The 144,179-nt window shown below is 36.9% G+C and overlaps 3 long non-coding RNA genes across 4 annotated transcripts in view; all 3 read left to right on the top strand.

Moving 5' to 3' along the window:
• Positions 1 to 10,121, top strand: part of LOC146445514 (uncharacterized) — a 17,401-nt gene extending 7,280 nt beyond the window's left edge. Inside the window, exons 3-4 of one of the 2 annotated variants that reach the window (XR_014852489.1) lie at positions 9,514 to 9,588; positions 9,780 to 10,121. This is a non-coding gene — a long non-coding RNA (uncharacterized LOC146445514). The remainder of the gene's footprint in view (positions 1 to 9,513; positions 9,589 to 9,779) is intronic. The other variant, XR_014852500.1, reaches the window with a different exon arrangement.
• A 69,662-nt stretch (positions 10,122 to 79,783) lies between these two features.
• Positions 79,784 to 107,695, top strand: LOC146445513 (uncharacterized). Its single transcript, XR_014852470.1, has 3 exons — positions 79,784 to 79,854; positions 100,258 to 100,335; positions 107,612 to 107,695. It is a non-coding gene; the product is annotated as an uncharacterized LOC146445513 (long non-coding RNA).
• Positions 107,696 to 107,974: 279 nt separating this feature from the next.
• On the top strand, positions 107,975 to 138,154 carry LOC146445512 (uncharacterized). Its single transcript, XR_014852458.1, has 3 exons — positions 107,975 to 108,084; positions 130,016 to 130,113; positions 138,047 to 138,154. It is a non-coding gene; the product is annotated as an uncharacterized LOC146445512 (long non-coding RNA).
• The last annotated feature ends 6,025 nt before the right edge of the window (positions 138,155 to 144,179 follow it).

Here is a 144,179-nt window from a genome sequence, read left to right as displayed (position 1 = left end):
TTGAAGTGAGCGACTGTACACAGCTTTTTCACATGCTGTATAAAAAGCAAATGGAAATTAAGGAAACAAGGTGTGAGCTGAACTTAAGGTAGCAAGTTGATTTAAAAACAAAACAAAAACCAACTGCCTTCATGTCTTTTCAATTTACCAAGGGTCTTTACTCTTTTTCTCTTTCAGCACACTTGGAAGCACCAATAGCTTGGAGATACAGTTGGTATTTTTGAAAGGAATGCACTGCTTTCAACTCTTGCATCTTTCAATGTCTGTTCTCCTTCAAAGTGTTTCTGTCTGTGTTTTGCTTTTCAGAGTTCCAAAATACAAAACCCAGTGAACTGGATGTGGATAATGGTCCCTGAGTGTTTTACCTTCCCTTTTGGAGGCATAACTCAGTCACCAGAGCCTACCCTTCCTCCTTGTGGTGAGAATGCCCAAAACACTGTGAGGGGTTTGACTCTGTAATGCTTTTAGTAGAAAATAGTGTCATATGGCAATATTTTACACAGAGAAAAATCAGAGTGAGGCAAAGCTGTTTGGAAGCCATTGTATTTTTATCTGTGCCTGCCCACTGTGTCCCTGTAGGACTGAGGCGTTTTATTCTCAGACCAGCAGTAATTTTTAACATCTTAGAGCTAAGGCATCCCTCTCCAGGCCCTTCAGAGAAAGTTTTGTCTTCCCTCAGCTCTGATATCTCTCCCATGGGTTTAGTCCCAGCTCCTCCGTGTAATCCAATGCTCTCCATGTCTTTCACCCCTCCTTGCTTTGAAAGCTTTCTTGGGTTCTCCAGAAGTTTTTCCCACTTCTGGATGATCAGCTGGTTCCAGGTAAGGAGAGAAAATCCTGCTTCCTCCAAGAGCTTTCACCTTCTTGTCACGATTTACATCCATGCTTTCAGCCTCTCATTTTTAACCAAACAGCAAGGTAGCATAATGCTGGAAGCAAACAAAATCTTGAGCTAGCTTGTGGGAACAAAGAATGAACATCCCTTCACTTTGGGAGGGAGACAAGTAAAGAAGCAAAGGATTGCCTCTTCCTGTGTGAAGCCCTGTTACCCTCAATATTCAGGCACTAGACAGCTCTCAAGAAAAAGGCTTTCCTTTAAGTGCTGAGCAGCAAAATAGCGAAGCCTTGGAGAGCTACAAAAAATGAAAATACTGACAAGTGATTGATATAAGAAATAATTTTTTCTTATGTCTTAATAACTTTTCGGTTTAGTTTATATGTAAATAAGAGGGGAAATACCAACTCCTGGACAACTGATTAGTTCAAAATCACTTCTTGTTTCCTTTCTCAAAATGTATTAAAAATGCTTCTACTTGCAAAAAGATAAGACACAAAGTCTTGGCAACTGATTGCTGAAAACTGTTGCCATCTCAAAAGAAAAACCACACAGCTTTGTATTTCGTTTGCAGGTTTTTATATCATACAAATGAATTAGAATGAGTGCCTTTTAAATATACAGCATTGCAGTGTATTAGGAATTGTTGAGAGGAACTGGAAATTAACTGCATAGATCAAGAAGTTATGTTTCCTAACTTGTCTAAAAAGTCAGTGTCAGTATAAATCAGTTTAGAAGAAAACTGGAACTGTACCACTATAGGAAACCTTGCATATGGTGGGGGTTTGTTTTTCTTTATTTGTTTTTTGCATGTGTACTCTGTATTGCTTGGAGGTAATATCAGAGAAAGAGGGAGTAATTGAAAATATATATAATAGAAAGGTCAAGTTTGTCTAAGTTGCATTTTCAAAACAGCTTATAAGTAATATTCATGCAACTTTACATTTTGATGATAGATATTGACAAGGCAGTTAAAATTTTTCTGTCTTGACTGTACATCTCCAATTCACCTCTGTTCCCCTCCCAGTTTGTTCTTACAGCTTCTCATTACAGTTGGCTATTTTTGAATGGATTGAGGAAGTCCATCTATTTTTATGGGTTATTTAGTATCTCAGTTTTGTCTGCTTTACACAATGATGAAAAATGGTTTAGAAACATCACTGAATCAAAGTAAGTAAATAATGCTGTATAAGAAATGGGGAAAATGTTAGGAATTGTAAGTAGTTGTTTTTACAAAGAGAAAACAGGGTTGAAAAGTTGTGACATGATTTTCTTCTGCAGTGATACAGAACTGATATTGAGCATACAAATACTGTATGATGAATGCTTGCTTTTTAAGATTCTGGTCTGGAGCTCTGAGCCTTGCATGTTTAGCAAAACTGGAGTTAAACAGATGCCAAGGAATCAGGAAACATGACTACATCTAGATCACAAACATTTCTAGGTCAAGATAGGGACTGTTTCTTCAGAAACCAAATGTCATGTATTAAGAGTCCTTTGCAATCCTTAAAAGGCTGTAGGCTTTCAAAGGACTTGTATCCTTGGATACTTTCCTCTTCCTTTTCATTTGCTATATGCTGTTCTTCTGAACACCTCAAAGTGCCTTATAAATAATGAATTAAGCTTTACAGAAAGTTTCATCTTGTATAGACAGTGTTGCAGCCCATTTGCCAGGAAGCAAAGTGAAGCAGAGAGTGAATGCTGGAGATACTGTTTAAAGAAGCAGAAAGAGAAAGGAAAAATTTGGAATAGAATCATAATCACATTACAGTTGGCTTTCTTCGACTATCTTTCAGCAATCAAATGAGTAGCAATAACTCCCTCCTCCCAAAAAATTCCTTAATAATATGATTTGCTATGCACATATTCACAACCCTGTCTATGGTTCGATCTGTGTGTGGAAAATTAAATTAGTATTTGAACACTCATTTAAATTCTTAAATGCTGTTCTTGTCAGTCATGTTCGTGTTGATCATTAGCTACTAAAACCTATGTGTCTGTGTGCATCAGTTATGAGCTTGGGAGAGAATAAATATTTTCTTTATTTTAATGTTCCTAACATTACTTTTCTGAATAGAGCTGAAAATGCAACATATGATTGGGTGAAAACAGTTGAGCTGAATATTTTTTTAAATGATTAAATCTCACAACTTTTCTTTCAAGTGTCTTACTTGAAAGAAACTTGAACTGGAAGCTAACTTACATTTGAATGCTAAAGAATTTTTAAGTAACTTGAGTATTTATTTTCATTTTTTTTTAACACTATGGGGCATCACTAACTGCTATTTAATTATGAAAATATTTGAAATGTTTATGGAGAGTTCTGTGATTTCATTATGGATACAATAACTATTCCTGGATGATGACAAATTTATCTTGTTCCTATTTTTGATGAAATAACTCTCCTTAGTGTTAGTGGGTTTTTTTTTTTTTTTGGTATTTATGTTCGAGGGCCTTATCTAAAACAGTTGGATTTTTTCATTGAAGTTATTGCAAGAGTCCTTGAAAAAGGACTCTTGAAAACAAATCAGTATGATGAGCTCTGCCCATTCAATGAGTAATAAATACATTAGTCCCTACATTTTTCTGTAATAGGAGATTCTGGTAATTCAGGCATCATATTTATTTTGTTGTGAGACTTGGTTACTGTAAAACAAGTGCAAGGCAGCACTTTTAGTGTTTTATTTGCATTTCAATCAAAACCAATATTCTTTCTCCTGGCTGTCAGCTACTTCTTCTAACGCAAAAGTGGGAACAGGATAACACTTATCTCCATTGCAGTGCATGGTCAAAGAGACAAAGTAGATGCAAACACTGTTCCACTCATGGATCACTTAGCATTCAGTGTTCCTAAGCCCTGCTTTTGTTCCTTTGTATGCACACTTCTGTGCTTTTCCTCAGAGTCCCACTTGGAATTTAGCTTTGTGTTTGTCGATGTAGACACTCAGCAAAGAACCAAATCCTCAGAGTGCTCAGCTACAAGTGAGTTGTGTGTCATTACAAGAGGAGCCAACAAACCCTTTCCCATGCTTTACTGGGGCACATTTGTAAAAACCAATTAAATAAATAAACCAGTCTGCAGTTGGTTCAGAAGCACTGTACGGTCTGATCTGGAAGTGGCTGAGTTTGTCATTAAGTTTCAATGTGCAAGCCTAGGCCTAAAGACTTTTTTAAGGGTATTATGAGGTGTATTTTTTTAATCTCTCTGTTCATAGACTTCTTCTCTATCAGGATGTGAAAACCACCAAGAAATAGTTTATAATGGTATCAAGCTAACCCTTGACAACTATAAAATGCTGTTTTCATACTGAGTATTTTAGTATTATTAAAAGTTACTACTTTGGACAAATGAAAGGTTTTCTGGTTTCTACCAGAAAAATCTTGGTCTTCCTTTTCTATCTTCCTTTTCTATCCTAACAGGTCAAAAAAGATCAGTCTTTGACTTGTCACAGGTGCAGGATTGCATATTGTCATTTCTGGGCTTCAGGCCAGTGTAAATTTCGAAGTAGAGGGAAAAGTGAGTATTTTTCAGACAGTCTGGCCATTATGGTTGCTCTTCTGTTTGTTTTCTAATTTTGTTAATTCTTGCCTCTCTGAGTTATTTACATTCAAGTTATTGGTTGAGGTAATTCTGAAAGACTTCAGGTAATGCAGCAAAATGTATGTAATAAAATTAATTTAATTCTTTGGCAGCGGTTTATAAATCAATACCAGGAACACATAGTTCAAAAATTAATATTTGTATACACTGATGTGACATAAACAATACTCAGTTTTGTTGTTCAGTTTCATTTGTTTCCTCCATTGTCTGATCCATGCTAACAGTCTTTAAAAATTTGGGTTTATTTCCTCTCTGCATTACCTAAAGGAAGAGAGAGGATGCTAATATTTTCTCTTCTTCTCCTACCGCTTGCATTATTCAAATGTACTCTGTCTCCCATTTGCACTCATCTATTTTACTAAATTATTATTTTTTGGCCAAATCTGACTGCGTCAAATAATTCACATGATTAAATCAAAATTTTCAAAGAAATAATATTTCTTTTTGTGTGAGTGTGCATATATGTGCTTTTTTCTGGGGGTCAGCCAGGACGTTTTATCACTTTTCTCATTTCTACAGTTTGTGCAACATAGCAAGGTGAAGTTCTATTAAATTTCTGTCTAGATTATTTTTATGAGAATATCTGACTTTCAACCCTAATATTTTCCAGTTGGAAAATAAGAATCACTGATGGCACACATGTTTACAGGGTGTTCAGGAGGGGAGGACATGGGGCTGTGGTGAATAGAACAGTACATATCAGGATGTGCATATAAAGCTGGAATTTCGCATCAGCATAGTCCAATTTGCTCTTGTTTTGGAGGATTCTGGTATTGATTAGACAATTAGCATTGTTTAAAATGCTCATCTATATCATGAATTGAATACATTACCCTGTGAAAAAGTTATTGTTCCCTCTGAATATTCATTCTCTGGAGTATATTTGTTTAGATAACCACAGTCCATAACAGATTTTCTGTCTCTTTTGTGAAAGAGATTAATGAGATATTGGATCAATGCAATAAAGGCTGTTGTCTTTATGCTTTTGGTCAAGCCCATAGCAGACTGTCTAGGACTAGATTTTCACAGATGTGCCTTGACAACTTTTGTCATGTTTTGGTCATTAGATCACTGTTTTCAGTCCCTTACATTACTTTTTTTTGTTTCCTCTAAGATATAAAGTAATGGTCCCAGTAGGTAGGTTTTATCAACTTGTGTGTATGTTTAAATTATTTTTATGCCTCTACTTCTAAAACATGTTTTAGTATTGTTTTATTTTTTTTACCTTTGAAAGAAGATAGCATTTGATGATTAGTTTTAAATTGGTGCAGGAACAAGATATTTATTCCCTTTCTATATAGGGTAAAGGGACATTAGACAGAAATGTACCTATATTCATTCAATTTTTAACTTGTTTGACCTAGAACAAAATACTTGTTAAGCAGGTTCTAATTTTTAAAATCACAATGTCCTGAAATCCAGGATGAAGTTTTCTGCTTTCCATAGGTCAAAATATTCCCAACTATCTCTTAACTTCGTCAATTTCAGCTTCCTGGGCGGAAAAAAAAAAGTTTTAGGGAAACTTTTATGTGAAATGATTAAAAAGAATTGGTTATTACCATGTGTTCATTATATATTTTCTTCTTATAACCTCTGGATTTTTGTCACATACACAGTTCTGGTATGCTTTTGGTAGTATTTTAACATGAGAAAAATATGCCTGTCTCTTATTTAACACACATATTAATTGCTCAGTAGGATTGCAGCTTGCCAGGGAAGAGTGGAGTGATGTTCTTCCCCTGTAGCTGCCCTTAAGTGTGAATTATTGTCATTTCACACATCAGTACAAGGAAATAGCCCTTTTTCTCTGCTGTGACAGCATCTCTCTTGCTGGATTGCAATCAGCCTGGGCTGGTGCAGAATGTTCATAGGCAAGTGTCACCCTTCCCTCCTTTTCCCTTTCAAAACAGAACTAATTCACATCAGGAGAAGGCCAATATGCCTGAGGCCGACAGAAAGAAAAAATTGAAATGCTACTTCAAATATACAGTTCTATTCATATTGTGTCCTTCTATTACTATTATTCAGCTATATAGCCTTAACTTGTTTAATATTATCATAATCTGAATTTAATGTAGCATACCTATTGCCAAGCTACAAAGGGGGTATCCCTCAGGTTCCCCTGTGAGATGAAAATTGAGCCAAGCCTTTGATTTGGATATCTTCTAGTAACTTAGAGTTCCACATTCTCCCTTGGGGTCATGTGAGGTAAACATTCAGTCAGTGCAGAAGATGAATAGCATTCAACTTGCATTTCTAACTCACGTTTCCAATAATACCTTGAGGCTTTATCCACTTCTTAATCTTCTGGCTCCTCCTCTTATAATATTTTATTTTAGAAACTGGACTGGCATTCTCCTGCACACATTAGATACTGGGGTGTGCTCAAGGTTTGTGCTGCTTCAAGGGCAGATGAAATATCCGAGTTCTCTGAGATGCCCATAGTGTGAGGGAAACCCCTGAGTGACATGAAAACCACTGAAGCTTTTCTCAGCTTATTTAAGGGAGGTGAAAAAGTGCATGGCAGGAACACCACGGCTTGCTAGTGGCTCCTAATTAACGCACTTGCACTGAGCCCACAGTACATCAAACAGACAGGGTTGGTGAGTGGCCAAAAGCTCACTGTAGCTTATTTTTCCTCTTTCACCTTCCAGAACTATGCATTCACTTGAGTTCCTCCTTTTTTTTCCTTTGGTTTATTAATGAGAGACTGTTAAAAGCCCTGCAACCCTGAGCCATAATTTCTCCTGATGTCACTGGTGGTTAGAGCTTGTCATCAGGCGTTTTAGCCTGACTACACATCAAGATTTGCTGTCTGGGAAAAACCACTTTTCAAACAGTAGGATTAATGCTTGATTGGTCTCTTGTCCATCTGAAAGCCTAAAAGACAGAAATAAACCAGAAGAAATCAGACAGCAGTTGTGTGGTTTATATGTAGTTTTGCGCTTATATAATTCCACGTTCTGCTTTTTCATGTGTTTTTTCACACACGTGTTCACAGGTGGACACAAGAATGCATCATTACTTCTGCCCACAGGAAAGCCTCACACCTCAGGCTCTCAAATCCATTGCCATTGCCCTCAGGTTTAGTGGGAGAACCTGATGACCTGAACCTCCTGACCAGTCAGGTGTTCCCATCTCTTAGGAGCTTCACTGAGTGTCTGACCTCCTTGATGCGAGTGCTTTGTTTTACCACTTGTCCTGCTTCGCCTAAAACAGTGATCTCGCTCAGAATCCACCCCCAGAGACTGGTCGTTCCACATGGAGTCACTCCTTACCTCATCTAATAAATTATGTTTTGCTGTTAATAATTTTTTCCCCCTCCTTTTTTTTTTTTTTTTAAATCAATAAGCAGTTGTTGAGAGAACACCTAATCTAGAGCCTCCAGTAGTTGCTGCTTATCAAGTACAAGTGTTCTGGCTGTGTGAAGGATTCACCTCTGAGTCATTGTCTCAGAAGGAACCTCGAATTCTTTTATTCCTTAAATTACCATAATTGTGTGTCTTGCAGTTGCAGTATTTTCATGCTAATGTTGTAATTTTCTCCTTTCTTTTTTGGTTGGTTTGCTGAATTAGATTCAATGCCCTTTGAAGTATTGCCTGTTAAATCAGCTGGGAGTGGTTTTGTTGTGGTTTCTTTCTTCCCTTAGTTTGTGTTTTGTTTTGTTTTTGTTTTTTTTTCTCTCTCCAGGTGCTAATATCAGGTGACAGTTGAACCAGCTTGGGTGATAAATCTTTGTTCAGGCATCACACTCAGTGGGTTGTTAAGGGAAGCCTGGTGTTTAAATGACTGTTAAATAATAAAAATCTAAAGGAAAAACTTTCCAGTTTGTAAGATTTAGCTAAGCCTGTTTTTGCTTCACCTCCAAAATTAACACATATGTACCTTTCAGTTTTATTACCTTTATTGGAATTAATTTATTTCGATGACTTTACTGAAAATGTGTAAGATTTAGCCTCTTGTTTGAATACCTGCCTAGTAAAAATTAGGTAATGATGTCGAATTAATCTGTATTAAAAAAAAAAAAAGAAAAATACTGTGCTGTTTAAAGACTTGGCCCAGGTGCAGCAGAAATATTTTCTTTTACTATCCAACCTCTTAGAGGAATTATTTAATTCAAACTCAGCAGTGCTGAAATATCTCATAATAATTCATTACATAATAGGATTACCTTAAAAGAGAGCTAGATGGCACAGTTGGTCAATACAGTGTGATACATTTTTGGAGGGTTAGGCTTAAATCTGACCCTGGGACACAAGTGCATCATGTTTGCTGGTCTGAATATAAGCCCAAGTAGGTGTTTGTTTATATTTCACACAATTTGGCAAAACTTCATGCGGCTGGCAGAGTGCTCAGTAAAGACCTGAGACTCAACGAGCAGTTCTGGACAGAGGAACATTGGCACAGCTGTTTGGAGAACCTGATTTAGCACATCTGAACTGTTCTTGGCTTTAGCCAATGGGGGCAGTATTTTTTATTTCCCTGACTGCTAAAATGTATCAAATTCACATAATAATTTAGTAGAAAATGAAGAACAACAGTGCCACTGGAATTCATCTTAGCTACTGTGTCTAGTTGTAATTCGTAATCATAATTGGGATAGAAAAACTGGCTTACAAAGTATTTAATAATAAAACCCCCTGTGTTGCAATGTTCCTTTGCAAAGCACCTTTGGCGTCTCTCAAAATTAGGAAGTATGAAAGAATAAACTTCCAATAACAAGAACCATTTCTGAGTTTTTAGAACATACTCTATTATTGCACCAATAATTTGGGAAAATCTGTGTCACTTTGTGCTAGATACAGTCTAATTCTATTTTACTTGTCTGTTAGTAGTTCATTTAGTAGTTATTTCTGAATGAAGTTTCAGTATACTAAAATAAGGTATATTATCTAAGATAAAACTATCACATGAATAAAGAGAATAGTTACCAAGAAATTTCAACTTTGCTTCTGTTGAAATGCAAAATGTTTTCATTTTTCCCTGCTGCCATACAAATGAAAATTTTGTATTTTAGCAGATTTCACAGATCAGAATTTCAATGCTTTATTCTGACATTGTGCTACATCTTCCATAGGCTGATGTGGGAGCACTTTTTTAGCACATGCAGATTTCATGTCAAACTGTCTGAAAAAATTTGTTTGTTTGTGCTGTGTAAGTTCAAATTTCTTATCCTTCAGTTCTAATACAAAGGTTGTATTATCATTTCCTAGAAGAAGAAATTCTAGTTTTTATGTCCATCCCAAATCATTAATGACTTATTCATTATAAGTTATATAAGTATATATAAGTTACGTAAGTATGTGAGTTATCCATCAGCTGACCTTCAAAAATCCATTTCAGGAGGGAAACCACCTGAGCCAGCAACCAGGAAAAAAGCCTCCTCAGCTGGACAGCAGAAAGTGCAACAAGCAGCTCAAAAGAATGTGAGTGTTTTTCTAGATGTCTGGGAAGCACCAGCCAGGATTCATGGCTCCTTCCCTAGGTCATGAGTCCTTCCCAAAGGCTGGCCAGGCCAAAGGAGAGCTCTGCCTTGTGATTTCAGAGCGTGGAGGAAGCACCATAAATGAGATAACAGTCTTCTGCTCTTCCTCAAGCACAATAAATATCCATTATTTTGTGCTAAGGTAGGCTCTTCTTTTTGCATTTAGAAACTCAGAAACCAGATACACTGTTTTAGTCCTTGTCTCCATTCCCTTTGTCAATCTTATTTGAAAACAGAAAACTGGTGACAGCTCTAATGAGTTACTAGGTCAACTATTGTGATAATTCATTTCCTGAATATTGAGAAATTGAGCTTTCTCTGCAGCTTGAGTTTGCTTTGCTTCTGCATGCTGGCTTTGATAGAAGTGTGACATTAATACTTTTACCATTTCCACCATGGACATCATTCTAGACTCTTTGTGTGAGCTAAGGCAGAAAGTTTTTATAAGGCTTTTTGGGAAAGATTCTTTGGCTTCTAACATATAAGTGAGATGGTAGAGCTCTCTATCTTAAAAAGAAAAAAAATAGAAATGTTTACATACAGTGCCTTATGAAGCATTTGTCACATGTATGGCATATGTATTGGAAAAATTGAAGATTGCAGCTTTATAAAAATTTGAATGTTCAGGTAATAAGATATAGACTGTCCTTAACATTACATATGTGGTGCATTTCACAAATCAAATAGTATTAGATATAAAAGGTGGTGCAGAGTCTCAGTTGTTGAGGAAACCTTATATATGAGTAAAAATCCAGAATTCCATGCCCTGTATCTGGTCATACTCTCTAACACTCTAATGAAGTGTATTTTGTAATGGCCTTCATTGCTATGAATGCACAGCTCTTTATCTGTGCATGGACATCATTCATATTTACTGAGGACCATGGAAATCTTGAAATTCTCTAATATTGTTAAAGTAAACTTTCAGAACAGCATGATGTTTGAGAAGAACAAAAAGAAGTCATTTAGAATTAGTCCATTTTAGAAAAGGAAACACTATGAAACTAGGCAGATTGAATCGCTCCTTGTTACAGGAATTGTTCCTTCTTCAATAATATTTCCTGAAATGTATTGGACATCTTATGAGGGTTTGGTTTTACCATTTAAGAGAAAAGTAAACAGATATTCATTCAGAGCTGTTCTTCATCAAAACCAGACTGGAAAGAGTCCCCTGTATGATTTTGTGTTAACATTATCTGTGTTGTGTGTTAGCATTGTCTGTACAGAAAAACATGTGCCTGATTTCATGTCTTACTGGCCCTTTGAGAACCTCTGAGAGATGGTCAAAAAATATTTCTGTTTACCTCTTTGCTGCCTGTACGTGAATTCTTCGCCTGATGGATGCTCCTGACCACTGCTGAATCGAGAACATAGAAGCAAAATCTTTAGGCTGGACATCTTGGAAAATGCTGCATATAAGATACAAAACCCCAAATCACAAAGCACTAATATCCTAAATTTTAGCCAACAGAAATCTCAAAATACAGCTTAGAAAAAAATTTGCTTATACCAGAAAGCAGCGAACTATAACCAGGTCTGTATTGTTTTCTTTACCTGAATGCGTCATGTTGTAGGCAGTGATACAACTATTGGTAGCCCCAGAAATCCAATGATTTTCTGTAGCAGGGAAGTTTTCCTGGGGTGTCTGAAAAAGTACAAACACGTGCAAAAAACGTCATCCTCAAAACTCCATGCATTTGGTCTCAGATGAAAACTACAGAAACAGAAAAAATTGCAACACCTTTCCCCTTACTATTAATGTATAAAAATCTGTAAACATGTATGCCTTGACTTACAGCAACCATACATTTCTGTACTGCTATCTTTGAGCTTTTGCTGAAATACTATATTTATTATTCCCCAAGTGTTTTTGCTTCATGTCTACCACTGAAGAACCTATAACTGTATATGCAACCAAGACACAAGAAAAGTGACTTGTGGTTTGTTTGTTTGTGTTCATTCATTAAAAAGTAATATTTAATGCTTTAGCTGTCATGTGCTGTCATCTGGGAGATGCAGCCATGAATCCTGTCATGACAGGTTATGCCTATGTTCTTTTGACCCTGTAATGCACAGGCAGTGTAAAACAGCAATGTTTAAATATAGTTCAAATACCAGGCTGTTTGCAGTAACAGCAGTTGTGCAGATATTTAGAAAATGTAGTCCATAATTACTGCAAATTTATTTTTGCTGGTTCTGAATTTTAAACCTTTCTATTTTTTTTGCAAAATAACCCACAGTTATTAAATGATCAGGGGCTTGGTGGGAAGCGATTATATTTGGAACATGAGATAAGAAGGATATGGCATTGATCAGAGATTGCATGTCTGTGAGGCATCTTCGTGTGGCAGAGAGCATGTACTGCACTAGAAAATGCTAACAGACAGACTATGGCATTGCCCCATCCCATGAAGCCTGAAGCAGTGTCAGGGTTTACCATATGGCTCTCCTTGTGCACCACTTTTGTCAAATTCCCTCAGCTTTTTGTCCTTTTTTTTTTTTTTTTCCCCTTTTTTTTTTTTTCTTTTTCCCTTTTCCCTACCTTGACCAGTCCTTTCCTCCTTCCTCCCTTTGGAACAGAAATCTTCATTTTTAGCTAGGGATGCTTTTCTCCCTTCTGTTTCTGCCTGCCCACAGATGCTAATAACAGCTCCTTCTTAGTCTCTATAGCAATCAGGCAGCAGAAGCACTCAGCACTAAAAACAGGCAAATCTTGGTAGCTGTCTCCAATGCGGTTTTTTTTGCCTTTCTCTGCAGGAGTTGCCACCTGCCTTCACCTCTGCAGAAGTCTGTAAATGTTCTCATATTCATCCAATGGAATGGACCAAGAAGAAGGAAAGAGCAGTGCATGGATCAGTTACCTAAAGTACTAAACTGAATTAAAAATCAGTTTATTTTACCACATTTTATGGAACTAATGAAGCATCTCAAAATACATAAATATTCTGCTTCTGTTCAGTGCAGCTAAAATGTCTGGTGAAAGTGATATAAACAAGAAGGTTGACCTCTTTTCATATTAAACATAAAACAGTGGAACAGCGATTAAAGTGTTACCCTGAGTATTCTGGGTGAAAATACAGTAAATATTCTAATTCATAAGGAAAAAAATTCTCAGACTGAGAGAAGACAAAAATATTTAATTTTCTATGTATGAATGTCTATGTAATATTCCAGAGAAAAGGTGAATAAGTCGAGTTTGTTTTTATTGCAAAGACAAGGTTTGGGTACTGTATGCTGTGCAGGAAAATCAAATAAGACGTTCTGTCAGGAAGATAAAAAATAAATAGCATTAGTTCTCTAGGCTGACTCTGAACTATCAAAAATATGTCCAGTCTAACATAGATGGTATTTAGTTATAGCACAGATGAATATTTATTCATATTCTTCAGAGACTGAAAGGATGGCTTCTGTTTTACTAGACACTTGAAGACATGATATTCAAAATGTTTCCTTTGTTTGGCATCAAAAGGTATTATGATCATTTTGGCAAACAGCACCCAAACAAAGCTATCAGGGAATGTACTGTACTTGACAGTCTTTGAGTTAGAAGATTAGTTTTGAATGAACAAAACTTCAAGTAATTTGCAAGGTCTTTCAGCCAAATGTAGGACAGATGTTTTATAAATAGTGTAATACATAACACAATATGTGGCTTAAAAGATTTTCAATAAGGGCAGGGAAAAACCTATTTTGGGGGCAATTGGCAGGTGACAACAAGTAAAGTACAAATTAAATCTCGAGGCTGTTTTTCAAGACAAAAACAAGTGTCGTTTAGATTTGGTAATGAATGGACAGTGTCAATGAGGCAGTTGAATTAAAAAACAGCAATTGTGCATTTCCATAAGCAAGAAAGAACACAACTTCAATAGTTCCTTCACAGTGTCCTTGTTGACTTTGTCAAGAGATGTCAGGAGAGATTGTCCTTCATGAATCACATCCACATTGTGGGAACATTGGGGACCATCTGTATAAAGGTACCAGAGTATTTTATGTCCTCTTTTACAGGAATCACTTATCCATATAAAGGTGATCCTGCTTAATCCATGCTGGGAGAGTCACTTGCTCTACAGGAACTCAGGTTCAACGCAGTGAACTTAGTTCAACACGTGCAACTGAGGTGATGAGTGAAGCAGATTTCTGCCAGAATTCTAGGTGTGAGAGATGAGCAAACAGGGCAGGTGATGCTGTGCTGACTGCACCAGCCTGGTTTAAGTGAGGTGACTTTCTAGCAGAGACAAGGCTCAGAGTTTGCTGCCTGTGCAGGTGATAGTGCAGTGATAGATCCCTTCCAACTGCTTCATCCCACTGTGCCTCCCAAGCACTAAGGGTCAGCAAAGAATCTGAGCACAGGATAAACAGACTGTGCTTTTCAGTTCCAAAGCATCTGTAGTCTCTGTTGAATCAGGGCTCACTGGTGCCAATATGGAAAATTAACTGGATTTGTTAGCAAATGCAGGTGAGTGGTGTTATATGAGCAATGTTAAAAGCAAAATTGATGAAACAATGGAATAAAAGACTTTTGAAAAATGCCAGCAGGGCATGAACAGGATGGAATATACAGTAGGAAGAAAAGGATTGTTTCTTTAATTCCGATGAGTTGTGCACCATAGTCTCAGCATTCATTTAATGGGAAAGTATCTTTCTGTTTGATAAAAATGCAAAGAATAACTTGAAAGCATGAACCGGCTGGTGAGTGATGTACTTTGTTAGGCTTCAGCAGTAAAGCCTGAAAACTGCAAGCTTTGTGTATTCTAATAACCCATTCATTTCCATGCTGCATTCATCTGGCTACCAAACGATGACACCTAGAAATCTATGTCACTGCTGGGCTCTAATTCAGCAGCAGCCAGAAGCCAAAAGATGGCTAATTACAATACCTAGGAGAATCAGGAGAATACCTGCAGGGAGTGACTTTTTTGCTGTCACAGAGATGACACAAAATTTGGCAGTTGAAAAGAATGATCATTGATGTTCTTCTTTATTTCAGGAGAAACAAAGGCCAAAATTCTCAGTGGAATGAAGTATGTCATTTTGCTCCAATAAACACCCAGGGAAACACACAAAACAAGAAAGACAACATCCTAGTATATTAAATCTGTGTGAACATACTAATAATATTACTTTTAACACACACACATATATATATGTAAGTTGTACTGATTATGGCTACAGCTTGGCATTCCAAGTCAGCAGATCTGGAACAGCATCCTTAGCATTTGCCTCATGATTAATATTCAGTAATATTTCTTATGGAAACTCCTTAACTCTTGTCACCCTGTTTAGTACCCATTGTTTACAAGCTATTAGAAGAGCTATTAAGAATACTCTTGTGTGTCCATGATCCAAAGCTACAGCTATCTGTGCCTATGGATTGCTTCTCTAGATTTGCACCTGGAGATCCAGCACAGAATACAGAGCAAGATGGGCAGGTGGCTGAATGATTAATCTCTTAACTTATTGCAAAACCATGCTGCTTCACACTTTGATCTTCCTGATTGTTAGGATCTGATTATTAAAAGATGCCTGTGCCTGAATTGAGGTGCAAGTGAGACCATATGCCTAAGTCAATAATACAGGTTTTATTTAATAGTAAAAGTGAGGGAGAGGGACAAAGGGATTAGGCAGAAGGAGAGTCACCACTGCATGGGTCCCTTGGTTCCTCACTGGCCCTTCTTCTGGTCTTCCTGGTGGTGGGAGTGTCCAAGTGGTCTTCTGGAGGTACCACTTAGGAAGATGCCAGGCCTGTATATGTTGCCATCTGTGCTCATCACAAGTTCCGTCAGTCGATTTTTGTCCAGTGTGCTCATTCCAAACCTTCACCTTCACTTGGGCCTGGAGTTAATGCCTTCCTGAGGCCATCTGTGCCTGTTGTGGTGCTGTATCTTATGGGAACTTCCTTCTTTGACAGTGTTTTGACACATTTCACTGCTTTCTTTAAATCATTATGTTGGTTTAATAATCTGTCTCTGGATATAACAGTCTTTAGAAGCTTCAGAGAGGAACCAGCAAATTTATAATATCCAGCACTTACTTTCCCACGATAATCTTTATTGATCTTCAGTTATTATTACGTTTAATAATATTTGTTTTAGGCTGTGGCTTCCAAGCTTGTCTACTGTGGTCCTTTCCCTTCTTGTATTTCTATTTGCTGCTAGAAATGTAAATCAGTGAACAAGTAGCAGAATTGGGGATCTAATGTTTAAGGTTCTCCACTTGAATTTGTAAGCCTCCTAGAATGATTTGTTGTCATTAGTTGTTGCTGTTCAATTTGCTGTGTTGCTGAATGTGCAAAATTCTCCTGTATTAATAATATCCTTCAGCAATATGTTCTATCTGGGGAGAAAAAAAAAACAACAAACCAACAAAACCCCCCACCCTTGATTATAAGTTTTAAACTGATGTTCTTTCTCTCAGTATGTATCCCTGAATTGTAAATTAGGGAGAACAGACACTCCCAGTCTCCTCACTTTGTTCTAGTCAATATTAATGCTTGTTTTTATTATGCATTCATGTCTTTTTCTTTTCTTGGAGGGAATGAAGTGCATTGCTGTATATTTAAGGAGTCTTTTGTGTCTTATCATATTCCTCTCACTCCTCTTTGACTTCCTGTGCTTTGTTTTTTTTCCACACCTCCTTGTTAATACTCAAAGCTTTTGACAGTTGAATTGGGCAACTTCATATTTCTAACACATGGGACTAACACATGGTTTTCCATTGGGGTATAACAACTAATATTTTGCCTTTCAGAAGCTCACCTGAAGATAAATTGATTTGAGTCAGACTGAAGCCATTCCTTTTCCAGACTTTTAAAGAAATCTACAGGTTTGTTTTTTTTTTCCTGGACATTTTAGTACAAGCATAAAATTATATGAATAAAGGGGGCTAGATGACTCTCACAAAGTCCATCAAGTGTTAGGACTGATTACTGTCATCCACTTTAGTTACATGGTTACATACTCGTTCTGGTTTCTGCTCTAGTATATTTTAAATAATTTTTGACAAAATTGAATATTTTCAAGGGAAGGTCTGCTCTCTCGAACATCTGGGAAAAACTTTGGACAGTTAAAGATTACCTTCTATGCCAAGGACAAAGAAAATCAACACTAGGATTCATGTGAGTATCCTAACCACAGGACCTTTATAAAATGAGGGGCAGAACAGAATGGGAAGGAGATATAAGTTAGAGAAGGCTGTCACCTGAATAGTGCCTTATTACTTGCTATAAAATTTTTTTAAAACAATATTAAGTCACTTATTCTAACCCTTTCCAATGTTCTCAGTTGAAAATGTTTGGATTTGACATAACTGCCAGCTAATTTTTCAGCAAAATTATTAACCAAATTTTATCAGACTATTCTAGGTTAATGTAAAGTGCCTAATGTGTGTGTATTCATGTGTAAGTACACTTAAAAAAGCAAAACAAACTAGGAATTTTTCAGAAGTTTATCACAGCTTGCATATTTTATCATTAATTCATGATGAAATTAATCAAATATCCATGTAGATATATAGAAGAGATACCTGCACATCCTTTTGCTATGTCAGACTTGTGTGTCAAATCTGGTATGCCTTAAAAATTGTTCATATAGATCTGCAATATTTTCTTTATAACAAGAAAACAAATGAATGGTTTCAAGTACAGTTGAAAGAACAAGGCTGGTGTTGTGCTGCTTTATGATTTGTGCTCGGAGTGCATGTAATACATTCTTGACCTTTCAGGGAACAGCCTTCTTCTTTCAAATGTAGTTTCTTTCTTTATGAGTCTACATGTCTGTGGGTCGAGGAGGACAGCGATGGAGTGCTGTAGCAAATTGACCAGCACCCAATGCCACTGTCTCTGCAATTGAATCAGAGTTGTTCAACATATCCCTCCTGCTAAAACAGCTGAGGGCTGTGTTTTGCTCCGTGTGGTAGGAAGCTGGATTTCCACAGGGAAAGGTTTGTTATATCTGTTTTCTTTCCAAGTGTATGTCATGATACCAGTGAATATTAAAACATGCAAGTAACCAATTTTGTGGGCCAACTTGCTCTGTTTGTAAAGCAGACTCCCATCAAAACCAGTTTGTCTATGGATATGAGATCAGAAAAAAGATCAGAATGCAAGTTTATATTGGAACTGTTTTGCATACAGAAATATAAGACAGTGGAATGATGATAATGACTGTTAATGAAATAACTGACAGACTTCAGAGAGAAATGAGAGAGGATCACTCCTTTGGTATCTACTGCTACCTTGGCATTTGTGGCTCATTGACAAGTGAGTGTTAATGTTCAGATACTGCTTTGGTGTTTTCTTGTCAGTCTGTGGGGCATGCTAAATGATAATTTGGAAAAAACCCTCAGAGTAGTTCCTTGGATATACAAGAACTTGAGGGAGCTTTTGAATAAGAACTGGAGGAAACAGTTACTCTGGTGAGTAAAATAGAGCTCTCCAAGTTGAAAGCTTCCTTTTTCCTTATTCTGCAGAAGTGGAAGATTTTTGTTTCTGATGTCAATTTACTTTAAGTAATGGAAGCTAATTTCTTTTAGGTAAACATTAAAAAAGTTGGTCAGATAAGCTTTTGTTATTTGCCTTCAGTGCAAAACATGATTTATATAAGGAAGGCTGGGGAGGGGGTGGGTTTAAGAGTATGATGAGTTGTTCTCCTTAAATACCCATGAAGTTGCAAGTGAGAATATTGATTGTGGTATTGATCAGCTCAGTGATGGTGATGAGACATCACTAAATTAATGATAAGGTTCTACATTTACTGACTATCTGTTCATTCCTCTCTCTGTCTCCTTTTGCTTCTTTCTCATAGCTATGCAATGCAGATGGCTGAGTGTTTTATTTTGTGGTGTTCTTGTCCAGGTGTAATGATAGCACAAAGAACAAATGATAAATTGTGAATCCTCATTTAGTTGCCATTTCAGTAAGGATTCCTTCCTGCTTTCTTTCTCCCCTGTAAAGTTCAAATTAACTTGGCTTCATAACCAGGAAAAGACAAGGAAACAGAGAGCAAGGGGAAAGAAAAGTCATGTTTCCCTCATTCTCTGTAATTTTTTCAAATAATTTTTATTGGTATTAGTCTATGGCCCTCTGTGTGCCATAGGGTAGTTTAATAGCCTGGCATACAAAATAAAAGGAAAAAAAGCTTTGATATCATGAAAATGGAGTAAATGACTGAATTAAAACTAGGAGAAGGAAAGAGAGGAAAGAGAGGCATCTTCTGAAACATTTTAAAATCACATGTAGAAGTACACTATGCTCTGAATGTCACTTTCATTTTGGCTGTCTCAATGGCTCCCATGCTTTAAAAAAATCAGAATTCCTATCACGTTGTCGAACTGTTTCTCACTGTTTACTTTTAAGTTCACTTGTCGCAGTGTGTCCAGCTGAATCATTCAAATTTGTGTTGAAACCCACTGGACAAGTGACAGGAAGTTTACAAGCCTAGGGGAGACTTGTTCTAGAAATAACATAGGCAGTGTGAGCAGCTCACTGTATCTTCAGGTCACATTATTTATTGATTTCATTTTAAATGTTGTTCCAGTGAAATAATTTTACCAGGTTCACGACAGATTTTCTTAGGGCTTGAATAGACATCAGTATGATACAAATAAAATGATACAATAGGAGTGTGTCATCACTTCGCAAAGTTATCACTATCAACAAAGCTTTTTAAAGAAACAAAGTGTTTCAGTCTTTGAAAATCAGACAGGGGATGAATTACTGCTTTTATTCGTACTTAGGAGAAAGACAGAGTACTATCAAGCAGTGAGAAGCAGCTGAGGAGGTGCAAAGTGAAAATTATTTTACTTTTTCACTGTTAGACCAAGTACTGCACCTCTTTTTTTTAACTTTTTCCACTTTTTTAACCTGTAAATACTCTGTTAGAGGCATGGAGACACTGAGCATCCAGGGACATTGAGATCTCTGAGGGGAAGTTCCTGGTCAATGTTGTTGGAGCCACTTAGAAGATGCCATTTCCAACCTTTATTTCTTATCCCTGGTGGAAGTTACCTTCTGTGTAGTAAAGCTGACAGAAATGGATGTTTGCCTCTACTTTGCTGCTTTTTCATGTGGCTCAGTAAAGACTGAGCTTTGAACTGGTGTGACTGAAGCATAGAATGGTCCTTTTTACCAACTCTGCCATGTTGAGCAAAGAAATGAAAATTAAGAAGCTGGAAAACTACTTGTTTTTGAATCCTCATGGTTGTGGGCTTCAGGGTTAAGAGTCAATACCTCTGAGTATCATAAACTATACAATTGGCTGATTTGGAGTTGACAACTTCACTGGTCCTCTCCTGACACGATGGGAGGTAGGCTAGAGAGTATAGTTGTCTCCACCAGTCATGGATTTAGGTTTATAGGAAAAATATTGCCACTGACCCAAGGCCAGTAAATGAAAGAAAACTTCCTGAGATGCTTTCTTGATTTTCAGTTCAAGAAATGCATATAATAGAGATGTGTGCTCTTGTGTTTAGAATGGTGATAGACTAATAAAAAGATTAAATTTCCCTTTGTGTCAATCCAGAGAGAAGTAATCTGAATCAGGACTTTACACACACAAATCTGCACCAACCCAACCCTTGTTTGCAAATGAGAACCTTAAAAATAGGCCTAAATGTTGATATGACGCTGGTATGCCTTAGTATAAATTATTTCTTCTTGTGTGGCTATCCAATGTTCTCTCAATATGAATTGTGAAACATCTGGCTCAGGGCCTGGTGGGCTACAAAATTTGCTTTATTTTGTTTGCTTTTTTATTTGGTTTTGACTTTTTGTAACTTTCTTGTATTGGGGAAGAAAAAAAAAGAATGCCAAATAAATATTTCCTTCTTGGCAAGTAAAAAAAGTATAGAGCATAGATACAGCATATTTCTGTTCACACTGTGATCCAAAATTGAGAGTTCTAGTGCTAGTCTTAGAACTGAGGAAAATTCTCATTTTCATCTGTCCTTACCAAGCTGCATACATTATACATTCAAATATATGTATATACATGAACGTATAATTGAGATGGATGTACAGGTGGTATGCTCCAAGAAAGAGTCAGAAAAAGAGATTAAGGTCAAATGTGTATTTAAAAGCAGGGGTTTAAAAATGCTTGCTTTTCTTAAATTCAAATTCAGATGTTTTGAGAAGTTAAATAGGATTCAGTTGTTTGAGGATTACTTTGTGTATGACTTGGATTTAAATCACAGGGCATTTCAGATCAGCCACTCTGTTCAAAGCAGCTGCTGTTAAAGGATTTATACATGATATTGCTTCCAGGGTATTAGTATAGCAGGTCGTCTTCTAGCTGAGTTTGAAGTGAAATGGTAATTTTGCATTGTCCTTGTCTAATGTGTATATTTTTGAGCAATCTTGATCTGCTGTTTAAAGGTATTAACTGTTTCAAAATCGTTGGCGTTGTTTAGAGGATTTCAAATAGAGGAATACAGAGTTAAGCCATATGAAACTGTGCTTTCCATTTAACTGTAGAAGTGTAAAACTAAAGTCTCTAGAGTGAAAGAAGTACTCAGAATCATGCATTCAGCGATTCAGATCCTAAAGAAACCCACAGATGATACGTCAGTGAGTGTAATCTGAGTATCTTGGATTATCATTACATAGCATCTCCCCAACAGGATGAAAAGAACCTGGAGTATTTATGAGGAGAAAAAAATGAAAAAAAGATAAGGTTTTGGTAAGCTTTTTAAACAAAGTCAAAAGAAAATGAAATATGCCTACAGTATTTCACCCACAAACAGATGGCCAAACATAACAAATCAATAGTATGTAAATAACAGTGTTAAGAAGATCTGTTGCAATGCATGAAAAATTGCTGGTTTCTTGGCTGCTACCTTCATACAGACTAAACCCTCACAGAGAAGAGTAGGATATATGTTATTTTTTTTCACAGAGACAGATGTAGTGGCTCAAAGTTGCCATCTTCATTTAAAAGTCCTTTTTTTTTTTTTTTTTTAAAGAGTGCAATGTAGAATCAACAGATGCCCTTTAGAACTTGTACAGGTGGTACAAGAAATACTCAGTGCTCAAAGTACAGGCAGCAAAAGGAAATTGTTTTCTGTTTTCATGAGGCCTCTGCATTCCCTGCACCCACATACGTGTGTGACAGAGAACTTGTGATGGAAACTTGAAAATTTGAGGAGAGTTGTTGCAGCAGGCAGACTGTGAAATAGTGAACTTCTGGTTGCGTGGCACACAGTCATCAGAGCACTGGCACAAAACTGTGTCCCTGTTTAAACTCACAAGAAAAGCACTGATCCAGTTTGCATCTTAGTGTGCTGCCCCTGGAAGTACAATTTATTAACTACCATCCAGACCTACAGTCCTTTTCCAGGTGTATTGCAAGTAGCATCTCTGGTGTTTTAAGACATATTTTGCTACTAAAGTATGCTAAGGGTGTTTGCTCAGTCAAATTGCAATAATGAGAGATTTTGTTTTAATTTTGAGAAAGGGCTGTGCAAGTGACTCAACTTGTGACCCGAGGCAATTGATTTAAAACCTCCTTCTGCCAATGGCTTTCTTCTTTGGAATGTGAATGATGATGCTTTTCTCCCCTAGCCTAGTAAAGTGTTTTGAGTTCCTTGGATTAGGAACTTTTGTCTGGCCTTGGTTCTGTACATCATTGTGCAAAGTAGAAGTCAAACATTGCAACATAGGAAATGGGCAGAGATTCCAGTTTTAAATCAAGATTCTTCTGCTTATTATTTTAGAAGAATCAGAATGTACTATAGTTTTCTGAAAATAAGATATGATAAAGTGAGTATTGATCACTTATAGTCTAATAATTAGTCAGGAATGAAAAGTGCTTAAACAATATATTCTTTAAAAATACTTTTAGAATGTCAGTTTCAAAAGATTACTTTTTGTGCAGTTATCAAAATAGGTTTTTGAATATTCATGAAAATAAAATTACAGAAAGCAAATATTTTTGATGTAAAGACTCTTTTCATTTTTTTCCCTCTTGTTCTTTGTTATTAATATCATGCATTTTCTGGACCACTTAATTACTATTCTTTTTTTTATCGGGATCAAGAAAAGAATGCTCTGGTTTGAGATTTTCCTGAAGTTCTGCTTGTAATATGTCCTTTCCCAAAGCAGAGTAAAATAGCCCAATATTCTTACATCTCACCACTTAAAAATATATTTTTTCCCAATATTAACCACAGTAAAATCATTAGAAATAATGTGTGGTAACATGCTTTGGGGAATTTGAGTTGCCTATAGTCATGTCTTTTTTAAAAGCCGTTTTATAGTCTTGTTGGCTCTTACACCATTATGTCAATGATGTGGATAATTTTAGGAATATTGTGAACAACCCAAAGTCAAAAACTTCTGAACCTGAATGTTTAGGAAAAAGATGTGAAAATTATGTGTATATATATATATATTTTTTTTTTTTTAAGCCAAGAGAGGGGGGAAAAAACCAAGGAACAATTTCCAGTCCCAGTGCCCAACCACCCTCTGGGTGAAGAACCATTTCCTGATATCCAATCTGAATCTTCCCTGGCACAACTTCAGGCCATTCTCTGGGGTTCTGTCACTGTCACCAGGGAGAAGAAATCAGTGTCTGCTCTCCTCTTCCCCTCAGGAGGAAGTTGTAACTGAGATGAGGTCTCTCCTCAGTCTCCTCCAGGCTGAACAGACCAAGTGACTTCATCTGCTCCTCCTTCTTTAGATGTCGAAGGAAAAGGTAAGCTTGTTTGTGTGCAATAAAATTATTAATCAGGAACAGTATTTAAAAAGACATTGGGGAAGAGGACAGGTACTTCTGGACAGATCACAGAAAGAAGGATTCTATTTAAGCATGCAGAAGTGGCTGTTTTCCAAAGAGAATGTTGGTTCCTGAAATTGTAACAAAACATTCTTCATGTTTGCTTCCTCCTCTTCCCTGGGAATCATGTCTTTTATAGAGGTAATGCCTACTGGAATTCCTGTTATGGCAGTATTCCCTCTCTTAATCCTAAACCATTTTATCTAGCATGGAACTACCACGGAAGGATGTGGGTCAATAGCCATTAAAAGGTCTGAGATTCTGATGTAAACAGAAGAGGAATACAGTGAATGAATATATCGTTCTGAAGTAGACACTGAAGTACTCTGAAATTTGTCAGCATCAGTATTTCAGAGTAAAGCATGAAGTTGTAATGAATACATTTGTAAATTTGTCTCAGTTTTGATACCAAATACTTTGTTGAATTTCATTAATTTCTTCAGTTCCCTCAGCTCTGTTCTCACTTTGGCTAAGACTTTCCCTTGCTTCCATTCTCTTTTCATACTTTGCCAGCTTTCCTTGTAGAGAGCTTAAAATGTGTTATAGAGTATTAAAATGACTTATCTCAAAGTACTTTTTACAATAAACATTGCTAGCTCCAGCAAGATAGACCATTTCCCCCTCTATGTTCTGTAAGTATAGAAGTAAGCTCTGAATTCTGTTGCTATCAAATGTTCTCCTATTGCTGCCTCTCTATTTGACTTTCCTATGTGGAATTTATGTGAACTGTAATATGACCACAGCCTGGTAGCAGAGATTGTTTTGTCTGTCAGAGTCTTATCACCTGGGTTACATGAAAAAGAGCTAAGGTGGTGGTGGGAAAATTGAATTAACAACATAAACATCAGTCTTGTAATGAAAATAACTGGTAATGTTTACATTTAAAGTGCAAAGTATAGCAAATACAATGGCAGTCTGGTTACATTAATATGAAGAGAAACAGAGAAACATTATTATAATAATAATTTATTAGTTGTACAGTTTAATAAGGAACATTTTCTGGTGACAAGCTGGTTAATAAGAGCAGGCAGTCAGAACTGAATATGCTTAGGGAGCAAATGATGGGTTTTTTTCCTATGGGTTTAGTTTTGAATTCTCCTGGTTTTCTGCAAATGGGAAAATGAGAAATCATCCAGTAGTAATTGTGAAAAATTTTCCCCTCCTGTTTTTTTTTAACCACTTAATCAGTTTCCTATTGCAGGATTCATTTACAGCTTGCTCAGTTTTGAATTAGATGAGAAATTCTTTATGTTGTTTTTCTTAACAGACTTCTGGATTTTTTTCTTGCAACTCTAACTTTCTGTATTAATCTTTCTCCATTCCCCCCACTTTTTCTCAGCTTTGTGAAGGTCAAGAATCTATCCTTGTTGGATTTTATTCACTGTTTATAAATTTCCCATTTACTCCTACTCTCCTTTTTGGTGTCCCAGCAAGATCCCTCATAAGTAATTTTTGTCATATGGAAATACCCATACTAATTGTCAGCTGACCTCAGGAAAACATGGCTTAACATCAAACTCTACATTTCAATGGAAAGGAATTTATAGTGTTCTATTACCAGTGAACACCATTGGCAGTGAAGAATTGTCATAGGACAATCTTGACACTGAACTTGCTGGAAAATGTTGCCAGAATAGTCTATAAGATGTTTAATTTTTCCAATGAGTTACTATTTGGGCTCTTTACTTAGAAGGTGGTTTCATGATTTCCTGGAAGGACTCAGTTTTCAGCTGTTAGCAGTTTTTATCCAGCTGAATTACAATAACACACAAAGCACGAGTGGTGCATTCCAAGCATAAAATGATACATCTTTTGCTCAGAAGGTTTGTGTTCCATACCACTGAACGAATGGAGTTATGCCAGGTTATGCCATCTGAAGATCTGGCCCTCAGTAGCACACAATATTCTGTTTTCAAGGACCATTACTCAAATAGAATAACCTAATCCCACTACAGGCCAAATGTCTGCTGTGCCAAACTATGGTGAGGAACTTCCCTTCTGTAATTGTTGTGATAGAAAATGAAAGTACAGGTGGGTAAGTAGCATAAAATTTATATTGTATTTCTTTTTCTCTCTTCCAGCAGTTATTTGAGATCCTGTGGAAGTAAGATATGACTTTCAAAATGGAGAATGATTTTGTTTGATTTGCCCCTGTTAACATTTCTAATTTTAATGACGGCTGATAGGACATTGGGTTTAAAGGTTCTCATGGCTACACTTGGGCCAGAACTTAAACACTGAATGTAAGCAGCCAGAAATCACTTGTTCCCCATGGCTCCCTATTGCCTGCACTGTGATAGTTGCAAAGGTCAGATTGTGTAGCAGAATTACTGCTGAAATTGCATCATTTCTGTTAGTACCAGAAAATGATATGTAAGTGAGGAAATGGGAAAGTACAGCAAAGTTGAAATAGAGGCTTTAGGAGCTGCATTTGGCCTTGACAAGTCAAAATAAAGCAGCAAGATTCCCTCAGTTTCTATTTGTATTTCATTAGCACACCCACAACAGCAATAAAAATGATAACCAGTTACAATTTTGATGACTGAGCAGTCACACAGATGCCATTAAGAAAATATTTTTTGGAGATAAAAGATTTTCTGAGGCTTTACGATGAAAGAAATGTGTTACAACTGACAGTGATGAAGATTAGCTGAAAGTACCATGTAAGTAAATTCTACTCCATTGTACCAATGGGTAAAAATAGATTGGAATATAAAGAACTTATTGTTACCAATAAAAATTCAAAAGGTTAGGGATGACCTGATGTTTTAGGGATAGGTCCCTGATGTTTCTGAAGCAGAGGGTTAGTGACAGCAATTGTTTGTATTCCCAAGGAGAGCTCAGGTGGCTGGTTGTGCTCAAAGCCTTCCTTTTCCACCCACTCTGACAATATTAATGCCTTGCTCAAGAAGCTCCTTGTTGCAGGTGTTCAGCCTGTGAGCCCAAGTCATTCATTGCCTCAAGCCAGGTCACACGGCTGCAACTGCAACTTTGAAATTTAATTAAAGCTAATCCATAGAGTTAAAATCTGCCTGGCTTTGAGCATTTACGGAAAAACAACCAAATGTGTTGAACCCAGGAGGAAGAATCTTTCTTTCAAAATGCATGTGACAACGTGCATTGTTCCCATGAATTATTATATTGAGGAAGAGATGTGTTTTAAGATCATTAGAATAATATTAAATTCATGATATGTTGACAAATAGTTTTTCTTTATACATTTAAGATTAAATAATGGAAGGAATCCAAGATTAATTTCATTTTGATGTATTCTTTGTTTTAGTCAAAGTGTGTAGTGGATGTTCTTTAGCTGTGTTAACTAAATGAGTGGTTAGGAATGTGCTGAATGTTGTAATCTCACTTTAAATCCACCTGACACTGATAACTTAGAAAGCTTAGGGTGGCTTATGATGGTAAGAAGCGAGAAAATAAAATGGGCATTTTTAGGGGAATTTAGCCCAAGTGGCAATATACTGGGATGGAGTGAGTTGTCCTATCTTGCTTACTCTCTTCCTGAGCTGTCAGCTGGTTAAAGCACAAAATGAGAATATAGTTCCCTGATACCACAATGACAGTTTAAGTAGTACCTTTCCCTGACCATATCTTCTATTGCCAAGTCCCCGAAAATTGCTTGCGAGGGTGTGAAGTGCATCAAATCAGATCAGGGAACTGATTTATATTAAAAATAAAGCCTCCTTCTCCTCACCTTTATTCTTTTATCCCATTTCATTCCCCAGCCAGGGCTGACAGCTGAGCCGGAGGCTGTGCTAGCACAGAGGAGGAGCAGGAGGGAGGCAGCAGGGACAAGGGGCACTTTTGGAGGTGGCTGCTGCTCGTATTGATCACCTCCTCTTACTGAACTGTGGCACTCTGCGTGTCCAAGGTCAGCACTGCCAGCAGAGCAGGGAGGAAAGTTTCTGGAGACTTCTATATCTGTGCAGGTGCAATTAGTAGGGAATTAGGATTGGTCATACCATGTACCTCGGGGAAGTGTCTGAAACCTATGGTGTGAAACTATTTTAAACTAACCCTCCTAGGAAATTTGAAACTTGTTTGAAGTAGATGCAGGAAGTAGCACTGATTTGGGACTGAATTTTCCAATCTTGTGTTTCCCAACTAATTAAGAGTTATAAGGTGCCTTCTCTTGTTGCAAGAGCCCCTCAAGCACACACAAAGTAGATCTCCAGGGAATTAAAACTTCGGATGTTTTTTCAAGTGACTTTTCCCGCAGCAGGGTGCAACCTTCTTTGATTTGATAAAGCTGGCCAAATAGTTTACAATTTTGCATCACTACTGGTAAAACTTGACAGTACCTTGTGCTATTGTATCATTTACTTCTAATAAATATATGTGGTCTTCTTAATTTGGCAATCATCCATAAACCTATTATTGAAAACTTCAGAAGTCCTGAAAGCTGTCTGATAGCTCAGGTGTAGGATATTTAAGAACAATGCAGATAGTGTGCTATGAATCAATTTTTTTGAATGCTACTTCTTGTAAGTTCTTATAAATGGCTGTTGGAAATGGGTTTGAATATGGATTTTTCTTTCTTTAGTAGTTCACCACTGTTGTAATCTGTGGTCCAAATTATTTGTATAAAATTATATATCTGTAAATTGGGATACTTATATATATGTACATATACAAGCTGTATATATGTGTACACACACATATATTCCATTATTATACTATTATCTGTGAGTACAAAACCCTTTTGGAATACTTATTTCAGATTAATTTTTAAACTGCATAGATATGAAAAATTTTGAAAGAAACTGTGCCATATTTGTTAGCTTGCATCTATTGCACTTTGTTGCTAGTATTCAGTTAAATACTTAACTTGCCTACTCATTGATCCCATGTATTTATGCAGAGCTGTGCTCACTTTTAAATTCGATTTCCTCAGGGAGAATACAAATATTTTTAATTTTGTTTTGTGAGCCATATGTTCAAGAGTCTCTACTAGTTTGCTGTTTCAACTTTCTTTGCCTTTTTCTGCCTTTACAACGTTCCAGACATTCAGTAGTACAGTCTAAATAGAGCACTGTAAACATGCCACTAAAAAAAGTTTCTTGTTCAATGTAATTTTATTATGAACTCAACATTTATTTAGTTTTGTCCTAATATCCCTCATTGCTCAGTTCTTCTCTGAAAATACATCTGTCTTTCTGTTTATGTTGTGAGTCAGCTTTTATAAATGTATTGCTATTTATTCCTTTTATCTTAACTCCAGCATTGTGGTTTTGCCACAGGACTATTTTAGGGCCGTTTTTATTTTTATTTTTCATGTGTTTCTGACCACCAGACCATAGTAAATGTGTCTTCATTGAATGCAGCTATTTTTTTTCCTTCATGCAATATTAAATTTGCCTCTCTCTTGTGGTCATCTACCCATTTGCATGACTCATCCATCCCTGTTTGGTCTTGACAAGGAAGTAGAGCCTCCAGGGATCAGAGGGAGAGCAAGTGAGACCCCAGGAGCAAATGGGCAGGAGAAGCCAGTAGATAAAATTCTGCAGTCAGACTGGATGATGGTTTAAGCCTATGGCAGTGGGGAAAGGCTACACTGTCTGCTCCAGGGAAAAAAGCAGAGGCAAAAGTGGCCTCATTTCATCAAAGTGACAAAAGGTGTAACTAAACCTAGGCAAGAGGAAGGCAGAAGAGACAGAATCTGGCTTTATCTTGAGTGTATTTGTCCTGAGAGCTATGTGTGTTAAATTTCAGCTTGGGAAATAACCAAAATTACTTAATTGCATCTTTAAGTTTTGCCATCTGCAGATTTTAATTGATGCTTAAGTATCAGAGTGAGATGTCCCATGAACATTATGAATAGTAAATTAAAAACTTGCAGCACAGTTGCAATTCCAGCGATGTGGATCCTTTGCAGGATCAAGTTATAACATATCTGGATGCCATCTAAAATCTGTATTCCCTCCTTTGCTATATAATTATGTTTCTGTAACCAATGGATTTCCCTTATCAGATATTGATGATTCTAGTCTGAAACACTTGTGAAGATGACATTTCCTTTCTGCTGAAGTGTTTTCCTGGCCTATAAACTTGAGATAAAGGACAAATGGTCTTCATTTCTTATTCCAGTGGAATACTGTAACCTTAAAAATCCAAACATCTAGTTACCATCTTGTAGGAATTTCTTTTCATCAGGTTCTAGCTGTGGCAATATATTTTTATTCCAAACAAAGCTCTACTCTGCCTTATCATAAGTTTTGGCATCTTGCTCACTGTAATCTCTCTCTCTTCCCCCACCCCTTATTACTTGGGATTTTAAATCTCTAAGTGTTTCATATATGTTATTATTCTCAAGATTCATCTCAAACTTCCATGTTATGTTGCTTGCCTGTAAATGTCGATACTGATTGGACATACCTTGGCAAGCATTTTTTGCAGCATGAGGCAGGGGAAAGTGATATCAAAATTCTCCCTCTTTGCATTACAGAGTCCCTGTGGAGCAGCTGCATCAAATTTTTCACGTTATTTATGACTGAAGCAAAAGTAACTTTCTGATTGTCTTCATTTTTGTGATTTGTCCCCTACTCAATGTCATGGCAGCTTCTCTCTAGAAGAAACGTTTTGGGATCATTAGTCAGATGGAAGATCACATACCTTTGTGTAATTATTTGAGATGGTTAGATGCCATCTAACCATCTAGGTAATTCAGTCATACACTTGGAGCTAATTTAAATATAAAGTGCACTAAAAATCACTACCCACTGCTGCCCCAAAAAAAAATCACCACCTACATTTTAGCTGCTGCTATTGTGAGCTCCTGGGATCACTTTGTGTTAAATTTAACTTTGAAATTGCTAACTTTCTTTCTACTGCAGAGTCTTTTCTTATTATTATGATTTTTTTTTTCCTTTCTAAAATAAGGTTGTATTGAGGTGAGGATTGGTCCCTTCTTGGAAGTAACTTATGACAGGACAAGGGAAAATGACCTCAAGTTGTGCCAGGGGAAGTTAAGACAGGATTTTAGGTAAAATTTCTTTACCAAAAGGATTTCTAAGCATTGGAACAGGCTGTGCAGGGAAGTGGTTGAGTCACCATCCCTGGAGGTGTTTAAAAGAGGTGTAGGTGTGGCACTTATGGACTTGGTTTACTGATGAACTTGGCAGTGATGGCTTAATGGTTTGTTTGACTTGATGACCTCAAAGTCTTTTCCAAGCTAAATGGTTCTATGATTCCTTAAAAAGTTTTCTCTGCAGTGTAGGAGAATAGCAGACTTTGTGGCTGCTGGTTAATGGGTGGTAAATTCTATGCCTGATTAATATTAAAGTAGCTGAGGAATATTTAACACCTAAGATGACTCTGAGGAAAAAACCACAGTCCATGAAGATTTTCGTGTCTATTGCTGTGAATGCTAAAGGAGGAAATTAACAAAACAGGGTAGTGTGCAACCCCTATAATCAAGTCTTTTTAAAGAATGCAGACATACCATCAAAAAAGTAAATTATTAAGTATCCATAAGAAAGAATTACTGCTGATGTGATTTTTTTCCCCCCTTGAGTTGATCCTCTGTTTCCTGGGATTCATGCTTTACTTGTTTTGTTCAGATCAGTGTCTTCATTTTTCCTTCCTAGGTTTATAGTTATTTTAAGCATCTTTCTACTTCTATGACTTGGAAAACAATGACCCTTTGTTAAATTTTGCCTTTTAAGTGGAACCATTATTACTGTCCTAAGTTGTGCTGTATTACTGAGTCTTCTAAGCCACTACTGCCTCCGTACTAAACACTTTGGAGGCTTAGTAAACCCAGAAATAATAATTATATTAAAGTGGAAATTACAGCTGGGGCCATGAACAGGAAATCCATGCCTAAGTGCATTTTCATCCTTGTTTAGAGAAAATGAGTTTTGGGGAATTGGTTCTTAACATAATATTGTAGCATGAAAGTAAGTTATTTGCTGAAATATTTTCAGGTAATTGTTATGCCCACTTAAAACACGCTGAAAACATGAGATCAGTGCTGTCTTAAACAAATAGGACTTTGGGATGAAAGCCATTTGAAGAAATCCGAAAGCTGAGTAGGAATGTTCTAAAACAAGACAAAAGTGAGAGTGAAACTAACATTCTTTTTACATCAGAATGTATGGCTTTAGTTTTGTTATTTTTTCAAGTTTTATTTGGCTTTCATCATTCAAGTAATAAGTACTGTTAACTATTTGCAAAATAAATGTCTAAACAATAAGACAAATCTCCTCTTTAAACAATGGGAAAGAGAGTGCTGAAGTTTTCCATTTTATACCTAAAAACAGGTATTCAGGAAGCTATAGCATGTATGATTTGTGGTTGACCAGTATTATTGCTTTAAAATCTTATTTTTAATTTATTCATACATTATATAGTGCTGTAGACACCTTCTCAGCTACTATGCTCCTGAAATTTCAGGGGCATATTTAATTGGCAGAGTTTGTAGGATGTATGAGGTAATGGCTTGAAATGTCTCTCTTCTGTGCAAAGGTAATGCCAGATAATTGACTTTATGCTCTTGAACCCAATTTTCTTGAAAGAAAATTATTTATATTAATTCAATAAAGACTAATGGGCCTGTTAAAATTAGTTGCTTTCAAAACAGTGTATTTATTGCCATAAATATCCCTGCTTTCTCCAGGAGCAGAGGAAAGCTCAAGGTCTTAGTTTTCTCAGCAGAAACAGTCTTGGCTGCAAAATTGTTCACATTACACACACAACACCCTAGACACGTTTTGTAGAACTATATAAAAACATTCTCATTATTTCAATTTATGGTGTAACTGGGTGCCAAAGCCTTTGAGCTTTGGCTCAATGTGAGCACAATGCAGGTTATGAAAGGACAGTATAAATGAAAAATACCTGACCATTACACAAAGGATACTGACACTATTGTGCTCTATCCAGTTGTTTACTGTGCAATAGTATGGAAAGTCTATTATACTGGTTTTATAGTTACAGATGCTGTTTTGGGACATTCTTCACATGGTCTTGAACAAACATGTGGAAATAACCAGTTGCCTGTTATACACTGTGTTCTCAGGACAACAACCCTTTTCCTATCTTGGGGAATGCATTTTCAAGCAATATTGATTTTTCTTTCATTCTTCTCTCTTCTCCTCTCTCCCCAAGAACCCAGTTTTAGAATTATCTTTGGTCCTTAAACTTGTTTGCCTCTACATGGATTTGTTTAGTCGTTCTGGGGTTTTTTTTTGTTTTTTTTTTTGAAACAACCTTGTATTTATTGAAGTTATATATGCTGGACTATGATCATAAAAAGGCAGTACTTTTGTGGGTCAGCCCCCTGCAGGACGTGTCATTTTTGTCTTCTGCTCTCAGACAGCTGGAGGGATGTGTAAAAAGTAGTGATTTGTTTCAAATGTTACTCAAAGGCTGTTAATCAGGCAAAAGCCCTCTGAATCAAAAGTTCTCTCCAACGGGTCCTTGGTTTGATTTGTTGTCTCTGATGTGCCTCAGACAGATCCCAGTAAAAAAACAGGCTAAAATGGCTTCCACAATAAAATTTTAAAGCCAATTAGCAATGCTATTTACGACATTAAGACAAGGAGTAAGAAACCTGGGTGTTCAAAGGCTCTGGTTTGTGCTTTGATGAGAACTCACATGGATGGGTTCCCCATGCACAATAAAGCAACAAGCTTAAAAATTCAAGAGGATCTTGCAACCTGCTCTTAGCTGCCTTCTGTGCAAAGAGACCTTTGACCAAAGTATTGAAGCTCAGTCCCCTTGAAAATGTTTTGATGTAACTCTGGCCTTTTCCAGGTAAATGTAAAAGTCTTTTGAACAGCATTGCTGTGAATGTGATTTGTGAGAGGAGCAAACACGGAGTTTTGAGCAGCCTGTTTGACGGGTAGTGATTCATTTTAGGTTTGCTATTTATGTATTTGAAACTTCTTCCTCTATCCCACCCTTTTTCAAATCTTTGTCGCTTTCAATTTGGAAGAGATCATGCCTACATATATCCAATGTGAAAAAACTTTCTTTTTCTGCAAAGCATGTTCACATAAATTTCACTTTTCCATGAGAACAATCTGTGTAGATTAAGCTAAGTGTATATCAAAGTAGGATGGAGAAAATATTTCCTCTAGGTCTCTGTTTGCTTCAGGTTTTGTTGTTTTTATGGTTGTTATAAATCCTGTCTTGATAACTTGAAGTTTTACCTTCCAAATGGGTTTATGAAATAAATGTACAAGAACTTAATGGGGTTAATTAGCACATTCCAGTGACAGATTTAATTTAAAAAACAATATCCTATATGAGGTTTCCTTTAGCTGTAGACCTGGCTTTTCTTATATTTAGATGCTAGTTTCATTATAAATTGTTTTTAAAAAATGCTCTGACCCTTTCATCAAAAGCATAAGCAAAAAGAACTGTTGTAGGAACTTCATATGGCTATTCATAGGACAACCTATAATTTATGACTTGTGTTTGATCATAGCCTTTTTAATGAGGAACATATTGCATCTGTTTAACATTGCTACTGTTTTGTTGCACAAGATTTTCTGTATCAATTAATCTAGTAATATCCCTAAGCAATCTGAAATTGTTGAAGAAGATGGAAATTGGCTGATGAATGTATTGGTCACTTCAGAGGCATGTTCAAATCTATCTTCTTGCTGTCCTAATGAATATGGAAGCCTGCCCAGTGTGTGATTAGATTTTAATGACTTCAAGGTCAGGGACTTTGTAAGGTGTGAATCTGCTTGCAAGGTCACCAGTGGCAAACAGTGCATGGATCTGAAAATAAACAAGGAGCTGTCAGGGAGATTAACTTTTTGTAGAAAAACCCTTGGGATGAGAAAGGTTAATAGGTGATTGCATTGTAACTTGTTTTGAAACTCAAAATGAGCTCTAAAGCTACGTGCATTATCCTACATCATACCTTGCATAAGAAACAGTAGTAATTTAAAATGTGGGCAGTGTTTGATTATAATAGCACCCTAGCTTATCAAAAGCTTGTATTTGCCACTATATAAACCTGTCCACATAATCAACATGTGCCCCAAATGCAGACCTTTTGGGGAAACAGGTGAAATTACCTGGTCTCAGCTGCCCATGGATGTGTAAGTACATTTGTAAGATAGCTCAGACTAGCAATTGCCCATAGAAATTCAGGTCACATGCACAGCAGTTGTACCCTATATTAATTTGCTATTCTGTAGAGATTGTTCAAGCTGCAGAAAAGGTAATAGGGAAGGAGTCTGAAAGTACTAAGAAAGTTTATAAATGACTTGTCATAAGGTACTTGACTTCTGTTAGAAGAGCACAGAAATTACTCCTGCATGAGGAAAATACAAAAAAAGCCCACCTGCTGAGGGGGACAAATTTGGACAGCTGATAACACTTTTTTGGTAGGATAAAAATTTCATTTATGAAGAACAAAAACTGAGAGCTCTGACACAATTTACCTTGCTGGTTTGGGGCAGTGAGTAGTTTCAGGCATGGCTACCACAGTTGTAGTTTCTCTCAAGCTGTTACCAATGGAGGTTCCATCTGATAAATCAAATAAGAGCTCAACATCCTAGTGTAAAATGGAGCTCCATATAAACTGTTTCTTGTCACTGGAAATTCTACAGGCTTAGTGACTAAAGAGCCAGGAATACATACCGCAAGCACCCCACAGCTTTGGGGCAAAAAAATCAGATTTACTGAAGTCCAAAAGTTCTGTCATTTTCTTCTTTTTTTTTTTTTCCACAGAAGATATATATTTAGCTGCAAATTTGTCACCGAAGTTCTGCATTTAAAACAAGGACTTGGATGTTTTGCTGTAAATGAAAAATATGTTATATCCTTCCCAGAATAATACTTAGTCTTTGTGTGCTTTATGACGTAACATAGCCGACAGTCATATAAAAAATAAAGCAGAAGAGTTTTGCCAAGATTTCTTTGGTTCTAAATTCACCCTAGATGCATTCACTGTATTCTTTTCTGGCGTGTCAGTGTTTCATTGATTTCATTCTCCTGAATGCATAAGCCCAGGTTTCTATTTCCATCTACTTTTGGAGTATAAGGGACGAGGAGAAAGGTGGTTTGTTTTCACTTACTCGCTTATTGATTATCAAGAATCCCTTCTACCTTTTGCATCCTACCTGGCTACAAGAAAGAGAAGTCATCAACTCTGTTTTCTCTAAATCTTGTTTTGGGCTGATAATGGTTTGAAAACAAAAATAATTTCAGTTTCAATTTTCTTTTTTAAGGATAAATTGAAAATGTCAACATTGACATTACAGGATTTTGAAAAAGAATGAACTTGAAAGTAATAACCTGCTGCAGTTTATAGTGAAAACAGTGAAACCTGTTAATAAGAAGAATATTACTTTTGGAAGTTCCTTTGTTTAATGACTAATTCTAATGATTGGATTAACTCCATGTCTATTCTTAGTGTTGACAAGCTTTCTTTTCTTTTTTTTTTGTAATGGTTTTGTAGGAATGTGAACAGAATCTGCATTTTTGCATCTACTTGATGCAGAGCTGCTGAAGGCATATTTTTATGGCTCTGAAAAGCAATTCTTAAGGCAAAACCTTCATATACTAATGTCTATTAGTTGTGATTCTATAATGTCAGTTTTCAAACCATATGTCACATGTTAATGTTATTGTATATATGAATCCATTAACATCCTGTTCTTTCTGTGTTGCTGCTGGTTTTAATTTTTGAGGTTCAAAACTGCAGGCAAGTTTGTCAGCCTCTTCCATAGTGGGAGTTAGTTTCTGCTTTTGGCCTCTGCATTGCCTCTTACACAGACACATTGACAGTTAAGTGTGGTGTCCAAATCCCCTTCTGTTCTTCTATTCTTCTTGCACTCTCACTAAATTTCTCATATTCTAGATACGTTTCATTGTAGCTTTAAATTTCACTGATTTTAACAACTAATCAGTCAAAACTGTCTCTTTTCACTGATTGTCTATGCACTTTGTGATATAGTGATATTTTTGAACTTCCAGCTGTTTAGTCAGCTTTGGTAAAGCAAAATCTTGAGATTGGGAAAAAAATCTATCTGCTATACTTTTGGATAATTTTCTGTTTCAGCTTGTCTGATATTGAATTATGTAGTCATTCTTATTTAAATTCTGTGTTTTAGTGACACACATCAGTGCTCCATGAGTGGTGTAATTGAAGTGCTGAGTTATATTTTGGAATTCTATACCACCAAATCTGTGGCATGTTAAATGGCAATCCTAGAAACAAACGACTTTTCTCATTAAAAATATCTGCTAATTTTCTGCAAATTGCACTAATTGCTCATTCAACAGCAGCAATGCACACAGCTTTGTATATGAGGAAGATCTCATCTTCAGTGGATTTCTGCTCTCTGTACAAACTCCAGTCAGTCACACACTGCAGAGTTGGAAACAGTGCCAATGAATCAAAGAAATCACTGGCCTCTTTTATTGTATTTTTAGTACCCTCCCCATTGCTAGTAGAGCCTTTGCTGTGAAAACATACTGGTGGATTTCTCTGAAAATACGATGAGTAATTATTTTTTAAAGTGTAGCCAAAAAGGAGAATAATCTAAGGGCATCCAATCCAGGCTCTGTTACAGTGGGTAATTAGCAAGCCACCATGAGACAGTTCTGCTTGCATGAGCATTAAACATTTATGCCACTGACAAGTGATTGAGCTCTCTCCACCCCAGGGTGAGAATAAGAGGCCACCAGGTTCCTCCATGGAGAGAAGGTCCATGATGTTACTGTATCCCTGAGGAAACAGCAGGGAGGAAAAATGGAGAGAAGCTTGGCTGTACAGAGGACTCCTGCTTCTTTTCTAATTTCCCCTTGATAGCTGAGCATCCTTAAAAGCCATGATTGGTGAAGATGTGACAAAGACAGGGCTGGGGGAAGAAGGGAGGTTTTTCAGGGAAGTTAAATTAGAATGCAGATGGAAGGAAGAGTGACACATTAGGAACTGTGGAAAGCAGAATGCACTGCTGCTAAACTGTGTGACAGGAGAGGCTGTAAAACATAAAATCAGCTGTGAGAAGAATAGAGGAACGGGATCAGTTCTGACTGAGTACATGACTGAAACATTCAGAGCTTTCCCCAAAATCCTTTAATCTCTCTGCAGTTGTCAAGCCCTTCTCACCTCACACTTCTGAGGTGGCCTTACCTGGTGTTATGCTGTATGGCTTCAGCTGATTCCTGCTGTGCTGCAGGAAAAGGAACTTTATTTTTCCCAATGTCTGTAATGAGAGAGTTGTACTTGGCAGAGTCACTGCCTTTTATGGTTGTCTAAAAATCAAAAGAATCAAAGAGCTGCTTTGTATAAACAAGTGGCAAAACAGCAATATTAGGAAATTACTGAAGGTATCTACCTCAAAAAGTCTCTTCATGTGGGATTTTCCACTGTTGTTCATTTGACCTGCTTGTTTCAGTTTGTAAACTCTAGAGGGAAAATGCTGTGTTATCTATTTGTATGGATCCCTCTGTTGTAAAGCTTCAAACTTTTTTTTTTGGTGTTTGAGTGCATGTGGAATACAAACTCAAAATATAAATCCAAGGACATCCAGTCCTGCCAGCAGAATACCTTGGGTGGAAAGACACTTCTCTGGTAGTTCTTCTGAGGGGTAGAGGACCTTTTCCTGCACCACTGGTCATTTGGTGGCTGAATTAGCACTGCCATCTGGGAGGTCTGAGCTTCACTAGCAGCCAATGCAACAATCATCTACTTGGCTTGTGAAATTCCCAGCGGCAGGTGGATGTTGCCGGAGATTTTTATGGAACATTGCTTTTTTACTTTATAACCAGAAAAGGCTTTTATTTTCCTTTACTTCCCCACCATCCCCACAAGGTATTCACTGGAAATGAATCACAGTCTCAGGGGAGATGAGTGTGTTCTGTTTGTCTTCTGAAAGTTTCAGCAGCCAAGGTTTGCATGATTTTGTCTTTGATAAGGGGGGAAAAAAAAAAGAGAACAAGACATTTCAGAGGTTTTAGGAGATGTAAGAGCAAGCTTTCTCTCACTAAACTGGCTGTCCCATCAGATGCAGCATGAAGATAACAGGGCTTGACATCTCACTGGACAAATTTATGCTTTCAGAGAAGTGTTTAACTTTTCTTCCATTTCCCACTGAAAAAAAGTTTAAATTTCTAAATTTAAATGGACATTAAACAGACAAGGGACATTAATAGATATATTTTAATTTACTAGTCCCTCCTAATGACTAGTGCTGCTGACTAGCTTGTCTAAGCTAAACAAAGATTTATGAGAACAACTCTCTCTATCAGACATGCTTCACTATTTAATAGAAATGTTCAGATGTTTAATGTCAAGGGTCAACACCATGGGAATTCTGGTCTGGGTTCATCCACCTCATTTTAGGTATTTATATGTGAGTTTTGATATTTTGTTACTTTTCTTTGCCAATGTAAAGAACTGGGTACTTTTCAGGCATGAATTATGCTGATCTTGACTCTAATTTGGGATGAGATATCTGACCTCCAGATGCCTGTTTGCCTTCTGTACAGTTCTCTCTAGCTCAGATGTACTGAAGTAGAAAGAAACCCATCCTGAATCCTAATTGTTAGGAATGCTGACAACTTCGAATTTTGGTCAAACACAGGAGCGTCTCTGGTATGTAAAATATATATCTTGTCATCAAGCTAACACCCCAAATTAGATTTCCTAAATGTTATATTTATATATGACTCAGTTTCCCATCTGTGAAATATTCGCAGAGAGCTTCCTCACTTCAAAGACATGCTGTAGATTTTTAAAAAATAGTAAGAGAAGACTTTTAAGGTGATAAAATATTCTATATAGGGATATAAAATGCTGTTGAAACCAGGCTTCAACAAAATGGGGTATGTAAGGAATTAGGCCACACCATACTTAACAGAGAAATTAAGGGAAAAAAAAAAGAAAATAAAAAGAGAAGGAATTAAAGAAGTAAAAGAAAATAAAGGGAATAAAAATACTAAATATCACTTACTTTCTGCATAAATATGATAAAACTTCTGTAGATGTCAGAATATGATATCACATTACCAAAATTTGCTATTGTCAAGAGGTTGGAAATCAGATTACACAAGCAACTTACGTGTGGTGGTTTTGTCATGTTTTAGTCCTTGAATTTGCTGCCTTAATGGTTTTTTTTAGTGAAAAGTTTAGTTTTTAGTTTGATTGAATAATTGGCAAATACTTGTGAGCACAATTTCAAAATTTAATTACTCATTAGATTTAGGCATAAGTATGTATTTTAATTTTTTTAATGAGCATTTGAACAATGTTTTTTTGAATTTGAAGGAATACTGGTGCTCGTACAGATCTTCATTTTCTTAGGCAAACAACAGTGTTTACCAGCCAAAAAGGAATGCTTGTTGTTTGCTATTCAATTAATTAATATTTGCTAAACATTTGACTCATTTTTCCTTATTAACAATATTATCTTGCCCTAGCATACAAAAAGAGCTGCTGTGGTAAAACTTACTTTTATAGACTTTAAATGACAAATTACTCTGGCTCACACTGTGTCTAGGTATTGCATTTCCTGATTCCCTTAAAACTGAGTGAGAGTGATTTTGTCATCCCTCTTTTACAGACTTGGGTCTGAGAGTTCCACGGATAAGGAAGAGAAAAGGAGGTGAGAAAACAGCAGGGTCAGTTCTTCTGACTTGCAGGTAAGGGCATCATATGTGGTGACCAGCTGGAGTACCATGAACCAAGTATTGCTCACACTTTAAAAGGGTTATTTGTAATTTTCTGCCCAAGGTAGAATTGATTCCAATTGGAAAATAGAAGTCATTGATTTTTTTTTTTTTTTTTTGGTGTCTTCATAGGACTACAGGATATAAGATAGCCAGGGATGTCTTGGGCTGTCAGTCCCAGAGCTATCATATCGTATTTTAATCATGTTTGCCAAAACTTAAACTACCTTTTTTTCTCCTTTGCTTTTACTGTTTCTAACAGAAAGTAGTTTTACAGTCTTGCTTCCCTGATGGTGTAAAAGCCTTTTTGCAATATCCAGCCTGGATTTGCTCTCAGCCAGCTCCCATGTGTTTGTTTCAATGCCAGTGTTGCTAATAACGTGGCCAGGGTGAAATAGTTCATTTTCCTCCTTCATATTTAGGGATAGCAGCTGTATGTCTTCTGGCTCTTCATTTTGTTTAGGTAAATACTTCAAGCTCTTCTGCTCTCCTTTTGTAAAATTAGTTTTCCACTTTTCAGCTTATGCAAGGCCAGCACAAAAATGACTGACTTCTTCACTTGAGGCAAAGCTAGCATGTCAATAATGTACATTTCAGCTTGCAGAGGCTTCTGTAGCTATTACATCAGGTTGGAGATTGCCACGAGGTGAATGCATTTGGGGTCAGAGGGAATATGGCTACTTAAGTCTCTGAAATGCAGCATCTTCATCTCTGAGTCTGGGGAAGATTGCTGTGAGCAGCTTCTATAGAGCAGAGCTGATAGTCATCTCAGTGAGTCAATACAAGTTCACCAGTTTAGAGAAGCTGAAGATCAATCTGATACATCTATTTTTCTAAGTTTATCTGTGTTTACCCTTGCACCTCTCGTGCACCATATAAGTGTCCCAAGTGACAGAAATCAGTGTAAAGGAAAATGGAAGAAAAGCTCTGGGCAAAATACATGTTGAACTGCTTTTAATAGGTTTACGTATACTGTATTGTTTAATATAGCCACAGTATATTTTAAACCCAAAATATGACATCTTCCCTGGAAAAGACCAAGAAAATTCTTGTCACTTCCTTTATTTTATTTTCAGGAAAGAAGTAGTCTTTTAATATGCAGGATTGTAATGTATTATGACTATAACTTCACATCATACCTGTATTACTTCTGGGTGAACTGACTTCAATTTCAGTTTCCAGAGTAAAGTGGATTTGGGTGGGTTTTTTGTTTTTTTTCTTTTTTCCCGTTTGGGTTTCCTAAATTACAGTTGTCTAATTCTTGCTAATTTATATGTAATTTGAAGATTTTTTTTCTGTAACACAGAGTTTCAGGCCTCCTGAAGGTTACAACAATATAAAATATTTGCCTAAATCAAGTTTTGAAAGCGTATCTTGTCTAATTTTTGTCTGTGTGTCTTGTATTACAATTATGGAAATATAAAGATGGATTTCTGAACACTTAGTTTTTTTCTGGTCTCCCTACTGGGACTTCTGTTTGTCCAAGGAACTTCTGTGCTGGCAAAGGTCACATAAGATGGCAATCCAAATTGTGGATCCTTTGTCGTCCACACACAAGCTTATAAACTCAAATTTGGAGACTATGTTTTAAATCAGAGCCTTTTAAGTTTCTTTACCTTTCTTGAGAAGATTAATGTTTGAGATTGTAATGCACAATATTTGAATTATTCATTTTAATTAAAATTGATCATGAGAACTAATTAAAAGACACGCAACTGGTTACTGGCAGTGTAGTTGGACTACTTTACAAAAATACCATTTGGTGTTCAACATTAGGCTCATGTTGATTTTAGAAATTATATTCTATAAATAATAAGGGGCTATAATTAATTCTGCATAGGAATTTGAAAATCTAATATTTCATTTTAAAAGTACTGAGCAGTGCTTTCTGGTTTTGGAAAATCATGGGTTCTCTTTTCATGTAAAGATTTATGCCTTAAAAAAGGCTTAAAATGACCTCTTATTCATTTCTTTTTGTCTATATTTTAAAGTGGGATTCAGCTGCCTTCCCATCTCATCACCCTTGCTGTAATATTTTGGGAAGATGTGTAGAATCATTATAAATATATCAGCTTTTAGAAAAATATTGAGAGTGATCCTCTGGATCACCAAATCCAGGAAATCAATTCTTGCTATTATGGCCAATACGATCACAAAAATCAGGTTTTACCTCAGCAATAGGTAGATTGTTGCTCAGGAAATTGCTTCAAATTCTTGCTCTTCTTATAATTAGAAACTCTCAGATTTCCAGTCTAAATGTATTAATTGCCAGTTCATGCTCATTTTCTTTGAAAAGCTCTTTATTTGACCTCAGATTGTGACTTGATGACTAATTTTGAGAGCTATGATGGGAATCCATTATCACCTACTCAGAGAGATGTTCTTAATGCATTGCCTAATTTCCAGTACATGAAATATATTTTCACCATTTCTATTCTGTGACTGGTTGAGGCTGTTGAAAGGAACAGAACCAAAAGAAATATTTAAAGAAAGAGTTTTTAGCCACTTTAGTCTAAGACTTGTGCAGTGATTTCAACAGGATGGAGAGATGCCAGGGACTGTAAAAGTCAAATTTAATAGCTGAAGGTGAACTAAGATGTACTTACTTCTATTTCTGGTGAAAATATCCCTCTGAAGGGCAACAGATTGTGCAGAGAAGAATAAATGAGACATTCTCCAGACAATTTGCCATCCTATGTTTTAATTTCTTTGAAAATTTTCCTTAGAGTCTATCTATTATTCAGAGAAAATTTGGAGTTTTGACTATGTAATTTATTTTTTTTTCTGAAGTGTCCTGTTCTTCCTGGAACTCTTACATAGTTGTCTTTCCTTTGAAATAAATTCTACTGGAGTATGACAAGAGTTGCATTATATTCTACATCTATAGTGAGAATCAATTTCTCAAAATAAAAGCCTTTCCAAACACAGGAAAGCTTTAGGGCTGAGTTGGACATATTTGTGTTGCTCTCCTAGCCTGAAAATGCTTGAAGAACACTGACAGGGAAGAATCCTGTCTATTGCTACTAGGGAAGGGTTAGTGGGATTTTGGGATCTTTACATAAAGGTGAATTTTAAAGCCTTTGACATTGATCCTGAGGTTCATTTTCACTACATTTTTGAAGGCCAGATCTGTTCCCAGTGGCACAGCTTACTCAGACTGTAGGATTTTCTTGTTGCCCATGTGGCTCGTATGTATTTTTCCCTCTCTATTGAATGAACTAAGTTGGAAACATTTCCTAAGCAGTGAAGAGCTCTGACCCACATTTCCATGGCATCAAAAAAGGCCTTCTCAGACAGCATGGCAAGGTGCTGCCCTCCAAAAGGTGAGCAACATACTAAAGACTTCCCTCACTTTCTGCTAGGGTCCAGGGAGAGCTGGGCTGGCAGGGTCCAATGCCAGGGATATTTGGAGAGGGAAGAAACCACTGGTTAATATCAGTTGCATGATCCCTGGCTAGGAAAAGGAAGGGCAGAAGCGAAGAAATAGGTTTTCAGATTTAGGCAGTCCTGAATAAAAGAGATAAGAGATGAATTAGGTCTGGGTCATCTTTTTGTTGAAAGAGGAAGGACTCTGTAAACAACTGCAGTGGTGCCAAAGAACATTGTGTTCAACTCTGAAGATAAAAAAAAAAAAACAAACAAACAAATGGACTTCAATTTTGGTATTGTTCAGTAAAGTTACAATGATCCACAGATTGCAAAATGGATACACTTTTGTGACTCTGAAGAGGCTGGAGGATGTTTTGCTTCTATCGTTCTGCTGTATGGTAAAAAGAATAATGGATGGGTTTATGTTTCTTTAAGCAGTGGTAAACGGATTTGGAGCAGCAACATCCTTTAGAGAGCTAAAAGGACTGCAACAAATTAAGAAGCCCAGAAGACTCCATATTAAAAAAGAAAGGTAAATTCATTCACCCCAAAGTCTCTAAGTTGTCTTTGGGAATTAAGTTTCTTACACCCAGAGATTCCATTAGTAACTGTTAACATTGCCGCTGATCAAAAGTATGTGTGAGCAATTGAAATCTCCCATCAGGGTGCACTTTAATAATCAATGTCTTCATTGATTTGGAGACAGTTACAGCAGTAGGTTTTAATTTCTAACATAACTACAATAATTATCTGTGTTCTGCTAATGGTTATTTATTTTTTAATTCAAGTGTATTCAGGGGAGAAAAGCCCATTAGGTTAAAGTGTTGTGTCAAACCCGAAAAGTTGCAATGAAGTTTGAGCATGGCAATGCCTGCTGCTGGCTCCTGTATATTTATGGCCAGGCTCTGGTAGCAAGACTCGGAGAAACAGAAAATTATATTACTCTAAGGAAAACCACCTGCATCTATAAAATTAGAGAACAATTTGAGTCATGCATCCAGCAAGCCTAACCAGAACAAAGCACATTCATGGACTAGGATTCTGTAATATTAGGTATCACAACTTTGTTAAGGATCAGTTTTCTTTCCAGCCTTGATTCAATATGAGCGGGGAAGAACTGATTAAAAAGGAAAGGTTCTGCCAGTTAGAAATGACAACAAATTTTTCAGGAAACATATCAGCTCATAGATATGCCTAATAAATTAACTCATCACTGTAGAAAAAAACCGCAAATACATTTTATTCAAAGGTATAATGCTTGTTTTGAATCTTAAATTCATTAATCTCTGTGAATTTTTACACTTGTCTGATGTGGTTTGAAATGCTTGTTCTGATGTATCAGCTGAGGATAATAATCTATTTGAATTTATGGGGAACATTATCAGTCTGAGGTGTGGGAATTTGCATGTGTAACTTGAGAAACGCCTAAATTCCTGTGCACTGGGATGTGTGAATGAAAACACTCCTTTTTTTAATAAATCATTGTAGTTTTAATTAAAGGTGACTCAACTAAATTCAAATATGTGATGCATCTCATGGTTCCTACCTTTTTTTTTTTTTTACCTTTCCAGCATAACCAATTCATTCTCATTGTGTGTCTTTGGGAGGTCCAAAAATTTCTGAGAAGCAAAATCCTTTTACCTACCAATTCCTTCCCCTGGCTGTGTTTCAAATCAGTGATGTTTGCATCACCCCTGCACTGTCCCTTTTCCAGAAAGGGTTAGGTATGGGAAAATTGACTTGCTATCGTGGGAAGATTGTGGCAATCCCTGGATGAGTTCCTGGCTAAGTTGTAAAAGCTCAATCACATCTCTAAATTGTGCTAAACTGTGGTGGAAGCGAGGGGGACACTCCCCAGCCAAGAGTTATTGGAGAGCAGTGTGCTCTGATTAGACCCTGCTTGTCCCTTGGCAAAGCCTGTATGGTGGTGTTATGGATGTGTATGTCCTGTCTGTCAGCTGGTGCTAGGCTTTCCTTGCCAGAAATATTTCTGTTAGGTATCCAGGTCTTTCTGCTGCCCAAGTGGCACAGAGGGAGTAGATTTTGACAGGGCAAATAGATAGATTTCTAGATAACTATTAGAAATTTTTTTGAGGCTGTATCCTGGATGCTGCTTATTCCAAAACAAGTATTTAACTGTATTGCCATAGTTTTTTGGTTTTTTTTTGTTTTTTTTTTTTAATTACTGATCTGTTTGTAAATGCTATGACACATCTGGAACACTGGTCAAATTCATATTACTTGAGAAGAGTTGCCAAATTCAGGACTCAGGGTTTATCTGTTCATCAGGATGGTGGGGGCAGAGGCAAGGAAAGGTTCTGCTCTTCAGTAGCATGGGTGCTCAGGGTCTTCTGGAAGTTTTATGCAAAAAATCCCAATTAGTGAAAGGAGCATGTTCTCTGGCAGCGCAGTTGACTTTTGCTGCCCTTTTATGACAAATTATAGTTGCGAACTTCTGACCTTTATTAGAATTTTAAAGTGTGTGTCAAGGTATCATCATCAAGCTGTTAAGTTGCTCATAATCATGTTAATCATGAGTTACACACACTGAATTGGGCATGGTGGTGCAGGTGCTTTGTGGAGCCCTTAAACTGGGTGTTCCATTGCATTGCTGTCCTCAGCCATGAGAGACTGAGCTCTTCTGATCTCCTGTACTATCTACTGTCACTTCTACAGTGAGTGGAGAGAGAAACAGTCATAGTCAGCCACCTGTGTACTAAATTACTTTCTGAAATTTTCTCCACTGGCTGTACAGGAGGAGAGGGGATCAAATGTGTGTGTTAGAGCCTGAAAACAGGTGGACTTGGGCACCCAAATCCCATTTTCTTTCCTAAGCATTGGTTGTCTGCCTAAATTAAGCTAATGAAAGCTTGGCTTCTTGGTTTGAACAGTGTGAAGTCTGAATGGCAATCTTGAACACCTGATGTTAGTCTCCATCCTCCTCTTCCATTTCTGAGTCCATGATGGTGAGCTGCCTTATTTGATCTTACCTGGCTATGCACATCACTAGAATTGGTACTGAGAAGAATCATGTACCACTCTGTCTCTGAAGTGTCATAATAATATCTTGATAACCCCACTCTGTTCCTTTGGATAAAATGTGTTTACTGTGGGATTTTGTCAGATTTCACTGAAAATCCTAAGGGATTCAAAATAACTGCTGCATGCTACTTGTTTGTAACTCAGCATCTTAAAGCTGGTGTCACAAAAGTACTCAGTGACTAATCTCTCAAGTAAACCTGTTGGGCTTTTTATTTCTAATTCAGAAAGCTAGCTTGTCATGCTCTTCTTACCAAATCATAGGAATAGCTGTTTGAAAAAGAACTTACAGTAGAAGGAAGGCATCTGTTCAATTTCCATTGTACTTCCCCACACTGAATAATGATGAAAACTAAGATGTTATTTTTTCTGTTGTTTTTCATCAGACAGGATTAAGCACACATTACCATTCATTTCATCGTTCTTTCTCTGTAATCAAAAGAGAAGCAATGTTTAAATTGAGAACTTCAATACTGCCATCCTAATTCACAAAGCTCTGCAAAGCTGGTATTTTGCTGACTACTTGTTTTCAAGGAAGGAATCATTAGGCTTGCCCATGCACAAACACTGCTTAGGAAATGTCTCTTAGTATGCAGCTACTAGTGAAAGTAATGATTGTCTTGCAAGGTTGGTTGGTTTGGGGTTTTTCTTGTTTCAGTGACAATTTTGTACAGGTGCCCCGGCAATTGTGAATCACTGTATATTTGTGTGTGCTGATATTTTTGTAGAATCATAGAACAATAGAAATGTTTGGGTCAGTAGGAACCTTAGAGATCATCTATTCTAACCTCCTACCATAGGCAGGGGCATCTCTCACTAAACTGAGTTGCTCAAAGCCTCATCCAACACATTCAACAACATGCGATCTTGAACACATCCAGTGATGGATCATCTGCAGCTTCTCTGTGCCACCTGTTCCAGTGTCTTGCCACCCTTGTCATAAAATAATTCATCTTTATGCCCTACCTACACCTGCCCTCTTTTGTTTTAAAATTGTTGCTCTTTGTCCTGTCACTACAGACTCTGGTTGAAAATTTTTCTGCTTCTGTCTTTCTAATAAATTCCTTTATATATTGAAAAGCTGCAGTAAGATCTCGCTGGTGACCTCTTGAGGTTGAACAACCCAACTCTCTCAGCCTGTCTTCATAGGAGAGGTGTTCCAGTTTAAAACCTTTGCTTTTGCTATTTGAGCAAGGCAAATGTTTTGGATCCTCACCTGCCTTGTAATGAGCTACCAAATACCACCTACCCAACTGCCTTCCACTGTGACTCCATTGCTCCTATGCCCAACCATTAAACTTCTTTTGACTGAATCCCCAGAAACATAGGTCACTCAGAAAATCACATTTCTAAAAGGGCTGTGAAGCACAAGATGTTACTGAGTACTTTTTGTCTGTATTTCATCTTTTATACTAAAAATGGATTGAAATAATTTTTCTCCAGAAGTCATCTACTTCATCGGTCAAAGGTCTCTGCAATCGTGGGCTTCAGCCTGATTGAAAAGTGTTGCAGATTTTTTCAAGATGGGATAGGTATTGTTGGAGTTCAACAGGAAAACTCAGCTTATGTTTAGCCTTTTCTTTCCCACAAAGTTGTCACATGAAGGAAACAGGAAAAAATTTTACAGCTGTTCATAGACAGACAGCAGCATTGTCCCATTTAGTTTATGAGAATGGCATGCACAACCTGCTGTGAAATTTCAACCTACCTTATAAGTTACTTTGAAGAAAACCAAAAATTCATCTGTTTTTTTGTTTGTTTTAATGTAAAGCCATGCCATTTGTACCTAAAGCCCACCCAAAATTATGCCTTATTCCTGACAGTGACCAATACTAGATATTTAGGAATGAAGATAAATTATACACACATTTAAGAAACAATAGAAGAGTGATCTCTCTTGGGGATGCAGGTTTTCTCTGACTGTTTTAACTCTTTCTGGTTTCCATTTTCTCTCTCCTTGAAGGGATAAAGTCCATTTATATTTATAGTCATTATTAAGACATCTCTAAGCTCTTATAATACTTTAAGTTTTATACCTATTTAATTATTTGCATATTTTATTTTTCTGTATCCTTTTGGATGTGGGCTGACTAGACTAGTTTTTAATAATCAAAAGAGTGAGTACACTTGTACTGTGTTTATGCAGTATTATAGTTACATCCACTGTTTCTGTATGTTCTTAGTATTCCTAACATCCTGCTGACCACAGGTGAATGTCAAGGCGGAGCTGTGAGAAAAGTATATACAGTGACTCTCCAAATATTAGTAAGAAATAAGACTTTCTACAGGTCTGTCCCTGTTAACTACACCTGTTCCTAACTGTAGCTTTTGCTAACTTAGTTGGTGATTTGACAATCTTGGCTTTAAGTATCAGATTCATGCATCATTGGAGGCTGAAGAAGAATTCTGACGAAATACTATGTGCTTTTCTCTATGTCCACATGCTACTGTCTTTTTCCCTTACATTCTCTCATATTCTATCCGAGGCATCCACTGTTAGGCACCTGGGAGTAGAGTGGGGCCCAGGGTGGATTGGTTTGAGGTCCAGCACTTCAGACTTCTGTGCTTGAAATGTCACACAAGCAGGTGCCACTTAGGGAAATCTACTTATTATTGCAAAGAATCTTTTCATGAATTATTATGTGGATTTCTAATATGCATTGTGCATGGACAGAAAATTTCATTTGACTTCATTTTTGATGCAGTTTCATTATTCTCTGCTCTTGTAGAGGCATCTTCATTCCCCTCACCAACTTAATTACATAGTGATACTTTCTTTTCTGCTTAACTAAATCATTATTCAAGGTGGATGGCTTCTAAATGTATTCCAATTTATGTGTTTGGAAAGAAACTATTTACATCCAGGCTAACACGAAACTTGGGCTTTGTTAGACTAAGCACAGCAATACAAATACCCAGAACTATAAATTTACCAAGCCAGAGCAGGCAGCCCATATGTAGACACAGTGAATAAGGGAAGTTGGGTGGCTGAGCCACAATAGCCATCACACTGATGGCTCACACTTGTCAAGAAGCAATGCAAAGAAGCAAAGGAGAGTGTTTAAAAGCCTGCCTGTCTCTTGGCCCAGAAGAGCCAGATTAATCTATCCATTGAACTCAGAACACTTTGTGTGTGTGGTATATATCTAGACAGAGCAGTTCATGTCTGTGACTAGGCTACCTCGCAGTGTTGTGTTGTAGGAAATGAATTTTGAAAAAGAATGTCAGCATTTCCTTACATCACCAAAAAGATAACTTTACACGACAAGGCAGAAAAGTTAAGAATATATGTACCCGTAACCTGATAACAGTTTGTGTAGACAGATCTGACATAATATTCAGCAGATTGCTGTCAAGTTTGGGTACTGAGAGATTATTTCTAGACTCTGTATTCCTGTAGAGCATGTAGGACTGGATAGCCACGCTTCAGAGGAATTCTTTTGCAAGAATGTGTAATGTAAGCATTCTTTGTGAGCAGTAAAGGCAAACACTGGTCGTAGGTCAAAGCCTTAGAAATCAAGGTGATAACCTTCAAAAGGAGCTGGTGCTGCAGCAAATGAACTGGCACTTTATGCTCTGTATAATTAATTGGAGGCTTACAATGTTCTTTCAGCGCTGATGTGGGGGAGAGATGGGCATTAGCCACACAAATCAGCACTGTGGTGAGCAGGGTGACAAGGCAGGTCACCCCCTTGCACTGCCATGGAAAATGCATTTTCTTTCAGCCCTCGTGTCAAGCACTGGAAATTTCCAAGTGGATCCAGTCCATGCTCAATTTATCTCATTAATGAGAGATCCCGTGACTTTTTGTACCTCATTAGAGATGCCAAACTGTCCTTAGTGTGGTGTGCTGGATTTGGCTGGGGTGGAGTTAATTGTGTTTACAGTGGCTGGTAAGTGTGTGGCTGTGTTTTGGGTTTGTGCTGGAAACAGGATTGATCACACAGAGATGTTTTCTATTATTGCTGATCAGGGTTTACACAGAGCCAAGGCTTTTTCTTCTTCCAGTAGTGACTCACCAGTGAGTGGGAAGAGCCACAGCTGGGACATCCCACATTACCACAGGGATGTTCCACACCATGTAGTATTGTCCTCTGTATGTAAAGTGGTGGGAAGAAGGAGGAAGTGGTGGACTTCTCCTTGGTGGTGTTTGTTTTCCCAAGTCATCATTATACCTGACAGGGCCCTGCTTTCCTGGGGATGGATGAATGCCTGCCCAGCCATGGAAAGTGGTGAAAGGATTCCTTGTTTTGCTTTGCTGGTATGTTCAGTTTTTGCTTTTCCTATTAAGCTGTCTTTATCTCAACCCACGAGTTTTCCTCACTTTTTTACCTTTCTGATTCTCTCCCCCATCTCATGGAGCTATGGTGAGGGGGAGTGAGTGAGTGCCTGTGTGGGGTTTGGTTACTGTCTGGGTTTAAACCATGAAACAGAGGTAGAGTATTGCAGTAGTAGTATTATTATTCATGTTTTTATTAGCATTCTTTGCCCTTCCTCATCCCTCTGGCAAAATCCCCACTGGACAATTTTCAGTAAGATGGGAGCAGACTCAGCTCCACTAGATTAAAAAAAAAAAAAAAGGGAAAGTTGTGACTATTCCAAGTTCCATCAGCATTTTGAAATACAAGTTGTTCATTGTTTTGGACATACAAGGTAATTTCACTGAATATTTTTTATAGTTTCTTAACCTTGCTGCAATATTTCTGATACACAGGAGAAGGAGAATATGCAGCCCCTGCTGTATGTGAGATTCCCATAGACATGCAAAGCCTTGAAATACAGTTCCAAAATGGTGTAAATTCCCAAGAAGGAAGGTCAGATTAATTTTAATCTTTATTTTGCGCCTCTTGGTAATGTTAACATTTTCGAAGTATTGCCCTTGCTGAAGCAGTTTGGTATTTAAAAAAAAAATAATAATTATAAAAATTCCTCTGGTTTAAATTTGGAATAACCCTTTCCAATACATATACACTTCTATATATGTTAAGAAAATTTGGCTGGTTTTTAATAATTTAGTTTTGTTGAGATCATATTTACTGGCTTTATAAATTCCTAAAGTGGTCTATTTATAGGTTTTTTTTGCCTTATAACTTTGCTTACTCAGATTAGTAAGAAATGGCCTTTCCCACCAAGAGCATCAGCTGGCATCTTTATGATGAGACAAATTGACCTTCCTGTTGTGTCCCTGTGAAGCACTGCAGAGTTTAAATTCTTCTGTCCCTTTGTTTATTTTCTCTCTCATACTCTTACTGTTCCCCTGTTTTTCTTGCTTTCAGTCTCTTTGATTCCTTTGCTTATCTGTTCTGTTAGGTGGCAAAAGTGATGATTCTGTGTTTGGGGATATTTTTTTCTTCATAGAATGCTCTAAAACATAATAATTCAGCATGCTGGCCCAACCCCAATATTTACTTTTCTCAGTCAGCTGGATCCAAAGTCTGTTGTAACCAATGGAAATAACACAGTATGATCCAGTAGGATTAACTCCAATATGAGTAGAAGCAGGGAACATAATTAAAAAACATGGTCATCCCATAAAATGTGGTGATGACATTCAGAGTCAGTCTCCCTCTTAACTGGAGAGTGGTGGAGGTAAATTGCAAAAGCAGTCCTGCTTATTTGTCTCCTCTGAAGGGTGACACTGGAGATGACTTAAATGTTCAAGTGAAGCCCAAGGGAACCTTTTTGGGTATAAAATTGAGGTTTGAGGAGCAAAAGCCAATGGAGCTTCAAATAATTCAAAGAACAGATACTGAGGAAGTTATCTGTATCTTTTGTTCTCTGCTTTTATCTTAAAAGGTAGTGTGAGTACCCTTGTCTACCTGAAAATTTCTTGCAAAAGGATAAGCAAATTTAATCAGAAAAATTTGGGTGGAGTACTACTGGGAGATTTTAGCGAAAGATTCTGTATGACTTAAGAACAAAAGATAATGAAGGAATTACTGGGCATCATTAGGTGTTAGCTATTTTGTTCTCTAATACAGGGCTATAACTCATTCTGGAGTCTAATTTTTTTAAACAGAATGAAAATAAAAAATTATTAGCTACAAAAATAACTGATATATAAAGGTATCTATATATTATTCCTTGCAATTCTGGGTAAGCAGGCAAAATTATTTGAAATTATTATCTAAGCTATTTGACTTTTTAATCCAGAAGTCTTACTAATAACTAAGGCTAAAATCTAAACTGAGAGGTTAGGAATTCTGAAAATATTACTTTGTTTTTTGACCTGTTTATGTCTCTCTTCATCATCTCCCCTCTTCAGTCTGAAAAAAATCAACATACAGGTGCAATGATTTGTGGGTGGTTCTAAGTGATGACTTCTGTTGCCAGTGTTGAATCTGTCAGTAATTTCCTTGTGTGCTTCTGGAGAACAAGTCCTTTCACCTCTCTCATACTTTATTTGGGTATGTGTCTGTTCTACATAACATAATTTACCTAGTCTGGGGAAATGTGAAGAAGAGAAGGTAGATGTAAGGCTGATGTAAGTATTTTAGAGAAATCATCCTTCAAACAAGTGGATCAAGAAAAGCTAAGAGTATCTAATTATCCCATTCGTATGTTCCACTGATTTGGGTGTTTGAAAGGCATTTAGCTTGCTGAGTTGGATTTAAATTTGCTATAACAGGAATGAAATTGCCTTTTATTTTGATAATTTCAGACTTCAGCCAAATGGGATAAAGTTACATCCATGCTTTCTCCAAATTTCTGACCCTTTAGCTTGGGAAATTAGCCATTGAAGGTCATTATTATTACATTGTCTTGGTGCTAGAACTGGAGAATTTCTTTTCCTCATAAATATGATTTCAGTACTGTCATGTCCTCTGAAATTAATTCTCAGCAGAATCTTCTCTTTAAGAGTAGCTTCCCTTTAACTGGGCTCTTACTTCCATGTTGTCTTGTTAAGACTGTCCTGAGATTCTTGTTTCTTCTTTAGCTGTATGGATAAATATTTAATATGTGGATGAATTTGGAACAATAACTCCTGCCAAAAGCATAAGATGTCAACATTTGCCAGGTTTCAGTTTTTTAACAGCATAATCCCAACAACAGGCCATGGTCTTTTCCAATATATTCTTGATGGTCAACAGTAGATAAGGGAAAAAAAAATCTGGATGCTCTTTAATTAGAGTGACTGATGTTTTCACTGAGGTTTGCAGACAGCACTGACACTTCAGTGTGTTTTCTGAGAAAATAGCTCAGTGACAATTGACAGAAAAACATCTGCAATACTGGGAAGTAATATATTTATATACTTCTGATACTTCTGGGAGTCTTACAGCTGGATCTCAAGGTCATAAAGTCTAAGTTCTATTGTGGCAAATACAGAACTGACTCCCAGAGTTTAGGGCTCTGCAAAAAACTCAAGATACTGTCCTGATTGAGCAATGCTTTCCAAATTTAGATGACAAGGGTTCTGCTGTTGATAGCAGCCTTCAGGTCTGCGTCAGCTCTGTCACACAGAGGAGGTAGAAGGCTTCAATTCCTTCCTCTCCCTTCCCTAAGCACATTGCCTGGCTCCTGAAAGCTTGGGCTGCTCCATAGCTCATCCCTGCAGGCTACAGCAGCTCATTTGGGATCTGCTGCCTTCCCAATCCTGCTACAGGATCTGCACAAATACCATCTCCTGCCATTTCCCTTCTAGCTTCTCCTCTCTTCTGCTGCACAGTCACAAGTTGGGATCATAAAGCATTTCTTTTCCCTGTGTTCAATCCACACATACCTATTCCTGTAAATCTGGGCTACAACATTGTGCCTTCCAACAGAGGCTTCATCTCAGTGTGGACACATTCTCTGTTTCACAACACCTGGGGCTTGTTCCTGCACACCAGGTGTTCCAGACAGCTCCTGGATTGTGGGGGAAATTGTGGAGCCTGCAGGTCCAGGTTCCCATGGTGGCAGAACAGGAACCACCATCTGAATAGTTTTACCCTGGCTTTGTGGCTGGCCTATGGTTTGCAGTAAACTGAACAAAACCCTGTAGCTACAGCTCCTGGTTTTGATGCTCCTAACCAACCACAGTGGAGTGACCAGCTGTGTCCGTAATGCTTACGGCTTAAATTAAGCAGCATTTGGGGGATAAATGATTACTAATGAAAAAAAAAAAAAAGGTTTTGTTAGTCCTGAATCTGTTCAAATGTTCAATCTTAAATGTTTTTGGTTTTTTTTTTCTCTAGGAATTGGAGCATTTTGTTTCATCATTCTCAGATGAAGTGTTTTGATGTTTAGTTTTAAAACAACAAAGACATGCATCTTCCGATTCATGCCTTTAATTGGCATAAATGATTTCTTTGTGAAAGAACACTGAGATTTTGACTATATTCTTTTCTCTGAGGATAAGTCTTCATTCATTGCTAAGTCTGTTAGGAATCTCCTTGAGCTGCATGTGTCTGCTGTGATACAGAACTGAAGCCTCTGTTATTCTGATTTACCATATGCTTATTTATTCTGAAAAAAATCTGTTACTAACTTAATGTTCAGAGACAGCCTTTGTCTCCATGCTAATTCAGTTTTTGGCTATTCAACTGGCCCACTGACAGTCAGTTGCAATGGATTTTACATAGACTGGAAACAAGACTGAGACCCACATTTCCTTTTGCACAGATCACTGTAAGGGAAGTGGAGGTCTAATGGTGCATACAGTTTTGGAGGGGGAAAAGTTTTTCTCACTTATAGGTATTTTAATACAAGAAAAATGAAACTTTGTCCCTAGAACACAAGCTGCACGTAGAAGTGTGAAGAAATACATTAGAAATGTTATTAACACTGTCAGTAGTTACTATATTCACTTTTTTTGTCAGACACACACATCACACTCTATCTCATGGTGATCTCACATTGCTCTTAAGGAATCTTAAGTATTTGTCCTGTCAGTTCTGTCAGAGAAATATTATCTCTTTATAATCAATAGAGAATCTCTTTTGGGCCAACAAACCTACAGAGTTAGGGCTAGAGCTAATAATATTTGTAGAACTAACATCCAGACGTTGGGCTGCACTGCTTTTTGTCTTGCCAGCGTGCTGAAGTATCTTTTGTTTGGAAGAGGTAATTTTTATATCCTCCATATATCCCACTGATAAAGAAAGCAAGCCAAGAACCTGTTTATCTTGCCTGAAATTTGATTGTAGTAGAATTATTTATTTTAATAGAAAATTGATCCTAAAGGGGAGATCATTTCTCAGGAAGCCAGAAATGGGGTATTGCTCTACCTGTTTAAACAACTGGTACTTACACCTTCTAAGCAACACTTATTCCCAGCCCACTCACAATAAATCTAACAATATGATGTAAATAGCAGTCAGTTTCCCCCATAAGTGCTCCATATGATAATACACTGAAAGGTCTTGTTAAAACTTATGTACATAGGGGAATAGAATCAAAGCTTCTGTGGGAGCTGTAAATTTAAACATCTTTCCTTTCAGTATTTAAGAAGTTAAGGTACCTCACTTTCACATAGATATGTCATAGGTGATAAATATGAGCCATATTGAAGATAGATTTAAATTAACCTTAATAAAGAACCTTCATATTTTTCAAGATGTGTAAAAGCTGAACTTGTTTGCCACAAAGCTAAATGCTTGTGCCACTTCATTTAATTTTAAATTTTAGATCTGAGAACTAATTTTGAAATAATGCAGACCAAGTTTTCGTGTCACAAAGTAAGAATCATGGCAAAATCATGTGTGAACAAAGGGGACACTAAGGTGTCTTTGTATCCCTCTGCTCAGATGGTTGTCTGGGCACTGACTCTGCTCCTTTAATTACCGAGAGAAGTCTCAGTGTTGGCAAAGGATGCAACTGAGGATGAAGTAAATCAGTGCAAGAAAGATTTAGTCCTAAATTAGCAAAGCTACTGGGAAGTAGTAAAGACAAAAATACCCAGTTCATCTATTTAAAACTCTTCCAGCTCCAGAACAGTCTTTTAAAGCACACTCTTAAAATTGGATGCTCTATAAGCAGCAACGAGGAACCAGCTCCCAGTGCTACTCAAACAGAGCTGAGCAAGAACTGTGTCAATCTCCTCAGGTCTTAAAATTTCCAATGCAATTGTGTTTAAATTCAAAAATTTTAGATGCTTCTGGGAGAAACTATCATTAACAAAATGTAGACTACATTAAGCATGGCAGGGAGCAGTTGATCTCTTTATACAGACTCGATTATATTCTTGTTAGGCACTTCTTCATGCTGAAGCTTTTTCATGCAGAAGTGCTTCCTATCACAACAGAATGTTTAAACTGATATGCCTCTGAATTCTGCAAGAGGAAAAGCATCTCAATTGTGTGACTAGGCTTTGAAGTTTTGTAAGGACTCCTGTGAGTTTACACCTACCTGTCTAGATATATTTATACAGAAGTAGCACAAAATTATATTCTTGTGTGCATTGTAAATGTAAAATCCAAGACATTTCAAAGTCATCTAGTCACTAGTACAATCCTGTGTTTAGGGAGGAAAAAAAGGACATGAATGATACAGCAGAATCCAGGAGGACGCATGACAAATTCATAAAAATATTTTCTGGTGGATTTTTTCTTTCCCTGTGTGCAGAGACACTTTATATGTCTGGAATTGGTTAGTTGTTTGGTTGTTGTTGTTCATGGGGGTTTTTTGGGTTTTAGCAGAACTTGGGGTGTTTTGGGGTTGGTTGGATTTGTTTGTTAGTTTAGGGTTTGTTTGTTTTCTCTTTGCTTTGTTCTGGGTTTTGTTACTGTTGTTTTTTAGTTTGTTTCCTTTTTAGGAAAAAGCAAAAGTGAGGCCCTGTTGAGAAAATGTGGGGTGTTGTATGATCTGTAGGTTAATTGCCGCTTCTGTTGTCTGTGATTTTTGTCTTCTAAAATGCAGAGGTGCTCTAGTAATGCAGTTGTTTTCAACTGAATTTCACCAGTTTACACAAAATTAGAGATGTTGAAGATGCATTGTTGTCCCTTCCCCAGACATTCTTGTCCATTTTCAGAGTTTTCTGTGTTCTCAAATTTTTTGAACTCAAATGAAATTCCTTGGATTCCAACATGAAAAATGAAATGTGGAATTTCTTAAAACTTTCAACTGCTGCTTCTGTGTTTATCTGGTATCATTCTGCCTAAATCCATTGTTGTGCCTGACTACATGTATTGTCTGTAGGAATTATAGCATGATCACCTCTTCAGAGCCATTCTGAATAGAGTTCAAATAGTCTTCAAAGGGCTTGTTTGCTAATACACAGACCCACCTGCAGCTGTGAATGCTCTCCTCCCATTATGACCAGAGAACAGAATTAACTTCTCTGATATTACTCTTTGCTAGTGGTAGGTTCCTTTTGAGTGTGTCTAGGACAAGCATTTCTCCTTTTTGTTAATAGCACACCTGGTCACCCATTGCAAACAGCATTCAGCCAATCCTTCATTAAGTCTTTAGACATCCATCCTGGTTTTGACACCTAGCAATTATTCCAGTAGGCAGCTGTTCCTTCTGCGTTCTTTTACGCTTCGGAATCACATATGGTGGCAATTTCATGCCATCTGCTAGCACTGCCAACAGGACTGTAATGTGCATTTTTTCATTCCCCAAAGTTTTTTTTGATGATGGCAAATTCTGTGCCTAATTCTTCAGTGGCGTAACTGGGTGGTGTGTCAACATAAACTGGAGTCTCATTGGCATCATCCATTCGGCTCAGCAAGTGCTTGCCATCTCTGTACAGTCCATTCACATACTGCAGAAACTCATTGACTTTACCAGGGAAGTTGGGAAGTAGGTGTGGGTATAACAAAGTTCTTCACTGTAGGCAGAATCCATTGTGCCACATCATTTGTACACATTGACTAGCACTCGCCTTGAATTCCCTGTATGGAGTGTTTTGTGCTTGTGCTGTTTCTTGATCTTTCAGTTTAATGATTTCCTTTTTAAAAGGGGTTTCTGTCTTTTCTTGGAGTCTGCAACAATTCTACAACTTATTCTTCTGTTTTGTGAGTGTTCTGTTTTGGGTGCACTTACACACACATACACACATACACATATATATAGTATGTTCTCCCAGCAACATTTTTTTTTTTAATAAGAGGTACCACCAAACCTAAAATATGCATTGTATACCTTTTGGTCCCTTCCCTGTTGCATTCATTTTTCTCAACTCCATATGATCTGCTATTTCACACGTAACTTACAAGATTCAGGGAGACTCATAAAGCTGTGAAAGATCACTGTGGAGCTTTCTGAGTTGCAGTGCAACACACAGCTTCACAAGTCAGGGAGAAAAAGAGCTAACATGCTAACACAGTGTTTTATTTAAACTTAGAGTTGCTTTGGGCATATTTGTGCTCCTTCTTTACTAGGAGACCTCTCACAGTGCATACTCAATTTGTCTTCATTAGTTCTAAAGGAAGGGGAACTAATCTTTTTCAGTTGAAATCCTTAGGGGGAAAAATGGTCCTTTTTTGCTGAGATCTGCTACCCCACTTAAATACACATGAGCCCATGATGCAAGATGGGATCCACCCAAGAGTGCCAAGGAAATTGCCAGAGCAGGCTGCCAAGCCCCTTTAAACATTTATCAATTTATCAATTACCAGTTCAGAGAAGGGTGATAGAGCTGGGGAAGGGTTTGGACAACAAGTTTCAGCCTGGAGAAAAGGAGGCTCAGGGGGAACCTTGTCACTCACAAAACACCCTGAAAGGAGGCTGTGGGCTGTGGGGGTTGATCCCTTTTCCCAGGTAGTCAGCAAGAGGATGAGAGGAAATGGCCTTAAGTTGTGCTTAGGAGAGGTTTAGATTGTATTGTAGAAAAAATTTCTTCACTAAAAGGATTGTGAAGCACTGGAACGGGCTGCCCAGGGCAGTGGTAGACTCACCAATCCTGAATGTGTTTAAAAGACAGTAGATGTGGAACTGAAGGACATGGTTTAGTGGCAGGCTTGGCAGTGCTGGGTTAATGGCTGGGCTCGATCGTCTTAAATATCTTTTCCAACCTAAATGATTCTGTGATTGTAGTGAGGTGGGGATCACTCTTCTGGATAACAAGGGACAGGATGAGAACGAATGGCCTGAAGTTGCACCAGGGAAGGCATATTTTGGATATTAGGGAAAATTGCCTCACTGAAATCATGGTCAGGCAATGGAACAAGCTGCCCATGGAAGAGGTGGAATCACTACCCCTGGAAGTGTTCAAAAGGTGTGTGGATGTGGCACTTGGTTTTCCGGTGAACGTGGTTGTTCTGGATTAATTGCTGTTCCTGATGACCATTGTTCTGCAACCTTCACAATTTTATGCTTTTCTTTCTCCCTTTCTCAAAGGAATAGAATTGTAGGTAAGAGGAAAATAAGAAAGAAGAGAAGGTAATTGAATCATGATTTAAGGGAAATTTTAAGGAGTTATTTAGTATTGAAATGTTAGGGTCTCTCTGCCCTTTCCCTCAACTCAAACCTTGGGTTATTTTCTTTTTTCTGAGTAAGTTCATTCAATTGCAAGCCAGGGTTTTGTGTCTGTAAATATATGCCAGAGTGTTTATTGTTTTGTTGCCAGTGGGTTTGCCCACTGAGGCCTCCCAGCCCCTGTATTTATACACTTTTCACACTGTAAAGGGATCATAGCTCCTTGGGAGACACAGTGCTAACATTTCTGTGGTGCACAAAATAGAGAAATAGTGGTAGGCCAGAGCTGATATATTGTTAAAATTCCTAACTTCATTATGTGGGAGTCTAGTAAATCTTTATTTTGCAATCTGAATTCAGAGAGAGAGAGGAAAAGCAATGCTGAATTATTTTCTTTCTCCCCAGGAGCAGTCTCACGCTTGCTGCCTGTGCTTTGTAAAGGCTGCATACATAGTTAAGCACCTTTTGCGTTTACAGATGCCTTTACATTTACAAATGCCTTTATCTTCAGAAGCATATTTGACACACTAGGCTGGCTTGCAGTTTGAAAAGCCAGTGAATCATTCCGTGAATAGCTGAATGCAGAACATTTGAAACAATCAGTGACAACTCGCCAGGGCTTGGGCAGAATGCTCCCTATTGTAAAAAAGAGCTGTAGAGCAGCCTGTGAAACTCGAGTGGTCATCTGATAGGAAAAGAATGCAACCAATCTCCAAGGAGCTAAGCAGATATTAGCATCACCAGTTGCCTGTAGTCACAGTGTAAGTTATCTCCCTGCCTTTGGCTGAGCTTCTCATATTCTGCTTAGGAATGAAAAGATTGCTGCTTTTTCTAGTCTTCATCTCTTAAGTAGTTTCATATTTAGCACAATGTGATTGGGTTTCTTTTTGTTTGGGTTTGGTTTGTTTTTTTTTTTTTGGTTGGTTTTATTTATATTAGGTCTATTCATACAAATGTACTTTTTCCTAAATTTGTGAGAAGCTACAAATAGAGACAGTTCCTTATTCATGTGACATTATGCAGGATTGAAGGTTAAATCCTGTTATATGAACATTTGCACGTTTTCTTTTTGCTATTAAACTGTTTATAGCTCACAGCTACTAGAAAAAAAAAAAACCAAAATTAGAAGCTGGTGACTTGACTTCCCCTCTCTTCTTTAGTCTCAACACCCAGTTAAAAAAGGGTGGCATAGCTCTGTGTGTGAGATGTAAAGAGAGAGCATAGATGTGTGTGGGGATGGAGTGTAAATATTTTAGCACTGCTAGAAAATCTAGTTTATTCAATTTACTGTGAATTACACTGCTACATCGCTTCACATTCAGTTGTTCAGATCTCAGAATGTGAAGTTTCTGGCACTCTAGATATATCTACAAGATTTGTGTGGGAAAAAGAAGTATTTTCCCAAATCTATTGAATATACATTTTGACTTGAAACCCTACTGAAATCCACTGTAAACTATTGCTTTGACAGCAACACATTTTAGATGAATACCGTAAAGAATTAAACCTAAACAAGCTTTCAGATAATCTGTATTATCATCACTCACCACTGAAATGGAACTGCTTCTCCAGTAAAACAAAGAAAATCAACAGTAATCCAAGTTTCCTCCAGAAATATTACAGATACTAAAAAAATAAGTGGGGTGAACTCTCGTACACTTTTGAACTTGCCGGCAGGGTAATAGAATTTTGCACACAGGAGGAATGGTACTTGTTATTACCACACCTTTTCCTCTTTATTTTTATTGTGCACATAATTGTATACTTGGTGTATTTAATAAGTCTTACTGTGCTACAGTGCAATTCAAGAGAGTGCTCAGAGATTAAAAACACAATGACTGTCAATGAAATTAGACTCTGCTGCTGAGGGGCTCTTCTATATTTTATTTCTTTGTGGTTTGTGTGAGTATAATTCTGTGAATATATAGGAAATTATGACAAATCATGACAAAAGGTATACACTGTGCCAACGATCATTATATTTCTCTGTTATCAGGGTGTCTAAAAATATGTGGTTATGTATTCTACATTTTGCCCTACCACACAGTTTAAATTATAGACACTTGGGGGTTATTTTTTTTTCCCTGTGGTAATTGGTCTAAGTCATTGTACTAGAGGATGAAGAAATAAATTGACATTTTTTTTCTGTTGTGATGCATTTCCACCAGAGGTCCTGGAAATTCTTTCATGGAACCTGTCTAAATTGGCAGTAAATTATGTGCTTCTCTACCAGGTGGATGTTGAATTGATTCAAAGGTGATCAGGTGCTGCATCATCTTTATTTTCACACATCAAGGGTAGGCATATTGCAAGCAATTAATCACGAACTTGTTTATTGTTTTGGAGTAAATGCATTTTACACACCTTTTGTTGCTGATTTTAATTTAATTACAAATCATCCCTATGTGTATCTGTCAGTAACTTGGTGAACACAGAAGTGAAAGGATGAGAGAAAAGTAAAAAGAAGCTTTGGCATCAGTGACACTGGTTACTTTTGAAAGAAGAGGCATGAAAAAGGGGGCTTATCACTGATATTTTAAAAACAAATTAACTGTTAGAGGTACTTGCAAACACATTTGGCTACTAATAGCAAAACACTTGTGTTTTACATTAAAACATTGTCAGTTTTAAGAAGTCAAGTAATTTTTTTCTGAGGGCTCAGTTTCATGAGGTGGAGTTTATCCAGGATAGGCCTGTGTGGTGCTTGGCAGTCATTGGGAAAACCCAGCTAAACAACAAGAGGGTACAATAGGATGATTCTTTAAAACCTGAATTTTACCCTTTTTGTCTTTTCTACCTACTAATGTAAACATCAGTCCTTACTAGTAGAATTATTTCTTTTCACAATCATTCCCCACAGCTGTTTCTTAATGGCTACAGCAGTAGGAATTGTAGGATCTTTCTGTACCCCTGAAGCTGCTATTTGGTGTTTGGATATGGTTTTCACAACAATGTGTTTAACATGAATGTTAAAAAACATGTAGGTGCTACTCTGTGGGGTGTTTTCAGTTGCCCATTGCCATTTTATGGAGAAGTGTTGATGTACTTGGGTTTTAAACTATTTAAATTGTGGCAGATAGGAATACTTTACAAAAACCCACAGGCAGCCACATGATTTTTTTCTTTTTTTTTCATCAGTTAAGACTAAAGCAAGGTTTTTATTTGAAGCCTAAACCCTTGTCTTTATGGAACAACCAAACATGAAGCTCCTATGTCATCCTGTCTTCATAAAAAGTGGAAATTTACAGACAAGGGAGATTTGGAAACATTGAAATTAATATTTGTGGAACATTCCAGCATAGGTGTGTCTGTAATTGCAATTAAAAACCAGTAAAGTGCATTTGGGGAGCAGAATTAATGATTTGGACAAACAAACATGATTCCTCCATTTCTTCTTTTCTTCCCTTCCCGTCCCTTCCCAAAACAGCCCTGTTGGTCATGCACTCTAAACAGTATTAATTATTTATATTTCCTGATGGATCTAAGTCCATGCTTCTATTTTGTTATAATTACAATAATACAGTGTTCTCAAGAAGGAATGGGTAGGTGTGTCTGAGTAATTCCTGGTTTTCCAAAAGAGCACAAAGAGGATGATGTAGTGGTGTGACATCAGCATTCACATTTGGATCTCCCAGTGCAGAGTTTTATTCACTTCATAGGTAAGTACATTGATTTTTAATTCCTTTTAACAAAGTAGTTTTTTATTGTTTCCTAAGTGCTGTCCTCCGTCCTTTGTGTGTTATACCCATTTGTAGAACTGCCTTGCATAAGTCTGACTTTTTAGTTTTAGATGGGTCATGAACAATCTCTGACTAAAATTGGGGTGAACTGATATAACTGAGTGTGGAAGCTGCCCTTGGAGTCTGATACTAATTTTCCACTTATAAACCAAGATTAAGCTGATAAATACTCAGAAAGTTCTTAATCAGAACACACTTTTTCGGGGCAAGGGAAAAAAAGGAAAAACCCACCCAAACCCCAGAGAATGCTCTTTTCACCATGTTTCTTCACAGCAGTTTAATTTCCATGAAGCTTTTGTAGTTTCAGACACTTAAGACTTGAAGCCCAAGTTCCTTGCAAAAATAAAATGGGTAAGACCTTCATTAATACTTTTACTCTTTGACTAAAATCACAGAGTTTCAGCTTTTAAAAGTTCTTAGACAAAAGGACAAATTCTACTCTTAGTCCCATTCTGTAACATCAATGATTCCTTGCAACTAAATTCTCTTAGTGAGTAAAATGTAGATTCTTTATGTCAAAAGACTCATGTTTAGACTGTTGATCATAACTGAGAAATCCTGCATCGAATTTATGCAGCATATGAAGAGGACAACACAAATCCAAAGTAACAACAATGTGAGATGGGTCCAAGCTGCAATGCCTTGGGTAACATATGTGGAATCTTCAAACTGAAATGTTGGATAATTCTGGGGACTAATTAGGTGAATTAAGTAATTGTATAACTCTGTGTATATATAAGCCTGGTTATGGTAGTCAATGAGTCTTTTGGTCTTCATAACACTAGAATATATTATGCCACAGACGTAAAAAAAAAAAAAGGAAAAATACTGATTTTGTTACCAGAAAATTCTGCACTCTGGATAAAAAAATTAACAGCCATTTTCATGTCATTCATGTGGATTTAAATAAATGTGAATTGCTGGCCAGAGGAGGCAAATTGAGAAACCCATTACAATTTCAATAAAATAACTTCAGTTTTGCTGCAATAATGAAATATTTAACAATGCAACAACAAATATTTAAGAACAACAAAACTCTTTTATAGATAAACCAAGTTCTTTTGCCATCCTGCAAACCCCCCGGGCAAGGTGAGGCTCTGTCAAAAGTGAGCTGATCTCCTGGAGTGAAGATTTGATTGCACCAGACCCTGAACCTCTGAATTTGGGTTTCAGACATCAAAACATTGACTTGGTGTTCTTAGCACAAGAAGGCACCAGAATGACATAACACTGGATATCATCCTCTCATAAAAGTCAGATACAAGAAGATGTGATGTGTGGAAACTGATTTGTTTTCTGTGGGTTAAAAGCTACTAAAAGAGTTCAAAAATCCCAGCCCTCAAGTCCTCAGGTATAGCATAATCTGACTGTAAAGGATTTTTTTTCTCAGCTCCAGTTTTATGACTGGGAATACATTTCAGACTTAGTTGGATTTAAGAATGGCTGCAGAGTTAGTTTAGAATAGGAACTGCAGACTTCAGCCACTAAGAGATGAACACCTAAATTCTAAATTGTGAAGTATTACTGAGAAGTGGCTGTGTAAAGGAACAGACTTGTTCTACAGCCCAGCTGATAGAGTAAAACAGGGGTAATATAAATATTGAGCAAGTAAATTGCTAGAAAATGGAAGGAAATTGTTGATCAAGGTCTGTTTCCTAGAATAGGAAATATATTTTATTCTTTCAAGACTGATACAGAACATAGCTGCATAGAAATTTTACATGATAGCTGGGAAGCCTAAGAGATGTCAGAAAAGCTTTGAAAGATATTTTCTGATTCCAGAAACATGCAGTGATGTGAATGTTAATCTTCCCCCCTTAAAACACCTCCAAAAGTGTGTAACACATGAGGGCTGAAAGAGTTCCATCCTTATCTTCACTGCCCTTCTTCTACATATAAATACTTACCCCAGCACCAGGGAAGATCTCCAAAACAGCAAGTTGAGTGCTGTTAGTGCATAGTGTGAGAGGGGATTTTGTGAACATGAAAGAATGTCTTTGTGCATTCCAGACACAATAATAACAATACCTAGTTACCTTCATTAGAATGAGAATAAATCAGAGGTTATTTTGCCACATCTCAATAAAATCAGTGAGGATGCAGAATGCTTGTTTTAATGTAAATATGGAGCTGTTGAACTGAAACAAAGCTTGTTCCACATTGCCAATCTTTGTTTCTAACTGGAAACAAGTATTTGCTTAACTGAAGTGGAAGTGCACTCATCATTTACTGACCTGTAAATGTCTTAAACTTCATCAATGACTTTATAGAATTTTTCTCTTTCTCCAAATACCAGATCTAGATCATGAGAATATCATTAAGTATATGTTCAGTCATTTTAAATGCATTGATTCCTTATCTTTGGATTGCTAATTCGTTACTCTGCAGTGGATTTTGCTCTTAGTCAATGCATAATGTATATGCTGAGGATTGGGTCTACAAATATGTGATATGGCACATATTTTGCATGTAAACTGTTATCAGGGAACATCAATTAATGTTACAAGTAAATTAAAATTCAATATGTCTTAAAGCTTGTCTTTTATAAATGAAAAAAAAAAACAACCAAATCAACAATTAGGTGGAGTTATATGGATTTTGCAGTTCCTCCTTCAGGAACAGGAACTTGAAGCTCTTTTAGCCTCTGTACAATGTGGTGTTTGCTAAATTTGCTTTACTAGTTGTGGTACTGAACTTTACAGAGGTCTTTTACAGAAGAGCTTAATCAGCACATCTGGGTATTTTGGCAGTAGCACCCCAGCTTATAGAATAAAACCATTTCTTAGCTTCTAAGATTTGCCTTCATTTATGCCTAAGGAATATTTACTATTAGGATACTTTAATGGTTGACAAAAGAACAGCAAGGGGGTATGGGGGGAATAAGGATGGTGGGACAGGACATTCCTTCTGCACAGGTTCTCAGAGTGAGCACGAGGGGACTCGAATTTTTAGGCTGCAGCTACCAGAAGTATCTAGAGTGGAATCTTGTCTCATGTAGTACATGAAACATTCAAGGCAAAGGCAAACTTTAAGCAGTGGAAATGCACAATACAAATGTGCTGGATGCAGAGTGAGTTAACCTGAGCTCTCATGTGTCTGTAATTGATCTAAGTCATCAACACTGGAAAATTAAAAACAGCTCATAAAGTGAGTAACAGATTTTTTCTTTGTTTTCTCTTTTATACACACCTCAAAGAGAGAATCTTCTAAAGGAAGAAGTTGTTTTGTGAACATTGAAACTCACAATGCTCTGTTTCTCAAGGTTTATATCAAATAGGTGCTTGGTTTTTTTCCTCCTTTTGTCTACTCCCTATGTTCTTCTATGGCATCTTGACCTTCTCAGGTGTCTGAATCCCCAGATGCATAGAAAAGTATTTTGTGACTTCTTTCAGGGTACTACTGAGCTAATGTATTGAAATGAATATGTATTGCTCTTTGGTTGACCAGCTGATGAAACTCAAACAGTTTTTCATTCTGCAGGAATACAAATTTAATCTTTTTTTTTTTCTGCTCAGAAGCTGATTTTCTCAGATTTAATGTTTCTGATGCAACCAGCCTTACTTAGTTGGATGTAGGTGATTTATTAAGAGGTTTTCAGAGGGAAGGTAGGCAGCAAGCCTGTGAATAAGCTTTGTTTCTTAGGATATCCAGGTGCAATTTGAAAGAAGGATATTTATTCTGAGATAAATTTTAGACTTCTCCTGCTCCCCAGAAAATCAAGGAAGATCCAACAACACAGTAAGCCTTACTTAAGCAATCGATCTTTGTAATACTGAGTCTGATTACTGGATACATTTGCAAGGGATGTAGTAATCTGAAAATTATATTTCCAGAACCAATCTGTCCTCATCCTTTCAGGCTTTCCCCCCTCCACCCCCAACCTTTATAGCATCTGGTTTCCTAAAGTCTGTCTATCCATCCAGAATTTAATTTTTTCCTTTACCCTCCCCAATTCTATTTTTTTTCTCATAATGATGGAATAGCACAATCCTTACCTGTCAATCAAAATCATAGTACTGCAGCTTTCAGTACTAACCTCATTGACTTTTACTACCTCTTCAATAATATCTGCACTCCTCAAATCCATCTTTTGGCTCCCAATTCATAGCTATTACAATTCAGACCACTTTTCCTTATTTTTTAAGGTTATCCACAGCTGTGATACTCCTTCCTTATCTGACTTATAGTCTCTCTCTGTTTCCTCATCCATAACTTCCTCTCTGCTTTCTTTTCTATCTCTTTATCCGTCTCTATCAGAGCTTTGTTTGTGATGTTTTCTAAAAAGCTGCCAAGCTTAAAGATTTATGTTTCCTGTTTTCTAGGCAAACTTCTATCATGAGGCCTGTAAGAAATTCAGAGTTCACAGTAGCTAGAGAAAATGTTATCATTATTTAAAAGGAACAAAGAAATAATTTACGTATTTACACATACATGTAAATATATATATTTGTATTTATGTATATACACATATTCCATATGTATTTGTTGGAAAGTGCTATTTAGGGCAAGGAGAGCCTACTGGGTGCAATAGCAAACTATTAGATTATAAAACTGATGCTCTTGTAATATTGTCTACTTGCCAGATCATCTCCATTTTCTAACCCTAATTAAAGCTCATCTTCACTCATCATGTTTTAGCATTGTGTTCTCCATCTGTATATCTGATCATAACTACACACATGGAATAGCTGAAAAAAATCCTTAAAATTGACGTGTCCTATATATTTTGTCACTTTGCCAGACTTGTATATTTTTTTTCTTTTAAGGTCTGAAATGATCGGAGAATCTGTGCATTTTTTTTGGAGCATCATCATTCCAGAATTGTTCCCTGCTGCTTATGAAAAAGGTGGTATTTTTCCTGGCCCAACCATGTTCTCTTTTCTATGCCTGAATATACCAGGAAAACTATAGCAGATTCTTTTTATCAGGTTTGGATTTATAGCAAAAATATTGATGGTGTTGTGCTTTTTTGCTTCATGGGAATGGAAATTCTCAGTATTGGCCTAATTTTATCTCGTTAAGGATTGTAGGAGTTTTGTTTACTATTACCTTTAGAAAGAGCAGTGATGACAATTCTGATTCATTTTACTAATCCAAGCTTTGAAAATTTGAATGCTTAGGAATCTTTTTTAACTTATAAATTGGCAGTGTTGAGATTGGTTTCTTAACATAAAATGCAAAAGTCAATGAGACAGAAATCTCTTCATTTGCTCTTTATCTTTTAGAAATAAAAAAGAAAAATACTTAGAAAAAGTAAAAGTATTCGTTCACAGTTTTTAAAAAATGCTTTGACTTTCAATTTAAAAAGTCAACTATCTTTTTATCAGATGGCTTGAAATGAAGGGGTTATTTTAAGTCACATTAAGTTTTCTTATTCTTGTAGTTCAATCCTATATTAATAATGTTCATTATATACCTGTATATTCAGGCATGGTCTTCTTTGTGTTCATCATGGAAAGATACTCCCAGATGCTTTGAAATGTGAGTGTTTGCTGCTTTTGGGATATATGGGTGTTTCTTTTTTGTTTTCTTTAAGGTTCAAAGGTGTTGCAGTTAACAAGTCATCAAAAAACCCCAAAATATTTAACTTTAGTTTGTAACACAAACTAAAGACCTAGAAATTCTAAAATAAAATTTTATTCTGTGTGTCACTAAAGAGAATAAAAAATGCAGAATTGTTACTTCTTTCCTTATTTTCCAGGCAGAAAGGCTATATACGGCTTCCGCTGATATAAAAAGAAAAAAAAAAGAAATTTTTGATTTAACTTGTATCCTTTAAACTGAGTGTAAGATCTGTATGAGGTTCCAGGGGAATGAGGATGCTCAGCATTGTCCCATTTTCTTTTCAGCCTAGTCAGTATTTCATTCACACACCCTTTTAATATTCTTGTTGCCTAAATCATATATTAATGTTCTTGGTCTCCGTAGCTGAAAGGCATAATTCCAGTAATGAGGGGAAATAAGCAGAATGCTTGATGAAGTAGCTAAGCTACCAAACAACAAACAGAATGTTTCATCAGCTCTGTTAAAACGATTGGTATATGAAGCTGCCACAGTTTTGTCGTTTCCTCACCAGGAAATGCATCTCTTTTTATTGCAGTGTGGTGTGGCATCCAAAGGGTCAAATCAACTAAAATGTTGTGAAAACATAAAATGCAACAGGAATAGAAAGCAAGCTATGACGGTATTGTAGAAAAAGTGATGTTTTCAGAATTGTTTCATACAGTGATTCTGTTTTTCTCTTCTCTGAGACCTCCAGCACACCTATTCAATCCCATGAGAACAACCAGAATCAGCAGTTACCCCATGGTAAAGTGATATAGTCTCCTGGCTAAATGAGTTATTTTGTGCCTTACCCTCCAGTATTTCATATTGAAAAGGATGTTTGACATTTCTATGGAAGATTTAGACTTTTAAATACCTCTTTTTAGTCCTTTATTTTTTATTTTTTTTTAATTCTGGGAGATTTAGAGGGTAGAAACTGTACAGTTGAGAGGAAGAGGAGAAATCTGAGATGATGGAGTAAGCTTCTAAATTGGTGACAGCTGAGTTCCCAAGGTTGTGTGCTTTTTCCATTATTTGTAATATATTTTTCCTAGCTGTAGAAATATAGTTGTATAATACTTAAAAGAATTACTTTTTAATTTCTTCATTAATTTTTACCATTATTGCTTACTAATTATTTTTTAAAAAATCTAATAGAAGATTTGTAGGAGTTTTGTTTGTTTTTTTTTTTTATTTTGAGCAGATAAAGTGAAGAGTATCTTAAGTACCATCTATTAGGACTTTTATTTTCCATTTTCCCTTACGGCTAGTGCATTTTGATAGCCTTTCCAAGCAGTGTTAACTGCCTCTACAGAAGCATTCATATATATGGGAACATCTGCTAAGGGTTTTTGTTCACAGTACAGTGTGATGCAGATGTTTTTTGAGTGGATCACCTGAACATCCCTATTTCCTGTGCATTTTATCTGCCCCCATAGTTTTGGTGCACAGGAACTAAGGATGTTTTGGAGTACACCAAGTTAGCAGCTGTGTTCCTCAGTGCTCCCACCCTGTGAGGAGCTCAGCAATTCTGAACCAAAGCACTAAAATTCAGCCCTAGAGAAACTGGAGTGTAAATTTAAAAATCTACAAAATTTTTGATGTGTGCCACTGATACACGAGGAGAGACAGAATTCATTTGGTAAGTATCTTGATTGAGTTAATTGCTTGCTCATTAGTCCATGAGCAAGCTTACACATTATTTCCTGGTTTCAGATAAGGCACAGCTGGAAATCTGCCTGGTGCTATCAGCTCTTTTGTAGTGATTGGGCAATACCTGAATGATTAGAAAGAAAAACCTACAGAAAGAGATTTTTATTAAATACATTTTGCTCATTGTGCAAACTGACATGAAACGTTGTTCCAGCTATTTCTTATGTATTTAGCCAAATCCATCAGTACCCTATCTAGTGCTGTCTTTTTTCTGAGTACTTTAAATATGCAAAGAAAAAGAAGCCCACACTGATGGAAACTACAGCTGAATATTGCATTCAGTTTGGAAGTAGTGAATGGTCTGAGTCTTACATGAGGGACATGAGAGAGACCAAATCTGTTAATATAATTTCTGAAGAAATTTTCTGCCTAACAAACGCCAGCAGTGGATCTCCAGAACATGGCAAAAGTGTAATGGCATTTCCTGGAATCCTGTCCCAACATCCCATGGCCTCTGGCCAGAGGCTTTCCTGGAGAGTAGTAATACTTTGCATTTTATCACTTTCAAAGGATTTAACTTTTCCTTTCAATGTACACCAATTTTTATTCACTGCAGCTCTTCCTGGGGTGAGAGCAGTGTCTTTACTTGCTCTGCATGTTCTGCTCATGCCTGTGTGCATTTGTGTCATGTACCACTCGCCCTGCTGGGTCTTTTTCAGGCTGAAGGGTCCTAGTCTGTTTTGTCACTTCTTGTACAGAAATTTCTTACCTTGATAATCACTGTCATTCCCCTGTAAAACTTCTCATTTTCACTGTGCCCTTTTTGATGTGAGAATACTGTGTACTAGAGCATTTAACAGGAAGGTACAGCATTGTTTTCTACATAGTTATAATATCTGACTTATTTTGTTTCTTTCCTAACTATTTCCAAACGTTTTTGTTAAGTTTTGTTTTTAATTTCTATTGATCATTTTATTGATATTCCTGACTGGCCAGAGCGTTTAAGTGTATTTGTAGAGTTGAACTTGTTTTTTTTTTTTTCATACGTGATTAACTTTTTATTTATGTATGATGAATTTCGTCAGCCCATCACAGAGTCTCCTAAGTTTCTCTGTTAGTTGAAAGCAGCCATTGTTTTTGCCTCTGAGAATATGTCAGGATCAACAGATTACATCCTTCATTGTTCATCCAGGTTTCTGTGTCAATTTATGAATATAAATCATAACTCCCCATTTGAAACTTCTGGCTCTGCAGTCACTTTTCTGTATGTTTTTGTTTCCCAACTGTGTGAAGACGTTTGCCATCATCCTATGCCTAGGAGTGTTCAGTTTTGATCCTATGAGACACCTTTTGCCATTCCAAGTGCATGACATGCAAATCAGGTTTATCCCTATACTTGTTAATTCCTTCAGAAGACCCCCATAATTTGGAAGGAAATGCTTCTCCTTAGAAGAGCTGTATTGAATCTTCATGATGTATTTCATTCCAAAGCTCTTTAACTCAGTTCTTTATCATGAGCAACAGATAGCTGTTTAACTCTTGATTTCCCTTTGAACTCTATGCCAAATATCATCTCTTACTGAAAAATCATTATTTTGTCAACTTAATAAATTCTTCTACCAGTATTTCAGCTTGCGATGGATCACTGGTATTTTCCTTGCTAAGGAAGATTTTTCAGAATAAGGCATCAAAGTGGATGCATATATTAAGAAAAAGAATTGCTTTGGCATTATCTACTCTGCATATTCCTGTTACACTTAAGTTTCTACTTTTTCTGTGGTCTTTTTGCAGGCAACTTTCTTTTTATGTATTTGAAAATTTAAGAATGTTTTAATCTGTATTATCTGGTTTTGGTTCTCTGAAAGTTGTTTTTCAAGCTCATGTTTGGCCTGCTAAAACCTGCTAAAGATTAAAAACCTTCTGTCTTCCCCATTTGCACACATCTTCACTATTTGAAAGCAGACTTCTGGATGTTTACTACCTTCTCCTACTTTGATATTTAACCAGATTTTCTCAACTTCGTAATTGTTTTTAGAATTTGTGTACACATGACTTATGCCTCTAATATGGTTTTAAATTATTTTGAGCCTACTGCAGTAATTTTCTCTTTTGACTGCCCTTCACAAATTTGAACAACTTCCTCTTATTTTGTTATTCTGCTTTTCACATTTTTTAGTACCAAGCAATAGCAGACTTTAACAGTCTGTTGGTTCCTATGGGTGCCCAATTTAGGCACTTTTTTGTCTGCTTGAGTCATACAGCTCTTAAACCACAATCTGTGAGCCACACTTTACTATTAGCCAGAGCCTGATTAGGAGTTTCTTCTATTTCCTGACTAGGACCTCCGTAAAGCAATCATTTAACATGCCTAAAAATTTGAATTTTTCCTTTTGTTCTGATAAAATATTTGTCAAATTCAAGGTACAGCTAGTCTTTCATATCTATTGCAGTTACTGCCCTGGCAGCCTCTCTGATAATAACAAGTGACATAAATATTTAAAATTCTTTTTCACTATGCTGACTGGGCAACAGAATACTTTAAATTCCATGTTATCTTGTAGGATACATGGAGTTGAGTAATTGAAAGGCACAATCCAATGAATGAGATGTGTGTATCTTCCAGTGTCTTCAGTGTGTTGGGACTTTGGAGACTATCTTTGAATTTGTATGACATAAGCATATGTTGTCTGTCTACAGTAGACTGTCTGAAAGAGAAATTTTGAGGACACGTTGATTACTGGGTTTAATACTTCCTCTGAGCTTTGAAAAGACTTCTTGCGTACAAATAATTAACTTTAATGGAAAAGAAATGATGTTGTCTCTGCAAATGCTAAGTGTTGGATGTGTGAATCGAGTTTTCATGATCAGGCTTGACTTTTGATGAGTTTCTAAATTAAACCTTTACAATGATTCCATTTTAAATGATTCCTTAATAAAGGTTGTTATCCTGACAGTGAGTTAGCTAAAAAAACAAAATGCAGATGAAAAATCTCTACTTTTAAAACTGGCATCAGTTTAAGTAGTCATTAGGGTTGGACATACTGGTTTGATCTGCTTCTGTAGCCACTCAGTTCTGACATTGCATCAGGCCAGGACAAAGTTTTTCATTTCAAGCGAACTACATAGTGGCACAATTATTTTTAAGCTGTTAATTTTGTTTATTACCATATTTTTACTGTAATTCATTTGTTGCTCTTGACAGTGAGCTTTCTTAAAAAGCCATTTTCCAGATAATTTGCAGGCTTGACCTGTTCTGAAGGCATGGAGGACATTGATTATAGGTAGCACATTCAATTGGCCCCTCTGAATGAGACTTGTGTAAAAGTCTTGTTCATGCTATTAAGTGGTTAATAATGTTTGGTTTTACCCTTCCTACACACTGCTTGTAGGTCAGTGGCACGACACCCTCTAGAATGTTTAAAAGTAGCTGAAAACTCAGTAAGATCTTACTGGAAACATGGTACAATATCTTCAGTTTCAACACGGCATTTGTTTAATTTCTAGCTCAGCTGTCCCTGCTGGCTCAAGCTCAGTTCTTTGGGTGGGACTGGGATAATTATCTTCTGTGCCAATGACAAGGCAGTTCATTCAAAATGATGCCTGGAGCTGAAAACAACATTTGCAGAAAAACAGCAAACTAGGCTGTTTGACATGATTCTCCTCCTTCCCAAAACAGTTAGTGAGAGCTGACCTTTAACTTTTCTCTGTAACGAGTTTGGGTTTATGGTACATGGCTGGGTTTTCTAAAATGAGATTTGAATATCCATCCCGCTCTTTTGAAAAAAATCAATGTATTACAGAAAATTTTGCAGAATAGCTGATTCAGTTTATTTTACTGGAAGTAATAAATGCGTCATTTTGCAATACAAATAAGCATTGTTAAAAGCAATTCCATTTGATCTGCTGTTTGTGAAAGGAGGCAAAATGGTAGTTTTAAAACTGAAGATGTTTGCCTACACCAAAGCTACGATAAAAATAGCTCTAGTACAAAAAATTGTTCATCATTCCAATACTGCTCTGTCCATTTTTTGAATGGGCAGTGAAGGAAAGCATGGGCTAAAAGATAGAAATTCTTTTTTTTTGGGGGGGGTTTTTGTTAGCATAATTTATCAAGCAATTATCCAGCATTGCAGCTATCAAGTGTTTGTTCCTTCCTTATATTAAACTCTAGAAAAGATCAATAAATGTTTCTCTTTGGAAACTGTTGCTCTAGAGCCAAATTTTGGTTATTTGTCTCAACTCCCAGGAAAAACTCACAGGTCGTTACAGGATATTTTACTCTAACCCTAGTTCAGTGCGTTGCCCTGCTGTGGCAATGTTCTTCAGTCATTACTCTCCCACTGGCATCAGTACTTCCTAATTTATTGTGGGCAACCTGCTCTTCTTGTCAGGTCATGTCTGACATTTTAACATGTGGTGGCACTGAGGAAGCAGGTTTTCTGTGAGCCTGGGGATGAAAAATGCAAAGCTGTGGTTATCTGTAAAAAACATTTTCCACATTGAGCATCATCTGTAGACTTGGCTACCCCCTGCTACCACCCTCTAATCTCTTGTAGGGCAAGCACAAAATATCCATCTGACAAGTTTGGTTATAATATATATCATGTATTTTGGTTATAATAGTCTTCACACAGTTGTTAGCGTTAATCTAGTTTCATTAGATTCAAACCACTTAATTAGGTATGTGTACTTGTGTAGCCCATTGCCATTTCTGAGCTACCCACTTTCTCCTCAGGTTAATTTTTTTTATACAGCTGACACAATTTTGTAATAATAATTACTAGATGCACCTCCAAAATTAGCTTAGAACAGTCATCGAGATATTGCAAGGGGTTATACTTCCTACATTAGAATAGCAGAAACTGATACATAATTATCCCTTTGCATAGCACAGCAGCAAGGAAGGAAATGATAGTCAGAAATACCAATGTATAAACAGGTTTGGTGATGAATGTCTTTGGAAAAACAGCTGAAGGACAAAAAAGAAAAAAAAAAATCTGTGAGAACAGAGGCATGCCTGCACAGCGGAATAAGCTCCTTTTCCCAGTGCCTGACTGCAAGGATGTGAGGAAGCTTTGGTTCCGAATCTCTGTGGGCACAGTTGATACTGACTGAAATACTGATCCTACCAGCTCAAGTTCAGGATTCCCCAAATGTGGATACGTGTCCTCTGAGGCAGAACAGCTTTGAGCAGAGGAGCTTTTGTCAGTATCTACTTGTTCTCTCTGATGTGTCTAAAAGCAAGAGGTTCAGAAACGTGCTGCAATTAGAGTTGCTTAAGTGGTATATGAAAACTGTAAAATGATAAAATAAAAAAAAGTTTTCCTAGTGAAATAGGAGGTTTAGGCACAGTGGTTTGGCTGTGTAGCTGCAGATACTCCCTGAAGACATAATTAAATTTTCATTTGTTGCATATTCAATGTATTTTGTATTTATAATTTTGTTCGTGAAATGATTGGTTTTGTGCTAAAAACTGGCAATCATGCTAAACTGAACACAATTATTTTCCTTTTCCCGCAGTATTTAAATCTTTCACAAAATAGGAAGAAATCCAGTTCCAGAGTTGTGCCAGGTGTTGAGCAAAGGAGATACACACTCAAAACCTGAAAGAATGCTAAAATGCTAGCCATTTATTTATGGCAGAAGAGTTAATTGATTTATCCAAAAAAGAGATATGTTTGTGTCCTCCTCAAAGATAACAAAAACCAAAAACCCACCAAATAAGAAGGTATCAAAGTCTTTGCTTTGCTGGGAAAAAAAATGGATTTAAAATGGGAAAAAAAACAATGGCTTTTTTTTACCTGTGACTTGAAAAAGTAAAAAAGGCAGGGCAGAAACTTTCTTCATGCATTAGATAAGTAACACCAGTACAAATTAAATAAAGAGATGGGAACAGCGGTTTCCTTTGTAATGGCATCCAAACCAAAGAGAGGATCTTCAAAGTGATGTAGAAAGTTAAAAGAAGAAACAAATACTTTGCAAGTTTAAGGCAAATTTTAACATAAACAGGGAATACATATCCTAAGGAATTTATTTCCAAGCAGCTGTGAAGGAGGGCTGCCTGGTTTCCCCAGTTGTTGATGTTCTTTGAGTAAAAATGTTGAAGACACAGCTCCCTTAGTTGACATGACTCCTCAGATGGGAGGCTGCTGTGTCCTCTGGGGAGGTGAAGGAGAAGGAGGCACTGTGGGTTTGGACAGCTGATGTCCAGCCTTTGGATGCAGAGTTGGCACCAGACTCCTGGACTTTAAGCCATATCCAACCGAGTAACTCACAGGATGGAACATCTGGACTTTGGGCTGTGGTCAGAAGGAGCAGAGAGTTCTGCATGAAAGAGACTGAACTTCGTGTACATGGTGAGTAAAGCAGCTTCAGTATTTTCACTGTGGAATATAGGAGTTGTGTTTGGTCCTCATTGTCGTTGTGAATTAGTTCCATCATATGGCTGGGGAATGGAATTTAGCCATCTCCTTTCAGGTCAAAATATTTATGATGTCCTGTAAATCTTGTACACTGTTGCTGGGGTGACCTTGGGAATCTGGGCTTCTATGATGAAACATGAAAAATCAGTTTCTTTTATTAATGTGAGACAGCTCAGGGTGATTAGGTGGCAGTGCAGATGATTGCTTGTTTGTGTTTGTGTAAAGAAAGCTGGCACTGTGTTTTGATCTACTTTGACTCTCAGTAGTCTATTAAGAATAACCACATTTAAATAGGAAAGTGTAGCTTCAGACTAGTGTCATTTATTGATACAATGGCTGTAAAGTGTTACAAATTCTTGCATGTCAAGGTCTTAATATAAAGTTGAAATTATACAAGTATGTATAATAAAAGTACAATTGAAATACTTCTCTCACCAAAAGCTAGAGTAGACTTGAGCATATCCAGAAAGCAGGATGCTCTGTAGCAAAGTCAAAAGACATTCCTTCTGCCTCTCTCTTCTCAATTTCTTTGAGTTGCAACATCTCTCTGTACTCATTTGTAATGTATTTTCTAAGTAACTTAGATTTAGCATCTGAATGCTGAGCTGCCCATCATTTCACTTCCCCTTAGTCTTGCTATGTATTATAAATATTGAAATGTCTTTTCAATATTAATAAAGTAGTTGCTTATTTAGCCTGTTAAGACTACTGATTAGGTGGCAGTGGGATGCTCAGGAGGAAAAATATATTAAAAATGTCTGTTTAAGGGAAAACCAAAGGTAGGATAATAAATTTTCATCTGCATGTAGTCATCATTATCTCCATAGCAGAAAGTCTGAACTTCTCATTTGTCACACTTTTTAAAAAGGGGTAGAAGAGGGATGGAATAGAACAAACAATTGCAATTTCTGTCAGCACTTCCCATTACAATGATCACAGATAATGCTGCATTTGGCTCCTGCTGTGTGCTCCATAATTCTGCCAGGGAAGTAAAGGATCCTGTTGAAACATGCAATACTTATGTTGCAGGGTTACTTCACAGTTTTACTTTGTTTTGCCTTGTAAAGTATAATTTTTCAAAACATGCTGTATTATGGTTTCATAGTATTTTAAAGATTTTTGGTTTTGAGAAATTGAAGTTGGAACACAATAGTTTTTATCACTTCTGCCTATATTTTTTCAAACCTTCAAAATTTTGAACTTTTCCCACCAGCAAAAAAAGATGTTTTGAACTAGAAAGGCATTCATCACTAGAGGGAAATTCTGTTCCTAATGAGTTTTCCAAATAAAGTGCAACCATTAATTGATTTTATCAATTTTGTGATATGTCAGTAGCAATAAACATTTTGTAGCCTTTAATGATGGTTTGATACAGGACATTCTTAAATGCTAATGCTATTAAAGTATTTGTGAATATATCTAAATCTTATAAGAGAGATGATATAAATTAAAAAAGTCTATCTGAGAGGAGCACTTCAAAATATTTGTGGAATCCATTGAAAAGAAATCTAAAATCAAGCAACATACTTTTAAAATAAAGAATAGTGTTGTTTTTATCATTTATTTTGGCAGTAAAACTTTTTGAAAAAAATGCTTTGTTAAAAAGAGTATTTTTGACTTGAGTGCTACAGAGTAGTCCATGTAAATTCAATATACACAGAAGTCTGTAAGGTGGTGAGAGAATTATTATGTTGGACCTGATGACCTCATATTTGCATTGCTGCTAGTGAGAGCAAAAGAGAAAAAGATGCTGAAACACTCCCTGAGATTGCCTTGTGGTTGATAAAACCTGCATATTAAAAAATGCAGGTTCCTGAACTCCATGATTTTTCCTTCAGTCATTTTCTAAAAGGTTCATAGCAGAGGAGAAGGTGCTAAGAAAACTAGCTGTAATTAGCCACAAATTGGAGGCAAACATATGGAATAGTTTAATACCAAAATCACAGCATGCTTTTAGAAACTTCTCTGAAAAGTGCCGCTGCTAATGTGAGATATTTGTTCTATTTAAAAAAAAAAATTGTTCAGGTACCTTGTAGGACAAACTACAGGTGTGCTCAAATATTTTCCATCCATAAAGTTGTTTGTGCACAAAGAAGAGTTATCAAAGGAGCTAACTTTGACCTTTTAATTTGTATATGGCCCACAGACCCTAATCATATGAATTAGGTTTGTGAAAAGTGGTGTCCCACTCATACAGGACTGGATTTTATGTGCTGTGACTGTTTGCCACTGTTTATTTCTGTTGATCACACCTTAATTTTAAGTCAATGTTAACAAAGACTTGAGTTTGAAAATTTTTTGTGTGTTTCAAGGTGTAAACCTCAGTGGTTTCTGGAAAGATGTGGCAGGAGATTGTCTGTCAGGACCTTTTGCTGTTCAAGGATTCATCTTCATATTCACTGATCACTGGTGAGATGGAAATTCCTCCAGAGGTTTCCTGGGAAGGATGGAAATCAAGAGTTTTTTGGCTGTAGGTGGTAGCTATCATCCACTCTTTTGCTGAAGAGCATTCCACTGTTCTTCCATGTCTTGGTTGGTAATATTATGCAGTGGTTTGTGGTTTTGTCTTTTTTTTTTTATTTTCTTGTCATTTCAGGTGAAACATTTGTGATAAGCTAAGCTTGAGGAGGACATTTTTCAATAATAATTTTAAATTACTGCACAATGGTTTACTCAGTTGCATAGAGCCATGTAATTCATCAGGTTTGCAAATGAAATGCTGGTTTCAAATGAGAAGTTTGGGTGGATGTATTTGTGTCAAAAATCTCAGAGGAAAACAGAAATTCATTAGTTTTCATACCTCTTAAACATATAAAAATTTTCTGTCTTTACTCAGCTGAATCTATATTATCTCATCTGTAAATGATCATCTGCACTGTAGAAGTCAGTGAAGATGCTTTTCCTGTTTTCATCATCTTTTTTTGTACAAAATATGAGGTTTTGCAGATGTTAAGGAGGAAAACAATGTTAAATCCTACAAATCAATATTAAATACTAAGAATGATCTTGCCTCTATTCTCTTTCTCATACACACAAGCCTTGAATGATTTCCAGTTCAGTGAAGTAGTTTAAAAATATGAATGCTAAATAAATTTAAATGTAAACACTGAAGTCAAAGCTAAAGAGCAATCAGAATATTTTAAGCCACAGTAAAATTATGAAAATCTTTATGATTTCTTCGACCTTCAAAATCAACATTGTTTGCAAAGTTTTTAGCTGGATACTCCTAGTGTATCAGAGCATAAACTGCTACAGATATGTCATATGGCATCAGGAAATAGCCATAAGCCTGGAAAAATCTGAAAAACACTGTGCCATGCTGATCTTGGTTGTTTGGCTGTTCTAATGTGGATAACTCTCTCTGAAAACAAATAAACATGCAGGGAAGCCAGGTTAATGATCAAACGATAATTAGCTTTGCAGATATTTGTAAATAGTTTAATTGGAGGACATTGCATTTAACGTTCTATAAAAAATAATAGATAACTATCAAACTATAATCAAGGAAATTATATGCTTGTTTAGTATATTGTCTATGACATGACTATTCTAATCACTGATTTACATATATCTCTTTCCTCTTATTCAGTAATGTTAAAAACTGACAAAACTATCTTTTTTCATTGTGAAGAGATTTATTTTATAGTAAGTGAAAATTTGTTGGAGTAAACTGTTGTGAGAAAATGCTTTGTGTTTCTCAGATCCAGGGTGAATTTTCTAGAGGTTGGGGCATTTGTCTGAGATTTATCTGGCCTTAGATTAGTGATGTTGCTTTGAGGAATGTTTGGGGTTTTTCTCACAGCAGTGATTTCGACCTGAGTAACCCATGAAGTTCTCAGAACCATGAAGTTACTGGTTGTTTTTTTTTGTTTTGTGAATTTTCTGTTAAAAAAAAAAAAAAACAAAAACACAAACAAAAAACAAAAAAGGAAGCTTAAAAGGTCTAAATTTTGACTAAATGGATAATGAGAAGAAAAAAAGAATAAACAGCTTTAACAAGCCGTAACAGAAAACAAACAAACAATAAAGAAATAGTGTAGCATTTTTGAGGGGGAAAAAATCAGCCTAGTTCTTTCAATAATTTCAACTTCTTACTTTCAACAGATATGCACAAAAAATATCTCTAAGCACTCTTTTAAATAAGTAGCCATTTTCAATAATGAAAGACTTTTTAAGATAAGGATTTCTTACTGAGCACAGTTTCAGTGTTTGTTGGTTTTATGGTTGTTTATTTTCCTTTTTGTTTTGTATTTCTTGGTTTGATTTGGTTTGTTTGCTTTTTAAAAAAAAATTGGTTTGTTTGAAACCACAGAACCTGACTGTTAGAAGTAGCTCCAGCAGTCTTCTTGTGTATGAAAAGTTCTGCCAGCTTTAACTTCTGCATAAATACCTGCTGAAGTCCTTTGGCTTTCATTTTGCAGCCCTAGTAGGAGTTGGTAAGCTTTACAGCTTTTCTGCAAGTCAGTATTCTAATACTCTGGGAATGGAAAAACAGTCAAAATGACAGAAATCTTGTTCCTTCTCAGTGCCTCTGGAATATTTATTGTGCTGGAGAAGCATATCATCCTCAAAGTCTTTAATGGCCCTGCCTGTGTGGAGTCAACATAAGTTATCCCAATTCTTCAGCCTCTCTCCTTGACCTCCTCATTATCGTTATTTCTGTCTGGTCTGCCGGAGGATTGCAGCTAATTAGTCATATCAATGTTACAGGTCACACAGACATTTGCATTCTTGGTAGCAGGTTGGTTCAAGGCCTCAGAGATGTAAGGCTGTTTTAGACAAGGGTAATATTGTTGCTAATCTTACGTCCTAAATATAGAATATTTTATTTATTAAAAGATTTTATGTTTTTTTCCCTAAATCTTGTTCTAAAGGAGAAGTTTATTCTCTTGTTAGATCCTTAAGTTAAATGAGAATAAAAAATATCAGCTTTCACTAAACGGAGTACTTTCCAATGCTCAAAATTATACAAAAATCCACAAAAACCAGTAAGATTAGCATATCATGACCAAAAATCTGAAAGCAAAAACACCTCTGAAAGCTGTAGAGATTTTTAAACTTTTTCTCTTCTTTATTTGAAAGTTGGTTTGTTTGGTTTTCGTTTTAAGATCATGTCATGACTTTTTAACTCTGTCATCTTAGTGAAATGGAATCTATTAATTTCCTTTATATCTCTGTCTGCCTAAACTGTTTCTGCCAGCTGGAAACAACTGAAGAGGTTTTCTCCAGCTATTCTGCCAGTTTCCCAGGTTCAGAAGCTGGAAGCAGAAAATCAAGAGTTTGTGAGAGTTTATCATCTGCCTGCTTCTTCTTTGCTCATTTCACAACAATGACATCTCTCAGTCTGAAAATTTAGAATCCTAATGTATTCTGTTTTTTATTAGTTGTGTTACTTGTTCTTGTTTAAAGAAAAGAGATGACTTGGGGAGTTCTATCTACTCAGATGAAATGAAATACTGAGAGGGCTTTGCTTCTGCTTGTGATGGTTTGGTTGAGGTTTTTAAAAATCTGCACCTGACCTGTTAAAAGCGTAATGTGCTAACTGTAGTTGCCTTTACCAGAAATTGCTTGAACTGCAGGCTGAATTATAGCTGCTGTGTATTCCCTGACACGAGATTTGTTTGTGTTTCCTGTGTGGAGAAGCGTGGGCTTGTCAAACCTTTCCCTCAGTATCTCTTACGCTGGGGTGGCGAGGGCAGCCTGGCTCGCTCGGAGCTGGCTGTCAGCTCTGAGCTCCTGTGACAGCTCTGGCAAAAGTCCTTCCCTGTTACAGCAGCTGAGAATGTCATCTGTCATCCTCCAACATGTTGTCAGCACTGCTACTTAATATCGAGGTGGAATATTGGTCTATACCTACAAACGTTGTGCCTAAGCTATATATAAATATATTTATAAATAGACTTTGCTTATTCATACTTGTCTTGGTTTGTTTTCCTACTAGTCCTCAAGGAAGCAAATCAATAATGTGTGACACTTGGACACAGAAATACAGCTGCACAGGTTTCTCTGCTTGCTCCCTCTTTCTTTATTTGTGCAGCACTTGGAGAGAAGCTGATAGCAGATGTCTCTCATCTAATCCTAAGTCTTTCTTTCATTGATTTCCAAAGGTAAGGTAGAACAGCACTGGAGGACTTGGCAGTGATAGGTTAATGGATTTGATGACCCTTTCCAACCTAAATGATTCAATGATTATACTATTCTATCTCAAGGTTTTGAGCAATTAAAATATATTTGGATTTTTCATGAGTTATAGTAAAAAATAAGATTGCCTATAAGTCTTGCTACTTTTTTTCATAGAATCATAGGATAAGCTGAGTTGGAAGGGACCCCTCAAGGTCATCGAGGTCCAGCTCCTGGCCCTGCACAGGACACCCCAAGACTCACACCATGTGCCTGAGAGCATTGTCCAAATATTTCTTGAGCTCTGCCAGGGTTGGTGCTGTGACAACTTCCCTGGGGAGCCTGTTCAGTGCCCAACCAGCCTCTGGGGGCAGAACCTTTTCCTCCCTGGACACTATTTCATGTCATTCCCCCAGGTCCTGTCGCTGTCACCAGAGTGAAAAGATCAGTGTCTGCCCCTCCTCTTCCCCTTGTGAGGATGGTGAAGACCGCAATGAGGTCTCCCCTCAGTGTTCTTTTCTCCAGACTGACCAAACCAGGCAATCTCAGCCCCTCTTCAAAAGGCTTCCCCTCCAGTCCCTTCACCATCCTCATTTTTTTTTAACTTGGAATGAGTTGTTGAGGGAAAAGTTAAGGGAGTTTTTCCATTTATTCAAACTTTTTGAGCTTGGATCTCCTTCTGGAAGAGCTAATAATAATAATTTTCTGTGAGAGAGACGAATTTCCTATTTGGTAATACAAATGGGAGCATGGCATTCTCACAGTAAGGCATATCCTTATAAAAAAAATCTGAACTAAAAAGTTATTTCAAAAAGTTAAGACAAGCCAGAATTTTTTCTATTTAAGGATGAAATCTGTGCTCCCCAGGCATAACACAGTTCACACTTAGAATACATCACCACAGGGATTAGAAATTGATTTCTTGATTTTTTTCCTAGTAGCTTTTCTAAGTTTGTAATATGTGGCCTAACAAGTAGTTTTACAGAAGCATAGTAAATTCCTTATTAAATAATCAAATCCCCAGCTAGCTATGATTCAAGGAACATTTGAGTATTTTCTATATGATCTCACAATTTATTTTCCCTTTTAATATACATTTTGTGCACTTTAGGAGATAGAGGCTAATGCTTAGCCCACTGATTGGGGGTCAATGACTGAGGTTTTCATTCTTTATATCCACAGAATAGTCATCTATATTTGCCATGTATCACAACAATGAAACAGAATGCATCTGGATCACAGGAGCATAGAATCATTTGGGTTGGAAAAATTCTTTTAGATAGTAGAGTCCAACAGTTAACCCAGCACTGCTAAGTCTACCTAAAGCACATCTGCACACCTTTTAAATACCTCCAGGCTTGGTGATTCCCCACATCTCTGGGCAGCCTGTTTCATCACTTGAAAACCTTTTGGTGAAAAAATGTTTGCTAATATCCAAGCTAAACCTCCCCTGGCATAATTCGAGGCCATTCCCTCTTGTCCTGTTGTTTGTTCCCTGAGAGAAGAGACTGACCCCCAGCTTGTCTCAAGCTCCTTTCAGGTGAGGTCCTCTCTGAGCCTCCTTTTCCCCAGGCTAAACACTCCCAGTTTCCACAGCTACTCCTCACGAGTTTTGTGCTCCAGGCCCTTCCTCAGCTCTGTTTCCCTTTTCTGGACACACTCCCTGTTCCTTCATGTCTATAGCTAATTTTGTTTTTTGCCAGATGGTTGACTTATGTGATTAAGAGTATTTGTAGCTCTCCATGTGATTTTGTAGCTGGGGACTGTGGCTTTTAGCAGGTCTCTTTTCATCACAAGGACACATCAGTGCTTTTTCAGGTCCCCACGTGTCACACCAAGAGCATCTTTGCAGAGACACTGCACTGAAAATGTCTGCAAGGAGCAGGTAGAAAACCTGACTGGGTTGATTTTTCTGAAGAAAGTATTAGATATGACAAGTTTGGTGATAATATTAATTAGATGTGCTACTGGGTTGCTGTGAGGTTTAATGCATTAGTAAGTCTTATTGTTTAAGGTAAGTGTAAATCTTGATTTTTGGCTGGGAAATTTATATTAGCTCAAGTGATAGGGGGATTATATTGTGCAGCTGCAAATCAAATAACTGAGCAGAAAGTTCCCGACACAAACCATTATAAAATTCATCTTGTAACATCAATAATAGTAAGACAATATAGTACTTTCTCTGCTTGGAAGACAAAGGATGTCACAAACAGTTTGAACTCCAGATCTATGGCATCACTTGGAAATAAAACATGATAATATAATCAGGACACTTTTCTCTCAGATCGTTTGTCTTGTAGGAGAACACCGCCTGCTACTTTTTTTGTAGGTAGATGGGGTTAGAAATGATTGTGAAATATAATCTGTGAAAAGGCCTATTAGAATGTGTTAAAAAGCTGCGTGACAAAAACTTTCTCCTCTTGCTGAGCTCAGGGACATCTGCTCTTTCAGCTCATAAACATGTTTCCTTAGAAGCCAAAACTCAATATGAAGCCCAAAATACAGAATTTTCTCTGCAGTCAAAAATGTTTATTTGAACTTACTTTCAACCTTATCAAAATTTGTCCAAAGATGGCTTTTTCTAGTATTTTGCAGAAGTTTGATAGCCATGCAGATGCTGTTCTATTTAGTTTTATTGTCAGTCTAGCAGCACAGGAAGGATTAGATACTGAATGAACAATGTATTTGCTATTTTTTCCTGGGAAAGACCACAGCTTCAGCTCTGGAACTGTATTTTTAAAGGGAGTCCTGAACTCAGCCTATCGGAGAAGATCCATTCTTTTGAAGATAATTTTTGATTAAATTGTATTTGGCTGTGTGGGCAAAATGCCATTCCAATGCCTTCCTTTTAATCCCTCATATCTGACTGTATCCCAGCCCCTCAGCACAGCTCCCTGCAGCACCCATGGTGTGGCACCTGCTATGTTGACTGGCATATCTGCCTTTGTCACTAATTATGTGAACATAACAGTTGTGCAAACATCCTAATTTCTAGATGACTGATCACTGCTCCACCTTGCTGTTGTGTTATTTTTAGTCTTTTTTTTTTTTTTTTTAAACCCATGGCCAGATCAACTTGCTTTGGTAAAAGAAGAAAGCACTGCTGAAATGCAGTCAATGGCACTTAACGACTTTTATTTCTGACAGTTTTTGGTTTCTTTTGGAGAGTGATGACCAAGTTTATCTTTAAAATAATGCCATGAAGCCTTGTCCATCTCGCAGAGATTTAAGCAAAGGTTTTATATGGTTTGCCTGTTGAAAGGAGCTGTTGGCAGTGCAGATGGTCAGGATTTGCTCTGGGGATTAAACCCATGGATTTGTATTATATGCACAGGAGTCCCTTACAGTGAGTGACCTGACATTTTATTTCCAGCTTTTTAAACTGATTACTATTTGACAGTATTAATAAGAAATTAAGTTATCAAGTTGAGGTCATGATTCAGAGTCCATTGAAATCAGCAGATAATTCTCTGAGTTTTTAATTTATGTGGAAAGAACATTAAAATAATTTTTAAGCTCCTACAGCTTCAATGCATATTTTAAGTATTTTCCCAAGTGGGTGTTGAGATGAAAGTTCGGACTTCAGTCTGTTACAAATAAAAAGTAATCATGTTCATATATGTTGACAAAATTGATATTTTTGTGGTTTAATAATTTAAGTTAGTGTCTCAGGTAAAGGCTCTTAAAATTTGATTTATTTTAATAGCATCACTTAACATGATTTGATCTCTGTAGGAGGAAGGCAGTTCATTACTGAGCTCTCTATTTCTCAGCTGGCTCCACCACTTTGCAACACAGTACTGTTTATTTTTTTTTTTTACCAGGTCATTGCTTTCCACAGTAGGTCATACTTTCTGCTAAACAGCTTGGCCTCCTATGGAGACAGAATCTGTGACCTTCTAAGGCTTCCTTGCTTGGGAGGTGTCAGTTCTGCTTTAAAGAATAACTGTTTAATCAGAAGAAAATTTTCACTGGTGAAGTGTTAGGATGTACAGATTATTGCAAGGAAATTTCTAACCTCAGCACTTCCTGGGGAAGCACAGCAAAATATGGTTGAAAAAACCCCATCTTTTCACATAGAATGCCAACAAATAAAACAGATCCTTTCTGTAACTCCAGTGTCATTTTTAAGTGCCTGAGGTTAATTGCATTTTTGCATTTTGGTGGAACGGAAATGGAAGGAAGGAGATTTCTTTTTCTTTCTTCAAGCTTCATCATCTGTTCATGACATTTCTATATGAACTTTCGAATTTTACTCAATAATTTCTTTACTCAACAGGAAGACTGTTAAAACTCTGTTTTTCTCCTCACCTCCAGCATTGGTTGGGCTTTGTTTTCTTTTGTTTGGGCTTTTTGTGTGTGTGGACACGTTTTGTTTGTTTTAATAGAAAATAGCTTTTGATTAGTCAAAAAAAGGAGGAAAAGAGAATAAAATGAGATGCCTGAGTAATTTCCTAAATTTTGCCTGCAGTGCTATTTGTCTTTTCCTTTCTACTTTCATATAAACCTTTCTAAAATACCCTTTCATTTTAAAGGGTGGAATTTCATTTCTTTGCTAACCTTGCATACAGAAGTAATATGTGTGCTATTGCAGATTTATGAAGAGGATACTCTTGTATTTACAAGACGTTATATATGGCAATATAATGAATCCTCTGTTTTCCTGTATTCTGTTTATCAGCCAACACAAATAATTTAAAAGAATTTTTTAACTTATCTCCTGTAAGCTGACTCTATGAAATTGTGAAATTAATCTGCTCTTTTAGTCTCCTTTACATCTTGGTTGCTTTTTATTTGCTGCATTATATTACAAGCACACCTTTCTCAGATATTAAGTGATTTCACAGCTAAGTGCTTGAAGAAGCAAGTACTTCTTACAAACCTTTTTAAGGAATCTTCTTCATCAGGACTCAGAAGACAACAAACTCTACAAAACCAAACCGAACTCCAAAGGAAAAAATCACCACCCACAAATTACTTTCTAATTTTTGCTGGTTTGTGCTGTGATATGCCCTTTCTCCACACTGAACAAATTCAAAAGCAGTAAAATTAGATCCTTTTTTCTGCAATACAAATATGTTTGTCAAGGTGGAATACCAAAATACCATAGAAAATCAGAGGACTTTTATGCACCTACAGTGTTTTGGTTTTTTTTTCCTTCAAAGAACAAACTGTGTGTCAATAGGATTCCTAGAAAATTTAGTTTAGTACCTTTTACCATTGCTTTTTCCCAGAAAAATTTAAGAGTGTGATCATAAAATTTATGGATGTAAGGCTCAAGAGCACACCATCTCTTTCATATCTAGACCCAGCTAGGTCCCTGGAACATGTGTTCAACTGCACATCTCTGAGAATTTCATCTGGCAGCAATATATTTTAGGGAAATGTGTTTTCCATGTGGGGATTCCAGTTAAGCAGAGCCCTTCCCACTCAGCATAGTGCACTAAAATACTCCATCCTTTTATGTTATTTTTCATAGCTGGAACTGAAGTCAAAGGTTCAGCTCATACTGAATTCCTATCTTTCTTTTGGAGGGTTCAAACCCACCTCATTCTTCAGCAAGATATTAAAGGGTTTAAGAGTGAGGTGAAGTTTTCCCTTGTGTTCAGATGGACGTTTGACCATGGCCATTGTCTCATGTTCTGTCAGGAGGTACCATTGGACAAAAGTTTCATTGCACCTTCTCTTTGGGTGTTTATACACATGGATGAGCAAGTTTTTTCAGCCATATCAATTCTCTAATTAAACTTTAATCCCTAAAGGACATTTGAAAACTACCACAGGTTTTTATTCTCTGTGTGGATTCTCTCTCCCTTTTGCAGCTCTTCCAAAGAAGTAATGTGCATTTTTGTAGCATATAAGGACAGCACTAAATGAGTCTATTGCAAAACCATATCGAGAATTTTGCCCACTTCTGCTAGAAGCTAGTGGCTTCTCTGAGATATATTAAAAAAAGAAAAAAAAAAGGTGTTTGAGGTTTTGTACTTGGTGTTATTGCATTTTATAACAATAATGTACACTGAGGTTATCCTGAAAAAATAAAGGGGAAAACTGGGAATACAGTAATAATCTTAATAAAGATATGAGAACAATATTTTAAAGATGTTTGTACAGAATTAACTGACATTTAGGAAATTATGTAGAAAAAGATAGTCTTAATAAATATTTAAAAGTTATGTGAAGAAACCTCAAATATAAAGCAATTATAAACAAAGGTGATATAATTTCTGGAAATTGTTGCTCGGCCACTTAGGGAAAAGCATGAACATGCTCCTAGACTGCCTGCTTAGCAAGTGTAGCAGCTATTTAAGTTATTTAGGTTCAGTGCACTGCACTGAACAGGAATCCAGTACTATCCATACTTAGATCCACACCTTTATGCAAGTGATAGCCGTGTGATGAGCGCCATAAATTTTTATAATCATAAATAGTTATTAGTGATGCCATATGCTTGGGTTTCCCCACACATGCTCTTTTATCTTCCCAGAAAGCTTTTCTCTAGGCAGAAGAAGCCTACCTTGGCCACCTGCTTGGCAGTCTGGATGGAAAAGCGGTGCTGAATGAGCTGCTGGGCATCCCAGGGTCAGAAATAAAACCGGAGAGCCTAAAATCAGGATTCCAATGTGTCCACATCCACAAAGGGTCTGCACAGCATGTTTGAGGTACGTCTGGCATGTCCTAGAAGCATCTTACTCAGTGTGAATGTCCAGGGACTTTGTCTGTTCAAGCATAGTCATAGCTGAGGGGTTTGTCTCTATTCTCCAGAAAATACTTGGTAGAAATGAGTGTCCTATTAGGTCTTAACTTCTGCTCTCCCTATCGAGTTATAACTTAGAAAAGTTCTTTGGTAGTCAAAATCTCAGCTCATATATCTTTACTTAGATTAGATTTCTTATTTTATTCAAATAATCTGGTTAAAGAGTAACTCCTTGCTCTCTGTCCAAAAAATGGGGTCTTGTCTTGAAATTATATTAGTCAAAGTTGCAATGTCTTGGCTAGTACAGATTTTCTTTACATAGAAAGACCACTGATAGAAGATCTTATATGTTTCTGCTTGCATGAAAGCCTGTAGCATGGTATGGTATGATGTGAAAAATGTATATTAGCTTTTATATTCTTTTTCCTTTTTTAAAAATCTCTTTAGGGATTATATGATAATGGAAATTGTATCAATGAGTGTTAACAGTTTTTTATTCATAAAGGCTGGAGTATGTCTTCTCTGAATCTTTGATCAAGATTTGACAGGCTGAGGTAGGAATAATAAATTCTGTCCTGTCATCACTATTTCATCACTTGCAAACCTAATTTGGGTGGGTAATTTTACTGCAATTATCAAGAAAATAACCTTTGGCTAGTTCAACATTTTAAACTATTTAAGAATATTCAAAAATCAAATGGATTAAAAATAAATAGTTATGCTGTGTATCAAATGGTACAAGACATTGGCTCCCTGTCTTGAGTGGTAATAGAGAGGGATTGTATGTGTTACAGTAAGCAAAATACATACTTGCTAAAATAAATTATTTAGACAATATATTTATAAGTATGGTTAAAATGAACATATTTGAAAATTATTGTGTCACATTACCATGATTTATGAGAGTGAAGGGTATTGAATGTTCTCATTAAGAAACACAGTAGACATATAATGAACAAAACCATTCGTAATTAGTTTCATTATTTGTATGCATTTTTTGTACATTTATTCTGTGTGCCTTTGAATAATTTAAAAATGTCTGATTTTTCAGAAACCTTGCGGTTTTGCCTCGAAATAATTTTCCCCAAATTGCAAGGTATAGGTAGGAAAATACATACTTTGTAAGGTGTTTTATTTCTACTATTAATGAGAATATTGATGAGGAAATATTTATCGGTGTTTTTTCTTTTTTCTATCTTGTGTTTATATTTCATGTTAATAGCACAATCTTTGTAGTGTAATCTAGCTGTTGGAGCACAAGTGAGAGACACTTTTTACAGAATTTTAACCCTATTTTGTCTAGTCCTAACTGCATGTCCTTAAGCAAGGCACTTATCTCAGTTTTACAGACAAGAAAGGTTTTTGCCTATCTACCCAACAGGGATGTTAAGAGGATTAATTTGTTAAAAGCATGAAGATTTAAGCAAAAGTGAAGCGTTGGTATTAATGTGTTTGATTCCAGTTTGAGTACAGGATCCTAAAGAAAACAAACTTTTGAAAACTCAAGATATTTGCAATGTAGAATTGCAGATGTAATCACAAAAACCACTTGTGGTTGCATTTAAGAGGTTTAAGACTTCAGCACTTCTTGGGTTTTGTTGCCACCCTTGGACTTTGTTGCTTTAACTGATGACTCTTAGTCCACTTCACACCAGCAAAGAATTGGTGGTTTTAAGCTTCTCTGGAAAGCCTTTTAAGCTGTTTTACTGCATCCATACCCCAAATGATGACTGTTCATATGATCAGTCATTCATTCACTCAATTACTTAATTTCAGCCAAAGAGTTAGTGCCCTGGAGGAGTCAAAGGAGAACTTCTTGAGGTGTTTGAATTATACTGTAGTGGTTAGTCTGACTGCTTCCTGTAGTAATTTTTTTTTGTTTGAAGGAGTCTATCCAAGGTTTGACAGGGGAAGATGCCCCATGTTGCCACAGTTATTTGAGGCTGTGGGCTCTGTCCATCTGAAGGGAGTCACCCCTCTCTCAAAGGACACCTTTTTCTTTCTTTTCCCACCTTACTGTGAGTGGCTAGCAGAAAGAGTTTCTCAATAACAAACTCTCTCATTGGGTATGAGGCTATCATGGCAAGCCTTAATCCTTTTGCTTATATGAGCTCTGCTCTGTGGTTTGGGTTTTTCTTCACCACCTTTCCCAAATGTGCCACATGAACAGCTTTCTCAGGTTTTTCTTGTGCCCAGGACATTTATCTGTGATTCCATTCTGTCTTCCAGTACACTGTTTTTATTCCCTTTGCAGTTCCAGCTAGCCAGGCTGGAGTCAGGCACACACCTGTTTGGTTTAAGCCACTCTCAGGTTGGACTGGCACAGCTCTGCTGACTGGAGATGTCAATTGGGGTGACCCAAAATAACCCACAGGGCTGTGAGGGGTTAGGCTGAGAAAAGGATGTAAACAAAGTTTACTGAGAGTGGGAGCTTCCTCTGTGGGAAGGTAAGCTTCTGCTGAGATAAATGCATTTATGTCTTTTCCTAGAAAACAGGAGGGGATTATTGCATTAAGATTAATAGTGGTATTGACAGACTTGAGAAACAAATAGAGCTTCTTGATTAATTTTTGGCAGGGAAAAAGAAGCCACAAAGACCCCAAAATAATGTATACTTCATTCTTTTGGTGTTGCCCTTAATGTACCTGTGAAGTAGTTATGTGCTTGAGTTGCAGTGATTAATTACCTCTGGTCTATCAAAACCCAGAGAAAAGAACAAATCTTCATTCTTGGCTAGGGTTGATTAGACTCAAGTGACCTTGCATTGAGCTGTGATTTTGTTGCTACATGAAGTTCAGGATATTGAAGAACTTAGTATTCCTGTGGGAGAGTAGAAGAAAAGAGAAATAGTTTTTAATGTTTTTATTAGCACAAAATGCACAAAAAGTTATGGGTGTTCTGCAGGTTTTTTTGTTTGTTTGTTACATGTGTTTAATTATAAACAACAGAGTTTGAAAGCATTGAGCTTGCATGGCTTGCAACTAATGTAGAATGCTAGTTAAAACTTTTGAGAGTTCATTGATATTCACATGCCTTTCAAGTGATGAAAAGTATTTTAATGTTTAAAAACTCATGTATAACGTAGATAATGGCTTAATATACTTTTGAATACTGAATCAATAATTATACTTGGAGTGAATTTGAGGAGTGCCAAGAACAATGTTTATTTAATTTGAGTGAAGTGAGTTTTGGCAGACTATCAGTTAAATTTCCAGAGGGATTTTACAACAATATTTTATTTGTGCATTGTTCAGAAAAAAATCTCACATCGTAATATGCTGAGAAATAATAGACATCTTCTCAATGCCTGAATACAACGAAGTGTAATTAAATAATCAAAGTTCTGAAAATATAAAATTGCTTGATCAAAAGAATAAGACTTGAGGCTGTAACTCAGAGAGGGTTTCCTTTTACCATTCCCTTAAAAAAACAGAGAAAACTGTTTTAATTTAAATTCTCTGTTATTTCCTCTATGCACTACCTGAGTGTTTCCTTCTTCCTCTGAGTCAGGGCAGCTTCAATAGGAGTGATCTCTCCCCTCTGGGCTGGGTACAGTTACTCATATTCTGTGTTCATGTGACTGCCCATTCTGTACCACAGAGACTGATGGAGTCCTGCTGGTCAAAGGTGCTGCTAAGGGAGCTGAGGGAGCAATGAAATCCAGCCCTTTCAGCAAGGGATGATTGATCCCTCTAAATGCAGTTCATATTTCTCCCTTTCTAGGGATTTTTGAGTGGGGCTTGCTGCCCATGAGTGTTTCTTTTTTCACCCTTGCGTTCTCTTTATGTCAGGAAAGACTAAGGACCTGTACTTTCCTGTAGTAAGTTTTATACTTCCCAAAATGAATGGCTGTGGGTAACCATAAGGTGTATTAAAACCTTTATTTCAGTGTTTATATGTGCTGAAATCAGGCTGAGTGTTTCAGAGAAATGTGGAGTGGTGAAAATGACTCTCCCTCTCTGTGCATGGGTGGTGGAGAACCAAACCACCCCAAGTTTGATTTTCAGCACTCCCAGCTTGAAAACATGATGAGATTGGATTAGAATTTCACAGATATAGGATGTAGCTTTCAATTAGCTGTGTTGGCTTTCGAATGGCTTCTCCAAATCTGGTCAGTGACAGCAGTTTTAAGTTTTTTGGAATAGATTGGAGAGGTGGTGTCTTAATGAGACTTAGCATGCACAGAGGTGCTCTGTGTCCGAGGGAGGAATTGTATTATTTGAAGTTTTGTGAATATGTTCATCAGGGAACCCTAAAAGTCCAGATTCTTGCATCACAGCTCAGGTTCAATCTTGTTGGTCTGAAGTTTTTTTTCCACTCTATTTTAATATTCAGTTTTATTCCATTACTACTCCAAATTTATTATAATTAATGCTGCTTTTTCATTAACCAGCCATGATACTATTTTCTGAAGATAACAATCTGTTAGCAATGCATTATTTAAATGTGAATAACAATAAAATAATAGAGTTTTACTGTACCTTTATTATTTATTTGCATATTAATTGTTATTTTTGTTTTCAATAGCTTGTGATTTAAAAGTACTCTGGGAAGTGAGTGTAGTTTCAAAATAGTTATAATAATGTACTGAACATTTGCTACTGATTAAATGATTTTGACTATTGAAAGGGAGAAAACAAATTATTTTTTATTATTTAATAACAAGTGAATAGCTATTGTTTGAAATATTTTTAAAATATTTTAAATGTCTTTAGTACAATATGTCAATTTTTTACTTAAAATTGTTACCATGCCTCACTATTCTTATGTCTACAACTGTGTTAGTATAGGACAAGTTATTCACTGCCTTCAGGTTCTCTCAAAATATTTATCTGTAAGCAACCTCTTTTTATTTAATTGAGAAAGACTAGCAGATGTCTAAAAAAAATATGGAAGCCACCTCAGCAAAATATTCAATTTTGACATTGGTTTTATAGCTTTACCTCCTTTCATATTTCTAAGAATCTGCTATGCAAAAAGGCAGATGTTTTTCTATTATTGCATGGTTATTTTTCAAGTTTCTTCTTAGCACAGATGTTTCCATATATATTTATATATATAAATATACACACACCTTTCATTTGTTAATATTTATTTCCATGTGTAAACAGCCTATTGCATCGCTGATGCCTTTTTGATGAAAAGACAGTGAGCCCCTCAGAAAATGAAGCAGGTTCTCAAGTAAGGCTTTTCTGTTTTTTCTTTCTGATACTTTTTTTCCTGATCCAGTGATGATAGTTATTACTGAAAGTTGTGGACTGGATCTGACCCTCTCTGGCATGTTCCATTTTCTGTAGCACAAGCAGAGTGAACAATTCCAGGGTCCCAAACAGCTAAACTCTTGAGCGTGCATTTTGGGTAATAGTTCTCTGAGAATAACAGAAAGCAGCAAATGTAAACTAGAATCATATTAGACACATAGTTAAAAGCTGTGGAAAAATGCTTTCCCTTCACTGTCAGCTCACCTTGCTCTCCCTGTGGTGTCTGTGAATTACTTCTCTTTGTCCAGTCCCTCACCTCATCAGGTTTTTCACTGGTGTCATGCCTGCCAGATAATGGACTAGGGTGAAGTGTTTGTATTTCTGTAAAAATCACTGTGAGATTCAACTGGGAATCTAAAATATTGTGCCTCTCTTCTCACAGTATATTAAGGAACTGGTGGTATGGAGATGACAATTACAAACTTGCCCCATGCACATAAATGCATATTTTTCCATATGTCAAGGTGAGTAACACCTCACCTGCTACACTGGGAGTCACTGGAGAAGAGGCAGAGTTTTGCAGTATAAATCTGTACCAGGTAGCTCACATCCAGCTTGCTGGGACGGCAGCAAAATAAATGCAGGACTGTCTGCAGCAGTCCATAGAGACAAAAGTGTGTGTTCCTGGAGATCTACAAAGGAATTTGCTTTCCAGATTATTTTTAAGTAAGTGCGTGAACCATCATAAACTTGGTCTTACTGGACATAAATTTTAGGTTGATTCATGTTTTTTTCATATGTTGAATGGATATTTCTCTTTTTGTACTTAGAGTAGGGAAGTTTAAGGCTTGAGATGCTATGTCTTCATGAGAAATTAATATAAATATGAAGTTGAAATATTTAATATGCCTTACATCTGTATTTAAAAAATAAATGGAAATTAGACAGAGCCATTTCTTGCCTTCCCTGGTGTTTGTAAACTAGACAGGACTGTACTAGACTGATAAGGTTGCAGAGTGCATTTTAATAGTGATACCTTCCATTTCCCTTGCATCCATATCTAAAAAGGAAACAATTCAATGAACTATTTTAAAGTACATTTTCATGTTTTCTCCAGTGTATAAACTCTATGATGAAAATTATTTTCTCAATCACTGCTACACCATCTTCATGTATTTCACTAGCAATTGCTTTTCACCTTTGATAAAACTGCAGAAAATATCTCAAGTACTAAATAATTTCTCCCAGTATAAGGTAAAATATTTTTAAACTGTAAAATCAGTGGTAATTTCATGGTAGATGTCAAATTTTCTTTACTCTGTGCCTTGTCACCCCCTCCACTCAAGATTTTCTGGTTTTAACTCTTTAACTGTCAGATCTTTCTGTTTTCTCAGGCTTTTAAAATGGAGTAGCAGAACTATGAGCATTAATAGTAATCAGAGTTTGAAGATGAATTCATAGCAACCAGAGTTTGCAGATACATTCATAAATGCCTTCGGAAGTAAGGAAATATGAGAGAAATAATTTTACTAGTGGGCACACCTAGTATATTTGAAAGTATTTAATAATTTTAAATCAAATACATACATAGTAAAGAATATGGCATGATTTTGTGCTAATATACAGTGCCATGCAGCATTTCATGGTGCACACACTGTCCATAATGATGGCTGTGCTGTCTTATTAGACACATTAAAACCTGTGAAGCTGAAGGATGACCTAAAAGTCCCTATATTCCACCATGGTAGGGTTACTAGGCAACTGCTGGGAAATCTGTTACTTTCTAAGTATTAAAACAACAATTTCTGAAGGTCATGATTAATTTTAGATATTTCCAGATTGGATTTAGAATTTCAGATCTGTTTTGCTCATAATTTATTGTGCATTTGTTGCATCTAATTTTGCAAACTGCATTTCCACCCATGAGTTAGACAACTCACTTCAAGAAGCTGTTCGAAAGGATTGGTTGAATAAGGGAAAGATATTGGTAAAACTGATCTATGTCTTTTTATATACCCTCAGGTACTCCTCTCCAAATCAGCTTGGTCATGTGATTTTCTTAAAATTTTGATTTAGTTCCTAAATCTTACACGGTGAGAGTCTTCATATCACACTTGGATAATAACAGTGCTCCTTTCTTGAAGGCAGTTAAACAACTTTTTTCACTTTTTCTCTTCAACCATTTAAAAGTACTCGATAGTTTGTTTTAAGAAAAAAAAATTCCTCTCTGAACCTTGAGATGAGTAAATAGATCATTACCTGTAGTTGCCCAGTTTTAACTTCCAGGAGTTTAAAATGTTGACCATGTTATTTTTCATATTCAGAAATAATTATTTGAAATATTTTTCAGTATCTGTCGTTGACCAAGCTGAGCTCAAGCTCTGTGCTCTTTTTGCAGAATCAGTGACAAGTCTGTAACATTTAAAGGTAAATATTATTGGTTCTGGAATTCTGGCCTCTCATTCCAACATTATAATCTGCATCTGTTTCATCCCAGTTCTTAATACTTTTTCTCAGTTCTCTGGTAACTGAAGGATGAGAATAGCTAGAGAGAGATAGAAGGGTGTTAACAGTAAACCAAGAAAAAGAAGAGGTGAGAAACTTGTTCTGTTTTTTAGAAAACAGAGACTGTCTGGGCTCCAACATATGTGAATTTTAATTTAACATTACTGATCGATATTAAATAAATAATTATCATGATGCATACCCAGTTAATTCCTCTGATTTCCTGGATGAGGGAATGTAATAAATGTTCTGCAATCTGGTTCAGCAGATTGGCTAATATTAGTGCAAAAGCTGTGCTCAGATCAGTGATTGTTTGTGATCAATGTGCTAAAACAATAGCAAAGATTAGAGTTTGGTGAGTTTATTAGCTAGAAAATGTTACCTGGGTATCAGAAAGGCAAATGAGTGTACTGGCTTAGTATTTTTATCTCACAGGAACCAGAGTCCAGCTTTCTCTGAAGTGACTACATGGATTATTTTATTGTCTTGCTGTACGACCAATGATGAGGATCCTGAAAGATCATTAGCAGTGAAATCTGTTTTCTCAGCGTTATAGGAAGTTATAGAGATTTCAGATGATTGGTTCAGTGCCAAGACATGCCTCTCAGCTTTGTTGTTGACATTGGGGCTTACTAGAGAGGCAAATATTTACTCTTTCTAGAATCCATTCCTTTTTTTGCATCCAAATATCACTATGAGTCGCCTGACAAAGAAAAACCTGTCATTTTCTCTAGCTCATTGGGAGTTTGGTTTCCCTTTTCTGTGATTCCTCCATAACACTTCTTCCCCTAATAAGCTTAATTCAGTACCAAAAAAACCCCCAAAACGAAACAAACCACCAAAAACCAAAACCAAGCACCTTTCTGAAAATTAAGAGATATAACCCACAGGCAGCAGAGCTGTTCTACAAAGTCCTAACTGCTCCCACTGGCATCATGTCTGCACATTCTGTACTTGTCTGTAAACATTGTGACTCAGAGAGGAAACCAAAGCAATGATTAATTTTCTTTCATCCTCTCTGTCAAGTCCTGTTGGTAAGAGGTGAGGGGGAAGTTAGGACTTGGATACCAATGGGTTCCACTATGAGGTGCAGCTATTGTGCTTACACTGATAGGGAAAAGTTGAGAAAGACTCAGCACTTCTTGTGAACTTCTCCAGGACAGATAACAGCAGAAACAAAAGCAGAACTCAGGTAAGCACAAGGCAGAACTGTTCTCAAGCTTTAGCCCACCTTTATACCTGTAAGAAATTGTTGCCTGGTTTCTGTTTTGAAACTGAAGTCTTCTTTGCTGTTGTTTCAATGCTTTTAAAATGCATTCAGACACACATGACATAATTCAACTTGTAAAGTAATTATAACTTGCTCTACTTCTCTTGAACTGATGAAAAGAGCATCACAGAATTGTCTGAGCTGGAAGAGACCCAGAAGGATCAAATCCAACTCTTCAGTGAATGGTCCATACAGGGATTAAACCCACAGCCCTGGCATTATTAGCACCATGCTCTGACCAACTGAGCTCATCTCAGGGTCATGTTATAAAAATATAAGTAGGGAATAGATGAGTAGAAATACCTGCTGTTTGAATGTGAAAACAGTGTTCCCCTTTGCGGGAGCTATCTAGTTAATGCCTTTCATTTCAAAATTATTTGATAGGCTTGTTCATTCATAAAATAATAATAAAAAAAAGAAGAATCTTTCAAAAGCAAAATCTCTTCTTCCCGTGAAATGTCACGGAGAGGCAGAGGGCTGAAGGCTCTCAGTGTGGTGGTGTGGCAGAGCTCCTTAGCAGTGTCTGGTACAGCTGGGAGCTCATTTCCTCAGCTGTCAGTCACAGCCCGAGCTGCAGTGTGTTATTCCTTCATCGCTGGGGTAACAAGTCGGGAAATGCTGCCTTTGCTGCTGCACAAGCCTGCCTCATGTCTTTGCACTGTCAGACTGCCACAGCCACTGCAGCTGTTTGCTTTACCTCTCTGTTTACTTTCTTCCCTGCAGGACCTGTAAATTTGATATGAAACTAGGAAGAAACAGAGCCCAAACTCTGCTGGAGAGAAATCCTGTTGAGTTGCTTTGTTTTAACTTAAATTTGTGTGGGGCTGGGAGAAGAAGGAAGAAGTTGCTAAAACAGTTCATGCTGTTCTATGTTCACACAGATTCCTGACAGTCTGTCCTCCAGGCCTGGAGGTTCAAAGGGGTAATAGAAAAATCTGGAGAAATGCCAAAAAAACAAAGTCTATCCTCACCACAATGTATCAATAAAAATAAGAATGCTAAATTTCCGTATTTTATAGTTTCTCCATAGTTCTGAGAGGCTACTTTCCTAATCAGAATAAAGACCTTTTTCCATCCATGAAGATGCAACATTAAAGGTAAGCTGTATTCTTTGATTTATTTCATTTAAATAAAATATATTTGGAAGTAAAATAATAGTCTCAAAATGATAGATATTAAAATATCTATTCAGAATAGATAATTCAATTTTAGTTGGTATATTTCTCAAGGTCTCCTGGGAGTAAGAGTGAAAAGGATATAAACTTCAGGTTAATGAGAATCCAAGGGCTCACCAAAACACTGTTATTTATTTCCCATGAAGAGGGCAGTGTTTTCAAAGAAAGATAATTCCTTTCACCCAATTCTGTCCATCCTCAAACTTGAGCAAAATAATTTACAACATGCACTGTTTCTGTTTTTCCCACAGGAACACCGTATTATGGGAGTCCAGACATTACAGAAGGAGGACTTAGTATTAAAAGTAAACTTTATTTTTTAATATCTAAGAGTATAGGTTCACTTGGGTATATGATCTTCCATCTCTCTGTTGTGTTGTAAGGACATTATATTCTTGCAAATGTGCCTACATGGACAGAAAAAAATGAGATGTTTAAGGTACTCATCCCCTACATCGTGGATATAGAGCTCTGAGATGTTTTATTGCATATTTAATGTTATTTCTAATAAACAGGAACAAAAGTCCCAATTTTAATAGTGTTTGCATATTCAGTGAGAGTCTCTACATAATGAAGCCAAAGCGTAGATCTCCATGGATTTGATGAGCTTTAATTAGGCTTTTCCTGAGCATCTCATAATGTTTCAGTACTGCAAACCCAAGGAGGCTAGAGTGTGAAAAGAGGCAAGAAACCTGACAAAGATTTTACTGGGGGGGGGATATCCTTGTAAAAGTTAGACCATCTGAATGTTCTGAAGGAACTTTAAAATTAAACCCTCGTTTTAAAGGGATAATTTCTTTTTGCACACATCCATGGTACCATGCTGAATGAGAAACATGTGCTCTTCTTTGCAGACTTTTTGCACACTTTCACCTGTCAGCTCTGGGTTGAAGTGAAGCACACACTCAACCCACAGAGCAAAGGTTATCCAGTGGTTTTCAAGTATGGATTTATTAATATTTATTATGTGGTTAACCTTTTCCTTCCTGATCACCTCTTGTACAGTAATTTTTTTAAATTTTCTTTGTTCCAGCTCTTTAAATACTATGAATCTTGATGTACAGGCAGTAGCCAGGAGATGACTGCATCCTGTATAGTATCACTTGAAATTAATTAGACCTCAGCTCTCAATTAACTGTACTTAAATTGGTCAATTGATGTTCTCTGTAAAGGAACCAAAATGTTTTGTTTATGTTTCTTGGAGGCCATTGTATGCTTCTGCTCTGCCTGCAGAATCAGCTCATGCAGACTGTCTCTGATCTCAAACTTCATTCAGTCTTAGCATAATTTAGCAATTTGTGTCAAAGATAATGTAACTAGAACTTTCCTCCTCCTACAATGAGTTTCAAAGTACTTCACTGATCATTCTCTGCCCCTCATGCTAATCTCTGAGTTCCACTGAATGACTGTTGCTTGTACAGAAAAAAAAATGAAAAGGAAAATTATGTTCCAACTGCACTACATAAAAACAGAAATTGTCAAAGGAAGCAATGTGCAGAAAAACTAGCATCAACCCTAGTGAAAGCTGACTAGTAGAGGGTGTAGTGAAAAAAAAATCAAAAAGGAAAACATCACACATAATCTCATTCCTTTGGAACTCTTTATTTTCAATTAACTTCCTGTTACAAGTCCCCCAAACTCCTGAAGCACAAACTGATATCATGACATGTACTACATTTCAGGATAAAGAAAAAGCAGAGGAAGAGCTATGAAATGCAAGATTAAATTGTAGCTGTTAACTGCATAAATTAACATGTATCATAATATGTAATTAATATGTATCCCCAAAGCAGAGAATGTTTGCAGCAACCAGCAGTGGTCTGGTTTGTAATTACTGTTCCAAGAAACAGATGAGCCTGAATTAAAGGTCTGGTGGCTGATTAATGGAGATTTCTCACATACTCAGTTATCACCTGGCTACCAAGAAAGCAAGAAACATCATTCTATCACTCTGTGTTTAAAAATAGAAATTTGTCCCAATTTTGTTTCAATACACCCTTTTTCCATCATGAAATCAGAATATAAAGTCTTGAAAGACTTTCTGGCTTTTGATCAACACTAATCAAAACAATCAGAATATGTAACAAGGACTTTCTTGGTGTTGCAGTTGTCAGCCTCTCTCCTCACATTTTTCCCCTTGCTATTCTCTGGAAATAATGAAGGAGCTGCTAGGGAAATTTGAAACTTATCCAGTTTTTAATACACATCTCATGTGGTGTTATAATGCAAAAAAAAAATCCTGATATCTTTCTTTCATGAAGAACTTTTTTTTTGATCTTTCCTAGGCCTTTAACACATTCTTTAATATCTTGTTAATCCCAAAGAAAGAATTTATTTTCTTCAACTTTTGTAGGAAGGAACTTTGAGTCAGTCTATTTTACCTAAAAAACTATTTCTACTTCCAATCCTGAAGCAGCATAAGTTACACTTCAGTTTTCTTCATCTTCTGCCCACAAATTTTAAAGCTCTTTCTCCATGTATTTAATTTCAATAATACAAGATTTCCTTACAAACTACTGGGAAGGGTTGTTTCATTATTCTAGCTTCTTCTTTGTAAAGTAGAGCCTTTTTATTTGATGAAGCAAAATAATTGTCCATCTGACTTAAAGAAAATTCCCTGCCTGTGAACAGGTCAGTGATTCTTATTCTACAGGAGTCAAGGTGGAACCTATTAATGAACACAATGTCTCACATTTGAGCCTGCTTGATGATGTTCTTCAGAAAGAGATGCCTCATGAAAAGAGAGCTGCTGTTCTTAAAAGGATCTGGGGAGCTTACTGTGGCATTATTAAAATACTCTATTTTTACATGAGGGTCAAGCTGGAACAGCTCCAGCGCTAAAGTCTGCGGCAGTCGTCTTACAATCAGCACAGTTGGATAGGAAATTTCTCCTTGACTTCAATCCCATTAATAACCTCCCACATGAGGGAGGTTTGCCAAAGGGTCTGTAATAGATTCCTTTTAGTGTTATTTTCTGTTGCACCTGTCATTAGCTTCTGAAGCTTCAGATCACAAGGTCTTTTCAACACATCTCAGGTAATTGGCATGTAATTCTTTTTTGCTTTGGATCTTGTTTGCTCTGCTAATGGTGGTGTCTTTAGAAACAAAATAATTTGTTCCTCCTCAAAAGAAATATTAGGCTGCATAAAGTACTTGGTCCAAGAATTGTCATCTCTGGTAGATTCATGGGTTTTTGGCATCAAATGCTAAGGCTTTAAAACCCTCAATTATCACTGTTAAACATTCATAACATTTAGCTTGATGGTTCAGCAAAAGTGCAAATATGGATGTCACAGAAGTTGTTAATAATTAATGTCTTTTAATACAAAAATGTCAGAAATTGGCTTGAATTTATTAAAATCTGCCCCAACTTTAAAGCTCCTTTTAACAGCAAACTGATCCAATATGACCGAGAACACTGAGGATCTTAACAGACTTAATTTGGTGATGAAAAGCCCCTGTTAATAATAGTGTTCACCCATTAAATTGCCAAATAAGAAATACTGCTAGGGTATTAAAATTTTTTAGCACTGCCTGATGTCACACTCTTTTAGGACTTCAATTATGGCAACTCATTCTTATTTAACTTCTTCAATTAGATTCTGCTGTCTCAGGAGATGGCAAAATGCTGGTATTAAGATATTATTCCATGGATTATCTCTGTCCCTCACTCTTCCCTTGTATTACAGTCCCTTCAATTAATCATTGTACCTGTTATCAAGTGTTTATTGGCATTGGTGTATACCCTTTTATATCAAGACTGACTACATTATCTCTATTTCTCATGTACCTTCAGTAGCATTCCCTAACCATCTCCTTGATGAAATAACAGATTAAGAGAATTATTTCATGGGCTGAAATTTATTTCATAGAACAGCACTTCCTGCTATGTTCACATGTGTCATACTATTTTTTAAAAATCTTCTATCTTGATATAAATCCTAACTACCAAAGATCCCTGAATATATTATGACAGTTATATAAACATTCGTATTTTGGCATTTTTTTAAGGAGTTGTTTATTGCATGTGTCTTGACTTGTTTGCCCAAGTCATGTCGAAGTAAAATAAAAGGGGGTATGGTTTCTTCACTTATTTTTGATGATCATCATCGGTGTGGTCTTGCTTTTCAAAAAAGGTGATTCTTTTCTGAATTACAGATGGTTGTGATTTGAATGTCCATAGCCTTAGGTACCAAAATTCTTCTGCATTCAGCAGAACAGCTTTTCAGCAGCAATGTTGCTCATAAATCCCTCTGTTGTAATGATGCAAGGAAATTCTTTCGTCCCATTCTCTCTGTCTTCTATTGTGTTATTTTTTCCTTCACAGAAATTTACCTCCATGGACAGCAAGCGTGCAATCAAGATGATTTTCTGGCCTTGAAATCTGCTTCAACTGTGATTATAGGAGTGTTAAAATCAATTACCATTTATATTTGGAGGATAATGCTACTAGCTAAAAGTTAACTTGTTAGACATTAGTCAGTAATCATCATAATATTTTGCTTTATTTCTTGCTGATACCAGTGGTATCAATGAGTTGTTGGTTAACACACTACTTTTACCATCCTGCCACCTTTGTAGGAACTCATCAGTGGTAGAATTTAACCTTTTTATACCCAATGACTGATAGAGAGAACTCAGAAATAGGTTATAAGGGTCTTGAAAAATGAAGACAAGGGCTTATGTTTGTAACAGAAAATGAATGGAAACCAGTGAACAGATGACAAAGACAAAGCTAAGGGCTTACAGAAATGATCTCTTGAGCAATGTTTTCTGGAGGAATATTGATTGTGTGAGATTGCCATTGTCAAGACCCAAGGGAAAGGATTGCAGCTATTGATATATGATGAAACTTTAGACAAACACTCTATCTCTGAAGGCAAGATAGGAAAGCTGGTTCTGAAGTCTCCAGCAGAACTTGAGAATCTAGAGCAGTCACAAGTGTTACACATGGCTGAGGGGCAGACAGGGTGCTGTCCACACAAAGAAGACAGTGGAAAGGCATTGAGGAAGAAGAGTAGTGGTGGAAGAGTTTTGGGTTATTGAGGGGTTGTGGTCTGAGCCTTGAAAGGAAGACCTGAGATGTAATGCAGAGTGAAAATATTGTGCAGCAGCAAATGTTGGTGTATCTGGGTTCCAATTGTTGGGTTGCATCAGACACCCCCTGGGCTCTTTGGTAAAGCATTCAACCTTTCTGTGGCTTTGTTTCCCCATCTGCCAATGAGTGATAAAAATCTAGTTCACAGGTGTATTGTGTGCCTCAGTTAATTAACATTTTGAGGGAGTTTTTCAGTCATCAGATGGCACAACTATAGGAATGCTGAAGCTATTAGTTAGCAATCACCACTGAAATCACGAAATCAGAAAAGGCCCTGCCTTCTGAAGCTCCATGTACTTAATGTAAATTACTCTGTGATATATATCAAAACTGTTTGGTAGCATAGCAACCTGGGACCACAAGAAAAAAGGATTGAACTGTCCCAAAAGGCAGGAAAACACTTAGCAGGATTAACAAAAGCACATGAGCAGGCAAGACATTTAACTAATTTTTAAAGACAGTGGCAGCCAGCCAGTGCCTGGTTGGGCAATTGAGTCAGTCCCATGGCCAGAAGACTTCTGAACAGGAGATGACAAGGAGGAGATCTTTGAAATGGGCTTTGAACTTGAAATGAATCTCTGTTTAAACAAGGGGAAATTGTTTTAGAAGCCTCCCATCCTGCATTTTGCTGTTCCCATGTTGGTTCAGCAAATGCTGGAGAGATGTATAAAAATATGTTGCAACAATTTGGGGTCTTTATCACTGGATACTAAAAAAATTCCCAGAAAAAGACAAAGTACAACTGATTTTCAGTTCACTGTCCGCATCCTGATGACAGCAAACCTAAAGAGAATGCTTAGAAAAAATTACCTAGAAGAATTAGGACATGCAGAAGGCTATATCATTTATTAACAGCAAAACATCTGGACAAAAAGATCTCTGAAATCCCAAATACAGAACCTAATGTCATGTTTCAGCTGAAGGAGAGTGCTGACTGCAGCAGAAATTAGTCACAACTCATGAATTGAAAAATGAATGTACATAGTATGCAGAAATGCATAAATAAGACTATATTTCTAAAAAAATAAAGGATAATAGGGGGAAAACCACCAACAGTGCCAATGTCACATGAATCCTGCTGATATTCTGGACTGATTGATTGATTTATTATGAATTTGAAGTATTTTAGGTGTTGATAGAATGCCCATCCCCATCAATCATTTTAAAATTTTTATTGGGATGTGCACAGATACAGAGAAATATATTTTAACCCTGAGTTGCTAAGATTTTTTTTTGTGCTTTTCTTTCTTACCATCCTTGATCTGATTTATTTCCTCTCGCATCTTTTCTCCCAGTTCTAAATCCTTATTTCCAGTAATTTGTAGTGCAATATAATTATGAAAAGAATCCTTAAGATTGATGTAATGTATTATTGGTTGTGGCTGTTTAACAAATCAGCCTGTTCTATTGGGATTTATTGTTGTGTACACAGTTTTGTGAGGAGTAAATTTTCTCCTTAGTGTTAGCTGCTTGTAACCTGTATTTCATGTATGCTCCCATATGACTTAGTCCAGACATTAAAAAGAACAGAGCAAGTTTTTGTTAACTCATTACTGAGGTAATTCATGTTTCACCCCTTTGACAATAAAACTTTTGGAGGAGGCAGAACTGGAATAGGGTGAAACTAGAGGATTTGGTACCAGAGTGAGAGCAGAAGGTGACAGAACCAGGGTTTGTGAAGCATGACCAGGAACCTCTCCAACAGCAGCCTAAGGAATGATTCACTTCCAGGGAGTGAGTTACAAGGAGAAGCCTGTAATTTGACAGATTGGTCTGACTCATTAATTAAACACTTTATTTAACTGGAAAGCAGATTCCTTTCTTTCTATTGCCATCCATGCAACTTACTCCTTCCCTAAGTTCAAGTATGTTTGTTGCAAGTTGCTTTTGTTTCTCTTGTTGAATTTCACATTTAATGTTTTCATCACCTTTTCTTTATAGGCTCTGCCAGTGTCCACAAAAATGAAAGTATTTTCCTGAAAATTATTATACAATTAAAAAATAATGTTCTCTATTAACAGATTTCCCATATTTGCCAGCAAATTAGGGATAACTATTGTTGTGGGAGACATGCTGGAATCTCTGTGTTTTGTCTTCCAGATGAGCAACTGGAAATAAAAATATGGCTCTACATCAGCATGCTGGCACCTTGTTTTAGCTAATGAAACAACAGCAAAACTCAAGGTAAACTATACCTGCCAAAACTACCTGAAGTTCATAAGAGTAATTAAGTTATAAACCCAGAAGAATAATTAAAATGTGCAAAACATCTATTGATCTTGAGCATCTGGTGACTTGTCAGTAACCACAGACACTAAACCAGCCAGCTTTAACATGCTGTTAATTTACAGTCTTTGATTAGATAGATTTTTTTGGTACGTATCCATAGAGCTGCAAGGATCATCCCTGCCATTCATTATATTCCTTTTAATAAATGACCTCGGTTTTGTATCCCAGCAGGGAGGTTTGCAACACTGAATGTTCCTGTCAATTGAAAATTGATCTTTTCCACAGGATGTTCCAAAAGATTAAGCAGGTATCTTTAGGCATGAGACCCAGGTCACCTCTATCCTGTAAGCAGGATTTTGGTTTTTGTGGGTTTTTTTAGATCTGCAACTTCAGCCAAGAGCAGTGTCTGAGATGACAGGATTTTACCTCTTCTACTAACTTTGAAACAAAAATATAACTCATGAGGTAGATAGATACATGAAAAAATAAATAGTCTCAGTAGAATATGACTCAGTGGAATAGTCTCAGATGGATAATGACTATACTTGCATCAAGTGGGAGAGAAAAATATCTTTCTCTATAGAGATGTTTCACAGTATATTGATCTTTGTGAGATTATTTTTTCTCTGCCTCAAAACCTACCACCAAACAACTGACTTTTTATTTCGAACAACATACATAGTTTGTGTTTTGATGGACTAGAGCCATAGGGCCAGGTCATGCCCTGTTAAATTCCATCAATGGCAGCAGAGTAGAACTCGGAATAATGTCAGCCGAAATACCTTGCTGTCAAATTACCATTTCCAAGTCTGAATAAACTATACAGTAAAAAAACCCACCAAATCCTACAAGGCATCCTGGGAAAAAAGCAAAGGGGAAAGAAAAGGGGAAAAAAGCCACCAACCAACCAAAAAAAAGTAATAGAAAATCTTATAAGCAGTGTGGTTATCTGGAAATTGTTGTAGTTGCAGATTGCATTACAATTTGAACTTGGATGCAGAAAGATACCTAAACTCGTGAGATCTCAGAAGAGATTTAGGTAATTTTAAGATGTTTTGCTCATGAAGCACTGCAATACCTCAAATTGTCTGGCTTTAGTGAGACATCAAGAGGAGATCACTCTTTTCAGCTGAGTTGGTTTTTGAGCAGAGCACCTTCACTTGGTGCAGATTGAAACTCTGGCTCCTGGGCATGGTTGCATTTAGTCCTGCAGAGCAAAACGCCTGGGCTTTGCAAATTCCCAAGGCAACACTGTATCAGGAGAGTCTGGAGAGCAGTGTCTGCCCAGGCACATGCAGGAGGCACCATCAGCCACATCCACAATCCTTTTTGCAAATGTTCATGCAAATCCGACTGCTGCATCCCACTCTGTCTGTGTAATGTGTGTAATCCATCATTTAACACCCTAAACTCTGGCAATGACTGTGCCCATAATATTGGATTTGCTTTTGAGAGGTGTAGCTTGAAATGCAGGATCTTGTCCTGGAACTGCTGCAAGGCAGAAGATTAAGTGACAGAAGCCACTGCTTGAATCTTCTCTGGACTCATTCCATTTTATTTGTTTAATATTGATATATATTAGATGAGTTGCTTTTTACATCAGGTGGAATGCTGCAGTTTGTTTCATTTTATGGAGAGACTCATTTTCTTAAACCTCTGCATTTCCAAATGGTCTACTCCTTGACCATTTTTGATTCAAAGCAGCAGTATTAATTCCTTCTACAGCACTTCTCAGCACTGCAGTTACAGAATTAGCATTGAGCTTTTCAGACTTGATAACAGATTCTAATTTTATCCCATCTGGTTTATTGTGAGGATTTTTTTTTTGTGCCTGGGGGTGACTTTTCCTTAATCATTTCTTCTGTACAAGATTGCTGGTAGGAGCTTAAAAGGCTTTCTTTGCTGCAAAGACCAACTGCTGGTTTCTTCTCCACCAGGACAATGTACCAGCAGCTCTCTGGATAAATTGTCTAGAAGGCAATCATTTGGAAGCTCTTGCCAAGCTAGAGAGGTTATTAGCTTTTGATCTCTTAAATAATATCACTGTAAAGTTGCCCTGGTGTACTGGCATTAGATCTCTGCTGAGTTTTCTTCCTGAGAGGAAAGACTACAGAAAGCACCTTTTTTCATTTACCAAAATAAAATTTGCTCAAAGTTGAGGCCTCAGATACTGACATGAACCTTCCCAATGCAAGTACTGGGGTGGGGGTGTGGGGGTACATATGAAGGAACAAATGGGCCCAGCTGCCAAGTGGGAATGAACAGGAAAGACAGGAATAGTAAGGAAAAAAAACCCCAAAACCAAACCAACAAACAAAGAAAAAAAAAAAAAACAACAAAGCAAACAGAAAACAAACTTAATTTCCCCTGCATTAGTAAATTTTTATAATTTTTTTGAGACTTGCATTTTATTGTGACACTTCTTCTGGCAATGACATGTCTAGCAGTGCCATGATGAGATGTTCAAAACAGATGGAGAGCTTTAGCTCTGGTTTAGGCTCCTAATGTGCCCAGGCAGCCACCTGAACAACGATAAAAGATGGGAATTTCATTTCTTTTTTTTTTTTTTTTTTAAAGCCAACATTTACTAAGCACTTTTATGTCTCACTCATGCCTACTCTGTATGTATATTTTCTGGGGACTACCATACCTTTGTAGGATGTTATCCATCCATTGCACTAGGTACCTTCCAATGTTAGGGATTGAGGTCTGGTCAGTAGCTGCATATATATTCCTCAACTGCAGATATATTTCCAGCCATTTTTTCAATATTAACAAATTGACAAATAGCTTTATAGCTGGATAATCAAGGGATATTCTTAAGTTGTGTTGACTTTTAGGCACACCAATATACATACCTGGTATAAGAATCCATAAGTGCCTGTAAATTTATGAAAAACAGGGTCAGTATTTCTATCCTGGCCTTGCCACAGGATATATTGCAGTGTATGTCTCATACAGAAGCTGTTATTTAATCCGTTTAGACATCACTAGAGTTGTGCCCCTCTCACAACTAGTGATTGCTAGAGCTTTAACTAAGTATAGTTAAGGTTATGACTATTTTTTGTATATATTTCAGATTTCTCTCATTGAATGATAGTCAGTGAAACTTAGATGATATCTAGAACCTCTCTTCAACATATAAGGAGTCAATCACTGTTTGATCCACACTTTATCAATCAGTCAAAACAAACTTCTTTTTCATTTGGAAAGTCTTTTGGATGAGACTTCTCCATTTCAGTTAGCTGGTGGTTTAAAAATAGTTTAGATTCTTATTCAACAGTTATATGCTCTTTGGGAGTTGGAAATAAACTACAGAAGTTATTGCAGTTTGTTCTTTATATTTCCTGTGGATTCTTAAATGCTCTGAGTTTCTCCCTGGTTCTCCCCGGTTGAACTGTAGCTACCAAAACAATATTGCAATTCCTTACCTGTTGGATTGAGTCCCAGCAAAACTATAATAACTCCACTGGCTTCTGTGCTTTCTCTGTACAAATCTGTTCAGAATAGGAATTTCTTAGAATAAAGCTTTTATTGTATTGCCTTTTTTTTTTGTTTTTTTGACAAGGGAATATGTCTCATTGCAAATGGTGTAACTTCTCCTTTTCATTATATATCTGTGTGGCTATAATTTTTTGAATAGTTTTATCTAGTCTTATTAATTTCATTTCAGTGAGTTTTATGATGTCTAAGCTCCCTCAGACCATTACCCATTCCTCGTCCTCCCCCTCCTCTCTCCTTGCTGGGCTTTGGTAACTTGACTTTCCTCAGAAATTAGTGATTTTTTTTTTGTTGTTGTTTTTCCCCCCCCATATCTAACTGCCAGTATTCCTGTTCTATACCATACCTATCCTACCATCTCTAGCTCAGGTGAAATTGTTCTAGCCATGTTACCACCTGAAAAATTGCATTTAGTGTTGTCATTCACATAACCATCAAAACCATGCATGGTTTTGAAATTAAATTTTAGCGTTCTTTCAACTAGATGTTTAGAGTCACCCTCTTGTCATGCTTCCCCAATAATGTTGTTGCAGTGCAATGTCTTTCAGAATTGAAGACTAAATTCTTTAATTTTCCCAATATCTATCAATGCATGAAATCAAACACTACACCTGTAGTACCCCAAAAACCTCTGTCCTCCATCTCAGTCAATGGGTTCTTATTTATTTTACTTATTCTACACGTCTTAGAACAATTTAGACAGGTTTTCATTATTGTGACAAAGCTTTTTTACCGAGCTAACACTGAATTAATTTCTTTCAAGTAAATTTTTGTGGGGCACCATATCAAATGCTTAGCAAAATCCAGAAACATTAAATTTACTGTCGTCACTTTGCCACTAATTATTTTACTGTCTCTCTTCACATTATCTTCTTCTTCCAAGTTTACCTCTAATGTGGCATATCTTGTGCACAACAGATAATGAGACTGTTTCTTTAATGAAACATTTCAATTTTGAGAACAGGTGGTCAAGCATTTATTCCAGTGACACAAGGAAAAAGCTGTCTTGACTAGAAAATAAGTCTGTGGTGTGTAAAATACAATACCTGCCATCTCAAATTGAATGGAAAATGTCCTGAGTGCATCACTTTATCTTCAAATTGTATCATGTTCATAGATATTTTGTTTGGGCCTTTTCCTTTATATTGGCAGCTGCTAAATAAAAGTTGTTTCAATTTCCTTTTTCTGCTGATTGAGTGGTTAGCTCTAAGTCCAGTTTCTGAACAGCATCTGGCACTTTTTATGCAGCTATAAAATATTTAAAAATAAGGTGAACCACTTTTGGCAAGCCTGTTACTCGAAACCCAAAGGGAATTCCAGAGTCTATAGCAAGCTTTATTATCTCTCTGCCAATGCAGCACATCCAGTAATCTGAGACTGTCTGCTGTGCTAATATCAAGCAGTCAGAGAGAAACAGATGACCCTTGTCACAGCATCCTGCCCTGACTTTGGCCTGACAGGTACTGAGGATTTCCTGATTAAGCAAAACTCTGAGCAATTACAGCTGAGAGGTAGAGGGATGCCTCGTTGTGCTGTCACACTTTTTGTGATGGATCAAAGTATGACAGATTGTATATGGGCTGGAAACTAAACTTCAGAAAGAGGTTGGCCACCCTGAAAGCTGAAAAACATCAGCTCGGTGGTTTGTTGGCAGGGTGCTACTCCAAAGGTGGAAATAGGAATTTAATTTTCACAGCATTAATTTTAATGCTATTTAAAAAACCCCAAGCCCTTTGTTTACTGTTGGAAAGATGGTTAAGGCTCACACCAGTGATGGAGGTAACACAAATAAGACCCCAGGAAGCAGAGGAATATAAAGCATGAGGTCCTTGTTGCAGCGGCACCAGGTGCTCAGAGTGATCAGAGAGCAGGGAGAGGAGATCCTCCTCCCAGGCAAAAAGTACCCAGGAAGTTGTCTCTAAAATACTTTATGCAGCATTAGCATGGTGTTGCCTGCTGGGAAAAGTTCTTAGATGTAAAAGCACAGCAAGGAGAAGGTTTGATTTAATAAAATGTTTATTTCTGTTTGCGAAGAGTGCAGGCCTGATGCTCAGCTGGAGTAGGCTGGCACAGCTCCATTGAACCAGAGCTGCCAGCTTCAGGAACTTATCTGTGCTTTTGTGCTTTTATAAGACATCTCTGTACATTTTTTTGTGCTCTTCTAGCTTTTACCTTACGGTCCTTGCAATTTTGTTTGTCTCAGAAGAGGTTGCCGTGTCCCTTTTATCTCTGATGGGAAAGTGAGGCTAGCCCTTCACAAAGATGGCAATTCTTAAGGCTTAAATATAGTTATCTGTCCCCTCTGTGATTCTTTCAGAGTCCCTGAACTGAGATAACTGTGGCACTGGCACAGAAAGGAAGCTGCAGCAATCCATATATGTTAGTGCCTGTGACACTCTCGAGGGGATGAGAGGATTGCAGATGAGTCAGATACATAGCTAGCCTGGAGCTGAAAGAAAAGGGTCCAGGGACAGGTAGCCTGATGTGTATCACCTTCTCTATTGTATCCTCCATGTTATAGCTTTTGAAAGCTTTGGGCATAGGTATTGCCCTTGGAAACTGCTATCAACCACTGTGCTGTAGACTTTATCTGCTGGCTGATAGGAATATGGAAAATTAGGTTTTAAGCCTTGCACGTAAAATATAATTTAAGCTCCTCAAGACTGAGTTGTGAAGTCCATAGAGAAAAGGGGAAAAAAATAATTTTAAATCAGTAAATTGAAGATTCTTCTTTATTTTCCTAATGTGCTCTCAGGTACACTGTAAGTGCTGGTTAGGGGCTTAGGGCATGTATTCATTTCTCTCCAGTGTGTTTTCTAATGTCCCTCTTTACAGGAAAAAATGCAGCAGTGAAGTCATTATGCCACTTCACTGTAGACAAGGCAAGTGATTCTGAGGTTTATTAACCCCTCGAGTAACCTAGTGGCATATTGTACGTCCTGTAAAAATGGACATTTTGATAAAGAAAAAGTGTTGGTTTCCCCACAAGAAACACTGCTTCTCTCTCCTGCTGGCATGGGAACGTTCAAGACCAGGATAACTGCAAAAAAAGCATCCTCGTGGGGGTAGCACTCAGCAATTCATTTAGCACAACTTTTGATAGAGCTATAAATAGTGGAAAAGCAAATATTCAGCAGCTCTGCCATTCCTTTGTGTATGGGTGCACACATCTCAGAGGGCTCCAAAAAAAGACAGCACAGGCTGATTTCTAAGTAACTATCCTATCTGCTATTGAGGTGAGAAAATGAGACACAGGGTGAGTAATGAATGAGCACCCAGGTGCATTTTTTTGTGTGCTATTTATATGAATGCTTTGGGGCTTTCGTGTTTATGTTTAGAGGAAAAGAAAGGAAAGGAGAGAAAAAAAGGAAAGGCTCATGGGAAAGTAAAGTTATGCTGCTCAAGCTGTAGTTTTAGGAATGTTTGGGAAGCAGATTCTTGATTTTGGATTCTTAAGACCATGTATGAGCAAAGACAAAAGGCCTCTTCTGCTGGCATAACAAGAATACAAGAAGTTCTAGAATGAGAATCTGCCCCAACTCAATGACTGGCAGTTCTGTCAGCCTCCCTGGTGCCACTCTGTGTCTTTCCCCATGACTGGTGTTCAGACTGTGCCTTCCTGCCCTCTCCTGCCTCCAGGTGACCCAGATACCTTGGATCACATTAAAAAAAAAATCAACTTCCACTCCTAATAAATGTTTCAAGTCCTTAAATGTCAGCTTTGGTCTCATCCTAGTACAATCCATAGCAGCCTGCCTTCTGCTTGAACTGATCATCTGCTCACAAACAATTTTAGAAGTGACTTCCAGTCCAGACTGAAGACAGAAATCCTGCTCCTGTGGCCTTTGAGAAGACTATTTTCTACAATGAAATAACTTTTAAATTCAAAATAACATAGCAAAATTAAAAAGCTGTTGCCTCTCTCAGCCAAAGACAACATGCAAAGAATATGTGGAAGAGGCAAAGTGTCTGTGTGTCTGCATATAAAATGTACTTCTAAGTGCCTAATGAAACATTTCTAAATAATCTAAATATATGTCTGTAAAATATCATATATATGTTTTATCTTTCTTTTGAGTTATAAACTCTGAAATTAAAAAACGTGTGGTTAATATGATTTTAAACACTTCTGAGATTAGGTTCTTCATTTGCTTGTGTACGTTCAACATATGAAAGAAAAATTTTTGCTCTCTTGCAAGACAGTATCACTGTCATACAGCAGTGAAACTCACCATTTTTGTGATTTTGAAATGAGTGAAGGTAGATTATATCTGGTTTACAGGTATTGAATCTTGCCCTGTTCAAAATCCTTAAAAACCTGTAAGAAACTTTTCTTGAACACTCTGTGAAGGAATATATGTGTTGGAAAGGATCTTCAGTTTACTGAAGAAATTTCATGGACTATAGGCTTTTGATATTATGCTATTATAGGATACTCTTAGAAGGTTATCTGATAAAACTGTGTCAGTAAATATTGTAGTTTGCACATTTTTACATTTGAGATTTAAAAAAAGAAGAAGTCTTATATGTTTTCTACAAGTGTTTCAGGCAACTCTTTAATTTTTCTTTCCGAGAGCCATCTGGGAGATGCATGCAGCTTATTCAAGTCTTTGAAATTATTCACAGAAGTAATTTGTTTCTTCTTTTGCAGAGGGATACAAGAAATCTCCCCCTTTCTCATTTTGATTGCTTCTTTTCCTTTATTATTATTCCCTTGTTGCACAGTTTTTTGAACTGCTACAAAATATAAAACTATTTTTATCACAAAAGAATATGCATAATGATATAAAACATATTTCAATTTATTTAGCCTTTTCTAGGATAAAGTCCAATTACCATCTTTAAAGTATACCCCAGCTGATATTATTCTTCCACAGAAATTTCGAGATACGTTTTTTGATAAAGACTCATTTAAATAATGTAGCTTGGCTTTTTGCTGATTTAAATGTTCTGTAAAATGGATGCAACATTGTTAGTTACTGCTGTGTAGTTACCATATATTTTTATGCTCAAGCTGTCTTTTTCCATTTTTAATCATCTTATCTGTGCACTGAGCATTTACATTTTCATGGAACTGAACTCTCTACAGAACTTCATATATATTTGTTTTTCATTCATGCTGTGTTTTTTAATGACTTCAAATACTTACAGTAAACACAAAACTTGAACCTAGTCAAGTACTTAGCCAGGTGATTAATTTTCAGCACTCAAAGCTGAGATATTTTGATGGTACAGTTCACAGGAGTATTTTTCCAGGCCCAGGCAAAACTGAATACTGTGAAACCCTGAGGCAAAAGTAGGTGCCTTCTGAAGCTTGTAACTCTAAAAAGCTCCCCAGACTGAGACAGACAGAGATTGGTTTTTCTTGTAGTGAAGTAGATTTTACCATATGATGTGTCCTAGGAGAGAGAGGATTTAGCATGACTCAGGCAAACACCTACGACTAAGTATCAGGAGAATAACCTTCACTTACCAAAACACATCTAAATTATTCTGTGTTTAGGCTGACCCTAAATAAGAATTTTCATCAAGTTCATACTGTGTGGGCTAGTTCATTTGCTCTCTTCCAAAGATGAATATTTCTCTCCCGTTGATAAATTTCTTTTTCTTGTTCATTTGTATGGAAAGGCTGTAGGTTCCCAACTGTTCTTTTGTCAAGCTGGAGTGCTTGATTTACTGTATACATTTCCTGCCACGTATTAAGAGCTGCTCTGAGCAAGTTCTATTCACTGTCACTGCAATAACTAAGCCTGCCAACGTTAAATTCAGGATGTAACAGGTGTAAAATCAATCAGTCTCCTTACAGAAATGTAGCAATGCCTTCCTGTTTCATTCCTCACACAAAAAAAGGTCTGACAGGTCAGTCCTATCCTCCTTCAGATTCATGACAGTATATTGAAAAAATTACTAGGTACTTGTTGTTCCCACTTACAGACAAAGAGCTGAACCCCAGTTTTACAAAACCAGGCATGCAGAACAATCCTTGGAAGCTTCTCATTTGTTCCCAATACATTTATTTCCTAAAGAACTAAATTTTCTTCCCCCAAAGCATCAGGCGCCACCTAATGATGGAGTCAGGTTGTCACCCACGCCTTGGATTTTTTTGTCTGGCTTCCACCACCCCTGTTTTCTGCAGAAGAGCTGCCTGAGGATGGCAGCTCCCTCTCCCACTTTCCTTACTTTTCTTTGCAGGTCTGGAGGTCAGGAGGACTCTGTGGGTCTGTCCACACCATTCTGTCCCCACAGTGTTACTGTGCATCCCCAAACTGCCTGAGTTGGAAACAAGAGTGCTGGGGTAGCACAGCAGGGATGAACACCACAGGCATCATCATCTGTCGTGTTTGCAGCTGTCCTTCAGCTCCTCCTCTGCACTGAAACTGTGGCACTTTTGTGGTAAAATGAAGGAGACTCCTAGGTACAGCGTGGGGTTCAATTATTTAGTAATATGGGGTTATTAAATTATGTGTGTCTGCTGTTTTCACATTGCTTCGTGGTTTCTCTGCCACCCTTGTAAAATTCCTTTCTTCCTTGCTTGCCAGATGCATGGCTTTGTCTCTGAACCACAGTGAAGATGACTCAGAGCTGTCACTCTGCATTTCTGTCTCCCCTTGTTCCCTGCCCAAATAACAGGAAGCACTTCAGATCAAATTGGATCTCTTAGGTTTTGTCTTCAAATTTTTCAAGCCATTGTTCTTTATTTATTGTTAGTGAAGCTCCTTCATTAATGGTGTGGGAGTTTTTTTCCAGTTTAAAACTATTTTTCTTAATTTCATTAAATCTGCAGAAATTCATATACATGCATAAACAGACATATTACTGGAACCAGCTTTTCAAAACAGTCCTTAACTAAAAATATGGATGTTTTTAATCATACCTTTTATTGAAATAGCAGGGTTTGACATAAAACTGCTTTCTTGATCCAGAATGAGTTCCAGCAGCAGTAGTAGTGTGTCTGGAATTACAGACATAAACTGGATATGAATATGCAGCATCTGTGGTGGTTTTTGCTGTGGTCCTAAACTATTTTTGTAGGGTTGCTGATTGTTTTCAGGGGTTTTATGTGCTAGTTTATTTGTTTGACCTTTTTTAAGGGATATAAAGCAATATGGAAAGTTCTATAACATGGATAAGAATTTCTTTATTTCTAGGAATAACTAGAATTGATTTAACATTCCAGAAACACATATTTCTGAAATGCTAGGAGAAAAGGTTAAGACAAAAAAAAAAAATAGAGGAACAGACTGGTCTATTAATCTTTATTTTGTTGCTTAGCCTGATAGATTGTTTTAGTGTTTCAGTCTGTTAATTGCAACTAATCATGGAAAAGAAAGTCTATTAAAAAGGCAAAAAAAAAAAGTCTACAGTGCTTTGCTTTGTGGTGGGCTATCAGCTTGTACTTGAAAACAGCTAAGGTGACAGCTGCCTGTTCATTTCAGAGCTCTTTGCTTTACCATTTCACACAGCTGGCTGGAAATGTTCTAGATGTTTTTCCTTTGCTCATGTGTGATTTGAAGTTGGTCTCAATTGGTTTGGTGCTGAGTTTTCTGCCAGGAAAAGAATCTTCTTTAATTATGTGCTAAGGGTGTGTTTTTGGACTCCAAGGAAAGTTCCCCAACCCTCCTCCTCCTGTACCTGAATTTTTCTGTAATAGTATGGAAAAAGTGTTTGGCTTCTGATATTTTGGATTGTCTTGGAGTCCTGTGGAGCAGGCTCATGAAAGATGCATCCACTGCTCTTTCTGTGTTGTTTTCCCCTCTGTCCCTTTCCTCCCCCCACCCCAAATCATGCTTTTAAGCCCAGCTGTTAATATGATCCAAAGCTTGGCTCCTGAAATCAAAAAACCAAAAGCTTCTCTGAGTTTGGGAGCCTGGGTCAATTATAGAGCCAAATAATTTTGCTAATAGTAATATCCAATGAGTTGAGAATATGCTTTGAATGCTCAGGATTCACTCTGTTAGGAAGCAGAAATAATCCCAAGCGACAGGCTGGGATTAGTCACGGCAATTACAAACAGTGCTAGGGATTAGCAAAGGTGAAGCATTTTAAAGCATTCAATTAACTCCTGGATGCATATTGATGCCTTGCATAAAGTTGTTCTTAAAGACAAACATATCTATTTCCCAGAGAGCAACAAAAAGATCACAAATAAACCAAAGCCAAAATAACCTTCTGATTTTGCATGTCTTTTTGGATGAGCTTTGGTTATCCAGTTCTAAAAATCACCTTGTTTAGTAATTCATGTACAGTTTTATGTACACCACCAGTACAAAACAGGCTTGTTTGCTGTCTGTACTATTTAGCATTTTCATGAAATGTGAAAAGTGATGTTTATGAAAACCACAGAAACATTCATCCAAAGAGAGGCAAATTCACCTACAATCTTTCAAAAACCAAAATACTTTCAGGTCACAGCGGTGCCAATAACACAGCTTTACTGTAAATTACTCTGAATAATTCATAAACAGGAGAATGACATTCTGACATTTACCTAATCAAGCCTAAAATATTAGGATCTAATATGAAACCTGATAAAATACATTTGCTAGTGGCAGGATAGACTTGCAGGCTCTTCCCAGGGACAGAGGGCTCCTCCCTAGACATTCTGCTCTCAGGTGCTTGAACTCTGCATTCACATGCAAGGTGATTATCACTGACTCATAGAACAAGGTGCTGTTGCTGACCCGTTGAGGTAATAAAAAGCAACTGGAGGCTCTTGTGACTGGAAGAAGGTTTTTGAAGTCAAGATCATGTAAGCACAGCTATGAGGTGATCCAAGTTTGGGAAAGAAGCTTGGAGTTTCCATTTAATGGCTGCAAAGGCTGCCTAAAGTTTTAACTATGACCTTCAGGTGATATGGTGTGAATGTGATAGCTTGTACCTTCATGGTCTGGGAAGAAACATCCCCACAATTTGTGATATGTGAGTAATCTGAGATTTTGGGTTTTTTTTACAGTTCAGAAGCCATAAGAAAAAACGTAAGTATGAATTGGAGTGAATGTGTATTTTGTTTGATGCATTCAATCATTTTGGTGTTTCTGTAACTATGGAATATGGTGAGTTTTATGGGATGTTTACAGACCATCTTTAGTTTTGCTAGCAACTTATAAATTTCACGTATCCTAAAATGTGTCTTTTGAATAAAGCTGCATAGTTAGTATGTTGGATAGCACCATCAAAAATTATAATAGACTACTTCCCCCCCCCATTTTGCTATTCTGGAGCTGAGAAGGATGTTTTTCCTACTACCTTTGCCTTTATCACAGTGATCTTTACTGGCAGGTCACATAGTGTATCCTTGTCTGCATATCTTAAGTGCTGTATGATTTAATTTCATTTATGTGCCTTCCACTGTTAATTAGACTAAAACTAACACCTCAGGTTCACAACAGCTTTGCTGTTTTAATATCCAACTTTTCTTCTGCTCTGTCCCTAATCAGAACAACTGAATGCCCTAAGGAAAAATAAACAATCTCAGCCTTTATAGGACTGATTTTTATTTGAAAATTGTCAGAGCAAAAAATACTGCCTGTGCTGTTATAATAAGCCATGCAGAAGGAGGCAGGTCTTGGCTCCAGGGAAGACCAACCTATTTAATAGAAAGATTGGCTAGCCCAAGGAAGCCATTTTTTAAGCAGATTGAGGTCGCTGTGATCTGCAGGGATATGCGTGTTAGAACTAATAAGTTATTGCTGTACCCATGACGCTTTCCTCCTGATTGTTCTGTTTTAATTCCAGCAAAAGCCATAGAAAGTCCCCCAACAGCTTCTGTTGCTGACCTGCTGGGTTTATGGCCCCAGGTAGCCAAACACTTCAAGCTATTCATTTTATAATATATCACTGACAGCTTGGGAGTGAGGACAGAACTTAAAAGTTGTGAAGCTTGAGAGATGAAAAGAGAGAGGCAAAGACGAAACGCTAGTTAAAATTAATTTTTTTTCTCCTCCACTCAGACTAACTGAGTAGTTGCAACCCAGCCAAATCTGTGCAATGAGAATATTTGTCTCTACAGCAGACAGCTGCTGTCTTCATGCTCCTATGGTGGGACCATTTGTGGTACACATGTCCACTCATGACATTCTTGGACTCCACCAAATTTGCCTTGAATATCACTGAATGTTCTGTCCCTCCATGCTACTTGATCTGCCCTGTATTTTATTCCCTGCCTTTTAAATCAGCAGGAACTTTAAGGACTCTAAAAAAACTGCAGGAATGTGGACACCTGGTAGTGAAACAAACAATTGCTAATAAAGCTCATCCCCTCAGGCCTGGAATCATGTACATTATTTCTGCTTCCTAGTTGAGAGCTACAGCGTTGCCATGATGAGTCCTAAATTATTTCATTAAGTTTTCTTCGCTCTCTGTTCAATCTTTAAAAAATTAATTACCAATTCCTCATTCTGTCAATTAGTGAAAACCTACATAAATTATAAGAAAGAGCTACTTGAGTCATGACTACTTTTCAGAGTTCTATTACTAGATGAAACGACTCCATGAAAATTGCTGTGTTTATGTCAGTGATATGACTTTTTTCCATGAAGCATCTAAAATAAAATTATTAAAAAGGACTCATGTTTAAAAGCAACAAAAGGCCTATCTACATCATTTACTGGAGTGTCAGGCAATGATATTGGTAATAAGACAATGTCGTGTGAACCACAGAAAACAATGAATGCTGTGGTGCTGTACCAAAACAGGACTGTCACTTAAAAATACTTTGTCTTGTTCTTTTTTTCCTTTAATGTTAAAATGGAGTTCACGTTTGAATAAAATTAGAAAGTGAGGGATTGTGTTGTTTCTGAGCAAGGAAACCTTGAAGTGTACATGGCCATATGGAACCCTGACTAATAAAATTGGGAATATGCCTATGTATTTTGGTATGGGATTCCCTTTCCTCCCCCAGAGCTTGTCCAAACTGCTGCTGGGTTTTGCTGTTGTAGTAAAAGAAAGATGGGATAGTCTCTGGTATAGTGTTCAATACCAGATACTGGAGTTTTGGATCAATGCTAGTTCAGCCATGTGAATTCCCCATGGGTTAGATTTAACACAATACTGAGAATGGTAAAAATGAAGTAGTTAAGTAAAGGAAGTGCTTAACTGCAATCAGCAACAACCCACCAAAGAGTTGCAGCTTGTCAGTTTTCTTGGCTGTTGTAGCCATTTACAGTCTGTAAACACAAATAATCTTTCTAAAAAGTATATTCCTGTAGGTGGGGGCTAAAAGGGTGCTATGTATTAATTCATCTAGGACTTGTGATCATGGAAAAAGGGATATTAGGTGACATACTAATAAGACTTGGTTTTTGGGTTTTCCATCCACATAGCATATTTTGAATAAAATTCCCAATATTGACATGTTAAAAACAAAGGAAATCAACATGAGTTCTATGCAATGTATCACTGAGAGTTATTCTACAGTCTTACAGACAACTCAGATAACCTATATTTCCCTCACTTACCATTATTTCAGCCGTGTCCCATTAGAAGTTTTAGCAGTTTTGTTCTCCTTAACTATTTTTTAAATGTTACTGAAGCATCACAATAACCCCAACTCTTACTGTGGCTGTCTCAGCTTAGTCACTCTGACCTGTCTTAAGGGGACCAATATTGCAGCAGTTTCTATTCAATGAAGTTTAAAAGCCGTCTTTGTCTTTGTAGGCCTGCAGAACCTTTACCCAGAATGTCTCTCCTGAAATACATAAAGGATTATAACAGTGAATTTGGTGTTAAGAGATTTGTGTATAGTTTGTGCATAACCTTTATAATTAAAGTTCCTGGGCACTTCAACATTTCTATTATTTTGGATTCTCTTTATGAAATAAAATCTGTGCTTTCAGAAGAGGCAAAATTCAGGTTTAAGTGATGATGCCTCTTTGGCAGAATGAATATTCTTTGAGGGATGAGGGGAAAGTAGGCCAAGTTACATATGTGCCTGCTGGTATACAGATTCACCTGCTTTTCCTATATAAAGCAAGCAAGTAGCTAACTTGCACTTATTACTGCCATAGAGATGTTTAAATCCCTGTTATCTGATCCCTCTTAAGCCTTTTTAGTGTTTTGGAATGGATCTATGACTGCCGGCTGCTTTCAGGACTCCCTTTAAATTAGTAGGACCATGATTGTTTCTGTTAGATTTGGACCTGCACTGTATGTAAAATTAGAACTGCATATGTACATCTCCAGCCTGCCTGCATGCCTTGTTCAGACCTGTGGCATCTTCTCAGCCAGCCAGGGGTATTTATCTAACACCTTGAAGAGTTTTACAAATGAGAGCAAATTAAATCAAAATTAAGTTGAACAATCTTATTTAATCTGAATTGTATCAGGGAGCCCTGAGCCTAGTCCTGAGAGTAGTAGAATGGAATGAGATCATGACAATATTGGCCTCTTTTTGGTCTTAATTTATTTCTTTCAGATGAATGAAAAATTACAGGGAAGTAAAAGACTGCTCTTGTAGGAATGGTGTGTTTTCATGCTGTGGAATAAGAGTGGATGTGGCTTGATCTGTATGAGATTTAATATTTGTCCTTTTTCCAAATCAACAGAAGTTGTCCATTATCAGACAGCAATTCTACCATTTATCTCTATCTGCTTGGGAAAAATTTTAAAAAGTTGAATGGAGATAAGGTAGAGAGTTAGGGACTGTTACAAGTTATGGCTGCAGTTGTAGGCATCTAAATATTAATTGGTTTGACACTTGTTTGTGCCATCAAAGTATATAGTTGCCAAGTATGCAAAACTACTTAATTTTCAACAATTTTTCTTGAATCTGGTTATCTATGGTGTTTCCATGAAAACAGTATGGCCAGAGGGATGTAAACTTGGACCACAGGAAACTGAGAAATAGATACCACTATAACCACGCGGTGCTCTTGTATAACCATAAATTCTATATCATGTTAAGTAAAGGCAACCAATTGTTTATATTTTGTCCATCAGCTTTAGGTAAGTAATATAACAGATACTGGTCTTCTGTATTATTGCAAAAAAACCTTCTTTGTGTGTCACTTATGGTAAACACCATGGTGGGGGTGCTATCCTATTAAACCAAAATAGCTTCTGCTCTTGAAAATGCAAATTAGAAGCCTAATAAAAGTTTCTGTGAGCTTGAAAGAGGATTTTTATATTTGAATGAGGATTTCTGTATCAGAAAGGCTTAGACACTGGAGTATGACACTAAGTTCCCCGTTCCATGAAAGCAAGAGGGCTGAATAAGCCTAAACTATATTTTCTCCATCTTTCTGATTCAACTGAACCACATAAAAATGTGTGTAGGAAGAGGCTGTCTGTATGGGGCTGAACAGTCAGTCTAGGAGTGTGAGTTATTAAAAAATTGTAGAGATGATTTTAAAAAATTGTAGTTTTAAGATGCTCAAAAAGAAAGCACACTGCCATACTGAGTGGTTATCTTGCTGCACATGTGTTTGATTAAAAAAAAAAAAAAAAAATCACAAGCTAACAGACAACAACAAAAAAAACCAACTTAATGGAAATTCCAAGGCATGTTATTTTCAAAAGAGTTATCTAGCTTTTACATAACTGTGAGGTCTTAAGGACTTTCCACTTCTAAGAATAATACTAATAACAAAAACCCCCAGGTATATTAAAAGGATCTTAAACAGCTGTTCCCTTGTAAATTTAATATGGTAATTCATTTTCTGCACTCCTGTGTCTGTTTGTGTTAAGAAAAATAAAAGTGTTACATAACTGTTTAATACTTTTTACTGTAATATATTTTATAGGAATAACAAGAATATTTGTGTATCATGCACTAAGAAAAATGGTCTTTCTTACTTTCATGCATTTTTATTCTATATTAGAAAAAAGAGTTTCTCTTTTCTTCTGGTAAAAATAGAGCATATTTTTCAAGGAAGAGGTAGAGGATATTAGTCCAGAGTTCTAACTCTGTCTGAATCTGCTACGAGGTAAAAATCATAGATTTATCACTTGGTTTCAAAACAAGGACTGTGTTTTGTAGGGGTTGATATGGCTCAAAACTGTGGCTTAAAACTGCATGCCAGACCTAGGTATGTGTTCAGATATGTTCTCTTTCTGTCCCACTTCCAGCAGTCATATCCTTCCTGTGGCTCACCCTGTCTGCCATATGTCTCCTCATTTGCAGTCCCTGAGTTGCCTTTTCCCATAGATATTCTGGGTGCTCACACAGGAATGGAGGCTGCTCTGGGCTCCTGCTGGCACAGGGAAGAAGGGGACAGGCTAATAAGCCTGTGATCATGACCAAAATTGCAATTCTTTTTCAAGCATTGTGTAGTGTTTGAGAGTCCTGAGTTGTTCTGAAATGCTGTGAGGAGACAGAGCAGAGGTTAAAGAGGGAATGAGGTGGAATTAGCTCTCTAAGGATCCCTCAAGGCCCTTTAGCTGGTTTAAACAAGGAAATCCCACTGAACATCATGTCAAGAGGAACTGTAGGAGTTTGTTTAGTGCTTCTCATTAGTCTGCTTTATGGTATTCTTGGAAAAAAATATCCTGATATCATCATCCCATGGAGGTTTTAAAGGATAAAGTTAACTATGACTCCAGTAGAAGTTAACTAGGATTCCAGTAGAAGCATGTCTGAAATTGTCAGAAATGTAAATACATCATTGAGGTTAATTATATTTGCTTTCTTAAAAACCAAGAACAAAAATAACAAAGAGATACTTGTCAAAGTCATTAACAGTGCAGGAAAAAAAGGTGTCTCTGAGGGGGATGGGACCATCCTAATCAGGTCAGAAATGCAAAAAGATGGCAACAAGATCAAAACTGGGAAGAATTTGAAACTTGGAAAAACTGATAAATGTTATGAACTTGGCTTTAAAGTAATCTTTAAAATATATTCACTACTTACCTCTCTGTGACCATAGCAAGGGTTTTCTTCTTATCAGGTGAACTGATCTGTCACGTAAAAAATTTGCCCAAACCTGTGCAGGTAGTCAGTACAAGTGTCAGCCTCTCTGTGAATCAATGTTCAGTTCAGATGTTGTATTATGACAAAATCCCTGTATTTTTTTGATGCAACCTGATAGACTGATTATAATTTGCATTTTGGTAATCACTTTTCTGCTGTGTTTTCTCTAAGCTAATTTAAAAATGAGTCAAGGTTCTGTATTTCAGTAAACTTTTAATGAATGCAATGTGGTAATACTTTGCTTTGGGACTAATCAGGGAAAGCGGACAAAACAAAATATAAACATCTCTCTGGTGCAATCTAAAAAATTTAAATAGAATTAAGCAGACCACATAATTCTTGAAGAAGTGAAAATGTCATACAGGTGATGAAGAACATTTTTAAAGTCCAAGTGTTTGAACTAAAGAAACTGCATTTTAAAAATGCACAGAAATTCCAACTTCTCTAGTGTGTCTGTTCCAAGGCTCAAACCAGAGGTTAAAAGTTAGTTAGTTGTGTTTCCCAGTGCTAGTGTTGAACTCTAGAAAGAAAAAAACTGAGGGAGGAACCCCTTGTTTTGGAAGAAAAGATAAATGCTTGATGAATAAATTAACAAAAAATTTGCAAAAGTTGTGAGAATAACATTAGTGGAATTAAGAATAGGGATAAGCTGAGAGAAATAATCACTGTTGAGCCTAGTGATGGTGGGTAGCAGTGGTTGGCTCATAACTGGATGATAATTCCTCTGGATGGGGACTTGTGGCTGCAAATCTGGGAACTGAGATACTGCCCTTGCTACTGGGGAGGTGATGGAGGAGTTTGCTCTGATTATTTGAAGATGTGGCAGAGTTTATTCTCAGAGCCTTGTCCTGCAGGGTATGGAAGTGCTTCTTCAGTTCTCCAAGCAGAGGCAAAATGATGTCCTAGAGATAATGAAGTTCTAAATTGGGGTGAAAAATCAGGAAGTCTAGTAGGAATTACAAACAACCCACTGCCAAAAAAAGCTCTCAAAAAAAAACCCCAATAAATTAAAAAGAAATTGAGAATACTGGCACACTTTCTTTTTAGTATCTCCAGAACAATCTTGAGGTTATTTCCTTCTTGTTGAATCCATCTATTTCACTGTGCTGTAGGACCCTGCAATTTTATTGCAAAAAAGAGTAGAATTTTAAAAAAAGCTCCAGAAACAAGTGTTTCTGGCTACAACCAAAATGCTGATGTCCTGTTGCAATTAGGAATAAAACTAGTAGAAAGTCTAAAAATTTAAAATCACAACAACAAATAAAGGTAGATTAGCTGGTGAAACTTTTAAGTGCAGGCAAAATTTCGTGTATGTTTAGCTATTTCTGTACTTTTTGAAGATGAGGATGACCCGTGGAGATTCTTCAAAGCAAACCACATAATTCTGAAACTTTGTTCTTTAAAGAAAACAATTATTCATTAGTTCAATCATTTAATGAATAACTAATCAGTCTTGCATTTTTTAATAACTGAGCATTTTTCATCTACCAGAAAATCACACTGGAAAGTATCAGATAAGAGAGTATCTCTTTTAACTGTTTATTGACAGAATAAAGATATTTACAGGATATTTAACACAGCATTATAGTTGGATATGAAGTAATTAGAATCTAATATTTTATCTCGAAATGGTGTTTTATTCAGGGAGCAAAAGAAGCTCAATTTGTCTTTGTAATAGAAATAATCTAATCTTGTGTTGGAATTTTTTTTGAAGTAGTGATGTTTCAGAAACTTTGCTGAAATGCTGTTGCCAGTAGATCATATTGGAGGAATATTTTCCAGCTAGGTTCTATACATAAATGTGTCTTTTGTTTTCCAAGAAAATCCATGTCTCCATTTTTGTTTAAAATATTTTCCTTACAAGTATCATCATGAGGTTCTTTAGACATTTCATTGTTTGAACTGAAATTGAAGTTTGCTTTTGTTTTTATTCTGTAACTATCCCCCAGGGATGGAGCTGCCCCAAAAATACTTTTGAAGATGGGTATATTTGATGTATGCCTACAACAAAACAAGATATCAAAAACATGTTCTGGGGTAAAAAAAAGAAAAGGAGGCAAAGTTTGGAATGTCATAAAATTGTCAAAACGTAATTCTGATGGAAAGACCTAACTGTAGGTTTGGGGTTTTTTGGTTGGTTTTTTTTTTTTTTTTTTTTTTAATGGCAAATATGAGTTGCCTTCAGCAGGGGCAAGCATATGGATTTCTCTTGACTGCAAAAATTTCAGCCTTGCTCTCTGGCACTTCAGTTGTCTCAAAGATTTTCAGGAACCCATTTGTCACTACCTCGGGTGATGACAGACCAAACCTATTTGTCACTGTGAGTGACAAATAATGGGCACCACGAGGCACTTCTTGGCTGTATTTCATTTGTAAATCACAAAAGCAAGAAGGCGTATTTGAAATTCCCCACAAAGAGTGAATGAAGGACTTGCTACACATTTTATTTGTTTATTGTAGTATGCTAATTCCATATAATATGGAACAATATTTGCAAAAAAAAGCTTTCTGATCTTTTTTTCTCAGAGTCTGCAAACTATGTTTGTAAACCTTTTGAGGAAAATGTAGGCTTGAGGTTTCTCACTCTGAATTAAGACACCCAAAAAAAAAAAAAAAGAGAAAATGCAGCCGTTGGCATGAAATTCAGAGCAGGGTACTCCTATTATTTATTGACGTGAAAAATCTGACCCCAAGAAGTAATATTAGAGTATCCATAGTACACAAATACCTGAAAACCAGAAAGTTTATCGTTGGGCCAACATTAGTCTCAAAGCAGTGAGGGCTGCATTGGTTATATCACACAACAGATTTAGCTGCTTTGTGAAGTTTAAGCTACTGTCAAATCAGATATATTGGTGGTTTTGTTCCATTTACTTATTTTTAAAATCATCTCACCTTCTGCACAAAGCCCTTCAGCGTCTTGGCATTGAATTTGACTTGGAATGTGTTTTGTTCACATGATGGTTTTTTTAAAATATTTGAAATGTTTCTATGTATAAAGACAAGCCTCAAATTGCTCTGAAGAATTGCTGTCCTGTAGTACCTTCTGTTTAACACATCTTGAATAGATGAAACTCTCTCACAGTGTGGTTTAAAGATCAAATAACAGGGATGATCTGTTGCTGAAATACATGGTCAACTCTATGCTCATAATCTCAGTTAATTAGTATTGCCATAAGACCATCATTTTACCAGTAACATATCCTTTTATCTAAAACCTATTTATTTGTTGCACATGTAATCATTTAGGCAAATTATTAGTAAGGACAAAGAACAAGATTTCATCTGAAGTTCTGTTATACCCTTTTCAAAAGGCAGTCTTTCCTATAAGGTTTTTTGGTGTTTTTTCCATGACTCTTGAAAGGCAAGATCTCCTTTCCTGGACTAAAATTAGAAAGAAAACAAAACTGATTTTCTACAGAGAGAAACTCTTATCTTGGCTAAAAATAAATCTTCAAATCTCATATTTAGCAAAGGTCTTGTTTTATTTGCTTGTAGTACCTTAATTAATTTGATCCTGGACTACATTTGTAGTAATTCTACTACCACGGTTAAACTGATACATTAGACTTTCATCTTTTTCCCCTGGAATATGTGCTTAAAAGCCACCTAAGGAGGATACAATTTTTTCTCATTCCGATACAGCAGTGTGTATTTCAATAGAATTGAATAGAATTCCCACGCAGGGAATTATTTACAGTTTTAAATACCGTTAATAATTGTTTTAAATACAATCATTCCTTTCCAAAAATGTAGATCAGCACAAGCAGGGAGAGCCTTATTTTGGTAACTTTAAATATGTTCCCAATTTACTTACACCATGCTGAGGAGACCAACTCCTGGCTAAAAATAGTGTGTTTGTATCACAGGGTACCTTCCTGCGAACACATGCTGCGTGGGAACACTTGTCTGCTTTTGGCATCCTGCACTCCTTGCAGCCTGGGATCACAGCTTCTGGAAGTCACAGGTAAGGGGGAAATAAGAAAGCTGAGGCTTGATTATTCCAGCAATAGTGGAATCAGAGCTGTGGGGAGCCAGTGCTGAGGTCCATGATTGTTCACTTATTCAAAAGGAGTATTGACTGAGATAGGGTTCAACAGAAAATCTGAGGATGGCAGGTGATTCTAAGGACTAATTTTTAAATTATATTATGGCAACATGTTGCCCATACTTTCATGAATGATTTTTTCCCCCCCTGATATTCAGAGAATCAAAAGAACAATAAATAATGAGAAATACAAATGAAATACTTGAAAGTGTGTATGGAGAAGGGAATTTGTACCAACGTAAGAAATACTGGCATGGTATGAAGATGCCATTAGGCTACAGATGTATATTACAAGAAGAAGGAATTGATCCCTAAAACTCAAGATTTCTTTTTTTATATCAGTTTGAGCAGAGGTGGATAATTATGGCCTGAAGTTGATCTGTAGCCTAACCACTAGCACTGCTCATTTTGCACTTTGAGCCCAAGCATTTGTGCCAGAACAGAAATTGTCCTCTGGCCAGAGACAGAGAAAATAACTACTTTTCTCAGAGATGTCCTACACTTAAGTGGTAAACAAAAGAAAGAAAAAAAGAAAGGGAACCTGTTGAAGGCCAACATTGTGAGATATAATCCAAAAATTGTTCACACTGTTTAAAGTCATCTTACCCTCTGTACAAAGCTCTTCAATGTCTTGGCATTGAATTTGGCTTTGAATGTGTTTTGTTAATGTGATTTTTTTTTTCCCAGCACCCATCCACAGCATTCACTAGTGTTTATAACATTATAATAGGAAAAGAAAAACCAGAAAAAAAAACCAAACAAAAAAACCCAAAAAAACCTTTGTCTGTGTTTTTTGGTAGTAGTGTTGTTTTGTTTACTTGGTTTTGTTTCTGGGATTTTTGGGGTTTTTTTTGAGAGAACTACATGTTAGAGCATATAAAGCTAATGGAAAATCAAATAACCTAGTAGTAAAAACAAAGCACATCTTCTAGGTCCACATAAAATGAAGGGTACATCTGTCTTAGAGTGATGAATTGCTTCATTTCTTTGTGAAATTTGTGAATTGCATTTAAATACTTCTATTAAATGCTTTTAAAGTAGCCTTTCATCAAACTGTAACTGCTCAAGTGATACTGAGAGTAAAAGTACTGAGAAACTTGTAAGAGAAAAACAGAAATCTGAAATGTAAGCTGTCAATAATGTTTCCATTCATCAAAAGTGACAAAGTCACGGTTCCAAATGCAATACATCAGAACTTGGATGTTAGAAGCTTCATAAGAGTCTCCCCATTGATCCCTGAATTTAATAGGCAGGTTGTGAGAAAAACACTAATTAAAGGAATTGGTGGGTTTTTTTCCAGCACTGAATTATGAGGTCATTACTACTTGCTAAAATACTTATCCCACTCAAATATTCATAATTATCTATTAGGTTTCTTGCAGACAGGGAGATTATGATAATACATCTAGCTCTTGTTATTAGTGGTTAGTTTCCATCGGTATTCCAGATTAGTCCACTCTGAGCCATATCCCCATCAGCATAAATCACCAATGCAAATGCTAAACAAAAGTAACTTCTCTGTGGGAAGGACACTGCTGGTTGCTTTACTTTCAATAGTTTTTTGCTTCTGCATTACTTGCAGCAGTTTGAAACCTGAAAACGCAATTTCTCTTGCTATTGATTTTTGTTCATTCCCATTTAGTAAGCACTGAGGTAGATGGAGATCTGTGCATGTATCTTTCCATGGGGTGAGCCCAGAATATACTGTATTGTTTCTGTGTGTTGCTTCTGCAGCTTGGAACGCTGGTCTCGCTCTGTGTGGAGCACTTCACCTGCAAAATCTGAAGTTTTATTTGTTTACAGAAAGTTCTAATGAACTCCCTCATTTTAGTGGATGTGCTATGCAGCACTGCAGTGACCTTTGTCTGGTTAAAAGTCCATATTCTTCACACATCCTTTAGATGTCTAATTCTGATAGCCTCTCTGAGTATTTGATCACTTGGAAGAGTTTTAAGGAGTTTAAAAGTTTGTAACTTCATAACCTCACGTTTATATTTAACTGCAACCTTAATATTCTTTCCTTACAAGCAAAATTTAATTCCATTTACTTATAGTTTTATGTTAATTAGATGTCTAACACCATACAGAGATTCCTACTAAAGCAGCATCTATTAAAGCAGGTCAAGCTGTGGAACTAGAGGAAATATCATTGTGCTTACCCTGCTCAAGTGTGTGGTGATTACTCTTTCATCCATCTAAACAATGTGGGAGCTAAAGGATTTTTCCAATACAGAACAAAATTACTAATAGAGCAGAAGTGTTTTCATCTTGTTCAATTTTTGGTCAAATAAGTGTATGATTTCTAGATTGAAATTAATACCAAATGAGAGTAGAACTATAAACTAACTAATTTAATATCTCTGTTCCAAGATAGCTTAGTGTACTTACAGTAATACTCATACTTTTTCACTTGTTCAGAGAGAGGCAAAGGGGTCAGTAGCATCTGAAGTCAACCTTAGCTTATTATTTTTTTTTGTTTTAGTTTTCCAGCATCACCACTCACACCTTTCCTAAAAAAGGCTGAAGTTACTTGTGCCACATGGCGTGAACAGGAAAGAAACTGCTCTGTAAAGGACAAGGAATTGGAAAGAGGTTTGAAGGTGATAAGGGTAATGGCAGTGTAATCTGGCATTGCCCTGGGGATTCCCTATGAGAAAAATAACTAATTGTCTAGAGGGACTGTCAGAACAGCAAACACAGCAAATACCATGGGACTAAGAGAAAGGGCAAGTAGTTAACAAGAGGAGCAGGGGGGGATCATGAATGCTACCTTATAGCTTTGACTGAAAACTGCAAAGCCCTGTAGGTTGTTGAAGGTGTTCTATTTTCACTGAAAAATGGAAGTCCAGAGTGATTAGTCCTTGCAGATCCCAAATGTGATACTGCTAGTGAGAATGTACAGCTTTTAAATCAAATTCAGTCTTGCAATATACATTCCACAGAAGAGATATAAACCAATTTGGAAATGTAGTTGCTGTGTGTGGATGTCTGGGCATTCTGTTCTGGAGTTTTGGGGTTCTTTCTGAGTTTGATGAGGCTGAGTATTAAATTTGCCCTACTTGAGTGTATTCAAGTACAGCCAGAGAGAAAAAGTTCTCCTAGAAGGGATTAGTATATGATCTGATGGAAACTGGACATCAGTAAGGAAGATGAGCTATACTGACAATGCCTGTTTAGCCTCAACAAGAGGAAGAGCTGTTTTAAATAGAATGGTGTAAAGGGACTGTCTAAAACCCCAAAATCTAGTTTTTTCACCAGCACTGCTACTCTTCCAAGATATCAAAATATGAAAATGCAGATGGACCTTTGTCAACCAGGTTAACTCTCAGTCATAAAGAACAGTTACTATTTCCAAGTTCAATAAAGGGAAAAAAGATTACATTCTACAGCCTTTATTTTTTAAATGGGAAAATTGCTTCTGTTTCTCAGGGTTCATCGTGGTATTTAATAAATAGCAAACACATTTAAAAAAAAACAAACAAGAAGTGGAGATTAAATTATCCTTGCCTGTCTGGGCTAAACGGTTTTATAACAAGCTCAAGTGATATTGACCCTATGACATGAGTTACATAGACTCAAAGTAAATATTTAGTGAGTTCCATGTGATTTGTCATGAATCTACAGTCTAATCCCCCCCAAATTCTAAAAAATGTCTAGTTATGACATTTGACTATATAGTGGGATGAGGATTCATATTCAGATACAGAGAGATGGCAGAGAGCAAAAATCAACAAAATTTTCTTAATGGCATGGAGAACAAAAATTCTTGGTGGGTGCTGGTTAGTGTCACTTGGTCTAATCCAGTAATTTGTTTTTCTTTAGAAACAACAATTACACCATCTCAGGGCTGCGTGCTGCCAAAACTAAAGGTATTGTCTGCAGTGGTTTGCATGGCAAGCCCCAGTGACTGAGGTAACCAAGGCTTTATGGCATGGGAAAATGTTTTTCACTCTTAGCAGTTGGTTATAAAATCTCTGTACGTGGCTTCTCACCTTCAATGATGTTACAGGTACCTCAGTACCATTTTAAAAGGCAGAGAGGTATAAAATGGAATTGGGAACTGAAGCAGATACCAAGGTATTCTAACCTGTCAAAGTGAAAACCTCAAGTAATCAGGTTCACAGGCACAGCCTGGATTTTTTGGGTGCTGTTCAACAGCTGAAAACACCTTGAGTGCACACACAGAGTCTATTTGAAGACACAGCTGAAGTGTAAAGTGCTAAATAAAGTGATGCCCCCTGTCCAAATATTCTAAACTTGTTGCCTAGGATTGGGTAAGGGTCAAGGTCTTCAGAATCAATTTCAGTGTTGCTAATATATATTCTGATTACAAGTGGCTGTTCTGGCACTGGCCTTCCTGCAACAGGTGTTACAGGAGAGGAAGTATTTCCTGAGCTTTTGTTTTCTGCAATTAAGCCTCTGTTGTTGTTTTGTTTGGGGTTGTTTTTTTGTGGGTTTGTTTGTTGGTTCATTTTTTAGGTTGGGTTTTTTTGTTGTTTTGTTGTTGCTGTCAGGTGTTTTTTTGTCTGAAAGAAGGGAAATTGGCAGTGAATGCCTGTGTTATTTCTCTTTTTTGGTATAAATAATTAAAGGAGAAATCTGAGGGGAGAATGAAGATGCAAGACTGTTCAAGATTTGGGGTTTTTTAAAATGTTTTTCTCTTTTTTTTTTCCTTCTGGTTTTAAGTGACTGGTTTAAGACAGTCACTTTTATGAAATAACATTTTTGAATGGTGTTTAAACAAACTTTAGGGAAAAAAACAAAGGAGATATCCTCAGATCACAGTTTCTGTGAATTGCAGCATTGTTACTCTTGGTTTTATAAAGCCAAGTTAGAAGACTTCAAAATTCATTAAAGATGCAAACTAGTTTGTTCGCTATGTTTTTAAAGCATCGTTCTTTGATTTTTAACAGCTGGGTGTTAACAGTGGGATTTCTTTGTTTTCCACACCATGTGACATAAGAGGGGAAAAATATTGGTGAGAAAGCTGGTGTCATAAAAGTGAGCATTTTTAAACATCAGATGACATGGATAGGTTTTTGGGTGTTTCAGGTAAAAAAGTAAAGACATGAAGGAACCAAGCAGAAATAGAACATCAGCATGGACTTTACAGAACTTGCAATTTTCCTATTTTACCAAGATTCTAATCACTGTTGGATAGCTCTGTATGGTTTCTTAAAAAATGCATAAAAGCAAAAGGGTTTGCCTTTATTTGCAGTGAGTTTGGTTTACATGCAGATACAAAGCCAATACATTCAAACTAGCATTAATTCTATTTACTATATCACATTTTTGTTATTGTCAATCATTAGCTGCAACATAATCAGCAACCCTATTTCCATAAGTCATCTAAAAATATAAATACCTAAAAAGAATATTGATCCATTCATGTTAATTAGTCATTGAGCTGGAGAGAAACTGAACTGCAATTGTACTTGCAATCAAAACCAGACAGGTGGATAATCTTTGTGATTCAGATGCAACTATATGTAGGTTTTGCTGTTCAATTTCCCTCTGATTCATTGCTTGCCACAAAACCTTTCAGAAGACAGGAAGTTTTAAACAACTTAAAATGGGACAGGAAATTATAAGAGCTGTGATTAAAATGTAGATATTTTCTAATTCCTGACCAGCACAAATCATAATGCAGAGATTTTTCACTTTAGGAAGTGTTTTGAGGCAAGAATAGGGAACAAGGCTATGGTTGACTAAATCTGCTGCACAACAGTGACAGAGAACCACCAAAAACTATTCAGAGAATTTTCTCTGGGTTCTTGGAAAGCTTGTGGAGTGTGATTTCTAGTGGGTGGTGTTCATAGTTATGAAAGCAGTTATGAAAGCTATTAGACTGTTTGCTTTTGATGAGCAGATACATCTGTGGTTTCCATGAAAATTCCTCTCTGGTGCAATAGACCCTTTCTGAATGGCCTTTCTCCTTTAATCAGCATTTTCTATTGCTATAACTTAGTTTGTATCCCTCAGAGCAGCTGAAGGTCTGGCCTTAGGGCATCCAGGATGCTCAGATTTTATGTACTGCAATATCAGGTTTGCTACCTGATCGTCTGTAAGCTTGGAATCTTGGACTTTTTTCAATTATGCTGTAAGCTGCAATAACTCTAATTGTCATTGTGGAGAAATGTATCAAATAACTCAGCTGCTTGGACAGCACACAGTTTAGAATTTATTAGCTGCTGCTCTGCTCCTAATTTAGTGGCATAGTCTCATCTCATTGAAAGTATAATTGCCATTATTGAGTAATCATTTTGATAGGTTATTCCATTTTCTGCCCTGTTTATCTTCTGTTCTTAAGTGTCTCGCTTTCCTCTTTCAACATTGCCATCTCAATCTGAGCTCCTTCTGACTAATTCTCAATATTTTCCACCGTTCTTTTAATGGCACAATCAGTGCTTGAGAGCATCTCCATGTCTGTGGCAATTCTGTCAAATTGTCTGAAGAGATTTGAGTACTATGATTTCATTTCTGAGCTGCTGCTGTTGCCCCATTTTGATACATGGGGTTTTTCATCTTCCACCCTTTTTTTTTTTTTCAGTTTGGTCTCATACAATAAGACTACTTTTATATTTAAATCAATTATCCATTGAAAAATTAGCTTTCTGAAAAGGTCCTATGCCTAAAGTACCTCCAGCATCTTCAAGGGTGTGTACATGAAATAAGGTATTTTCTAACTTGCAATCATGGTCTATAGTGGGTAGCTAGAAGGCAAAGCCATGTCTTTTATACTGGATATTTTGTCTGTCATAATCAACTTGAAAGTGCTTCTGCCCTGTTGTTATGCATATCACATTTGAATGTTTCTTGTAGACCTTTACAAAAGGAAATGAAAATAACCTAGGACCTTGAAAAGAATCTGATTTCTATTTCACAAATTACACTAATTTTGTCACTGCAGTATGTTGCAGTGTGTCCCTTTATGCATCCTCTGGTGAGTGCACATACATGGAAAAAACCTGAAAGGGAGATGAGATCTGTTATGGAGCTCAGAATTGTTATCTGAGTCTTTGGAGAGAACGCTAAAGATGACTAGTAATAAAAACTTATTTATATTTTCTACCTTGTTTGATGCTTCTTACTTATTCTCCTTCCCTGTGTTTCATACTAGTATTACTGACCTCAGGCTCTTTTTATTTAATAGATTTAATTACTGATATTTTTGAAGAACCAAGTAACATCCAAGGCCTTTTTTCTTTCCTGGTGGATATTTTAATGGCCATGTTATGTTAAAAGCTGCTGGATATTTAATGGGTGATTTAATTCCACCAAAAATCCATGTACAGTAAAAGTGCTTTGCATGATTTGTCCTGAAATACAGATTCCTGGCAGGGATCCTGCAGGCTTGTGGAAGGAGAAGCCCATGCTGGAGCAAGTTTGCTGGCAGGACTTGTGACTCCATTGGGGGATCTATGCTGGAGCAATTTGTGACAAACTTCATCCATGGGAAGGACTCACTTTCGAGCAGTTCATGGAGGACTCTCCCATGGGAAGGAGCCCACACTGGAGCAAGGATAGTGAGAAATTCCTGTTCCTGAGGAAAAAGGAGCAGCAGAGACAACGTGTGATGAATGGAGTTCAGTTCTCATTCCTCATCCCCCTGCACCACTGTGGGGTGCAAAAATCAGGAGTGAAGTTGATGCTGGGGAGAAGGGAGGGGTGGGTGGGAAGGTGTTTTAAGATTTGTTTCATTTCTCATTACCCTGCTCTGATTTTGATGTGTAGCAAATTCAACTAATCTCCCCAAGTAAAGTCTGCTTTGCCCATGACAGTAGCTGGGGAAGGATCTCTCCCTGCCTTTTTTCTCGTGAACTTTTTGTTCTATTTTCTCTCCCCTGTCCAGCTGAGGAGGGGAGTGACAGAGTGGCTTTGAGGGACACCTGGCATCCAGACAGGATTAACTCACAACAGGATGGAAACAAAACAGAGAAAGGCACCAGAGTGCTGAATGGACCTGGTAAGAGTTTGGGGATTATGAGTTCAAATTAAAAAAAAAATTGAAATATAAAACAGAATGCTTCTCTCAACAGGCCTTTATTCAATGACCCAAAACAGTTAAGAATTACATAAATGACTAGACAAAAGTAGTTCTTTTTGTGTAGTATGGCCTGCTCTAAATGACTTTCTGTTTCCAGATGATTCTGCCTGTAGTTCTTCAAGAAATGGTGAGTTGGAATGAAAGCCCTGAGTGGCTAATTTAGAAATGTCTTATCCAGATGGAATTAATTAAACAGGATTATTACATTAATTCCAATGCTTTTATTACTGTAGTAAAAATGCATTTTTTACACGGTTTTAAAATTCATGTCCATTGTTCCTTCATAGTAGTTGCCAGAGATTTCAGTCACATCTCTTCATTTCTATGATGCTATTTCTTCCCCTCCTGGTTTGCTTATTTGCGAACTTGTTTCCTCTGTCACAGTTCTTTCAGTCTTGTGGAGATAAATAATAACTTATAGCCAGTCAAAAATAATTTCTATTTGGCTTCAATGTTTCTATTTTCAAGTTTACTCAAAATATTTATGTAATGCAAATCTCTGTTCCAGTGAACAACACATACTTTTTGTGCCCTATTTTGAATCTGGATCGCCCATTCTGTTAAGAAAAGGGAAAAACAACAACAAATATAGATCAAAGAGGTACCCTAATTGCTTGCATGAAGAGCAAAAGAGGATTTTAAAAGCCCTTTTCAAGTTGTCAGCACCGCATCTGACATTATGTACCTGCTAAGGATGACGATAAAGGGTTGTAGCTTTTTTTTATTTTAAATGTATTCTGTATATAAGTGTATATACATATATATATGGACTGATGCTTATATACATGCACTGTATCTGGTGCAGATTTTCCATTTCCCCTTCCAGCATTAGGGACTGCAAAGGTTTGCAAGTGTGGCAAGTCTCCTGGCTGTTAATATCTTTTCCATTCTGCCAGCCTGGAACTTAACCAGACACAATTTTATTGTGCATATTGAAGTCAGAATAATTTCTCACAGATGCTCATGTATCTCAATTCCCATTTATGTATCATTTTTACTACCATCTGATATTGTGACCTGCAGTTCGTATTTATTGCCATTACCCAAGCCATTCAGTCTTCTTTAATAATACTAAACAAAAAGTGTGAACAATTATATAGCTTCTTAGAGAAAATGTGCACAAACTGAACTGGCTATGCACAGCTGTTAACATTTAAATCCCATCTGTAAGTGGAAACAATTATCTTTAAATTCTACATGTAATAAACCCCCCCAGAATACTTCTGGCCTTTTCTGAAATTTGTCTTTAGAAATTAATACTGAAAATGAGTGTTTTCTTCATTACTGTTTTCCAAATGAAAGCTATGGGGTGAAATGTGCTGTTAGTATAGGAGTGAGATCCAAGGTCTTAATCCCTGTCTTTCAGAAAACCAGTCTTTATCCTGAATTTGAAACAAATAAAAGAATCAGATTTATGGGAAGAGATTCCTGAGCTAATTTGAAGCACATCCCTTGCAGAATGTCACAGCTTAGGGATGGCAATTGGATAAGCATGGATGTGCCTGGACAGGATCTCCATGGGGCCTGTTTGGTGGCTGCAATCAGAAGATCTGTGATGCACATTCAAAACGCCTTAAGTTCTGCAACTGCAGTTTTATTTTACCATTCTGACTTGTCTTTTCAAAAACCTCTTCCATTTTGCCTCCCTTTCTGCTGCTAATGGTGGATGGCAGCTGTCACGAGATCTCGGCACTCCATGCTTCTCTTGTCAATGAAAGTGTTTTCATGTTGGCATTGACAGACAGAAATGTTTTCATGCCATCCTTAGGAGCACCGTGAAGTTTCTTCTGATGGACTGCATGAGTTCAACTCTTAGCTCTCCTGACTGATTCCACTCTTAATTTTTGATTTTACAGCTTGAGAATAACTTCTCACATTTATCAGACTGCTTATAATTAGCTCTCATTAGAGGATATCCAGCAAGAGGATGAATTATGGTTTCTCTGAATAGGCATGAAATCCTTCCAAAGCCTGGCATCTGACATGTTATCAAAACATCCTGGATAAATAGCTAGCAAGGAACCTAAAGATCAACAGCTCAATCACCTAACACAGGGACAAGTTCATGTATCTGAGACTAGCTGGTCCTTTTTCATACTTGCAAGAAGGATGCATTTATTTTCTGGCTGAATTAGTTGATTCCAGGTAGAAATCTAGCCACAACTCTATTGTTCTTGCCCTGGATAAGTAGCACCAAAATCCGTATAACTGACTTCAAATATGCAGGAATATGTTTGTATTCCCTGAAGGCATCTGAACTAAAATGAAAAAAAAAAAAAAAGAAAAATTATTACTGGAGGAATTTTATGGTATCTGAGATTGATAATGGCATTTTGAGGTACAGACTGCTGAGTTACAACAGTATTTAATTATCTTAGACACAGTATGGACAGCTAAGTGTGCAATCAATGAAGATCATAGAATCACAGATCTATGTTTGTTGTGAAAGGGACCTTTACAGGTTATCTTGTCCAACCCCCAAGATGCTTCTCTCAAGAGAAGAAGCTTCTCTTGACTGTTTTCCTTGCAGTTAGGATGTGAGAGATATTCCAGCAATTTAATAATTGGAACCTTCTGCATCTATTCTACTCCCTTACTGAAAGGAAAAAAGCCCAAAAACTCAGGAAATGAGAAATTGGAGAAAAATTAAAGATAAAATTCTTGTTCTTTGAAGTGTACTGGAAAGAAAATAATGCTTCAGAGAGAATCAATATATCATCTGAAAACTAAATATGCCCACTTCAAAATTTGAATGTCCATTTTAAATGAGTCTTCAGATGCACTGCCATCACAGTGAAGAAATATATCAAAACAGGATGTAGTAAGCTCATAGTTTTGAGAACCTCTTAAGAAGAGGTGGAAGTGCCCTCTGTGCCAGTTCATGTCAATATCTCCATTGATTCCTACATATCTGAAAAGAGAAACTTTGGGAAACAAGGCCAAAGAGAAGGAAGTTAAGTGCTGAGAGAGAACAGATGAGAGGCTCCCAAGAATCCATCAGCTCTGGAGAACAGTGGCCTTGTTGGATCCGTAAGAATTGTAACATTTAAGACACAGTCAATTGAAAATGTGCAACACCATTGGCACATACGGGTGTCAAAGACAAGTGCCTAATTCAGACCACATCCAAGAGCACAGAGCCTGTTACATGCAGACAAAGTCAATAGGATTAGTTACAGAGGTCTTGAAGAAAATTCCTTGAAGGACTTTCTGTCCGTAAAAGTCAGTGGAGCATCCATGTGGAGTTCCACTTCGGAATAAATCACTGGGGTTGGCCTCCCAGCTGTTGCTCCAACCCTGAGAAGGCTGAGTGTGTTCATGTGTGAGGGAGCAAGAAAAAGAATGCACTCTGTGAACAGTTACTGCTGTTAATAAAACCAACTTATTTATTATAACACCTTAAATTATTGACAGTGTTCTTTCTTGACACTGTCATCTTTTCTCTCTATGAGAGAAAAGGATATTTATGATAAAGAAATACAATGAATTTGCTTATATCTATTTAGTCTTAAAATACATCCTTTCATGGAGATGCATGTAAATGAGATTCCTGGTGAGGAGAGCCCTCAGAATCAAGTTTAAACTTTGGGTTTGAAAGTTCAGACTGAAGCCCATCATGCATCCACCAGGGAAAGAATCAAAGTGTTGAAATGTTTATAAGGTGGTCTCACACAGCAACTAGTTCTGAACATCCAAAGAACATCTAGTATGGGGGAGAAGCTTTAGGTAATGAAGTTAAAGACTGAATTTAAGTTTTGACTGGCTTGAAATAAAAGCAAAAAGGATGGAAGAAAGGCTATAATTATTGGAAGAACATAATGTGATGCTTAGACAGGATGTGAAATTCGCTGAGGAACATATTGCGGCTATAATTAGAGATAGTGTTTCAGTCACTTTAAAAATGAGTCATTAGAGAATGCATTAAAAAGAAAAAGTCTACATCTGTTGGGTCTCCCAGTTGGGACAAAAACATGAGACCTAAAAGGGAAATGCAAATTCTTTCTTCTAAGGAGCTCTGAGGTTAGATTCCAGAAGTGAAGCACAAATAAAGCTGTGAAGTTGGAAGCAAATAGAAACAAAACAAAAGTAGAGATGGCTTGTAATATTTGCCATACATCCTTCTAGAACATAGACAAGAGCACCGATACTTATCCTGCAAGGAGTTAAAATTGATCACTTAGGACTTTTACAGGGTATTTCTCTCATCTTTCATCATAACTTCCAATGGTAGGAAAGGGAAAATAGTTCCACTGCAGGTTTTGGTAAAGTTCAGTAAATAAGCACAGTTGAGTGACTTGTCTCAGTTCTTCTGTGTTCATCTTCAATATGGAACGAGCTCGATGGAGAACAGCTTTTGCTATTCATTGCTCGTCTACAATAAACAGTTTTCAATTAATTTCTTTTCTAATTGTGCTAGGACTAGGGGTGAGAAGCACAGATGTCAATTTTTGATTGCATTGGCTTTTGCAAAGAGCTGAATTTTCTGGAGGCGGAGAAGTTTGTGGGAAGGAGGTCAATGCATGTATTTGGCATCACATTGCTCTCAGGCTGTCTGCATGAGGGAATGTTCTACAATAAAATATATTGCCTAGCAATTTTAATCAAATCAGCAAATTAAATGAAAATGAGCTACGCAGTAAAAAAGACAATGCTACTATTTGGTCCAACAGTTTCCTCTTTTTTTGGCCTCTAATATAGATTACTCTGTAAATCTATTTATTTTAGATGATCATAACCTGTTTGAAAAGTGGTTTTCTATGAAGTTCTGCCACAGACTAAACCTGTGTAGATTTGTAATAAAATAAGGTAACTCAGTGTCATTGGTCCACCTGGACAAAAGACCCCCAGACCAAACGTGGAAGATTTGGAGTCTCTGTTAGAACATAAGCAGTATTATTGTGAAATGCTGTGGAACTCAAGGATGTAACACTTTCCTGAGTTCAATTAAGATTTAAAACAAAAAAGTACACTCTGTACTTTGAATTATTTATGTAGCTTATAAAACTTCTTGATGAGTGCAAGTTGTGAAGACCAACACACAGTTTTAGAACAATTAGTTATTGAGTCATGCAAAAGATGAGGTGAAGTGAGGTGAGATAAGTTTGCAGCCGGTTACTTTGGTCTTCATCTTATTGCCTGAATCCTGTTATTGTTATTTTTATCAATGAAATAATGGTGTTTCAGCTCAATTTAAGCTGCATGAAAAATATGAGTTCTCTTAATTTGCTTGCCAGGTAAGCCTTAGCTCTGAGGAAGTGCACAGAAAGTGTTATTCTAGAGATATTTTAATACCAACCCATTGTCCTTGTCTGACACTCTGCTTTGTTGAAGTTGAAACTTCTCCTGTCCTGCCTTTCGAAAGTCTCTTTAACAGCATTCAAGACAAAGCAGCTTCTGAGCTTTAAAGAGAAATGAAAACACCTTAGATTGAGCTCAGTTCTCATCATAACTGCTATATATTTTATTTAGCTTTATTAAATAGCAGTTGGAAGACAAGTTATTGACAGCTTTCATACAACTCAAAGTTGTTTATTTAATCTATTAATCCTGTCTCTGCTAAACTGTCACAAACATGATCTCTTGGATAAGGACAACCTGTTCCCTGAGAAACTAATAGAAAAGTTTTGTGCAGTTGTATGGGTTAGCAAATATAATGAACTGTTCATCCCTCATGAAATGTATAAAATCAAGATTTAATTTACTTTTTTTTACCTTTTCTGGGCAATTTTGGACTATTTTACATCAGCCTAAGTAGGAGGTATTGTCTAAAGCACCCAAATATTTCTAGCACACTTTTCCTTGAAAAGAGGGGGAAAACACTCATCAGGCAGCAGGGACAGAGGATGCTCAATCAGCTGTCTGCAGCCCAAAGTTGGCTGTGACCACTGCAGGCCTGGCCCTCCAGCTGGAGACCTAGAGATAAACACAGGCTGGAATA

Source organism: Lichenostomus cassidix, chromosome 1, assembly GCF_008360975.1.
Source record: "Lichenostomus cassidix isolate B80296 chromosome 1, HeHo_3.0, whole genome shotgun sequence".
NCBI lineage: Eukaryota > Metazoa > Chordata > Aves > Passeriformes > Meliphagidae > Lichenostomus > Lichenostomus cassidix.
Note: the sequence above shows the minus strand (reverse complement) of the source record. Positions and strands in the feature narration are given on the sequence as shown.